We start from the raw sequence: 124,538 nt of genomic DNA, 5'->3' as shown, positions 1-124,538 counted from the left end.
AATAAATAAAGAACTGTGTAAGCAGAAGTCAGATTCCTTCTTCATTGAACCAAAGAGCAAAAGCACACCTTTTCCATCATCAAGTGAACCAAACGTATGCCAGAGATGGCATACATTTCAGTAACTTAGGAAAGAGATCACTAGTCAGAAAAATCAAAGCACACCTCAACCCACACCTTGGCCTGAAAGATTATGGTCGGTATGAAGCTCCTTGGGAACGACCAAAGCAAATACGGTTTGGAAACAACAGACAATCCTGGACTTCATCAGGATGGGGACAAGTATGGCCCGAATATGAAATACCAAGACAACAACAGGGAAAATACCGTGTGTGTCAGTTGTTAGAAGAGCTGCTGGACATTGTGTAATGTAATCGTACAATATGGTTGTGAAAATGAGAAATGTGTGTAATGTAATCGTACAATATGGTTGTGAAAATGAGAATTCTTAATACTCAGTACCTAAATATCTAGTCACTTTGTTTACAAACATTGTAATGCTATATCACATAATATTTGCTATGCACACTGTGTAAAGGTTAAATTGTATGATGTTTTTGAATATTGCATTTTGGAATGTACATGGTGTGAGTGACCATAAGTTAGATGATGATTATTTTAGTAGTCTAAGTAGCAAGTATGAAGTAGTATGTTTAGTAGAAACTATGTTAAAAGACTCTCCAAAAAACCTTTCAGGTAATTCACCACTATATTTTGTCAAGTCTAAAAAAACCAAAAAAGGGGAAGGCCCTCTGGAGGAATGCTAATCTTTATTAAACCTACTTTACAGAAATTCTTCTAAAAAATTTATGAAAATGACTATGGTGTGTGGTTCGAAACAAGCTTACTTTCATATTCAAACAAAAACACCACTGGTTATATATGTTTTTGTTATGTAAAACCATATGTGAACAAACATACTTCTGAATCTATCTTTTTCAATCTAGAAAATGATATCTCAAAATTCAGAGAAAAAGGTGAAATTTTTATTTGTGGCGACTTTAATTCTAGAACAGGGGGGCTTCATGATTCCATTGATCATGATACAATAACAGACACTTTTCAAGAGTGTCTACTACCAGAAATATACCGTATAACGGGTATTTTCTGCGGTTGGAAATTTTTGCGATTTAACCCCTAAAAGATAGCAAATTAATTTCTGTGTTTTCAATTTCTGCGGTTGCATTATACCGCAAAAAATTATTTACTGGGTATGATCACCAAACTCTAGGAATTATCAGATAGCTGTCATGTTTCGTTTTATACATTCATTGAGACAAATTGATCAAAATTGGACAACCGCAGAAAATACCAGTTATACGGTATGTATCAGATGTAGCTGAACATAGATGTCAACTAGACACCATATCTAATCTACATGGTCATTTACTTATAGATATATGTAAAACCTTTAGACTGTCTTTGTTAAATGGAAGGTTTCTTGGAGACTCGTTAGGTTATTTTACATTTTTTAATTCAAATGGTTCAAGCACTGTTGACTACATGTTGGTATCAGGGCAACTTTTTCATAATATCAGGTAATTTAATGATTTAATGTACTACCACCAACTAAACTATCAGATCACTCCCTTATCAGTACTTCTATTGAGATTAATTACAACTCTTTATACAGAGAAATATAAAAATATAAAATCACTCCAAGCCCGGGAAAATACTTATGGAATAATGAATCAAAAGCCTACTACTTAAATGCACTCTTAGATAATGTGGCAGAAAAACAAATTTCCAACCTAAATGAGTTAGTTGATTCAACAAATGTAGACACCAACATTTTTATGGATAGGTTAACAAATATATATATTACTGCAGCAAATAAGTCCATTATCTTTCGAAAAAGTCAAATTCCTTCCAAAAGGAAATGTAAAGGAAAAACCCAAATGGGTAAATAAAGATTGCTTACTATTACGCAAAGAAGTACGGAAGTTAGGACAAAAAATTACAAAAAATCCTAATAATTGTGCATTAAAACAGGCTTATGTCACTGCAAAGAGAACATAAAATAGATTGACAAAAACCCTTCGAACACAATTTTATAACTCATTAGCTAACGAAATTAATTATTCAAATCCTAATAATTCCAAAAAAATTTGGAACAGACTTTAAAAATCTGAAAGTGTAGATGCTACAACAATTAGCACATCCGAATTTGTTGATCATTACAAATCCTTACTAAATATGCATAATCCCTCAAAGGAGAGATTTGAACAAAAAATAGATAATCAATCCTTACAACAGAATAACCCTTTAGACTATCCTTGTACTATTAAGGCCCTTTCACAATTGGCGCACTGTACAACACTTTGTGATCAGAATTTTTTAGCTTCGCATGAGCTCTCGCAAACGTTGCACGATGTCTCGCATTCGTTGCATGCGTTTTAGCGGTCGCATCAAGTCTCCTCAAAATAGTGGACATGCACACTATTCAGACGCGACCAAATGCGATCCAAATTATCGCAATGCAACGCACGAACATTAGTGCGAACGTTTTACAATGTTTTGTGTACTTGTAAGAGTGATGCACGATTTTTAAAGGTCGTAAGATGAATCGCAGCAGTGTTTTGCGACCATGAGACTGTTGCTCAACGTGTCTCATGTAATCTTGCGACGTTTTACTTTCATTGCACGATTTATCAGCTTCAATTTGCCATGCAAATATTATATGTATACACCATATATATTATATTTATACACCAATACGATATCAAACCGCCGAAACACTTTGCTGTCATAATAATACAGTCAATAATTAATTAGCACATTCTAAACGATAAAAATATTAGAGGAAATAAGAAAAATCACAGCACTGTGTCGGGTTCTCTAAATTTAGAATTGCGTGGCTGATGTGTGTTGCCTAAATGCACTCGAACGAGCATTGGTACCATGGAACGCATGATCGCACGAGCGCCGCACGTCCAATCGCATAGGCGCACGTTCAATCGTCCGATCACCTGATCACTCGCGCGATCCTATCGCATTATCTTACAACACTCGCTTTCATTGTATATCAGTCGCATATAGACGCAAGATATATCGCAAGATTTAATGCGTTTGCATCGCACAACGGTAGCTTTAGATCTTGCGAATTTCGTACGAACACTTTTTCATGTGCGATTATTTCGGTAACAGTTTACGATCCAAATCAATTTTTTCCGGTCGCACGAATATTTTGTCGCGTCTGCTTGTGCGCCAATTGTGGTATCGCTAAAATAAAAAATGTGCAGGTAATGATTTGATTCTAAATGAATTTATCAAAACACACTGTTAATCACATGTTTTTTGCTGATGACTTAGTATTAATTTCTGAATCTCCATCTGGACTTCAACATTGTCTGAATGCTTTGGAAAAAATTGTACAGATTGGCAGTTACAAGTTAATATGGAAAAAACCAATGCAATGATTTTCTCCAGGAAAGCATCAGTGAATGATATGTATGGATTTTATTTTAAGCATAACATTATACCTATAACAGACTAATATAAATATTTAGGACTTGTGTTTACATCAAATGGAAAACTAAAGTTTGCTTCTGAGCAACTTTCAGAACGTGCTAAAAAGGCATATTATGCACTGAAATCAATTATACCTGGAAATAACAATCTTTCAGTTCAAGTGTTACTTAAACTATACAATTCAATGATTGTTCCAATTATAACATATGGATCTGAAATATGGATCACAGACTATAAATTAGATATTAAATCTTCAAAATGTTTTCCATTTGAAAAAAATCAAAATCATATTCTCAAAGATATTCTAGGTGTACATAGAAAAGCATCAAATTTAGCAGTCAATGCTGAACTAGGTTCTTATCCACTTTACTATTCATGTTATGAAAACATGTTTAAATATTATATCAGATTAAGAAATATGGAATCAAATACCACATATAATAATGCACTTTTAGTATCAGCTTTCAAAGAGGACAAAGAGTTGACTCTGAAAAAGGGTTATACGTCATGGCAAAGCAAGATTTTCAATCTTCAACAAAAACTAAACTTCGCTTCTTTAAATATTGCCCATAAGGATTTGAGGTTTAAGTTAAAATAAAACTTTTGTTGATATGACCTTTGAACAATTGAGCAAAATCTCATCTTCTAACTCAGGAAAACTTTATTTTAATAGTAAAATCTTAAACTGCACTGATTATAAATTGCAGGATTACTTAAAGTTTCCTTTAAAAAAGCATGAAAGATCACAGCTAACAAAATTAAGAATCAGTGCACATTCACTATTCATTGAAACAGGTAGATACTGTCAACCAATAATCCCTAGGGAAAAACGTTTATGCTATGCTTGTAAATTATTGGTTGAAAATGAAAAAAAAAAACATTTTGTACTTTACTGTCCTGTGTATGACAATGTTCGATTTCAATATTGTGGTATTTTTGATGATAAAATATACTGTGGTACTGATCCCATTAAAGAAATTGTTAACCCATGTGATTATAATACTACAAACGTTTATGTATCTACTTAGATAAATGCTTTATGCAGAGGAAACAATCCCAAGGTCTATAAAGAACTGTGTAAGATTGAATTGCATGCAATTATGTTATAATATTCTTCTCTTTTTTTCTGTCATCTGTCATTTGATTTCTTTATTTTGACTATATGCCAACATGGTGATGTCAATAAACTGAATTGAGTTGAATTGAATAAACATTTACGTTTCGCCGCTGGCAACCATGTATAGGCATGCACTTTTTGATACTTCGGCTCATTCCGGCGCGCCCCAGCCCCCAGGTCGGCTTCAGACTCAGTTAAAAGACTAAATTGATCAAGGCAGTGAGAATAAAATGATCCTTTTGAATAAGGCTTTTTCTCTTTCTTTTATTGATCTGTATTATTATTAAAGATTAATTGTACAGTTTTGTTAATGTTGATTAATGTATTGTTATGGCGTACATCGAATCAGGAATGAATGGCAATTAAACATTAAAAAATAAAAAGAATTTTGTATGATAGGCCCCAACTGCTTCTTACAAACAACCGTAACGTTTATTTCTGTTTATGTGCATGGTGAGTGTGTTGTATACAAATAACAGACCTCTTAGAAATATTCTCTTTTTTTGCGATGGGATGCTCCGTTTGCGGTTCCCTTGTTAAATCTTCATTCTGAAATCTTCAAGCTGAAATTGAGGATTTTTTAATTTATTTCTTTTATAACTTACATTACATTTGTAATATATCAAACAGACCTTATTACTTTTATCAAAATGCAGCATTGCAAGAAAAACAAGTACAAACGACATAAACATTTAGGAATTACCTTTTAATGTGAAATCTCAATATTAAACATTAATAAAGCATTGAATGGTTATCGTTTGCACATCAAAGTTCAATAAATCACTGAAGCAAATTGTTAAGGTATCTAGATTTTACTGAATGTGCCATCTACAAAAATTGGGAATTTTTCAATTTAAATGAATATGACAATTGTCATAATTCATAACAAGACTTTTATTTTAAAATAAATTTAGATAAGTATGTGATAAAACCGTTCACTAAAACTTATTTGTACTTGATTAAGTAATGTGGATAATATTGATTCTTATCAAATACACAGACGATTCTGGGATTATCCAGATTATCTACACAGGAGTCATAAAGTTCAGAATCTTCTCTGCTAGGATCAACAGATGGAGGCCTTTTATACTTTTGATCTCCAGGACACCATTTTCCACACAGAACTTTGGCAAGAAACATGTACTTATTTCTCTGCTCATCTGGTGATGCATACAAATCAGAATATTTGGCGTCCATGGCAAAATATGCACCTTGTCCTAGCAAAGCCCCAATTCTACCACCTGCCAGACGGAAGTCAAAGTTGTCCTTGCAGATGACATTTACTTTGTTTGGTAAAGTACCGTGAAATAGGTCCAATTCATTGGAACATCCAATACCCCCATATTTACTTTCGAGATGTCTACGCGTCCTTAATAAAAATAAAAGTGATTAAGGCAAACTTGAGAACATATGCGAAATATATGGCCATATAAAAGAAAAAAATTAAATGCAATTATTTATGTACAGTTAGAACTTGTATCTGAATTTATACAAGAAGTTAATAGGCCACAAGGCTAACCTAAGATAAAAATAAATGTGTACATGAACCAAAATCCCTTATTGTAGCCATCGTAGGCTGATTTCTGCATTAGGCGAAAACTGAAATGTTTAAGAGATGAAAATAATTGAGTAAATCTTATGATTTTCTGTTTTTAACAGATTCGAGAAAAATTGGTCCGGTGTTTGGCACGCTGAACATTTTGGTGTGCAGAGGGAAGAGTAATTATAGGCTGTTAAGATAGTGTCTAGATAACTGCTTTATAAGACTTGAAAAGAAATTCTCTCAAAATTTGTTTTTAATCAATACTGCCTGATGATAGTTGTGCATTTTAGTGGACATCAGTTAATGGACAATGCAACCTTTGACCTTACCAGAAAAAAGAAAGCGTTGAACATACAACAGCATTGTTAATGCTTAAATATGTACTGAATGTAACATATCACCTACAACATGTATGATGTACATATTAGTTAAGATCAATTCATATAGTTTATTGTTAGTAAGATGCCCATTTAAAGGAGTATTTTGTTATCGATATCTATAATTATTTAACGTATATCTATATATTCCCGGCAAGCAGTCTTTTGTTTACAGACTGCAATCAGTAGTATGACATCAGATTCTGAGATTCCAAATACGTTCAGTAAGAATATAGACTGTGCAGGAAAAATAGTAATACACTGTTGTGCAAAGTCCGATATATTCATAAATTGATATTCAAATTTTAAGAAAAAGATCATGTAAAGTATTCATTACTGACTTACAATTGGTAACATTCCCAGTATAACATATTTTGGACTCTGTCTATTTGCAAAATCTTGACCTGTCCTAATGTTTTTTTAAACTTCTGTGCAACCATTTCATATTCCTTCTGTACCATACCGCCAGCATCAGGAAAGAGAGGAACTCTTTTGAAAGCGTCTGAGTGCCCCATGTTCTCCCAGTCCAGAGGAATTCCAATGCCTCTCTTTGTTGTAGCAAGTGTAGCAGTATTAGCACTTTTAGCTAATCTGATAAATTTAATATAACATCTTGTTTAAAAAAAAAACATTAGTATTTAATGCAATCTTTTTTTAAGGATTTTTATAACCAGATTCATTATATCTATAGACCTACATCTTTGGTCCTTCTTTTTGATCGATATAGAATTTTAAAAAAAAAAAATATTTTCCTTCAGCAATATCGAGACTCCCTTCAAAGAAAATTTTCTGTTTCCACTTTTCTCTATATTCAAATGCTTTATATTTGAACTATTAATCTCCTCTTTGATCTAATTTAATTAATTTAAAGCAATATGAGCTGCGTTTTTGGTATTTTATTTTGTTGTTTAAAAAATGTCCTGTTGTGATAAATCTCTGTGTTATTTAAACATTTATGATCAATTAGACTAAAATAAAATTTTCACTTTGTTCAGAAGAAAGATTTCTGTACAATGGAATGTATAGTATTATACGAGTTTAAGAAATCAATATTGTACAGGATGACAATAATGTGTTTTGCTTTAATCAAAGCTTATAAATAGTTCTTTCATCGTTCATCGCAAATATGAACAACAGAAGTTTATAAATGTTTTTTTTTCTGTCATTGAAATAGTTAATTACAATACAAAAATTTCCAACATCAAAGTTGCAGCTCATATTGCTTTAACTTAATCACCTGCATTTAGATTTTATGTCTACCAACTTATTAGATACTCAAGAGCATGCTCTGAGTACGATCATATTTTATAAATCAAGGCAGTCTACTAATAAACAAGTTGATATTACAGTGATTTAACCTCCTTATTTAAAATCATATTTCGTAAATTCCATGGTTCGTTATAGTTGAGTGACATTTCATACCAATTTGACTAAGGATAATTCTGTCTCCCTGGTCAATACAAATGACCGATTGACAATGAATGCTACCTACTCCTAGACACCTGATTCCACCTCTGCAATTTGTAGAGATCCGTGTTTTAGACCCTGTTCATAGATTTGTATTGTTTGTAGGTTTTTTTTAAAATCACTGTTCATTATCGTCGCCTTTTTAATTTAAAAGAAATCCAAGCTACTTACCTAATCATGAACTGTTTGGTACTTTCATCTTCAGCCAAGTCCAGTGGGGATTTCTTCTCCTTGTTTTTAATGTAAATATCTGCCTTGGCTTCAAGTAAGGTACATAATATTTCAGTGCCAACGTTTATTTCGCCTTCTTGCTTTGTTTTCAAAAGCTACAAAATAAACAAATAAGAGAACTAACATCAGAGCAAAATTCTTTCATCACGATTTCTTCTTGAAAGTATACATGTAAGAGATAAAAAGATTTGGGGGTTATAACTCAAGGATCTACAATACAATTCTTTGCACTAAGTCAAAAATCCCCAATACCTATAAAAGTAGGAAGAAATCAAATCCCTCAACAATGTCAAGGTTTTTTGATATCATTCCTCTACACAAACCATTGACTAAAGTCGCTATTCAAAAGTCGGGCTAGAAAGCTTCTATTTCATTTGTTCCAGTTCTAGAAGTGGAACCAATCAGAAAAGAGCCTTTATTGTCGGTAAGTTTTGTAATCAAATATGACTTGTCTTTAAAATGGAAAGTGACAATATTGTTGGATTCGTGACGAGTTACCTCAAATAGAATATATGAAATTAATTTTTGAAATATCCTTCTTAAAATCACAAAAGATGTGCTATGGCTTTCAACCACATGAAAACGACAGCTTTGAAAGATATATTTTCCTTAGTTGGTTTATAATTAACCATCATATGTAACCACAAGCCCAACTTTTAAATAGCGACTTTGTCAAGCCTTAGGGGTTGTGAATAGGAACGGTATCACAAAAACTTGATATTGTGCAGATGATGCTATCCATGTTCAAAATTTCAAATAATGAAGGGGCGAAGAAGCATATGCATGTATATTTCTCTTCATGTTACCAATTCCTAAGTAAAATAGAAATCATTAGTTTTCACTCCATACCATGGGAAAGTAGTTCTTCATCTGGGCTACATGTAGAGCTGTGTTGCCATTTTTGTCCTGTGCATTGACATCGCAACCTATAACGACATTCAAATCAGTAAAGGAACAAAAAATATCTTGAAAATGTCACATTTCTCAAATGTACATGTATGTCAGTAATCTAATTTTATTAACTTACCATCCCTTCTCTTATACAATGATTAAGTATACAGATTCTTTTGACTTTTTTTTCATCTTTTCTAATACATGTATTAAACATATTTGGGTTTCTGAAATTTAGCATTTTGAATAAAACATGAGGACAGTAGAACTCTTGATTTGCATTGTCAAAGTAACATACATATGTATATCATAGGAGTATGTAACTTTAAAATGGTTAAACGACAAATAAGTTCCATATCTCTTGCAAGTAGATTTAAATAGATAGTCTACTGGATTCCGGTCTATAGATTTGTCATTTTTCTCCAGTATAAACTTTACATGTATCTGTTACTCACAAGCTGCTATTAGAACCTCTGTTGTTCTTTTATGACCTTGTGCTACACTGATTATCAAAGGTGTTCTCTTGTCTTTGTCTCTGGCATTCACATCACAATGACCCTATGAAAGATGATTCACAGTGCAAAGAAAACACAAGGCAAAACACATAAAGCATATTATTTGTCAATCAATATCTCTAAAATAAGGTAAGAAACCTAATGATATAACTGCTTTAAAATATGTGGGACATACTTAATTAAAAATATACAAAATATGAAAAAAATTGAATGACAAGTATTTTTTCAGCTAAAGGTCCTTCTTCCCCTTATATCGATATATTTAGTTTTTGGAAAGTTATGAAACCAATTCCTTCGGTGACCTAAAAGTAATTGTGTAATGTACGTTTAATTTAAAGTACTTTATTTAAGATCTTCTTGACAAAATGGTTTTTAACTTTTAAGAATTGAAAATATTATGGTCCAGTTCTCAGAAATGCTTTATTAGCTGTTTATGTGAAGTATGCATCTAATATATCTAAATACGAAGTATGGTCCAAAATTAATCTTACAACTGTTATTTAAGGTATGTCACTCGTCAGCTTTTAAGAAAAGTTCAGTCATAACCCCTCACTTCAAAACTATTTATTGAAATTCAATATTTATAACAAATTTGATTTTAAAAAAAATGGAAATTACACAATATTCAATTTAAAAACTGGTCACAAAGTTATAAAGTTAAAAAAGATTTGTGGGGAACTATTTCTCATGCTGGAAGGATATTTAGAAGAAAATTCTTCAGATCTACACATTTGTTATATTTAATATCTTTAGTCCCTCATATTTTTACTCATAGCATTTTTTTGATATTATATGCTAGAAATATTATATATATCTATCGTTTAATATTTTTAGAACAAATTTTACACATCCATTCAACAGATTTTGCCAAGAAATGAAGATATAATTATAGACCTAAAGCAAGTCAAGATAAAATTTACATTATTTTTGGCCTGAAAATCGCATACTTGACCAATATCTCAAAATCTAAATCACTGGTCCCATCTTTTTCTTTCATTATTTTAAACTACACGATACTTCCAACCGATCAGGACTAAAGTAATAATGAGCTTGATACAAGAAAATATTTTATTGTCTATTTAGATGTTTAATACCCCAAATATGATACTTTCTAGTGCAAAAAGGTCACACAATAATTTATGTGCATTAATTTGTCCAATGATAGATATTCAAACTTTTTACGCAGAATAAGATTATATTTATTGCTATGATTACATCTGGTAAAGTATGATAAAAGTTAAAGTGATTAATCTAAGAGTTACAATTTAAGTGCGAAAAGGTCAAGTTCATTGTACCGTTGCTCAAAAAGATGCACGCTGAACTCCACTTTTCTAAGCGATTTTGAGTCATGCTATATAAGTACTTATCAAAAATTTACTTCTCAAAAAATCGTTGATATAACTTATTTCACGAGTGACAAACCTTACCTTTATCTTTTTAACAATTTTGCCTAAACATTTCGTCTTAAATACATAAATACTTGTTTAGAAATATCAAAAGAAACACAAAGTTAGATTTTCTCTATTGTCGAATGACAACAAAGTTACCGACTTCTATATGATGTTACTTTTCAGAATTCATTTTCCCGCCGAAATATGGCTGAAATATTGCCAACTCGGTGTAAGACAACAATAATCAATCAATCAGAATTCATTTTCAATTTATCCCTAAATCTGCTACATATTAATGCCAACTTGTGCCTTGACTTATTTGAATGTTCCAAAGATCATTCCCATATTCATTCCGCTGTTGTTTTTTTTTTTTTCAAGAGCAAGACTTAATGAAGTTCATAGTAGACTGATCTTTCAAAAACTGTCTTAATTCTTCTTCTTTTTTTAAACTTTTTTTTAAAAATTGTGTTGTTAAATTTATAATTCCCATTATTATCGTAAGAAATGCCCGACGTCAAGTAGTGGCATTTAATTAGTTAAAAAAAACCTCTTTAACATTTCAACAAATACAAGGAAAAAGAAAGTGTTGGATGACCAGTCAATCCTACTCATGAATCCTATGCTACCTGAGGAGATCTACGCACAGAGGCATTGAAATAATTTAATATAACAACTTAAAGCGAGACGATTAAAAACAGAGAAATTAAAACATGTATAAATGGCTGATCAGAAAATAAGTTCCTAAAAGTTGCATCATACAGACGTATGTTGAAGATCAGTCTGTGGTGTAGCGATAGACATAACTTAACTTTGAATTTATTTTTGTAATTGAAAAAAGCATTACAATTATCAAACTGAATTTTTTAAGCAACGGTCAAAATAGATAAGGTATAAATGTTAAAGTTTTATTTCATTAATTCCTGTTATTTAAGATTTTAAAACACTGGCAACATTAATGTTGTATCAATCCTAGTACTAGTATTCAAAGATATTCGAGACATAGAAGTCAATTTCTTGTCATATGGAGATATTACAATCTATCAGAAAATTCTCTATCAACCATCAATCTCATGTCATATGAATTTTAATATTTTGCCCAATACTAGTATATGTATATTATTTAAAGACCAACATTTACATCCACAGAGTTTACAATGGACTACTTACTCGCTGAATGAGGTCACTGGCGATCTCTACATAACCATTAACAGCGGCGATATGAAGAGCTGTAAAATCCTCACTCATCTTATCGTTAACAAGTTTGGTATTTTTGTTCAGAATAACATCAACAGCCCTACAAAAAAATAAATTTAATAAAATATGAATCTTATACATTCAAAACTCTTCAAAATTAAATCACCAAAAAGACTTTATTGTAAATGGATTTTTCTTAACAATTGAATTTTTAAATCTCGGAGAGTATAGCCCATGCTTACACCAATGCAGACAGCGGTCAAAACTATGTTGAAAACATTTACATGAGTAAATCAGAGCAAAAGAGCATAGACATATTCCTAGATAACAATATCAATTCGAAGGTGGAACAAATAGTATATATGTATCAGGGTATTTTTAAATAAGCTTTTAGTATTGCTTACTCTGTGTATGTCTATTTTGTTGAATGTAGCATAATACACAAAGACAGTTCTCGATATTCTTTTGCCAGACTCTAAAGTAACTTTAACAAATTTAATGAAATCTCAAAAAATAATTTACTTTTGGAAAAAAAGGGAAAATTGAACTTAAGTTTGCTTTTGTTTGTTTATTTGTTTAACGTCTCTTTCGAGAATTTTTCACTCATATTGAGACTCCACCACTTGCCGGTGGACGGCTGCAAATTTAGACCTATACTTGACACTCAGGGCCATTGAGTCCACATCCCGCAGTGGAATTCGAACCCGCTACATAAGGATTGCTACTCTAGAGCAAACGCTCTAACCACTGCGCCTCGGGGGAGATGAACTTTATTGAAATACAAAGCAAAGTCTGGAAACAAACAAGGTTACAATTATAGAGGATTCCGACGAGGGTCTTGATCTAAGTTATAAACATCAAGAAATATATCACCAATACGGGTGAGAATCCACGATTAATTTTATATTGTTGACGATTCGACCACGGGATGGCGGTCATCAAAACTTGTCGGTTGACATTGCCATAAATAATAAAAAAAAAATATGGAAGGTTTATACTTAATATAGATTTGGTTAACAATGCAATTTTATACAAGATGTAATTTCTGTCTCTGAAGCTTTGCATGCCACCAAATACATTAGGTAATGAAAAAGGTGAAGATAACAAACAGTGATGGGACAGCTGATCACTTCGTTTGACATACAATTTAGTTGTTACATGTAATTGACCCTCTTCGTCTATATGAAATATCTATATGATTAATTAAATAGTCCAAACTGTTCTCTTTCGTATTCCATTTTCGTATTTTCGTATTTTAGTAAAAGTTCAACGAAGTAAACTGTTGCAGAAGATCCACTCTTTAGCAGGTAGGTACTATATAGAAAATTATTGTTGTGTTTATTTTCTTTGTTTGTTTATTGTTTAACATCTCGAGAATTTTTCACTCATATGGAGACACCACCACTTGCCGGTGGAGAGCTGCAAATTTTCACTTAGGGCCATTGAGCAGTGAGGGGTCTTTTTCGTGCCAGCACCTACTGCGACATGGGACCTCGGTTAATACGGTCTCATCTGAAGGACTGGTCTCCACGTCCCACAGTGGGATTGGAACCCGCGACGTAAGGATCAACTCCTTACTCCGCAACTCTAGAGCGAACACTCTAACCACTGCGCAACGCGGGCGACTTATTGTTCTGTTAGTCTTTTGACGGCTTTTAAGGAGGGAGGTTTCCATTTTGCGGTTTTTCGACAAATTCGCGCGGGTTCAAACACGTTAAAATGAATGCTTCAGCAAATAACCTCTCTGTATGATCTTTCATTATATGTCGTATGATAGTAGCTATATCTTTTCTTCTAAATTTTTAATACGCACTAAATTATCAAAAAATGAAATATATGGAGATAACGAACAGTATTCAAATAAAAAAAAAAGTGTCTTTTTCTAATGAATGTTCTATTGCACGGAGGAATTTTCAGACAATACATTCATATAAATCATCTTCTATCATCACTATGTTATTTGGAAATGAAGTTTTTAATACTTTTTCCTGGAGTTGAATTTTCTGTTGGATTTTCTTTATTTTTAGGCTTTTATTGTTGTTTTTTCTGTGTTTTACCTTCTTCACTGAGGTTAGCATTGCGGCTGATAGATTGTTGATACAGGTATATTTCAATTTGATGTTGCCGTCTGGGATTTGTGGGATTATTTTGGCAATTCATGTTTTTGTTATAAGGTCCTGTTTATGGCATTTATCCGGGTGTGCAGCATGTTTTTTTTTTTAGTTCAATATATTAATTTTTTTTGAATGTCCTTAAAATATATTTTCTCCTGAATCTTCCGATAGAGTCTGCTTTGATGATCGATCTTCCAACAGGATGACATAATAGACAGCAACAATCCGAAAAAAATTAGGACTTACATGTATTTTGTTAAACATAACATTTAAAATCTTCATTTAATTTCTTGTTTTTATTACTTATAAAGCTTCAAAGACAGTGTAAATCATAATTACATTTTGTTCAAAATAACATGGTTTAGCAATTTTTTATATGTACAAACATTCAGCGTTTTTACACTTTTTATAGCAATGTTTCTAGTTTAGACTTTGTGTTTACATTGGAACTGGAACTGCTGCATAATCATTAGGTAATAGTATTCACAACTCCGATCAAGCGAACCCTTCTAGGAAAAGAAATGTCAAAGATATCCACCCCCTCCCCCTGAAAAAAAGATTCCGCAACTCATCACATTCACATCATTCACATATACATGAAGCATTTCCTATATAAAAGCCAGTAAATCTAAACAGAAAAAAATACCGGTAAAGCAAACATCCATGAAACCAGTCTTCAACTATACCAGATCATCCGAATTCCAAAATTTTCTGAAGAAGATAGAGACATTTTAAGGACACTGAAATAACAATTAATACAAACTTCAACGACGCATACCTTAATAAATGTCAAGGACAAGACCTCATACAAGGAACATGGAGAGGCAAAATTATCCCAGACAACAACGTCATGTTCCTCCCGAATTGGAGAAAGTCAACCAAAATTTTAGCCACTGTATTACCCGCCTACTTCAAGAACAGTGGGATATAAGAGAAACGATACTGTTAACATACAGATCCTTAAAATCCCTGCGCAAAAACAAGGATAAGGCTAAAGAAATGATTAAAATAAAATAACAGTGTATTTTACGAAATTCCGACCTCGTTGAACAAAGTAAAACACAGGCAGTAACAAACATAGCCTCATATGATAAGAAGAAAACTCGACAGAAAATTCAACTCCCAAAAAAGTATAGTGAACTTCATAAATTTCACAACAACATGCGGACAAATAAAAGCGAGGGCAAATTCCAATGTACGGTAAAAATTACTCATAAAAAATTTACAAAAAAAGTAACTTTCATGATTGCATATTTACAAATTTAGAGAACTATTACATGTATTATTTTCTTGTTAAAAAGGTGTAGCTTTTTTATATCATATAAACAACATATAAACAAAGATCACTCTGAAACAAAATTTACTGAAACACTCACAATCACTTGTTCCAAACCCAGATAATTGCAAAAATCGCAAATAACGGAACATCCCCCCCCCCCCCACACACACACACCAAGTGGAAGCCGTCAAAAAATCAGAGAACACCAAGTATCTACATGTACATAGTACCAGCCAACAATCCGCGTCTACGATTACGAAATAACATTCAATTGAGTTTATGGACTATTCAAATACTACAATAGACCGTTTTTATGCATGATTGTTCTGATGACGACCACTCCACCCCAAAGTCGAAACCGATCAACAAAATAAACTTATTTTGGCATGCTCATGAAGTGTTGGTGTTCTGTTATTTCTTTTTGAGTTCATAATTTGGAATGAGATATCAGTAGTGTTTGATGATTGTAAACAGACATCCTTGTATGGATAAACAGGAAGATTTTCAAAAGATTTTTGAAGTTCATTAATGCTGTATGAGTGTCTTAAATTAATTACGTACGCTCTGGAATTATTCACAACAGCCCATTGTAGAACATTGAAATCGTTTGCATTGGTTTCTTTGAAATTGGCCGATGGACTTCCTAGAACGTCTTTTAAAATGGCAGATTGGTCATCTTTCTGAGAAATTGCATCATGCATTGCTGTATCCCCATCACTGTCCTACAGAATTAAATTTTACATTCCTTAAGATATTCCATGTATAATACCATATATATGTTAACATTTCACAGAAGGTTTTTAGAAATTAATTCAATTGATCATCGAGATAAAATGTACATGTCGTTTAAAGTTCCTATGTTAAGAAAATTTTAAAAAGCTGGCCGCTCTTGATGAAAAAAATGCAAACTATTTATGCTGTAACCTGTCTTTTGCCTCTTTCAATTCAACTGAGAATGAATTTAGTTGACCCTTTTACTAGAATCCTAAGATAGAATTTACTTTTCATGTTGTTTCACAAGTAAAATTTACTTCTTTGGCTTCAGTACTAAACTGAGCAAGCCATATTTCAATGAAATGTTTTTATTTCTTAGATGCAGTTATCTCAGTTGATTTGATGTACCTTCAGGGAGGGGTTGGCTTTGTGTTCCAGAAGAACTTTGACACACTCCTGACTTTGCTGTCCAACTGATACGTGCAGAGGTGTTTGTTTTTTCTTGTTGACAACATTCACACTGGCACCATTCTTCAAGAGTTCTTCCATTGTTTTGGCTTCATTTCTGAAATCAGTTAAGTTTATCAGTAAAAACCAAAATATGGTCTTAATTGTTAAGTCATGAAAAATGTTAATATCTATAATGACTTCAATTGTTGTACTTCTAGTTTTAAGATACATTTATTCGCTCTCATTGTTTTAAATAGGGATGACATAGTGTGTTCAATTATTTAGTAATTCCTTCACAATTTTAAATCTTTTTTCCTGATATTATTTTCCCTGAATAGATTATTTCTTTTCTACTGAAGAAGCATGTATCTCAATTTTTATTTTACCTATTAATCGATAGATTAATAATTACCCAAAAGCACTGTAATGTAGTGGGCTATCATCTTCAGCATCCTTAAGGTTAGGGTCAGCCTGACTTTTCAGTAAGAACTTTACAGCATCCACATGACCTTCATAACATGCAACCTGCAGAGCAGTTCTTCCATCATGTGTTTTATCCACCTAACATACAGCATAGATATCTATATAGACAACCAGTGATATTAACGAATTATTTAGTAATTCCTTCACAATTTTAAGTCTTTTTTCCTGATATTATTTTCCCTGAATAGATTATTTCTTTTCTACTGAAGAAGCATGTATCTCAATTTTCAATGTACTCGCTTCTAAAATTTTAAAATTACCACATTTGGGTGCTTCTTAATGATTTCACTCAAAGTTTGAAGATCATTTTCGCAAGCAGCCTGTACAAAACCAGTGATACTCATAGTCTGGTCAGACTGTTCTCGTTTTAAATCAGCAAACATTCTAGCTAGAGATTCTGCCATATCTGTATGAAAATAAACATTCTTGCTAGAGAATCTGCCATATCTGTATCAAAACAAACATTCTAGCCAGAGATTCTGCCATATCTGTATCAAAACAAACATTCTAGCTAGAGATTCTGCCATATCTGTATCAAAACAAACATTCTAGCTAGATCTTTGTCACAACAAACATTATATAGCTAGACATTATGCAATATCGATACCACAACAAACATTCTATAGCTTTATAACAAGAAAGGGACATGTAAACAAAAATTCTGTTTTTTGAAGAACTTGTTTTAATTGTATTGGGAAAAGTTCAAACTTTTATCTCTGAAGCTCAGATTGTTCAGATTTAAATTGAAACTTTGAAAGTTTAATTATGAATTACAATTACTTTATCTGTTTTAAAATTTATATCAGAAGGACACAGATTCTGGTGCTAATTCGATCAAGCAAGAATTCTACCAGAAATATAAATTGATTATAAATATTGTTAGATTCTTTCTTAACATTTATAGTACTTAATAATTGCTGTGTCAAAAGTTCTGCAACTTAAAATTCTTATTCTAACATGAATACAAAAAATCAGTCATTCAATAATAATAAAAATATACCATTTCTACTCCTAGCTCTGTTTATAGACTTTGAATCCAAATCACTCGGTTTTTTGGCTGGAATGGAAGGTATTTGATTTGCTTCGTCTTGGTTCTGTAGTGGCATAATGCAAACTGGACTGAAAACCCACGTCTGATCGCGAATTCTAACATGCATATCCCCATCCTTTTCTATAGCTTCAATACGACCATTTGCCCCAAGAGCCTGGATTATGAATACATGTATATCTATATTTTACTTTTAATTTTACTGTAGCGTTTTATTTTTAAGCAATTGCATTTTTTTGCTTAAATTTGTTTTATGTATAAGTGACAAAAAAAATATTTGATACATGAAATGTATATACATGTACATATAAATCAGGATTCTCCATCGTTAGAAATTTTACTGTGTTGCAGACTTTACGTGAAACACTAATATTCGCGGTATTTTCACGATCAAATTCGCAACTGAACCACTATTCATATAATTACACACACACACACCCTCACACACACACACAACTTTTTTGAATCAATAATTCGTTATACAAATGGTATGGTCGTACATATTAATAAAAATTAAATTAATAGAATTGATATTTAAAACCTTAAATAATATACCTGTATCACTGTGTACAAGTTGTACGTGTATATTAAACCTTAATATTTTTGCATATATATACATTTACATGCACAATGTATATATAACTTCATATTTTACACATGTCCTGAAGAGTAGAGGAAATTCTGGTCAATAAAATCAATTTACTTTCCCACTTTAAAAGAAAATTTGGCGTGATTCTTGTCGGTTGATCGAATTTCCGAATTAAAAAAAAGAAACTTCAGAATAGTAAAGTACTTTTAGGGGGATTACAGTATGATGTTTGACTCACAGTGCCAACATAATTCTAGAATGTGGTTCTGAAGTATAAAGACATACACTTATAATAAATTGAATTTTTAAATAATATTTTAAAAGGCAACTAGCAATTATACGGTTATATGTTGTGAAAACAAATTATTTGTCTTTGTTCCTTCTTGCGTAAAGTCCAGCGAGGATCTAGTAGATAATTGATTATGAAAGGTGAAGCAATTCAAAGTGTCCTAATTAAGAGATAATGAAATGCTCTGTCTTAAAAATTGAAAGATGGTAGATTCGTTTGATTAAAAATTTCAGTTAGACATTTATGTTCTGATTTTCTGATTATCACAGATGTTACAAAATTTTTTCTGTCGCACGCATAAAATTTGAATCGTTACTGTGTCGGAGAAACTTTTACTTTGTCGGGGCCGACACAGTAAAACAGCTCATGGAGAACCCTGTATAAATACAATGAATGGCAAAAATATAAGTGGAATATTTATGAAAATAAAGACGAAAAATTCTTATAACATTCTAAAAATATTACATACAAAAAGATTATGCTGCAAATGAATAGAAATATTATAAATTTGTAGGCTGTAACAAAAAAGAGAGATTAAGTTATAATATATTTAGATAAAATATTTAGTAAACTCATAAATATTGCAGATAATCATTATTTAATGAAATACTGTAAAATCGCTTATTTTCGTAGGGTCAAATATTCGCGGTTTGAGGAAAAAATACTTCGAGGGGATTTGATTTCGTGGGTGGAGGATAGACTTATACTGTTTTATAAAATTTTATCATTTCGTTGGGGACATGAATTTGTGGGTATCTTCATAGCATGAAATCAACCAAAATTACCCCCCCCCCCCCCCCCAAAAAAAATTAGTGATTTCACAGTATGCCTGACAATGCACCTGTGGTGAATACATGACAGAGTAACCTTTGGTACTTACCGGTCTCATATCATCATTCCAGCCCCCATGCCCCTCCTGCAAGTCCCTGACAGCATTATAATCAGAAAGGACTGTCACTGCTTCTCCTCGTGAAAATGTGTGAATCTGCTCATAGAAAATATGGCTGGTAAATTTATTCCTTAAAGAATATTTCGAAATAAAAAAAATCAATTTGATGGAGCATTGCAGGTATTTATATAAAAATGACATTTTTTTTACAGAAAAACCAAAGGCTTCTTTTTAAAAGTTATATAATGTATTATGTTTGAAAATTAAATGTCGTCTTAATTGAAATTGAAAAACACATATCTTTACTGGGATTGAATCAAAGGAAACCAATGGAACGTAATATGGCATAAAGAAAATAATGAGGAAAAAATGAACCTGCTAGTAGAAAAATATCACATTTCCACCTTACTCCTTGGGCTGTAAAAGTTGGATACATGTGTTTTATCAGCATTGGGATCTAAAACAAAATCATAGCCTCATAATGTCTATCAATTATGTACTGGGCATCATGTACAAACCCTGGTCAATGCCACTCTATTCATGCTCCAGACCCTGCCATCAACATACTGCACTCGACATGTCTTCCCTTCAAACAAAGTCTGAACAATGGTGCCTAGCTCCCCGATGCACTGAAAAATAGCATGAAAATTTGTATTTTGTGAACCATATATTTTGTACAGAGATTCATGAAGCTTCAATACCTATGCAGGAATAAAATAACAAATAAATCAAGTTTTTTTTTAAATCTAAATTTTACTAAGTTCTACTTATTGTTCATCTTTAAAATAAACCTGTTCCATTTCGTCTTCCCATCCTCCATAGATAGAATTATCCTGTAACTGTTTAAAATCTTTCAAAGTCAAGTTCACTCGAACTTTGTCTCCAGGTTTCAATAGGATAATTCCCGGTTTGTTTATATCTAAGGAAAAATAGACCTACAACATTAGATTTATACTGATCCACAATCAGGCATATGAATATGAAAACTCTTGAATTCATCTTACGTCGACCCTCCACATTGTACCACAACAATGGTATTTCCTGATTAAAATTTCAAATTAATCCAAATTCCCGAAGGGTTATTTTTGACATATCAGAAGAGTTACTAGAACATGAAAAGCAATTTCATCCACGGGTATAACACATTTAATTTTAACCAAGTAATCTGAAAATATATGTTATCCTACCAACTACGGGAATGTGTTCTGGGTAATATTTTCCTCCACTCCCAGCTTCCCTTGACCGTGTGTAGATCACGTCGACGCATCCATCACCCCCTACCCGGTAATCACTCAGCAAGGAGTCGTGCCTCCACAAGACTTTCACCCCTCCACGGTGGTACTTTCCATCCCACGTCACCACCTGTTGTATTCTGCCCACTTCCCCCTCGCCCCCTGTGTGAAATACACCTTATAATTTTCTTACCTATAAACGCTATGTTTAAACGAAAGGGCATTATGATGCATATCTATTTTAGACATAAACTGGTTATCATTGTAATAAAATATCTTAGTATTCAAATGTAATATAAAGTGTTTCGGACGAGGGTAGAAATTAAAACCAGTTGTTATTTTAAGATATTAATATACGCACACGAAAGTGTTTGCCTCAATTTCTATACTCTCCTTCGTACCTGAGTAACTAGCGAAGTAGCCACATTAGTTATTTTATAATTTATATAATTTACATATATAAAACTAAGCATAAAATGTTGAGTATGTGGTCCATGAATCTTTTATGTTGGGATTTCTTATTACAAATGCATTACAGTGTCGTTACAGAAACTCTATGAAGGAGTTGTCAATCTTGTTGCACATCTGCAGGATACCCCTTAAAAAGAAAAGTTTGAGGAAGAATTTTTTTTTTTTAGAAAAGTGTCGTTTTAACCCTTGTTTACACCAATCCTTCTGATCGAAATTTGAAATTCAAATTGCATATCAATAGGACACCAGCAGTAATATTACAAAAGATGATTTGGCTAATGCGTAAAAAGTAAGGGGAGTGTGGGGAACCAGATTTTCATAGGAAAATGTTTTTCGAAGCACGTTTGGGTCCAAGACTGAAAGTGAAAATTCCTAATTTTAATGCTCATCTACTGGACACAACTATTGTATTCCGAAAAATGAATTGACCACTGCTACAAATGTCAGAGGAGTTTGAGGACGGATATTTTGTTGGGAAGAGTTGCTTTTTTGACACCCAATTGGCCCCAGGGTGAAAATATAAATTTTAAAACCTTATTGAATATCTATCAGACACCATCTATCATATTTCAAAAGATGGATTGTCTACTGCTTAAAATGTAAGAGGAGTTTGAAGAAGATGTGGCAGACGGACAGACGGGGTGACCAGGGTAACAATATACCCAAACTTCCTTTCTTAATTTTCACCTTGGGGCTATTTGGGAGTGGGGGGGGGGGGTTTATTCTGCAAAACCTTATTCCCAGAACTCCAATTACATTTTATGCAGAAGAAAAATCGTCTATTATTATATAATTGGTGATGTCATGTAGATGTGCAATGAGGTTATGAAATTTTTATTTTCACCCTTGGTGCCTATTGTGGACCAGAAAACGACTTTTCCGGAGCTCCTCTAAAATCATTTCGGAAAAATATTGGTGTATCCTGTGCATGTTATTTTCATTTTCACAGAGGTGGCCAACTGGTTTTTTTTTCACAAAAACCTTTCCAAATCTCCTTTTTAAACAGAATTCATGCTTCATTAATTTCTTTGATTTCATACTAGTAAGGATTTTAAAATGAAATTCTAACATAAAAGGCCCACGGGTCAATCAGGCTAATCAAAGAATAGCCATGTATCGTGGCTTATTCAGGGTTCGTACCAAGGTAGGAAGGAGAGTACGCTTAGAGACGAACACGCGCGTGCGGATATTTATACCGTCTTATGACAGCGTATAGTTTGTGTATTACCATCATCATTTTTCCATTTCCAGTGTGGCCCTCTTATCACCTCAGCCTTTGGGAACAGACCAGAGGCTTGTATACTTTTACTATTGGCTCTGGGAGGCACTGGCAAGCTGTTCAACGTATCGCATTAATAACGCATATAAATTTAAAAGGCATAAATGTTGTGTAAGCTTTCTTCTGCCTATTACAAAGAATTTTTAATTTTCATCACAGAACCCATAATAAATGCATATTTAATAATTTAATTCCATCTTTAATTATCACATATCAGTAAAGCAACTTCACTTTCGTTGAGAAGTCTCTGTTTAAGAAAGTTATGGTTCTGGACAATGATATGTGTTATATAAATATATAATACAGTAAAACAAATTTATACCAATTACGCTTATGGTTAATACCTGCATAACGAGGTAATTTTTATTTTGTATTTGTATGGGGCCACCAGGTACAACGAAATATAGATAGATTAGAAAGTAATTGGTGCTTTAAACACGTTATACAGTATCATGCTTGATAACATTTGATATCATAGAAAAGTTACATTTCATATTCTTTGCTTTCGGAGAAGGATTTATTTCTTCTGTACTTACGCACTGGAATTCTGTGTATCAATCCGAACGAAGCCATGTTTCGTGTCGTGTTTGTCATTCATGTAACAAAGGTTACAAAGGTCAAAGTCTTCACAGTCCGTGCACTTCCATCTTATTCCTTTTACGGGCGTGTCGTTACAAGCATCACAGACAATATGATCGTGAACGACGCCTGACAAAAATTATATCTCTAAAACTTCTTTTCAAAAGAAGATGGGGGAACAAGGCGTGTAAATTTCCAGTAGCTTAAAAAATGTAAAAGTCATATTCAATTTGTGAATTTAGTACTTAAGTAAAGTTCTTATCATTGAATGGTATGAAATTATGAAAAACAAAACTTTTGTGCAGAAAAATCTTTCGGCAAAAGTCATTCTATGATTAAAAAAAGAAGTGGTATTCTTGGGATTCAAACCCAAGCAATAAAAATCCTGAGTGTCAATCTTCCCTTCGAGACTAACACGCTAACCACTAAACTATACTGCTCATGAATACCAAACATGGACATTTAAATCATATTTGTGATATATCCCTTGACTAAATGGACTTCAAATACGAAAGTTGTGCCACAAAAGTGTATTTTTAAGCTAGGTGTAGTGGGTCTTTGCTCCATGTTTTTGATGACCAAAGAAAGTATAATTTCACACATACTTTGAGTATAATCTTTCAAAAAATGGAGTGAAGATCCACTCATAGGAGAAACTGTGTTTTACTATGAAAAATTGATCATTTTTTCCCTCTTTGGTGTATGTATGCTATTTTATTGATAAAAAATTCCAATCTTTGTGAGATTGTTGCGATTTATGGAGATTTTACATAAAGTATACATAAATGTTAAATGAAATATCAAAGAAAATTTGTCATAAATGAGATCTGATTTTTCACTTTTTTTATTTGTCGCAAAACAGGCATTTCGCTCGCCTTGTTCGCCCATCTTCTTTGCAATACTCTATTTAAGTCCAGTTAAGTCAGTTTTCCTTGAAAGTTCAGCAGTGTCTAGTATAATATTGTGATGTATTATGCCATAAAATCTTTTTTTTTTCTTGTCTTTTCTTGGCAAAAAAATAACGTTTCCTTTTTAACATATGTTATGTAGGTATGGAAATTCTTTCTTCGTATGAAAATATCCATATTAAAGAAAAGAAAGATTACACTTTAATATAACCTTTCTCCTTATTAAATTATTACATATTTTTAAGTCAAAATGCGCACATACCAACGGGAGCTGTGTCAAACACTCTTAGGTCGTACTTTCCATCATGTCCCGCCCTATAACGGAGCTCCCGCCCCGAGTCCCAAATCACGGTCACCTTACTGTCGTTGGATCCAGATTTAGGGACAAATATTATGGTACCCAGAAAGCCTTCTCCATTATCCTGCTTTTTGGAAGCCCAGTCCGGACCCCTGACGACTCTAGTCCCGGGTTTTATCTGAGACAGAATGCTCATTTAAAGTTAGCATTTCAAAAATTCTATGGTCGTTATAATGATCTTGTTTGCAAACATAATCTATCATTGTGTACAATATTACCCCTTGTTATTTTAATGAATAGTGGGATCAAACCAAAGTTTCTATGTAAAAATCTTCTGAATCAAGTTAATTTTTGAAAAATTTAAAAATAAAACATTCAATATTTGTCATTTTGAGACCACCATCCTCTTTAAAGATTTTTTTTTCTGTTTTGTTGCTCCAAATAAAGTTATAAAAAGTTTTTCGAATTCTTTTATCTACTTTTTATCCGACTTTGAAAGATGTGTAAGTTTGGATAAGATTAAACTTTTCCAAGTGGAGATGTGTTTCTTTTTTATCATGAACTGGTTTCCTTTTCAATGTTTTGAAGGCATTTCTCAAAATTTAGGTGTTTCATTTTTTTAGGTCAGTAAAAGTTGAATGTTGTTTAAAACTCCTGAATCCGTGCACGTATTTCATGCGAGTATACTAAAATAGTATGCATAATTCATTGGAGAAAACAAAAGTCCCATAGTCCCACTTTAGAAAAGGAAGAGAGTAGGGTCAAAAACACTAAATTCTGCCGAGACCCATGTAACATGTGACGATTTTATAAAAAATATAAAATATTTTGACAATAAACAAAGATGTTATAATTATAATTTAAAATTTTTTTTTATATTGTCTACGCTAAGACATGCATGACTTTTCAATGAACATTTTCGTACTAAATTAATAGTAAAACATTATGTTTGGAAAAAAAAGTGGCGATGTGGGACACCCCTCCCCCCTCAAATATCTTTTACATCCCTATTATTTTTTTTTTCTCTCAAAAAAGGTTCATGTTCTTTATCTTAAATTTCATAACGAAAAATGAGTACAATCGACTGATTCAAAGATTACTCCGCCCAGTTAATATAGTATATTCTACCGGCGCGGATCCAGGATTCTACGTTAAGGAAGGATATTAGATGTCTAGTGGTCTGAGAACCGCCAAGGTCTCAAATAGGCAGGAGTCTGGGGGGGAGGGTTTCGAAGCCCCTTTTAGCTCTAGAGAATCAGTAGGTAGAGAACCATAATTTGACTCATTTAACATAAAAATTCATATGAATACCTGACTTGTTTTATTAATGCGAAACCGAAAGTACTAGTACATTTTTTCCACCAAATGCATTAATATGTTTATAAGGGTTAAGAAATATTACACATATTTTTAAAACATAGAGTTGAAAATATAATATAGTTCTTACCGATGTCATTCTTGCTTACTTTCTCTTTCGGTAGGTATTCATGCACAGTGCCATAGGTAGTATGTCCCGTTAGCGTATGTCGACACTGAATGTAGGTCGTTATCTCCATGCATCACTGCACAAACACGACCATACCCCCCTTTATTGTATATGTTTATAATAATGAATAAATTGAAATCTACATTACATTCCTCAATTCGTAATCAATTCAAGCAATCTTAATATTTTAGTAGACCAAAATAAAATGAATTAAACATTTTATTTTGGATTTGTAGGTTCCCCATTAAAGTAAGCAAAGAGTGATTTTTGTTCATTCATACTTTTTTCTTTGAACATTTTCTGGAGGTAAATGGCTGATACCCTACTTTAGAAATGTCATAACATACATGTAAATATACACACTATTTACAACTTTATACAATATAACTTTCTTAATGTCCATTTTAACATTTGTATTAGAGTATAATAGAAGGATATATAAACTGACAGACAAAATTTTATGACAAACAACGTTATCCCCCCCCCCCCCCCCCAGCTGCGCTGTAACTTCCTTGGCTTGGACTTAAATGAGAAGTTTATTTTATTTGTTGTGATTGAGATGATACTAGTATCAGTGAAAACAGATATCATGGGGGATTGTATACTACATTATGACTTCCAAGCTGCCTAGTCATAGATAGACGAGTATCTCAGAAAAATTATAACAATGATTACTAGTATTTACAACTTTCATAGGGATTCCATTTCTTTATCGACGAGTTTGGACAAATTAACATCAAGGAGAAAATTATGTACATGTCTGCCTAGATATGTATATGAAGTTTTTAGATTTTAATTATCATAAGTGTTTTTAGGAAGTGGCAGCTTCCTATCCAGAACATCAGCTGTCACAAAATAAGAGGTCCAGTAAGGGAAAATTAATAAAAATGAAGAGCAGAAAAAATTAACTTTGTTTATAATTTAATATGACCTGGTTCGTCCGTAGCAAATTCATTATAAAGATATCCAAACATAATACACTGAAACGAGAGAGAGAGGATTGTTCTAGTCTTCATGAAGGACGAAGCCAAACAGATGTAGTCGTATAAAAATATTCTTCTTTACTGGGGACCCATATCAACAAAATCAATTGTTTACATGAAAATCGTGTGCAATATGACCTCAGATAAACTTACGACCCCTGGACTCATCGCTATGAACCTCAGGGTGTGATTTAAAATTAATTTAGTTACATGTATATAATGAAAATGCCTTTAAAATCGAGAAAACTCCTTTTCTCTTGAACATCAAGTTCACATACATTCAGCAAAAAATTAAAATTTTGTGCATATATATATATATATATATATATATATATATATATATATATATATATATATATATATATATATATATATATATATATATATATATATAATTTGTAATCTTCTCTATTCATTTTGGTGATCATTTAAAACTTGCAAATTTGCAAGTTTGAAATATGCCGTATAAATCAATAAACTAAGTGTATAATTAATTGGAATCTCGCATTTCCCACTCTGTAAATTCTATAGATATGAAAAATCATTCCAAGACCATAGATCTGAATTCCAAGTAAGATAAATAATACGTTGACATGGAAAGGAAATCTAGATGGGCTCTTTCTAATATCGATCAATGTTTTTTTTTTTTTTTAAATCATAGATGAAGAATAAGAAGCTGTAAATTTGGAACATTTGTCTAGTAGTAGAAAGAATACTTAAGTCAATCAATAAAAATAATTTCATCGATATCAATTATACTAAGCTACAGGCATGCGTGATATAAAGATATCTAAGGTTTGATAAAAGGGAGGATTATATAGATATGGTTAATATGAATGGTACACTTATGAAATACTTTGGAATACAGGATTTTTATACATTGATTGTTATTATTATACCTCTAATGATTTTTCGAACTCCTTACATAAAATTAGATTGCTAGATGTGAATAACTCTCTAGAAATCTCTGTGAAATGGACTAATACCCGTTTTGCCGTGCGTTAGTTTCGTGAGCTAATCCCTGCTTCAAAATTTGTATTGGTATAACAAAAAAGTTAAAAGTACATGTATATCATAGAGGGAGTAAGTAAGATTCCACTTCCCCCTGACCAAGACTCTTTCAATCTGGTTAGTCTCGGGAAATAGTCCTGGCCTTTGGGAACTGGAATCTTGCTAACTCCTTCAATGATGTACTTTAACTGTATAATACTAAAAAAAAGTCAACATATTTTTTATAAACAAAATTTCAAAACGTTAGACGGAATCTTTTATTCATAAATGAATGTACGGGGACTAACATATACAAAAATATCTTTTTTTCTGTACAGTAAATAGTCATCAAAGCACATATAAAAGAAAAACAAATGAAAGTGAATATTTAAAACGATTTCTAAAACAACTCTTTGATGAAATAATCAATTTATGTGAGTACTTCCATTGAGGAATGAGCAAGAGTTCTTCACAGAAACACTGATCTGATAAACAGTCGTGTTTGATCCATGTTTGGGGGTGTGCAGTACTGTACATTTAATGCTTGGTGGTTTAAATATTATCGTCGTTCTACCTCCACGGTTTCTCCATAACTGAAATATCATCTAATGCTGCCAACCTTACATAAACGTCTTCCAGCAATACTTTTTATGCCTCTCTTAAATCTGAAATGAAAACCATCAACAGATACAAAATGGAGATTGGCCTAAATCACGTTGATTATATTTTTCTGCTTCCCGTAAAATATTTTTCCCCAATGACCATTCATATTAATAATTCAAGACAAAAATTGCTGTTAATCATAATAAACGTTTTATTAAACAGGAGAATATATGCAGGAAGTTTAAACCCAGACTTCAGTGAAAGTATGATTGATTCAATTCCAGTTTAAAATTGAAAGCCATCTATATATTTCATTTATGTAATGGTTCTCAAATGTCTGAGTAAAAACTTTTTTCTTTCTAAAATCTTGATCGCAAAGAAAAGGCCATTAATTCTCTTGAATCTGTTGTCGATCATGTTTTCTAATTTATATTTAATTAATTTTGACAAAGCTTGATATTAAACCCATTATACCATATCAGTTTCATTTATTATAATAATATTCAATACAGAAACTTAATTTTTACTGCATTCAAGTAGACAACCATATCAATTCTCTAATCCTCTCTATTAAGTTTACTTTGTAGGGATAAAAAGATCAAATTTGCTGAACGAATTTGGAAATGCTTTGAATTATGACAACGTTTTAATATCTAAAATATATTAATGTTCTGTAATTTTCAATTATACAGTAAGCATGTCAAAATTTTCTATGTGAAGTACATATACCCATAGAATGAATTGCTGTTGAAGGGTATTAAGTACAACCAAGGAAACTTAGGTCAGTGATAGTAAGTTTAATAAAGTGGTATTCCTCTCTAAAAAAAAAAATCTTTTGGAAAATGACACTAACGTGGGATTCCCTCAGAAAACTGACTCCAGAGTAGGATTTCTCCCACAGAAAAATGCATCTCCAGTAGAATTTCTCCCTCGGAAAATAGCACTTTACAGTCGGGGGGGGGGGGGGTTCTACTCTGCAGAGTACAGACGTCCACTCACCAACACCCCTCCATGCGATTCATTATAATGAATTATGTTTGGGGCCATAAACTTGTTTATCTACGTCCCGTTCCTACGAATCTTACCTGTGAATTCTTTGTTTTTCTCTTGTTTCTTCTTAGACAATTCTATATCTCCGGTGATTTCATATTCTGGAGGCCAATGGAGACCAACAAGTATCGTATAGAGAACACAACCTATGATAGCACCAAGGTGAGGACCAAGTATTGGAATCCAGAAGTACCCGTAATCACGGTGGCTAGAACCAGGATTTCAATGAAATCAGATTAATTGAAGGGCAATAAAATAAATCTCTTATCAGAAATATAAAATTTAAAACTATTTAAATAAAAGTTTAAAGTAAAGATTTTTTTCATGTTTTGTTGTGAAAAACATGAAATGATTTTTACCATTTCGTATTCATTTCGTTTGCAAAACTTTTGTTGGTGATTTAAAAAAAAAACAAATGTCTAGGCTGAGGCTTTAAGATTTCAACAAATGAAGATACAAAGTCAATACAATACAAGGTATTATTGATTATCCTCTCGTTTAGTAATGATATGCAGTATTATCATCTTCTAAGAGAATGTTGAAGTTTAATTAGATAAAAGTCTGATGACGTCATAACTTACGAAAAAGTACCGTCGCCCCACCCAGCTGCCAGGGTGAAGAGTCGCGGCGCTAAATCTCGAGCTGGATTGATGGCATAACCACAGTTAAGATGATAGGTCATTCCTATGGCGAATACGGAAAGCCCTACACAGATCGGTACCAGGCCCTTACTGGGGTTCATGTTTCGTTCATCTGTGATTGCCATAACGCAGATCAGAAGCAACGCCGTACCAAAAATCTGAAATAAGTCAACAACACGTCCATGGGCTGTAAAAGTCAAAGCAATTTTCTAGGCTACTTTATGTGTTCTTTTGTCTTATCTTCTCATTTGTAAAACATATCCTTGCTCAGTCAAAAGGGCAATAATGCGAACAACTGAAAAGTTCTTTGCTTCAATCATATTGCAACCTTTTAAAAAAAATACGTATGTAAAATTGAACTCTTCGTATTTTGCTTTACGGACACTAAATTGAACAAACTTGATTCTGCATTGCACGATGATGCTTGCAAAATAGATTTACAGTCTGTAGTTCTGTAGTTTTGCCTATAAAATTCTGTGTAAAACTGCGGAGACCCTCTACGTGATCCAATTCTGGCTTCAGAGCCATGTTTTGAAAGCGTGCGAACTGAGTACGTTGGCAAATAAATTCAGCAACTTAATTAGTGCTCTAGTTCACACAATTTTTTTTCAAAAGTTTGATATAACTTTGTTAATTATTCCCCGTTCTGGCCTTACATACATGTACCTGAGTTTATACTATACAAAGAGGCTTACACAAATGTTTGTCATTTCTACTGGTGCATATACAGCACAGTATATTATCTCCCCTTGAAAGGGGGCATGGCCTTCGTTATTAATGAAAGACTGAATCGCCATTTGTAAGAAAGTGGCCCTGTGGCTCTGTAGAAGAAGTTGAAAACGTAAAAAGTTTACGGAGGACGCACGACGAAAACGGATTACTTTAAGCTTGGATAGCAGAATTTCAATGTGTTCTCATTCTTATTTTCTTAATGGTAAACCATCATTTTATAAATACTTATTAATAAATGTTTTTTTAGGATTGGTCCATGCATGGCCCTAATCAATAGATATCTCTCCATAACGACTGGTCTCCTACGATCGGTTTATCAGGAACAATAATATTGGTAATTTATATAACATATACCATATACACTGTACCGCTTTATACTTTAGTAAATTAGAATTTATATTACATGTTTTCAAGGGCTTTCAAGAAATTATAGACTTCCAGGCTCTTTCACAAAACAAACATCGAAACATCGCATTCTCGACTCAAGAGGATTAAAGCCGGAGAATAGATTTATATTTATCCAAATATATTCTCCGGTGTAATTCACCTTACTTAGCTAGCCGTTCAATATCGATTATCTTTCAGTACATGCACACAAAAAAATCGCCAAAGATTTTATCATCAATTTTCTTTTATAATGATAAAAAAACATTGATGTTTATGTATTAAAAAACAATAACTGGCAAGCGACGTGTTTGCTTATGAGTTATTCGTTGATTAAAGTCCCATTAATTGTAATCAGTTTTTAAGATATCCATTTGATACTAGCAAGGTGGTGTCATCAACAGGGACCCATTTTACGATCCCCAAGAGAAAAAGACTTCTATTATCCCTAAATATTAAAATAGATAAACGTGTTCTCATTCCAATGACGATCACGTAAAAACCTTTCTGGCAAAAGATACCTGCATATACATCCTTAATAGACGAAGCTGTCAATTAAGATATAAATGACTGATTCAGAACAAGAACAAATAGGACTCTAATACCTGAGATTCTTACCTGATCCCCCAGCGCTGTGGGGATAGACACAAAATCTTGGGGGTACGTGGCCCAGATTCCAGCTGTACCGTTAACACCGACGACCATCCGTGTGCCTCCGTCAAAGTGTTCTAGAGCATCTTCAATAAAGATCCATTTACATGAAATATCGTCCAGAATTATTTCAAAGTGTACTCACCGTCGGAACCCACGTGATTTCTCTCCATTATACTACATCTATACACTGAAATCCCTTGGGTTCCGATAATGAAGTGTACTTTAAAGTTTTATAAATGTAATGATTGATGTTTATGTACCTTCTACGTGTAAATACATATTAAACTTTGTTAATGACTATTGATGAAAATTGAACAAAAATTTTAATCATTGTGAGCAATTTTGAAAATACATATATAATATATATTTTATAAGACAACAGTAGTGTTAATCACACATATCTTACTGTTTACCTATATATATGACGTAGATGAAGAAGGAGGCAATAAAAGCTCCACAGTATTGTCCCAGCATGTAAACGGGAACTTTGTGCCAAGGGAGGCGACCTATTACCGCCATTGCTAATGTTACTGATGGATTAATATGACCCCCTGTAAGAGATCAAGTAATTTGAGAGTGATCTGCCCTTGATACTACACTAAGTCAACAACAAAAAATACCAAAAGATAAATATTTTGCATTACTTGCAACTTTCAACAATGCAAGAATTTTCGTTATGTTAAAATTAATAAATGTTCAAAAATCTAAAATGCAATACTTTATACTTAATCAAAACTATCTCATTGTTTAAAGACAGCTGGGCAACTCACCTGACACGCCCCCTGATGCATAGACTCCCATCATGACGCCCACGCCCCATGCCCAGTGAATAGAATGAGCGGATCCAAGTTCTCCTTTACTAAGAACAAACTGCGCCACAGACCCATCTCCAAAAACCTGGTTAAAAAAAAAAAGTGTTAAGTCTACGGACCATTCATGCTATCAGGTTTTTTTTTTATTTCTTTTTTAAATCAAAATATTGTTTGTTTGTTTTTTCGTTACATTGTCATAACAGTATCAAAATGGACAAGGTATAAGCTTATCATACTCATAGAAATAATGTTTTCATGTAATTTCTTCACAAGCACTTTATCTGCCCATAACCATTAACCAATAACTATAGCTTTGAAAAATTACAAAATGATAACGACTCATATTAAGCAAATCTTCATCTTACGATAAGAATAAACGTTCCCAGAAATTCTGCCAAAAATTCTCTGGTCAGTTGATTACGAATCCGCAGCTTGTTAGCCAGGCGGTATCCCATCCTACAATGCAGGTGATACAGTTGGTGAAAATAAAAATGTCCGTATGTAGAATTTACATCTTACTTAAATTTGAATGAATTGGTTGGTAACCTGAGAAATCATTACAGAGTATAGCATTATGTTTATTCTGTAAGAACAATAGAAAGGGGGGGGGGGGACAAGCCTAATTTGCAAACCTTGTGAAGACACCTTAAAATCATCATGCCTTTATTCCAAAAATATACAATTACCAAAAAAAGAAGAAGGGAAAAAAAATGAAAATATTTTTCTTTGTATTTTTCACTATTTAGACGGAATTTGTGGTTTGTAATTTTGAAAAAAAAAATGATGGAGAGGATAATAATGTTGGGGGGGGGGGGGATTGGATCTTTCTATTTTCATTTTTGATTTCATTAATAGGTATAGTTAATTTTATTAGAGTTGCAGTTAGATGAGGAGTTATTGATTTTTCATTTCCTTTTGCTTTGTCATTACAGAAATCGTACAATAATTAACAATCTGTCGGGGTCGTTTGCTCATATTTTTTAATATCTTCCAGGTGGTCCTATTGATCAAACGTAAAGATGTTTCTCCTGGTTACCAGAATGAAACAATATCGTCTGTACAACTGAATGGGTAATTTTCACTGGTGCTGAATACACATCAAATTGATAATGTATTAGATTTAACGCCTTTCCTTACTGTTTCCGCGTTAACTAAAGAATAAATGGCGGAATTTGTAATTTGCAGTGCAAAATTATGTAATCATTATGTTTTGTTTGCATGGAGCTGACGACTTCCAATTCGGGCACAACCAGAATTGACCTACCGGTAAATGTCTCCGATTTCCGCGGGGGGTTTCTCGGACGGGCGTTGACCCTATCAGGGACGCGAATATTCTTGCAAAGTCACAAGGGATTAAAAGATTATTTAGAGCTATGATTTTATTATTTTAATTAATTTGAATCTAATATCCAGAATTAGTGTAGAACGTGACGAAAAAGACGGACTTAGAGGATTAAAAGGGATATGAACGCACGTGTAAATGTTCAGATTTTAAGGTATATTACATTGATATTGTCCGTTATGCATCTTATGCTAGAATATTGAATTTGAATTCCAGAATTTATGTGAAATGTATGTTTATGTTTTATGTGAAATGAAATGTTTGAATTAAAGCACTAGTGACAAACACATTGCCAGTCACAATTTACTGTTGATTGCTGAAAACTAACATATTACATGTATTAGGGTTCGGTTTATTATATATAAAAGATTTATCAGGAATTACCACAGGGAGTAGGAGGCACCCATTTCCACTTATCAGGCCTCGTCAAAGAACCAACGAAAGAGACATGTCAAACCGTGCTGCTCCAAACTTAACTAAAGAACTGCCCTATTCTGCATCATTATGTGCAGCCACACGTTAAAATGCTAATTTAATAAGTTATCATCTGCATGGAAGCTAGGCATTTGAATCTTGACGGGGAACAAAAATGCGCAGTTACAATTATTAGTTTTGAATTTGTCTATCTATTCATTTAAACTCACATGTTTAACTATATTAAAACTGCTAAAACAGCTACATGTATCAAAATATGCACTGGCTCAGAACAATGCTAAAGCATAGTTTTCATTCCATGACACTAATTCTGTGATTTATTTGGTACCGGGTATGTGTGACCTATACGTTTGATCCCCATCCCACCCCTCAATTACGAAAACGTAATATATTCGAGTTCTCTCTTAGAAAATATACATGCACATCTTTTTCTTTAAGATACCTCTCAGAAAACACCATAAAGGGTTCCTTCGGGAGGCTTTGGGGGGGGGGGAGGGGGCATTGACTAAAAAGGGAATATATTTTTAATCCCAGTTTAAACGTCTGCTACTGCGACCTCATATCTAAGGAATAGAGTGTATTTTTACTATACCAAATGTGAACAAATTAGAAAGTCATAACTGACAGAGGGGAGAGAGTAAAGTATAGATTTTACCATACGTTCCATTTCTCGTGTCACATGACACATGATAGATGCAAAAGTTTGTTTCTGTAATGAATTAACGATCTGAATCAGTTAACATCTCCATCTTACGCTACATAAAAAATTAAAAGGTCACAAGTCTTCAATGAAGTTTCCAGATGGTGAGCAACTTCAAAGCGACATAAAATAGTACATGTCACTCTGTTGTTTAAACCTAAGCAAATACGTTATCTATATATAATTGACGATAAACGTTTAGTGAATGGTCCTCGAAAACGCAGGGAATGGGTAAGGTTCGAATTTCATTAGAGCATAAAAAATTAAAATGCAATTGGGAAAAAATATTATACATGTAATTAACAGTGACATGGAATGATCACTTTTTACTTACCTACCCTATTTTTATATCACTGTAAGTTAAGAATATACTAGAACTATCAAGACATGGTCAATTAACTTTACTTACAGCTAAATCTTGAGTAGAACAAGACTGTCAGTCAGTTCATATACGGTTAATAAGGCATTGATATCTGGAACTGACACAGAATAAAACAGCTGACCCGCGTATGGTTGTATTTACTAACCTCTCAAATGAAGGACTTAGATGCGCAATTTTCTGGTAATAAATCCATATAATGTACTAGTATTCTACAAGAAGTTTAGCTGATAAAATTTTCATGTCGAATATTATGTTCCAAATTTCTTTGAAATCAAATGTAAGAATTCTTCTGAACAAGAAAAAAGTATTTTTGTAATTATCAGTATAACTCCATCGAAAAAATTGTGTTTTTGAAAAAGAAATTCAATAATAGGTGCAGGTAAGTTTAAACAAAAAAAATGTGATAGCTGGTTATCTTGACCTACAAAATTTTATAAAACAGTTCCGTTGATAAGGTGCTGTCGACATGAAATCTTACCTTTTTGAATGAAATTCCCTAAAATACACAAGTTATCAATCACACTTGTAGTAGTGTAGTAGCTGTATTGATAAGACTGGATCGGAAGAAGGGGCCAATAGTTGACGGTCACTAGTAACCTAATCGAACGGAGGCTTAGACCAAATGATTATCCGACGTTTGAGACATTCTCAATGCTTGGGTACAGTAGCCTGAAATCTCTACACACAGCATTTTATTTATTGATGGAAGTCAGGAGTGGTGAAACTAGGCAAATCGGGCATTATCAATCTTTTAAATCCCTTCTAGTTGTTACGTAAATTACTTGGACATGCATGTAGCTTTTATTAATCTGCAAATGCATGCCAACTGCTAATTTCAAAATCAATAGTAAAAGTAATATTTTATACATGTTCTTTACTTGCTTGATTGATTGTATTGTATTGTTTCTTTTTCTTCCTTCTTGAATTGTTCCAGACACAATATAGACTAGTGGTAAAATATATATACCTTGGGTTTGGATTCTCTCTCTCTGAGAGAGAGAGAGAGATTAAATGTAAGCTGTCAGTTTACTGTTTATGATACGCAAAACTTTTATTTTCAGAAGTGCTCTGATAAGAAAAGTATGTCAAAGTACGTATTTCAGTTTTAGAGGCACTTGAAATCTTACCTGGCTAGACACTGTGTGTCCCCTGTATCAGTTTTACCCCTCCTTTTCTGTATATCCTCCTTGTCCATCTTCTCGATTTTTATTTTTACTATTTTTTCCTCAACATTCAGCCTCTGGACCCGTTATCTGAAACGCGTTCCCCAGCGCATACTCACCATTTCCTTGGCCAACACATTGCTAACGGAACCAAAATTTGGGGCAGGCATATTTATAAACAGTGCAAGTTACTTTAAGTGTAAGCCTCCAGCCTAAGATATTGAAGAGAAGTTTCTGTATATATATACCGATATGAAAAGTGTGTGCAGTATCTTATTTCTGTATCATAGCCCCCCCCCCCCTTTTCCCTATTTCATTTGCACAATTAAATGTTTTTAAAAAATGTATCAATTCAGAACATTTTGTAACTATGCGGTTTCCTGTGATAATATGCATTTACATTTCAAAATCAATGCGGTATATATAAATATGATTTAGATATTTCTAAAAATATATCAATTCTATTCACTTTCATGAAGAGTGATGCGCATTTACACAATTGTATGGGGTTTTAGAATTCAATGTATTTTAAAAGCAGAAAAAAATGAATTGAAATGCACGCCAGAAAATGCACACCTAGATGATCATTCAAGATTGCAAGGTAAAATAATTAACGAGAAAGGATGGCTAAGGGTAACTCTTAAATCGTTCACATTCCTGCATACATGTTTACAGCTGTTTTGAAAAAGTATTTTCTACATACATGTACATAGCTGCTAGACTTCAAACGTCATAGAGAATTCGATAAAGGGTTATATATTCTTGAAAAAAAAATCGATTTTAAACAACAAACAGCCCAAATCAATTTTTATTAATCCCCTTGCATATGAATTCATTTCTCTTTCCCCGGAAACTTCAAAGATACACGTATATACAATTTGTACAAACTCATTGAACGATCTCGTCACAGGCGTATATCAAAGAACATCCTACTCCAGCATGCTAGAAGTCCACGGCGAGATACTTTTGACTTGGCGCCGCGTAACGAGGTATATAATGAGCGTAGGGACGTTAACCGAGGCTCTTACTTGTAGGAGTAAGAACATCCATGAGAGGAGATTCAAATTGCAATATTAGACAGGCGTTGTAAATTCTGAGACATGGTAATGAGCCATGTTTCTTAAATTTGAATTCGAGATATGTCTAATTTTTTTCTTATAAACCAATAGTGTTCGGGTAGAAATGTTGGAAACCTTGACTGAAGTAAATTCATAAGCGAGTTTCCCATAACTTAAAGATATATCGCCACGAAACATAAACATGTACTTTTGAATATTTTAATGGGACAAAAAAGGGTCATAATCATGACTTCGATGTGATGTAGGAGTAATTAAAAATTATATTGAAAATTGTAGAAAATATATGGTGAACAGATTAGAATGTATTTTTTTCAATATACCTATTAAAATACAACTTGCAGAATTCATTTTCTAGCTATATTTGTTAAAAAAAACCATCTTATAGGCGAATTTTCCAAATGAGATAAAATAAAAAAAACCGATATCTTTGAATTAAAAAAAAACATATAGTTTTTGTAGCTAAACAAAGAGGTTTGACATGTATTGTTTTCATGCCACAATAGGACTTATACATGCAACACTTCTGAAAACACTGCATTCTCCGAGACGATGCCAGGAATCGTGTCCAGAGTCATAATACCTTTTTATGCTACTTTTCCTAACAAAATGCGTTTAAGAAAAACTGCTCTGGTGCTAACAATGCACCTTGACCTTAGACCTGCATGCCATCTTCTTGAGGTTAACTTACGTTAGAGTATGATCTGAGTCAAATAAAATTAATCATAATCATACTTACAGTATTTTTATCAAGCAGTTGAATAAGATACAAAAAGAATACAAACAGAGTAGCCCGACTTCAGGTTCATTCACCTTGTTTGCCTTTAGCTCTGGTATTCCATAAATATAAAATATGGGTATTTACTATTTAATCACATATATTTGTAATCAGTAAAAACGGAAATTTCTGATTCTCATGATGACTCAGCAAAAAGCTGATTGTGATTACCATACTCCTGGATCTGATCCTCATCTTCTCTATCAATTCTATGGCTTTTAGAGTTCAACGGAAAAAAGCATTTCAAGTTGTATGACAACGGACAGATCTAACAAATATAGGGTCTAAATGTAAAATCCAGACGTATATTGACTCGTAACAACCACTTTACGCCATAAAATAGAACAGAAATGTGGACGAAAGTCAAAAATCTCTTAAGCTAATTTTTTTCCCCTTAATACTCATACATTATTAAATTTTTTTCCAAGGATAATTACAAGAGAATAATGAAAAAAAAATACTTCCGCTAGCGCATATGTCGTAGACGTTTTGTACACCGTGTAACATATATATGTATTACAGAGTAAACTAAATATGTTGCAATATCCTCTCTATTTAATGATATAAAATATTACATGAAGTTCATAGCAAGGAAGTACTTCGTTACATCATGTGCGAGTGGACTAAGGCTATGCTTGACTGATATTGAAGGGTATCAACTGTGATTGACCGCAGCCAATCATAAAAAGAGCAGCCCACAATCTTCACTTTTAAATCAGCCATAAAATGATTCAAAATGTATTTTTTATTATCAGCAGTAAGATACTGGACGGATATAATCAGATAAAACATTTAGCTTCCATTTCAATCGTACTATATCACACAGTAGTTATGTGTACATGTATATCAGCTATAGAGTTTATAACAATTCTATCACAGAAGTTACAACATCGAATCCCCAAATCCTTACTGGACACTCAGGAAAAGGGGGCACAGACTGTTATACCCATCCCTCCTGGGGAAGATTTGGAATGGGCTCTAAGCGGGCAGTGCCCACTTGGAATGGTTTCATCATGGATTCGTACTTGATGGCACTGCTTTTCCTTTCTTCCTGGAGCCAATATAACATCTCTATTCTGTCCCATTTTATTTTCTCTTCATATGGACGTCCCTGCAAGAAAAATCTCATTTACTTTGTTGCTCTCTTGTTGTTTCCCAGTTTTGTATAAATGAGCCTAACTTTGTACATAATTGATTTGTCTCCCATATTTTACTGGTATCAATTTGTATACAGAAGAGATTTATGATTTTCAATTAAAATGATTCCAAGTTATAAAAAAATATCATGAAAGAGATTTAAGAGAACCAATTACTTACTTTATAAGATACTTCATCTTTGAAGTGTTTTTTTATCAGAGTTAACTCCACCTTTATTTCGTGATCATAGTATTCTATCCTCTGAAATCCAAAAACTTCATTTATAATGTAAATCATGATGGAAAGATGGTCCACAGAAATTTGATGTTTTTTCTCCAAAACATAAAAATTTACCAAAAATTGAGCTCTCTTGTGTTTGAAGGTTAAAAGTTACTGCAGTGAGAATCCATGATGGATGACTTAAATTACCTTATACAAGTAGCTTCTTTGTTTTGCTTCCTGTAATCTCTTCACTGAGCTTCCTTTATTTCCTAATTTGATAGATTAGATTAGAATCATACATATTGCTATAATCAACATTTTCAGCTTTCGAATGATCATTTTCGTATATTGGATATAAAAATAAGATAAAATTTTATCGACATGTTCCCAAGTATTTCCATTCTCCATTATTTATCAAAATCAACTGGTTGCCCATGTGGCACAGTGGTTAGAGCGTCTGCTCTAGAGTCGCGAAGTAAGGACTTCGCAGCTAGGTTAAGGACTCCCATATATACGTCAGTCTATGCAGAGGTTCGGGAGGGCTATTATGACGTCACGTTAAAAACAATACAAATGAATCTCGATGAATAAATACTATATGTTCTTTTTAAAACACACTAAATACTTTCGTTTCTCATAAATGTTATAAAGATACATGGATGTGCAACTTATGTTGCCACAATACCACTTAGCGTATGCAGAATGAAAGCCAGCTTGATCTCGCTGTACTTACTGAGATGACGTCATTTCTTAGTTTGACACGCAGTTTCTCTGTATTTGAGGCGTGGATCAAGCTTTTATCGTAGCTTGTAAAAATAAAAATAAATACGAAACATGCATAGTCAGACAAAAAGAGAGACATATTCTGAAATATATTAATCCTCATTTTATTGTCAAACTAAATTGATAATGTGTAGACTTTAGATATAGCCGTAGGGAGCACATTTGTACAGTAACGTGCTAGAATGAGGGGTCCAGCCCCTTGAAAATATTAAAAGTTCAACGATATCCGCTTCACTATAAATTCTGAATTTTTAAACACATGTAGCTATTATTCCTACTATTCTGAAAAGTGCTGGGAGCTGGTTGTACATTCTTTATTTATTCCGTAATCTAACATTATTCCAATGCGTATTACATTTTTGTTTGGAGTTTATAGAAAGACGGCTAAATTTTAAACAATTCTCGAGCATGAGGAAGTTGCTCCCAGCACTTTTCGGGTTAAGGAATTTGTCTCAAAGAAAACAAAATAAATTTTATAGCGGAAAGATGCCTGTATATCGTTGAACTTTTACGATCTTTGTAGTAGTACATATATGGTCCAATTTTAAACCTGTCACGTGACAAACAGCTGATGTAAGCGATGTCACTTTGGCCAAACTCAGCAGAGACCCGATATATACAAATGCAATCACCACAATTCACATTTATCAAAACTACTGCTGTTTAAAAAATATGAAAATTGTATTCATTTTCTCTGAATATATAAAGGCGTATATTTCATGGGCGTCCTTAACCTAGCTGCATTGATCCTTACGTCGCGGGTTCGAATCCCACTGTGGGACATGGAGACCGGTCCTTCGGATGAGACCGTATAAACCGAGGTCCCGTGTCGCAGTAGGTGTCTCCATATGAGTGAAAAATTCTCAAGAGGGACGTTAAACAACAAACAAACAAACAAGCAAAATCAACTGTTTCTAATTTTAATCTCTTATAGGGGAGATTGAAAAGAAAGAAAGGGTGGATGAGTTTAACCTAGCAAGATAGAAGAAATATTGCACTAATTTTAGGAGTTATATCATTCATATTTCGATTGAAAAGAGACTTTTCTTGAAGCATGTTCATGCTAGATCATCAATGTAAAGGAAACCTTTTCTAACATACTGAATATTTACCTTTCTCAAAGAACCTGTTGGGGTCTGAGGCAGCCCTCTCGAATTTTTCAAGTTTGGCCAGAAGGTCTTCTCTCTTCAGTATGAGATCTGTCACCTTCTCCCAGTGCTCAATAGCCTAAAGAAAAAGTAGGAAGAATAGTACTAAACCAGTGGATGAAGTCAAGATTTTATGGTTATAAAAAAATTTTTTAAAAATTAAATTTTGGAATATTTTTACATCCAGATTTATTTATCATTTAAATCCCCATCATATAGTATACTGCAGTAGATGTACCTCATATAGTTTAACATAGTAGTCATTGGTGCTGTATTTAATAGCCATGTCCAGTTTAAGGTTGTCTGGCATCTCTAGTGAACCCCAAACCTTCTCCAGTCTCTCCTGAGGGGTAAGTTGTACCTCCCCACTCTATAAAATAAATAATACATAAAGGCTTAGGTTTCTCCAGTTTTAAATCTACATTAGCCTCTGAAGCAAATGAATAAGGAGTCTCTGATGAAACTGTAGCTCTTATTTGGTTTGTATAAATATAAAATGAAAAAAAAGTTTCACCTGGTCTTAAAACACCTTTTTTTTGTTTTTAAATATACAGAATAATGTATCCTGATATTTTCTAAATTTACACCAAGTTTTATTGATATAAAACCAAACTTTACAAGGAGTACCATTTTGAGAGATTTTTGATAGATTTTTATTTTTCTTTCTTTACCAAGGCTATATCCTTTAATGAAATTAAAAATAAATTGAAAACTGATAAATAGAATTATGTATCTACATGTGTACCAAAATTTATTCAAATTGAACAAATATTTTAGGAAGAAAAGCAGTTTGGAACTTTGTTTACAGACAGACAGATTTTTAAAAATTAATTTTATCCTTACCTCCTCTGTACGATCTGTCTCCAGCTTACTAATGGTTCCAGTTATAGTTGTCACTTTAGAGGCTCGAGATGTTGTGGCAACCTCTCTAAAAGATTCAAAGGAAACAATTTTAAAAAACACATTTTCTTCAAAAGAATTATCACCATCCTAATTTTTACAAATATGGTGCAAAAGGACAATTCAATCTTGAATTACCAAATAAAAAAGAAATTATTTTCAGTAAGCAATTAGTAATTTGCAAATAAAATGTGTCTATAGTGTTTGCGTTTTACCTGATTCACATTAAAAGTTAATTCCCTACCTTCCTGCTTTTTCTAGTTTTGCCGAGTGTCGGGCAGCAGCTCTTTCCTGGAGAGTTTTAGCCGATTTAGTTGTGTCAGCTGACTTCTTTCTGGAGGACGATGCATCATCATCATCTGCAACAAAATATAGACATTACAACTTACAAGTCAGGAGATAACATTTTTAGTTTTAAATTTTTTTTATGATATGAAATGAAATTTTAAAAATTGGCAGTCCGCACAGATCACTAGATCTTTAAGATAAAAATCTTATAAAGTAGATCAAAGTTTCAACTTTGCTTAAATTAAACACATACATGTATATGGTCTAAGACAATATTAAGTATTAGTTAGGAGTTTTGAAAATTGAGTGATACAATGAAACAAACCCTGTGGTTCTGTAAGGACTGGGTCCTTCCCCAATCCACCCATCAAGATGGAGTTCACATTCCACATTCCCTCTTCATACTTATTCTTCTCTTGTTTTAATTCCTCTATTTTCTTCTCTCTCTCCCTGAAAAAAAACCCACAAAGCTGTGAGAGACGGTTTATATAAGGGAAATTGGAAAAGTAAAGAAGAGGTAAAGAATTGAGAAAAAAATTCCATCATAATTAAAGATAGATGAGTCTCCATCAGTATTCTTTCCCCGACTTTTACATCATGAAGTATAATAAAAACAATTAGATAAGCATGTTTTAAAACCTTTCAATAATTTTCTGAAATTAAAAAGTTCCAAGGGATAAATGCATAGCCAAATTAATACAATCAAGATTAAAAATCAAGTTAAGTAAAAATGAAAAATCTACCTCATTGCATACAACATTCATGCATTAGTTATGGACAATCTGCTCTAGGATGAACACATGTACTGAATACAAGAATCTTTTCATTTATTTTTTTTCCATAACGTACTCTAGCTTCTAATAATGTTTTTTTTTTTTTTTTTTAAAAAAAGTTGCGATAGTTATATGCATGACATCTTTATTACATCAGAATTTCTTTCATCTAGCTTAATTATACTCTTGTGTAAACATAATACTATTATATAAGTAGAATGAATTAAAGAAAATTTTGTCTGTTTAGGAGCTTCAAAGTGATTGATTCATTTATGCACATACTATATTGTGCGCATATTCTATGTTGCTTAAATGTTGACAAAATGCCTTCATTATTACTACTCATTTATTTCAAAGCTGGAATGAAAAAAATTTACATTTCAAATTTTTGTTTCAAACTACACAAAATAAAATCAAAGAAAAATTTGCAAATCCTAACTTGAATTTAAGCTTGCATGCCGAAAAAAAACAAAACAATTTCGTTGTGATAGCAAGTACATGTATGCACTACCGATTTCTATTACGTGTACTTTTAAAAGCATTTTGAGATGTCACTACAGATGTATATGCATGCTTGAATATGACATTTTAAACTAGTGTGCAATACTAAGATATTGAGGTAAATTGATAGAAATATCTCTTTTCCACCTCCAGTTTCAATAGGTAACCAACTATTGTCTAAAAGCTTAACTAAATTCATTTGTTCCAAGTAACTGAGCAAAAGTCTTTCCCCTTGAAATCGATACTTTTGCTTTGTATTTCATGTGCATGGCAACAATATTACAAGGAAAAAAATTCTTTCAAAAAAACTGGAGAAAAATTTAATTTATCAGATTAATAGTTTTTTTTTTTTAGATCCTATAGCTTAATTATTATATTTAATCCATACACATCTTCATGAAAAATCTGAAAGTTATTTGAGCTCTGGGAGTTTAACTTAGTTTTTCAAACTTGGGGAATCTTTTTTTTTTTTTTATTGAATTCGCAACTAATTCATATCAAAATGTCAAATATTTTTTTCTTAAAACAGCTAGAATATTTGACACAAAAAGTATTTTTTGAAAAAATTATATAAAACTGTAAAATTACCAAAAACTTGAAGAGAGGGAGATGTTGGGATTTTTTTATAGAAAATTTTTTTCCATTTAGAATTTCAGTGCCTTTTTCCCCTTCTTGTGTACCAAGCTATCACAACTACTGAGTAATTCACAACATTGAGTCCACCTGAATACTTACAACTGTAACCTCTGCTGCTTTCTGAAATTAAGTCACTGTCCAATTTAACAATATATCTAAAATAATCACCTTGGGAGACTTGGTGGTAATGCTATGGGACTATCTCACCCTTCCCCTTTTCACCTTACACATATGCACTAAATCAAGGCTCACTAAAATAATGGCTTTTTAAAAATACATAATTGATAAAGTAATATTTGATTTGCACATCAACCAAGATATTCCGGGGGAAAGAGTATTTTTAGAGGTCATTTCAGAGTCAGGGAAATCCCCTCCCCCCAATGCAAGTTAGATCCATTTGATTACTGAATCATCCTTCAGACAAAAAATTCATACATTAGATGCACTGAATGCGAGTTTGGTTTTAAAATCAATTGTCATATGCTGGGCATTGTTCTTAACATATGGGTTCATCAAGCAGGAATTGTACAAAGATAAAGATCACAAAAAGCATCCAGAAATTCTCCAACTGTTCAAGTTTGTTTGGATTCTATTTATGTCCTTTCAATAAAAGTCACTGAAGCATGATTTATAGATCATATGCATTACCCAAAACATCCCTAGATATACCACATCTGAAAGTCTGGTTTGGATACACTAAAAATAAACAAGGAAAAGACCTAGATTGTCAGCTGTACAGAGGGAGAAACAGATAAACAGATGGACATGATGATTATAGAGAATTGTATCTCAATCCCTTGATTATTCTGCAGTAGAGAAGTGTAGGGATGAAAAGAAAAGATATCCCAAACCTCTTAATTCTTTAAACAAAAGTACAATATTATCAATGTATAAATCTTTGGTTTGTAGGAATAAAACAGAATTAAAATACTCACAACCCTTTACCATTAAATAACAAGAAGTTTATTCATTAAAAATTTAAAGCCCATAAGTTTATTCATAAAAAAATAATATCCCAATTCATCAGTAATTCCCATATCCTTATCCAGTTGAGTTATGGATTAATTAAATCTTAAAAATCATCAATGTTATTAGCTTTTCTGAAACTCAAATCTGTACACCTTACCATCTGATTATTTCACCTCTCATTCCCCATAAAGCTTCATTTACCTGTGTGATTTGCTACTTAAAGACGGAGAACTGAAAAGGGGACTTAACTCCTGAGAAACTTGTTAATATTTACACACAAGATATGGTACAAAATAGTAACTTGGTAACTTATTTTTTTTTAAATAAATATTTCAAATTTTTCTGAAAACATGACATGAAATGCCCACTTTTGGCTTTGCCAATTATTTGCACCAGTACAGAAATACGTCTTGCTAGCTATTAATGCTGCTTTATAATATTCTCTTGTAAATTATCAGTTACATGTATTACAATGCCATTAACCCCTAACCCCTTGCTAACATTGATATCACTCTGTCACAGATAACTTACTTGAGTTCTGCTAGTTTACTGGGCTGCCCCGCCCTGGAGTGAGGTTTAAATGGAGACATGCCCATCCTTGGTATGGTGTAGCCTCGAGGAGTAGGCTCCTCTTCTTCCTCCTCATCCTCGTCCTCAGAGTCGTAGAAATGAAATACCACCCCCATATAATCCGACTCCTGAAGAAATCATAAAATTAAGTATTGAAATTTAGATTACTAAGAAACCTGAATTGTTTGTTATAAGAAAATATATGTAGCATACCATCTGTCAAAAGATCAAATCAAAATTCAGTAAACATTGAATAATTAAGAAGAAATGTAAAGTTAAGTACATGTACCATTCATCTTTTTTAAATATATAATAATGTAAAAGAAAAGGAAAAAGATCACTTTCTTATTGCTCAGTATATCATTGTTTTAAAAAAAAAACTTGTCTTGATTGAGTGGTTGTTATGCATTAAAGCTATGATCAATTTTCATTGTGCATCAAACTTACAAGTGTTTTATTTCAATTTTTGTACCATTTCAGTTCTAGATAATAGAGACTTTTTTTTTCTTTTGATTTCTGCAAAGTCTTAGATATTATAAAGATCAATATAAAAACAAGAACTGGCAAAATACCCTTCAAGAACTTAGCTAGGTCAGATAATACATGTATCAACTTTAAGCATATAACAGTGTTTATAGTATAACCAAATGTTACATTCCTAAAGTAGTATATTTTAATCATTGTAACAGTTCTGTGGTAAATCTAGAGAATTTAAATTTGACCCCCTTCCCTTTTTTCCCAAAACAAACAAAAAACAAAATGAAGCAAACAGAAATAAACACAAAAGGGATAAATAAAATCAAGTGCACCAATTAATTATTCCTAAACCTAACTTCCTAAATTTTCTACATAAAACTTTAAATCTTAATTAGTTTTAATTATTCAGGTAAATCATGCATACTCCTATAAAACAGTAATAATTAAAGCACTTCCACATTGACTTGTACCGGTAGTATGACAGATCACTAGATTCTAAATCTTGCTGCAGCTGGCTATATAATTAATCCTTTGGGAAAAAATAATGTGATTTTTTCTTTGGTTAATGTTTATAAATTCTCTAAAATACAATTAAATTATATCAAAATGAATACATGTATATAGTAGATTACAATATTACCTGCAATTAAAAAATATGTACACAATTAGCCATTAAAAAAGATCCATAACCAGAAAATCGATCAGATAAGGCATTGCTTCAGATAAGACAATATATAAATCACATTTAATTTGACAGATCACATTAGAGACAATTAATGCTCGGAATCTTGCTGCAGCAAGCTAATAAATGAATTCTATGGGAAAGATTGTGTCATCTCTCTAGTTCTTTGATGTTAATGACCTCTAAAAAAATTTTTAAAAAATCTTTTTAATTGATTGTTTTGTGAATTATAAAATTAATGTAGACTTTTGAAAGTTGCATAAGATTTTCAAAGGAATGCTTATATTCAAACAGTCATGTAGATAAAATTCATATATATACTGTAATGATTATTAAACTCGTTAATTTTTTTTATCCATGTCATGGTTCCCTTGACCTTTGAGCTATGACCTTGAAAAGCAATAGGGATCTTCTTCACAAGATACACTACTTACTTGTAAAATATGAACTTAATAGGAAAAAAATGCATTCAAGAGTTTTCTTAAAAAACTTGTGGGATGCCCACCCATGCCATCAGAGGTAAAACAGGATAACATGCAACTTTATAGGTGAGATTGTGGGGTTTAAAAAGAGAATGTTCAAGACATGCAACAATAAATGATAGTTTTCAAAAAGGATTTTAAGAAATCTTAAATAAAGGCATGCTAGAATATTTCATGTATTCAAAATTTGGGGTGCAGGCATACAAGTTAGAGTGCCAATTTAATATAAAAAGAAGACAACCAAGCAAGATTCAAAATAGTAATGATCACTGATCAAAACTACAAATCTTCTCCATATTTTATACTTCCAAAACACCATTAAATTATTTTTTTTTTCACTAAAAGCATTCAAGAAAATTATACTAAAAGAGAGAGCTTATTAAGAATCTAGCAGATTAAAAATTTAGGCATTAATTGCATGCAAGTGCAATAATGACAGAAATAGTGCTGTGCACTACAGCTGAGGAAATCAAGCAACACATCTAAGGATAAGGAGCTGTACCGTGGTCGACAAGTATTTCATGTAGTCGTCGCTGGTAATGGTACTCCTCCACCATTGGAGCCAGGAAGCGTACGTCCTTGACATTTTCTCGGCAACAAATTTGGGCATATTTTCTGTCTGCTCCTTGATCTGGGCCATTTTTCGAGGATTGTGCATAAAGTCATGAATCTTTTCCATGTTAGGTGTCTGACAAGTTATAAAGATATGACTTGTAAAATAAATACCTTATGATGCAGATTCATCAACTATGTGAAGGTATACAACAAGAAAGTGAGCTATTCACAACCATCTGGATTTTCTTCACCTAAATTTTATGTTCTAGTTTATTAATTTAATTTTCTTTTCATCTACATTGTAAATTGTGACTCTGCATCTTATATTCTATCTTTGTTTCTTATAAAGAAATATATAGCCCGTACATGTACTACAGTATTTATCAAAATTTTGAAATGCTCAAATGCTGCTCAATATAACTTGACCAATACAAAACATAAAAAATTGTTTTAAAGTTTCAGAAATTTTCAGCAGAATGAATTCCAACCTGGATTTGAACATTCAAAGTCTATTATGAGACTAAAATCAACAAATGTACAAACTTGCTGTATAGCTTGTTTTGTAAGGATTACATAATTTCTTTGTAAAGTGACATTCATTTAAAAGGTTAGTTATCTTTTAGAGAAATCATTTATTTCAATGACTATTTTTAATATACAAATGTAAACTGAATCAATAATATTAAAACAAAACTAATTTTAAATTATTGCAGCAACAACTTAACAACAACTACAATTCATTTTCATTCAATAAAAGTAATGTGTAAAGTGCAACATTTCCTGAAATGAATGTATCTGAGATTACCTTATATTTAGGAAAAAACTGTGATAATGCAAGCATATGTATAAATTATTGTGTGCAGATCATTTAATCTGTCTAAAATAATTTCTGAAAACATACTTGCATGCTTTGACAAAATACATTATGACAATGAATACTTATATGTACCTTATTTTCTGGAAGGATAAAAAATACTTATTATGCAAAACACCATTGAATTTTCCTACTGAAATTACATGTATATGTACTTAGAGGATCTCTGAAGATAGCAGTTACATTCATACATGAATACAGTGTACTTACAGTTGGATGAAATGTATCTTCTCCTAAGAAATTCTTTGGAGGGTTGTGGGGTCTAAAATAGAGAAACAATTATATCACCAACATCTTGGTAAGTTTCATTTTGCTTTACAACCCTAGAACTATAATTATAACTGACTTACGTTCTGACCCACTGTTTGGGATCCATTTCCCCCCATGGGGCCTTCTGACCCCGATTCAGGGCAGGGTTAATCACTCGTTGACTTCGCCTCTTTGCCAGTGTGGAGGAAGCCATAGTGCCTGATAAATTAACATCATCAGCAGCTTTTTGAACCATTTCATCCTAAGAAAAGAAAATCATTTACATACTTGATTCACACAGTATCTTTCCTAAAGTATATACATGTAGTACATTAGAAGTATTTACCCTTTCAGTAGTTTTTAGTAATGTAAATGTTCTCTTTTTTTTAATTTGAGCTTTTTGTCAGGATTCTAAATTTGACAATATCCTGCTTAATTTTGCTATGTACATGTGATATATTAAACTTCTAGATATATACCGGGTACCTGTAAATGATTTTTGATTAATATTTTATCTTCTGTCTTGCTAACATGTATCATACATGTACGTAAATAATAAGTTGGGACAATATATCGAAATATCTGGTATAATTACTTGTGTTGAAATATCGATACAAAAAAGAAATCTTCAGACTTTTTTTGTTGTACTTATGTTTTGGGTTTAAAATATAATTATTTTTACATATGAATATGAAATGTGTAATAATTAACACCACTTTTGTTAAATTATTTTTGTTTCACAACAAATATTTTTGTTTTACAACAAATATACATCTGTGAATAGATAAGTGTTATTTGTGAAGAAATATTTTTTTTTATTTCAATGTAAAATGAAAATTCATTAACTATGTAAAAGATGTACCATCCCAGCCTTAATAATAACAATCTTAGGTATATACCATCAGTACATTTATCTTTGAGGCATTTGTGTGAATTCTTATCATTGCTCAAGGATATGTAAGAGGAATAAAAAATTGGAACTCAATTAGGAAGCCTAATTTCTGGAGGTATATCCATAATCCTTATCTTCGTAACTAAAATCTAGGACAATTTCCATAAGGGTAAACAACTTTAGTTTAAAGGTAAAAAAGTAGAACAGAATATTTGAGATTCACAGTAACTTACATCATCCAGCCTAAGATGGTCTGTAGGGACAGTCTTCATGATTTCTCTGTACACCTCCTTAATCTCATCACTGAGGAATAAGTTCTTATCTAGACTCTTCACAGTGGCAGGATCAATCTACAAAGGAAGACAAAATCATTTCTTTTTTTTAATCTAACCAAAGAGTACTGTTCATGGAAATGGCTGTTCAACTTTTAAGAAAAGGGACCTAAGTAGGAAAAGTTTTATTGAAAAGAATATTTGCACAAAGAAAAAAAATATACAATATTATAGGTACCTCATCAGTGAGTTCATTGTACACTGTTGTGTATCCATCGATGGTGATTGAAGACATACAAACTCTCTCTGACACCCGGATATCTGATGCTCTGACTTCCATCTGAAATGGGAAAGAATTGCGTATGGAAGACACATAAAAATCAAAAACAAAAACAGAGAGCTTAAAAACTTCACAACTAGCATCACATTGCAACAAGTTTCTAATATACAGTACAGGCAACGCGGATCCCGTATTAGACCGCGTTCCCTCGGCGGTGTGTTAATCCTTTCCGCGTTACACCGTCGCGGGTTTTGATCGCGGTACTACCTGCGACCGTGTGTACACCGCGGCGGGGCCAGCTACCGTTATTCTTTATCTTAGATGTTGTTACCTGTAAAGTGTTGTCGATTTTTAATAGCGTCAAAAAAAGGGGGGTGTAAGCCATTAAAGGTTACGGCCTGCATTAATTAAATGAATTTTTAATTCAATTTTTAAGTATTATCAAATTGTATAATAATACTTGTGTAATTATTTTTTATCTATCTTTTTCTTAAAGTCATTCAAAATTAATTAATTCTCAAATTTAAAAAAAGAACGTATAATGCCAGTGCTTGTGGTAAAATTTGATGAAATATCGTCAACTGAAATATCGTATATATTTTTTAAAATCAATAATTCCAACATAAATGATCATGACATTGCTAAATAGTGCACAGTAAAATAGATTTTTTAAAAATGCCATATCATTTCTGTTAAAATGCATTAAATACAGTGTTCACGATTTGCCAGTGCCAGTGTGGTTGTGTTCTTGGTTACATGTAGCTATGCGTTTATTTTTCTGCGAGATTCTATCACAGTCATTGGTTTCTTGAAGAAAAAATGCTTCTGTATACGTATCTGTTATAAGTATAAGCATGAAAAACGATGCTAGATAGAGATGGTAACAGTATGATATTAAAGAATAAACACGTGTACATTTAGGAATATGTTGCACAATTAGCTTCTGACAAATATGCGCTAAACAGAAATATCAACATGATCTTTCTTTTTTTTTTTTTTTTTTTGGTTATTGTTGTAAATAAAATCATTACATTCTTTTCAGAATAATTTCATAGCTAGTATTTGACTGTATTTCTATTTCCTTTCTTTTTGAAATTAATATAATCATGCGGCTCTTCAACAAATTTCACGTACATGTATCGTCAAATCAGAAAGGACGGCTCTTTTATTAGCTGTTTATATGAGCCTAAAAAATAATTTGAACATACAGCATTGTAGATGAACTAATTATAATCAGCGGTAGGCTACAAGTTTTCAGGTGTCTGTGTAACTGGCCCATACCCTTACGAAATACCTGTAATACTGTCAGATTGCGTAATCTTACATCATGAAGAATGTTGGCGACCTTGTAAATAAGTGTCTTGGAATCAATCTCTTATCAAGCAGTTAGTTTAGTTAAATTAGTGTCTGTGGCTATCACTGTTCCCGTGTTCTTCATTAACTGGCAGAATTAGACAAAGTGCTTACTGGTCAATAAACCGATAAATCAGCTACAGTAATACCTATCCGTTCACAGAAACGACTATTTTGAAACCGAACAAAATTTGATTCACAAGCAATTTCATTTAAATTATAATTATAAATCGATAAATCAATAAACTGATTTCAGGAAAAACGATGCACGTGCCGTACATGTAACTTTCTGTATGTTCTCTCTCTCTCTCTCTCTCTCTCTCTCTCTCTCTCTCTCTTTCTTCCTTTTTTTTGGTTGAAATTAATTCAAATTATACTTACATGTACAGGTACATGTATGAACGTATAAACTGAGACGTAAACAAAATACATGTACTTATAAAACATAATTTGATTTGATTTATTTTATTTTTTTCAACTCTATTAATTTGTTTTAAAAAGTTTGATTTTTAATATACACACAGTTTGGGCTAAAAAAAAAAAGCAACTGTGAATATATTGTCTCAAATTTCTTGGTTGAAAATAAAGAAATAATGAGACATTGAATGGACTGGTATGTCGTATGGCTAGACAACGATGTGCGCATTTGGAGAGATTTACCTCAGGTACCCTAGGACACTCACAGGTGTGAAACCCCCAGGGCATGCCGTTTCCTGCTCTGGGTCTGCTAATCCCTATACACAGGAAATGATCGCGGCTAATACTTAATACACAAAGAAACAAAATTTGTCAAAGTATACGTTAGCATTTGATTTTTTCCTTGAATATTATTGAAAATAAAAGTGTTGTGAGTGTAAAATATCTCCCTTCTTTATATTTGTTCCCTGGAGTTCATCACCATGCATGCACATCCTATGTTATTTTATTGAACATGTAAATGGAGAAATAATAATTATTATTTTTTTTTTTAAAAATCATCGTTTACCAAAGAATTAAATATCAAAGTGAAGAAAGGATGATAGTTTTTTTTTTTATTATTATTGATAGCTTGTATACCGTTTACGTGCCCACTAACTGCAAACTCTCGACTTCGAATATTACAGCTTTCCAGTAATTTGACATTTTCAGAAAAATGCTTGCACATTCGTACAATAAAGCGAAATTAATTTAATGAATTATAGTGTTCTAAATTTGGTAAAAATACAAAAACATAAACAATATAAAGATGCACCTTTTTTATTTCATAGGAGTGTTAAAAATTGTTAATCGGAACTCGCACTGATTATTGTTTAGCACGTGTACATCATTATTGCAATTCGCATATAATTTGAAAAGACTTTCTAGAGCTAATAAACCCATCATTTAATTTTGTTTCATGCTAAAATCTCAAATAACACAGCTTATAATTCTATTTAAACGAAAGATGTCGCCTTAGCATTGATACATGCAAATAGTTTTAAATACAAATCTAAAAAAGTTTATAATATCTCCTGCTTTACAAATCTTTTTAGGTGTATGTTTATTATTTTCTATTCATCGTTGCAAAACAAAAGAAAATACTTTCATAAATAAACATACTCTGTAGTTATTCTTTGTTACTACCTGAAAATTTCGCAAATTCTCGTTCGGGGAGATAACTCCCGTTTGTTTATGATACTAGTTGATCGATGATTTAACCGCGGCGGGGACAGGTAGGTGATGAACTTCCCGCGGAGGGAACGCGGTTTACCTGTCTCACCTGGCCAAATCCCGCGTTGTGTTTATACCGCGACGGGGCGCGGGAAATACGGGATCCGCGTTGCCTGTACTGTATGTACCTTATTCAAAACAAATTTCCTTTTTTGTGAGATAATGACTATATGTGTTAATACACTGTATACTCTGATTTTTAATCCTCTTACCCCTGGAAGTCTAGCACTGACAGTTGAAGGCTGGGGGTGTGTTGGTTCCCTAATGTTCACACTGAAATATAAAAAATATAACATGTACAATTCAAAAAAAAAAAAACTTAAATAAAATGAAATGGCTTGGACAAAATAATAAAACAAACAAACACATTTTGATAGTTGTTTTAATCAGAAAATTAAGAATTTAGTCTGCAAAACTATAGTTGCAGATCTGTGGTCAGAAAAAAAACAAACAAACTTGGATGGATGGTCCTGGACATGTACCAATCCTTCCTTTTTTTTCAGACCACAAGACAAAATAATCAAAAAGGATTATCCACCTTGACTCTTTGATATCTTGTCTTTCCTTCTCTTCCAATTCTTTCATTCTCTGCTCCAATCTCTCTTTCAGACCATCATGTTTAGCACTTCTTGTAATAGCCTACAAAAGTGACTAGTACTTGAGGAATATGTACATCATTTAAACACTGACTGATGGCCTGATGTGTTTCATGGATATTAATCTACCTTTACATGTATTTTTTATTGTCATGAATCAGAGAAAATTGTTTGCTGTTGTTGAATATCCATTTGCACAAGTATTATACAAATGTACAGTCCTTTCAATTGACCTGCAGACAAATTTTTACAATATTTTGAATGCAGACAAGTTTATTTTGAAATTAAAATGAGAACCTGTAACAATGGTGGCAGGTCTTCCTTGATCTTCGGATCCTCTGTGTCTTGTGGGCGTTTGACAAGGCGTTGTAAATCTTGAGCAGCGTACTCTCGAGTTCCTGGCTGAGGTTTCTTACTGGCATCTACCACGATTTTCTGCTTACTCTGCTGTTAATAAATTAATAATCAACATTTAACTTTTTTACATGCCCTTTTCAGTATATAAATATCGTAACATCCTTTAGAATCCATCAACCCAAGCAAAATAGATGATTTATGTCCCTTATCATTAATTTTCATGCACCCAACTCATGTGTAAAAAAAAAAATTTCAAAGCAATTATGTAAAATAGAACGTGAAATAGATCTATTCGTTGGAAACCTTTTATCTGTATATAAGAGTGTGTGTGTTTTCTCATTACCTGCACTTTCTGCTGAGCCATTTGACGTTTGAGAATGTCAATTTCATACTGAGCCAGTACATCCTTTTTGATAGATCGATCAATACCAAGTTCTTCTAGAAGTGTCTCCCCAAACTGAATATCTGGCAGAGAGCGGGACCGCTGTAAAAAAATAAGTAACATTTTACAGTTTCACAACACAAAAAAGACATTTTCTTCTGAATTTGTGCATTTACTAGAAAGGTAATCAGCTGAAGTTAAATGGCAATCTATGATTTGCTACTCAGTGTAAACTTTGCAGCTGAATTAAAAAATCCAAATTCTATGACAATATTGGAGGCATTTGAAATACAGCAAAGAATTAAATTCATGCCACTAATTCACATTGCAGTAAATTCTGTGTTTTCTTTTAAAGAGATTAATTGGGATTAATTTTTGCTATATACGTGGTCACGAATTTTCCACAGAAATTTGTTTCATTGTACTAAAAGTGCATTAAAGACTAACACTGACAATCAAAGAAATCCGCATATTTTTCATCCACGGATTGAAGAGAAATTGAGATTCCATGGAATTATGACCCTTTGGAAAAAAGTATGTTTACTGTATTTCTTTTAAAGATGGATGCTGATAACACTATGAAGTACCTACAAGTCCCTATCCTAAAGAAAACAAGTTGATAAATATAATGAAAAGATAGCTTACCTTTAAAAGTACCTTCCTCCTTGAAAGATCCTCTTTTGACACACTGTAATTAATGAACTTAATTTATGAGAAAGTAACACACTACCTGTTATATAAAAAAAAGTATGTTTCATCTTCCAAGATGCTTAAATTAACTCAGGTTTTCATGAAATAAGGTTTTATTTTACAGGTAATATATAAGATATGCATCCAAGTCATTTTTTTTTCTTAACCTTAATTCAAGCTAAAAAAGGTGACCAAAGAAATTACTCCACATTCTGTTAATCAGTGTACTGCCATCTTCTACATGTGTGGGAAACTATGGACTACGGTAATTGACCATACATTAATCAATGAATTATGAACCTACCCTGAGGTCTGCTTCTCTCTGTCAGAGATTCTTGATGCTTTCCCTTCTGATGCTGTAAGGTTTAATAACAAATAACACAGTAAATACCCATATGCTAAAAAAGCTTTATAAGGGTGAAAATCCATAAAATCTGAATTTTTTTAGATGAAAATTTATCCAACAACAATGTAAATAGCCACATGCTAAGAAGCTTTAAAGGAAATCTACATTATTGTAAATGTAAAGTTTATCCAGATTTTAATACTGACCCTCTGATGGAGTTTCTAGATCTCTTTCCGGGAGGTCAGTCAAAAGACCCAGTACTTTATTGGTGTCCAAGGAGGGCATATTGTCCACAATCTGCACAGAATTAAAACCAATTCACTTTTTTCATACATGTACCCCTCATGTGCACACAAAGTACATTGTACAAGGGACACAAAAGTTTCTGTTACATTATTCTAAGAAAATCATGTATTCCTTAACAGCAAATTAAAGAGATGGATATATAGGTCTGCATCTAATTATAAACTCTTGGACGTACCTGTTTTGCTTCTTGCTCAGGAGTATGAAACCTGTATCTCTTCACTTTAGACTTTGGACGACTGGTTTGGATCTGGAGTATAACAATATAAAAAATTGTTTATATATTAAAGTCAAAATATCAAGCTCTAAAATGAAAAAAAAAAAACACCATTAAATTGCATACACTGACCATTCCTTTAAATGACAGAACCGGAACATCTGATTTGGTTCGTACTGGTTTTTCTGGTGACGCTGAGTAGACAACATCCTCTCCTGTATCTCCGTCTGTAGCTTGTTTACGAATGTCCTCCACGATGTATCTCCGTATTGTCAAAATATTGAAGCTGCATGTACAGAAACCAAATTTGTTAAAGTTTCTTCTAAATTTATCCTATTGGTGGTGGTCAGGGAAAGTTATCAGTAAAAAGAATCAACAATATTAACACACTTTGACTTTCTTAATGCTAAAATTTGAGACAAATACATATTCATTAGTCAATGACATACATGTATTGGAGAACATTTACTTCTTTTACATTAAAAAGTTTGAAAGTCAATATCCTGCACTCTATAACTTACAATTTATTTGCATCTAAAGCTAACTGGGCCTTCAATCTGCTCATATTAGCAGGACCACTAAAAATCCCTCGCTGGTTCAAAACTTAAATAACAAACAAAAACAAAGATATCAGTTTTTCACTTTAAGTACCAGTATACATATCATTTTACAACCCTAACACTGCACATAAATATCATATATTCTGAAAATATATTATTTATATTCTCAATATTGTACTTTTTAAAAAAATATCTGCAATTTTCAAACCTTGAGCTTTTTTGGTGTAGTGGTTGAACAGTTCTTCACATACGGTTACTATGTGTACAGCTATTCGTCTGTTTAGTTCTTTGTTTTGTTCTGGACTCTGAGTCAATCAAAATTAAAAAAATTATTAGGGTGTCTTTAAATTTATACTTTTTTCCAACAATGTCTGAGTGAATTGAGCTAAAAGATTAGTTTTTCAAGTACAAGTAAATCACCAAACTTACCAGGAATGGGTCATCTATTTGTTTTCTGATTTCTGGCCATATCAAATTGATTTCCCCCATCAAAATTCCAGCCTGAGATGAAAAATGTTAAAATCCATTTATAACACTACATTGGAAAACAGAAGGCCCATAGGCCTTGCCAGTAACCTGAGGTTTGACCAACTTTCAGAAGAGCTCTGGATCCATGTGGCATGAATTTTACAATTTTAATTGCTGCTTTCTTTTTTTAATTTATACAGCTTAATAAAGTTTGTCTACTATTAAAGAAGATTATCAAGGACTCACTACACTTTCAATGTATTACCAACTCAACACCACACTGAGCTTGAATCCTAGATGGGACATAATTTTCGCATATTTGGTTGATGGTCCATTGTCATCATGCAGACAGTTTGCCTTCTAGATGTCCCATTGTAAATGCATATACTTGATACACAGATTCAAATTAAGATTTTCTAATGTGCAATGGATTGTCAATTATTACAAACTTAGCTCAGTGTAGGGCCTGAACTTTAATTTAAATATGAGTTTGAAATCCTCACAAGAGACAGTTGTGGTGATTTGCATGGAAATTTTCTGCAGGGATATAGTATACAAGAAATATAACTAAATTTTTATCCAATACTTTCATCTATAGGAAAAAAAAATATAAATTCAGTGAAACAAATACAATTACATGTACTTTCCTAGTAGTTTCAAAAACAATGAGGACTCACCAAATTTTGTTGATCATCAATGGACAGGTAAGGATCATCAGGCCTGGCTTTAATCCTCCTTCTTACAAATTTGGCCAGTTGTTCTAAACTAGTGGGCTGTTGTCTAATTTCTTCCTGTAGTGTGAAAATCGAAAATTCTTTATGTCGATGTGAAATATGTCAAGTGTTCTGCAACTATACACTTAAAATTCTCAAAACCTATAGTTTTTTCATTTTTGCTTTTTAGAAAATATGAAACAGCTATATCTAATTATAAATATAGATGAATCACATGAATTTCTCTTTCAACACATCAATACTCAGACATATTGTTACACCCTAATTAACATACATTTATTGGAGTATTTGGTCTTTCAAGTTCAACTCTGGGTTTCCCTTCTGCATCTGGAAAATGAATTATAACAACAATAGAAAAAAAAGTCATGTAGCGGATCAGATTATATAAGACTATTTACTTTGTATGCAAAAAAAAAAAAAATAATAAAATAATGCAAATCTTTTGGTAAATCTTTCAGGATACAGTTTTTTGATAGTTGACTTTAATATCCTTTTGATTTCCTTTTGATTTTTTAATAAACAATTGTATCTTTATTTGTGTGCACATCATTGTCCTCTCACCTTCATCATCACCATAAGCTGTGAACAGTGACAGAGGTTCTAATACACTTTTAATTTTCTTCTCAACATCACTCTGTTAAACACAATACAAAAAGAATTAACTTTACAAGCAAAGCCTGCTCAGTTCAACTTTAGATGATAAATATTAAAGCTAAATGATATTTGATTCGCTTTTGTTCCCTCAAAATTGAAAATGAAATCAAATTTGTACATGGACAACTAAAATAGAGTGTAAAATAAAATTAAAGTGCAAACCTGTCCTGCAGTTTGACTGAAAAGCTAATTATCAAAGTAGTACATGTATGTAGCTTGTAATGTTTTATTCACGATAGCAATTTGATTCTGTATGTTTACATCATGCAATACTTTCCAATCAAAGGAATTAAAGCTCTTGAAACTTACATGAGTGTACGAAACTTACGTGAGTGTATGAAGGCCACTTCAAAGGATACATATCCCCCTCCTTTTGAACCTTATCTTGCTCTGGAGGGGGTTCAGGAATGATGTCCTTGCCTGGGATGGGATGCCGCTTTGGCAGTCTAACCTGCACCTGGATGGGGTCGGCATGGTATCCTGTGAACTTCACTGCAGTGTTGTCAGATGTAGGCATACTTAACCTGAGAATAAAGACAAATGTTATCTAAACTGCTTGTTGACTATGTTGGAAGACTCAATTTTTTTCTTAATGTAGGAGCTAAGAATCTAACTTCTCAGATTTTGAAAGTTCTGCTATAATATTTGAGTTCCTGGCCAATATAACACAAAAATCCATGCTCTCATGCAGACTAACAAAGCAAAACTTACCCCAACTTTTTGAACCTAAAACTTGGTTTTTCATCATTTCTTTTAAGAATTCCCTTTCTTTTAGAGCTGCCGATATAAGACATGATGGGAACATATACAAATCCTAAGTTTAGAAATTTTAACTAAACATTGAACATAAAACAAATGCTCTGTTAATCATAAATAAATGCTTTGACATTTAAATGTAAATGAGCTAGGATACATCTGTTAAAATGCCTTCAAGGTGCTGCCTCCAAGTAACTGTACACTACAACAATTAGTGGTTATTTAAATCATTGTTCATACTATTGTTTCAATTTAGATACATTATCTTTATTTTAAGCAGATTAAAACCAGATACTGTGTGAAAAATTCTTTTACAAAAAGACCAGGGTTGATATCAGTTAGCAACTACTAGTAATATCTCTGTATTTGTCAAGCTATTTTGTCTTTGTTTCTTCATGAAATCCGACATGGAATTCACCACAAATCTTGAAATGTTTAGGTATGTACCAATTACAGGTGTCAAATTTTAATTTCATTACATAATAAATTACTTTATTCTTGGATTTTACCTATAATTGAACTTATTTATGCACAGTTGAAAAAAAAAGTTTTCATTGGTAATTAAATATCATTTAATTCAAATATGCATGTTTAACCAGTAATTAAATATAGAAGAAAAGAGTTGATGAAAGATATCAAGCTATAATTTGGCATATACATTATGTTTATGTATAGTTATATGTGTTCCATCTATAGTAGTTTGTAATTTAATGCCTTTCATCCTTTACTTCCCATATCAATAACATTCAAATGTACGAGAATAAACAGACCTTTTGTCCCCTCATGTTACTAAAACTGGGGGATATTAATTCTGTCCCACTGTTCATCTGTATATTCATTTATCCTTTTCTAATCTTAATGTAATTTCGTTTTTTATTATGCATCCAAATATTCACTTCTATAACTACATCAAAAACTGTACACTGTATAAAACTCATTCAACAAACCTGTACATGCATCTGATGTGTGTTATATGTGTTTTATGATCTGGTCATGTGATTTCTGTTTGATGTGTGTTATATGTGTTTTATGTTCTGGTCATATGATTTCTGTTTGATGTGTGTTATATGTGTTTTATGTTCTGGTCATGTGATTCCTGTTTGATGTGTGTTATATGTGTTTTATGTTCTGGTCATACGTACACTTATATTTTACAGTGTCTAATGTGTGTTTATATGTCTTTTTATGGTCTGTTGAATTCAATAGTGTGACTCTAAACAAAGTTTACTTATCTACTGTACATCTGTAGTAAGAATATATCTAACTACACAAGAGGATGATGGGCCACACTGCTCACCTAAGCACTTTGCCTAGAGAAAAGCAGAGATTGGTTCAGTTTTGAAAAAATTAACCATACAAGTGGTCCAATCCAACCCCCTGGGGGTGATGATTGGAATAAATTTGAATTAACTCTACCCCAAGATGATTCCTGACTAATCATGGCTTTGCTGTTCTTAAGAAAAAGATTTTAAAAGATTTTTCCTACATATTCCCATGTAAAACTTAGATGCCCTATTGAAGCCCCAACCTATCATCGGTGGTCATGGTATGAACAAACGTTAATCTTACTACCTAGGAATGCTTCTGTATTAATATAACTAATCATGGTTTTGCTGTTCTTGAGGAGAAGATTTTTAAAGATATTTCCTAAATATTCCTAATATGTAAAACTGTGGCCCATTGCTACCACCGGGGTCATGATTTGAAAAAATTGAATTTACCGTTACACAACCTGAGGAAGCTTCTGTATTAATATTATTATTATTAATTATTAGGGATAGATATCGCCAAAAATTTCGATATTTTCAATATATCATGATTTATCCCCAAAATATCACAACAATATCTTAATATTTTTACAAGCAATTTTTACAATGTTTTTAATTAAATATTCATAATTTTCCCTAAAAATATGCTGGAAAAACATAACTTCACTTTTTTCATTCTTTTTATTTACATAATGTAAAGCATGTTTGGATGCTAGGATAGCATTCTTTTACCATTTTCAACATTTTTTACACAACCAATAATTGTAATTTGAAAGTTTGAACAAATAAATAAATCATTTCTGGAATTTATAATTATATGTACCTAAATACAGGTAAACTTCATTATCTTGACATCGACGGGACCATCGGAAAATGTCGAGATATCCGAGGTGTCGAGATATCAGAGTTGAGACTTGACGTCCAAGATTTCACTGCATAGCAAAAGACTTCAATATACATGTAGACTGTAGCTCAACATATTTCAGAATTCCCTCTACTTTTATTAAAAATCTAAGAAGTTATTTTAAAATTCTTATTTATAAAACGTTATCTTTATCGAAATATTTCTAAATTCACAAAGTTTCAGCACAAAGTTACAGCATTCACGTGAAACTTGCCTTTTCGTCAGAACAGGATACGAAATGCGCTCTATAAACTTCAAACCGTATAAAGTCGACATCCGATATACGGAAAAAAAATTAAATGCGGATTATTTTTTTTCTTATTTCTTTCAGGAAGAATGTACATTAAAATTCATTTTTTAAAGAGATTTGTGTATCTAAACTAACGTAGCGTTGTTACAGATGCATGACTTACGGCTGATTCGGTCAATCGTGTCGTCAATCATGTTAATTGGATTGTTTCCTGTTGAATACATTTTAATACAAAAAAAACATTAAAACATCTTTTAATTCCTTAGTTTGAATTATTCAGTTTGTTTGTTATTCATTTTAGTTTAGTTACCTTTTTCAAATTTAAGAGTTATGTTAGGTTTCGATAAAAATAACTACTGATCTGTAGATTTAGCAGTGATATTACCCAAACTTAACATTAAGCAATAAACTTCTCAAAGACGCCGAGGGGCTTGGGATTCACCTACAAACACAGTCTATAGAATTAATTAAGCAGCGTGCAGTCAAAACATGGGTATGAAAGGTGTGAAATTTTGACCACGTCGAGATATCCGGAGTCGTCCGTGCCTGACGAGCGACCCTATTGACAAACAGTTAGGTTCAGTAGAGCAGAAAATTGCCGATGTCAACATATACAAGGTAAATTTTGCTCTTGGGATGGTGAATATACGTCGAGATAACCCGGGTTGTCGACATTACAGAGGTCGACATATCAGAGTTTTTGCAAATCATTTATATAGTAAATACTGCTGGGACCTCGAAAGGACGTCGACATATCCCAGGTTGTCGACATATCCGATGTCAAGATACCGAAGTTTACCTGTACCAGTATTTTAGTCTCTATATCACAATACGTATCACACAATTTAAAATCGTGATATACGGGTATACTGATAAAATCACACATCCCTAATAATCATGGTTTTGCTGTTCTTGAGAAAAAGATTTTAAAAGATAGTTCCTATATATTCCTATGTAAAACTTTGATGCCCTGTTGTGGCCCCACCCTATAGCAAGGGGTTATGATTAGAACGAACTTGAATCTACACTATGTAATGAAGCTTTCACACAAGTTGTTTCCTTTCTTTGAGTATCACTTGGACCATTGGTGACTACATGTCTATAATGATATAATTTTCTTACTATTGGTAGTTGATGCATTATGACATCAAAAATTGCATCATTATTCCCAAATCCTGAAAATTTCTTTTAAAAAGGTCAATTTGCTAAATTTTTTTCCCAATATTTTGTATATAGCATAACCTCTGATCTAAACTTTATTTTTTTGGATCAAGAAGTGTGCTTATAATTTAATTCTATGCTGAAGGTACCCAAATAAGCATGTTTCTGCAAAATTCAAGAACATTTCATTTTCAAAAGCTGTTTCCAATACTTGGACTTTCAGCAGAAACTTTTTTTCATAGGAAATGAAACTTCAAGTCTCTACTATACACTAAAGATGATGAAATGGGACATACGGGAACATTTAGTTGGTGAACAGGGTAATATTATGCATGAAGTGAACCTAGCTCATTATTCTAAGCAAATTTTGGCATAATTATGTAAATTTTTGGTATGTTTTTAGTATTTTTATTTCAATTATTTATACTTGGTGTCAAATCAGAATTTTAAAAATGAAAGAAAATCAAAGCTTAACGAAAGATTTCAAGAATTCCATACACTTATCATGAATTTCTTCACTTTGGTAAGTGCCCCGAATGAAAAGACAGAGGTAATTCGAACAGCAATATAAACAAACCTCTTATTTTTTAATGAAATACCTGATCGGATCTTTGCCACCTGTTCACATGGTGCGTTTGTGATTCTCTGAAGAAAAAAACACAATTATGCGCAGAAAGATTAAAAAGATGGGTAGAATAAAAACTAATATAACGTCATTTTTGATTTTTTTGATGCTTTGTTGCTATGCACTTTTCTAACCCAGATTCATACCACAATCATTGTCACAAGAACGTTTTGTCTTATCTCACCGACTCACGCTGTAAAAGGGTGAGTTCTTTACTGGAAAAAATATTATTGTAAATGACGATAATACTCTTTAGTATATGATATAGTGTTTACCTGATCCTCCATTAAATCACAATCGAAAATAATTGAATAATAAGGGGGAAAAAATCGAAATGCCACTAAAGGTTTTGCTAATGACAGAAAACTACATTGAACTGATAAGATAGGTCTTCATGATGCTTTTACGTTGTTACATGTAAAATATTATTTGAAAAGTATGAAAGTAGATATCATTTTATTAACTTAGGTTACTTATTAATTTAATGCCTCTTATACATACCTGTGTGCTTAGAGTTTCCAGTCTAAAAAAAAAAGAGGTTAGGTAGATACTTAGATTTTTAAAAAATAAATATTTTTTTATATTGTATAGTTTAAGTTTTCAAATTACTTTATATTAATTTACATGAAATCCATTTGCTTAGTCATTGAGCTTTTGAATTTATCAATTACATGTATGGGTTATCTGTCCTTGGTATCTTTTTAATCCTGGTCATGGCACCAAAAACATTTCTAAATTTTTGTTTTGTATTTTTTTTTCTTAGTTTTTTTTCTTGTTTAGATTTTATTTTGTTTATGTGCACTTTGCAGAAATGGAGATGAAGCCAGTTGGTTATATAAACTCCTTGTTCACATTTAAAAATGGAACTCCTCGACAGCCATCGGTATGTCCATTTGCCCGTGGTTCACTTAAAATTGATAAGTCCATCTTCACAAACCCAGAGCATTCACTGGAGGGTCTGGAGGAGTTTTCTCATGTGTGGTAAATATTTTAAATATATAATTATTCATATCAAATTTAAATTATTTGATATTTTCAAACATCTGTCATTGCAAAAGCATTATATGTAGATTTTATTTCTACTTTACAGATGTTTACTAATTAAGGCTAATCATCATAATTTATTAAGTGTTAATATATATGTATCACTTATGTTTACCTTCCTATATATGAGTTTTGTTGCTTTTTTTAGGTTAATATTTATTTTTCATAAAAACAATGCAGAATATATGAAAGCTAAAGTTAAACCTCCAAGACTGAATGGAAAAAGAGTTGGACTGTTTTCGACACGATCTCCATATCGACCCAATGCAATTGGACTTACTCTAGCAAAACTAGAAGCTGTCTCAGGTACATGAAGACTGCTTAAATTTTTGAAAGTTGCACACAAAGAAAATTAGGGTTTGAAGAGTAGGGGGATCTTAGTGAGCCATTGTATCAGAAGGCCTGAGGAATAGAATAATGAAATGGAAAATAGAAAAATTGAAGAAGTACAATGTACATAGTATACACAAAAATATATACATTGCAGTTTTTAATTTTTTTTCTTTTAGGAAGCACATTGCATCTCAGTGGTATAGACCTGTTAGACGGTACACCAGTGTTAGATATCAAACCTTATATCCCAGAGTATGACTCACCTCCATCATCGTGTAAAAATAATTCTACTGATGAGGAAGTTTTAAAGGAGACTTTGGATGATCCTGCCAATGAGAATCAAGAATTAAAGTCACTGGCCTCTGACGTAGATCAAGTGAACAAACATATCACAACCTTTACAGAGGATGGCCAAATTAAAGAACCCAAGCTAAAGCACTTAAATGAAAATGAACATAAAGATGGAAAAGATCCTAATTTAACTCCTGAGAACCATAAATGTAACAGTGAAATATCTTGTGACAATAACAATTTAAACAGTGAACCTCTTACACAATGTTCTAGCAGTCCTGAAGTTAAATCTGCAAAATGGATTTCAGATGCACCTGTAACAAAATTGTGTGTAACAATCACAGAGAGGGCTAATTCTCAGCTGCAGAAGTTTTCCAAAAGTGCCAAGAATGATGAATTTAGACTAAAATTTCTAGATTCTGCAGATGAAGCTCTAGAGGCCATCCGTGCCATTCTCTGTGAAGATCCACGATCAATCTATAGACGTCAAAAGTGTGTGGACAATTTGTATTACTTCACAGTGGATGTGCTGCATGTAACTTGCTGGTTTGATGATGACTTAGTGGAAATTGTTAGAATACAACCTATTTCACATGCTCAACATCTTCAACTTCCTAAATAAATAGATGTAAAATAAAAATATATCTACGTAAATACTCAAATATGTTATTACCATTTTAATACTTCATAAAGCTTTGTTTTAAGAATATTTTATTTCATTAATCATTTTCTCCACAGTCTCTCTAATAAAAAGCTTTGAATAAGCTTGATTAAAGTGACAGTCTAGGGCTGCGCAATAATATTGATATTCTGGTATATTGCGATTCGTTAACAAAAAATTTCGTATTGCGATACGTTTTTAGCTCACCTGAGCTGAAAGCTCAAGTGAGCTTTTCTGATCACCCGTTGTCCGTCGTCCGTCCGTCTGTCCGTCTGTCGGTCCGTCCGTCCGTCCGTCTGTCCGTCCGTCTGTAAACTTTTCACATTTTCAACTTCTTCTCAAGAACCACTGGGCCAATTTTAACCAAACTTGGTACAAAGTATCCTTGGGTGAAGGGGAGTATAAATTGTTAAAATAAAGAGCCAAGTCCCATTACAAGGGGAGATAATCAAGAAAAGACAAAAATAGGGTGGGGTCATTAAAAAATCTTCTCCTCAAGAACCACTGGGCCAGAAAAGCTGAAACTTATGTGGAAACATCCTGGGATAGTGTAGATTCTAAATTGTTCAAATCATGACCCCCGGGGGTAGGGCGGGGCCACAATAGGGAATCCAAGTTTTACATTGAAATACATAAGAAAAATCTTAAAAAATCTTCTTCTCAAGAACCACAGGGCCAGAAAAGCTGAAACTTATATGGAAGCATCCTGGAGTAGTGTAGATTATAAATTGTTCAAATCATGACCCCCGGGGGTAGGGCGGGGCCACAATAGGGAATCCAAGTTTTACATTGAAATACATAAGAAAAATCTTAAAAAATCTTCTTCTCAAGAACCACAGGGCCAGAAAAGCTGAAACTTATATGGAAGCATCCTTGGGTAGTGTAGAATCTAAATTGTTCAAATCATGACCCCCGGGGGTAGGGCGGGGCCACAATAGGGAATCCAAGTTTTACATTAAAATATATAAGAAAAATCTTAAAAAATCTTCTTCTCAAGAACCACTGGGCCAGAAATACTGAAACTTATATTGAAGCATCCTGGGATAGTGTAGATTCTAAATTGTTAAAATCATGACCCCCTGGGGGTAGGGCGGGGCCACAATAGGGAATCCAAGTTTTACATTGAAATACATAAGAAAAATCTTTAAAAATCTTCTTCTCAAGAACCACGGGGCCAGAAAAGCTGAAACTTAAATGGAAGCATCCTGGGGTAGTGTAGATTATAAATTGTTCAAATCATGACCCCCGGGGGTAGGGCGGGGCCACAATAGGGAATCCAAGTTATACATTGAAATACATAAGAAAAATCTTAAAAAATCTTCTTCTCAAGAACCACAGGGCCAGAAAAGCTGAAACTTATATGGAAGCATCCTGGGGTAGTGTAGATTATAAATTGTTCAAATCATGACCCCTGGGGGTAGGGCGGGGTCACAATAGGGAATCCAAGTTTTACATTGAAATACATAAGAAAAATCTTTAAAAATCTTCTTCTCAAGAACCTCTGGGCCAGAAAAGCTGAAACTTATATGGAAGCATCCTGGGGTAGTGTAGATTATAATTGTTCAAATCATGATCCCCGGGGGTAGGGCTGGGCCACAATAGGGAATCCAAGTTTTACATTGAAATACATAAGAAAAATCTTAAAAAATCTTCTTCTCAAGAACCACAGGGCCAGAAAAGCTGAAACTTATACGGAAGCATCCTTGGGTAGTGTAGAATCTAAATTGTTCAAATCATGACCCCTGGGGGTAGGGCTGGGCCACAATAGGGAATCCAAGTTTTACATTAAAATATATAAGAAAAATCTTCTTCTAAAGAATCACTGGGCCAGAAATACTGAAACATATATGGAAGCATCCTGGGGTAGTGTAGATTCTAAATTGTTCAAATCATGACCCCTGGGGGTAGGGCGGGCCACAATAGGGAATCCAAGTTTTAAATTGAAATACATAAGAAAAATCTTCTTTTCAAGAACCACTGGACCAATAAAGCTGAGGCATATTTGGAAGCATCCTGAGGTAGTGTAGATTCTAAACTGTTCAAATTTTGACCCCTGGGGATAGGGCGGGGCCACAATAGGTATATTAAAAGGGGGGAAATCTGGTAAAGAACAGCATGGCCAAAGTTACTCAGGTGAGCGATGTGGCCCATGGGCCTCTTGTTCCAGTACCAGTATACCGGCAAAATCAATATGGCGGCCAACGGGAAATAACTCTTGCTAATTTGGGCCTACTGAAAACTATCTATTTGATCGCGTAAATACCGCGAATATAAGTGCTTCACGTAAAGTCTGCAACACAGTAAAATTTCAAATGATGGAGAACCCTGAAAATGATTGGGCTTTAGATTTATGAAGTACAATATGAAATTTAAGATGTCAGAAACGTTTTCAATCGTGCCAAACAGTACCAAACGTAAAGATGTCTGTTGTATGGTTGCAGTTCGTTGCCAAACTGTAGTGAAATAAACTAGAACTTTTTTGTTATAACGTGTTTATAAAAGTTTAATACAATCTGCTTATAAATGGAGGTTAATAAAGTAAGAAAGGAGCATTTTAACTATTATTAAAAATACTGCAATATTACATATCGCAATACAGTTCCAAATATCGCAATACATTGTATATCGCAATACGAAATTTTCAACCGATACCCAGTCCTAAGTGACACCGTGACGCACAGACTGGAAAATTGACAAAAATAGAATGTTGGCATGCCCCGTTCAAATTTTGTTCATTTCCTGAAAGTATTAGGTTTCATAAAATTACAGCTTTTGAAACCCAGAAAATCCACTTTTATAGAGAAAAAAAAAAATGTTACCTGGCCCAAGACGAAAATATTGCTTGACTTCTTCCTCCCTATTGTGCGTGTGCACAGAAAAACTGAAGAAGTTACTATGGTCTCAAATACCAAAAAAATGAATGTCGGTAGACCAAGAATTTTGATTCAATCTTCAAAAAAAGATTATTAGAACATATTTCTCACATTTGCTTGCTCCAATTCAATATTTTTTACAAGTTTAAGCTAAAACTAAAAGTTGCATATGACAGCAAGGAAGTTTTAGTTTGTTCATCCCTTGATGCATCATCCATGCAAGTTTGGTCTTGGTAGGGCTTGAAATTACACTGGAATAAGTCTGCTCCAAAAAACTTTAACCTGGTCACTCATCTGGAAAATGTAATTAAATCCAGCGTCTGTAGCAACTCTGGTAGTGTGCATCCCTTGATGCATCATACATGCAAGTTTGGTGCATGTAGGCCTTATACCTTCTTGGTAATAGATCTGCTCCAAAAACATACACCGATGAAAAATGTTTTTTGGACTTTGAGAAAATTATATTGCGTAAAGGAGGTTATTTTGAAATTAACTAACCCATTTTTAATATAGGGAGCGTGTCTTTTTTATTCAGGAAAAATCTTCAAAGACAATGAAGTAATACTGTAATAATGAAGAAAAATTGCCTTTGCTTACTCAAATGGATAAAATACATGTAAATAAAGTTTTCAAATACTCTATTTTGGTCTAATAAAATGTTTAGAATACTTGGATTTTTTTCATTTCATTTCATTTCATTTTATTCACTCACACCAACATCAGTGGTACATGAGGTACAATAAATTAGTCGTCATAATTGTGACAAAAATAATAAATATAATTATGATACAATAGCATAAATGAGGGGCATATACATATGTACATAGTATAGCAATAAACATACAATGAAAGAAGAAAAGAAGAAAAAAAAATGGTATGATAACATTTAAATTATGGAGGACAGACGGTGTCGTTTATTTTAGATATAAATATACAAAGGTTTTTTAAAGTTTTTAAGTTTGTCGTTGACATAATTTCAGAAAACTTAAGTGTATTTGGCGTTTTACAAAATCTGGGATGTAAAAGATTCTTTCTGATGCTGTTCAATGTTTTACATTCTAGGATGAAATGATATTCGTCTGCTATTTGCCCTGTATTACACAATTTACAAACTCTTTCATCCAGTGGAATATTTAACCATCTACCAGTTTCAACTGGGAGGTGGTGGTTTGAAGTTCTAAATTTTATTAGTATTTTTTGGAGTTTACTAGGTAAAATACTTAGATATTTTTCAAATCCAAAGTCAATCTTAAAAATTTTTCAAATTATGTAATACAGTTCAGATTACAATTTATTCTATCCATATGTCAAATGGTGGGTCAGTCTAATTACACAAAAGTACCCTGAAAATAGGGTGCAGTGTAGAGAGGGTCCTTAACCTGGTCACTCATCTGCATCAAGCAAGTTTGGTCAACACAAGGCTTATACAAGTAATTACTATAGAATGAACCTGCTACAAAAGCTTAAACATGGTCACTCATCCGGAAAATGTAGGTCAGATCCAGCATTCCGAAGCAAGTCCAGTAATGTGCATCATTAGATGTGTATCATTCATGCAAGTCTGGTCAACATAGGGCTAATAGTTACTTTAGAATAAAATTGCTCCAAAAACTTTAATCTTATCACCCATCCGGAAAATGCAGCTTCCGAAGCAAGCCCGGTAGTGTACTTGAAAAAAAATCTGCTCCTAAAACTTTAATCTGGGACGCCGACGCCAATGGTATTACGTAAGCTCCCCCAACTTCGTTGAGATGAGCTAAAAAGCAGAAATTTGTCTAATACCTTTATAAACTGAAATCATAGTAGGTCAATTAAAACAGTAATTTACCAAATATAGCAATGAAAACATTTGATCTTTATTTATAATAGTGAAGGTATAGGGTCAATATCCCCAAGAGAACTACATTGTAAACTTAAATTACTTAACAATTTCAAGGTCAACTTTGAAAGTTGTATGGACATTCCCTCATCATTCTCACCTACAATAAACTAAAATTAAATTGTTGACACACATTAATGTTCGTCGTCAATCTATTGACCAAATTTATTACAAATTTTGCTTGGTTGCAATCTGAATAAAATGAAAGGGGTCAATTAGTTAAGTTTTAATCTAGCAAACTTTGTCTTCGGTGATCTTTCGAATTTTATAGGAATTAATAATATATATAGACATTTTTTTCATGCTCTGAAGTGTGCAAAGCATAATTTTCGCTGAATTTGTCATAAAAACTATTAATAGGGATTGGAGAGATGGTATTAAAGTCAGGATATTCATCCCAAAGTCAGAAAGTGTTTCTGTCAACGTAAAACATGATGTAATAAGGTCAATCGAATGAAAATTCTCGAAAAGAAATGTCTATACTTAAATAAAAATAACAACCAAACTTCTTATATGTTAAAACACAAGTGGGTATTTTCAAAGTAGGGCTAGCCAAAAAAAAGGAGGGGTTAAAAAGGGGAAAAAAGGATGAAAACAACTGTCTTAACTTTGAGGCGAATTGAGTACATAAAACGTGTGAAATTTCGACCTATCTGCAACAAAAAGTATGTGAGAGGGTGTCCCCTAGCCCTTCCCAACGATACTACGGGTCTTTTTTGAAGTTTAAAGACACACTAAAGTATAAAAAAAATTTTCGTATCAGGGGGTCGGGAGCTGACCCTCCCCCTACTTTTTTCCAAATATAAACTTTTACTGCGTGTCGAAAATGATCATTGAAATGCTGGTTGGCCCACCCCACCCCTCCACTTTTTGTTGCAGTATAGCAAGTCAGGGTAATGTATGATTAAAATTTGGTCGTGAAAGAATGAAATTAGCCCCCCCCCCCTTTCACCACCACCACCACAAAAATAGAATTTTGGAGTTTGGGACAATTTAAAAAAAAAAAAATTTCAAGTAAATTGTCCCCCCCCCCCTTTTTATAAAAAAAAAAAAAAAAAAAAAAAAAAAAAAAAAAAAAAAACACTCCGCGCCTGTATCAGCAAATTGATCAGTAGCAATATGACATGGATCGATTTTATGTAAAATTGACAGTTATGGACTGCCGTAATTTTACACATGTTAAAATGCTTGAATGTACTCAATGAATTTTGAAAAGAAGAAATGTCTTCAGCTTTATTCCGTAGATTTAAAAACTATAGTAACTTGTGTATGCGATGGATAGCTTTAAAACAACGTAATCTGCGATTCTGCTTCACTACAAACCTAGGTAAGGGATTATGTATACATGCATAAGTTATTGGGCGCTTAATCGGTGGAGAATATCTCCATGTATTATATTCAAAGTTTAAATCTATACTTTTTTTACGAAAATTTATGAAATTGTTACAGACAAGTTTAAATTGAAAAAAAAACTTTAAATGTAACCTATGTATGGCGAGCACTTAGCGCTGTAATTGTGTTTGTAAAGCTTAGTTGGAAAGCCGCACTTTGCAAAGAGGATATTGCGGGGTCAACACAAAGGTAAAGGGAAAAAAAACAGAGTTCTCTTTTCTATGCTTTCAAATATTTGGGCGTACTGTGATAAATTCACCTGTGTATTATATTTGTTTTTCTTTCAATTTTGTAATGTTTAATGGACTTTTAGGCTTGAATACTTTTCGTTATCTCCATATATTTCATGCATAGGTAGCCCTATTCTGGTGCAATTAAAATACAAGATGCAAACGATATTTTTAATATATTCGATCAGTGCATATTATCTATTCAAGATATATTACTAAAGTCAGGTACTCTTCACACAATTGCTCCAAAGAAAATAGTTCCATTCATGATCAGCAGATACAACATTACAACAAATTTTAAGAATAATGATGAATATCTAATACGTTAAAGAAAACAAAATTATCGTGAAAAGATTTTAAGAAAATCACTTTTTCCCCAGAAAAGCAAAGAAAAAGTTTTCGTATTCCTACGCTCGCTGCCTCCTCAGTCTTTTTCACGAAATATATAGGTCATACTTCGATTGATAATGATAAATCTTTTCACCAATTATATTACTGTCATGATTATTGTTCGTTAATTGCCGTGTATTTTCTCTTGAGTTAGAATATTAATCATTAACTGTTTGTTTGTTTTTCCCCCTCTTTTTTAAGCAACGGAATGGTTATTATTGTTAAACACCTGCAATCGTAACTTCTCGGCAAAGCAACGTGATTTTCCAAGCTCGTCGGAAAGGATCTTCGAACGTATGTAGACCTAGGCTATTTGATCTTGCAAGCACAGGTGTGTGCACCGTTCGCTAGTGACGCTTAAATCATGTAGACTGGGTATCAGTATTTGCTACGGACATGAAGAAATTTAGAACTATACACCAGTTTCATAACAAATGCAGGTTTTTTACTCAAGCCTTAGACTGGGCTAGAGGGACTGAGTTATCTAAAACGATGGTAGGTCATCGATTTACTCAGTTTTTAATCAAGAAAATATACTATTTTTGTAAATAAAAACATTTCTTGAAACAAAATGAAGTTTTCAAAACGTCTGTATCTTCAAAATCTATATTAAGTGTTAAATATCGGATTCTATTCTATGACGAAGGACTATTCAGTATTGCTCCACAGCCGCAACCAATCTCGCGATTTCCTTTGCGTTTAAACAACGGCCGTGACACCGTCAATGCATCTCTGGACGAGTTCATTGATTACTCTAAAAGGTGACAGGTTGACCCATCTTTAACATCTGCCTATACTTTGAGTGATAGTACTTTAATAGCACAAAATTAAAATATAAATTAAAATCTATCCTTGATAGATCTATAGTTTTGCTATTTAAAAAAAAATTGGGCTATCTTTGATAATCCATAACGGCTTGAATTTTTTTCACAGAAGATTCTATCATTGGAAAGTTAGATGCATGTAGCACAGGCCCATAGTACGCGGGATTTTTTCGGAGCCCCCCCCCCCCCTTTCACTTTGAAAACGTTGCTATGCCTGTAACATGCTATTTGGATTATGAGTGAGGTGTTAAATACATTTTTAAAATTATACGATTAATTATATTTAGTCTATGTTCTATGTGAAATTAAACCTATTTTTTATGCATGTGCAACTTTGTGATAAAGTCACTACAAGCATGTAACGATATATATATATATATATATATATATATATATATATATATATATATATATATATATATATATATATATATATATATATATATATGTACATACAGGTTGTTTCCTAGTACATGCATAGTTTATTCAACAAAAGATGTTGAAACTCAGTAGCCTAAATAATATGTCATTTTAGGATATTTATGGCACTTTTATAGTTGACTTTCTACAGCTTGAGTATCTCTGACGTTTTGTCAGTACATGTAAATACTTGTTTTTTATTAGAAATCATCTGAGCACAATGAAAATGCGAATAAATTAAAAGTCGAATATCTTGGATATGGGGTAACCCATATCTTTTCTTGTTATGTCAAAGGACAAATCCGAAAGTTACAAAGTGAGATTTCTCCCCCAAAGATGAGGGCCAGGGAAAGTACCTTTTAGAAATTATCGATTCGCCCATTTAGTAAGGTTTCATGAAGCAGAAAGATATACCTAAAATATTACGTGAGTGTACCTTTTTTAAATAGTATTAGATAGTTTTGTGTGACGTATTTTCTAGGAATGTGCAACTTTATCGATAAGACAAACTTCTAAAAACAAGTAACTTTATCGATAAGAAGATTTATCCCTTGTTTACCCCTTTATCCCGTGGATATGACTCATTGGATAATTTTTTCATAATCCACAGTTAAGTGCAGTTGTAACGTCACAATGGTTTTTGCGTTAGCGTGATGAAGTAAAAAAAAAGTGGAGTCCTATATAAAACAGTGTAAAACATTGGTTGTGAAGTATTAAACATGGGATAAAAAGAATCTCCCATGATTTGTAGTTGGATATGACTTTTATCCAACTCGTTGTGTGTTTTTATCCCCTCGCCAAGGCTCGGGGATAAAAAGCACACAACTCGTTGGATAAAAATCATATCCAACTACAAATCATGGGAGATCCTATATATCACGTATATCGTGATCTTTTTATTGCACGATACGTATCGTGATATGGAGACTAAAATACCGGCATTTTCATGTTGTTTATAATTACAAATTCCGGAAATAATTTTTTTTTCAAACTTTTGAATTAAAATTACCAGAATTGTAAATAGAAAATTAATGTAAAACAGTAAAACAATGGCATCATAGCATCCAAACATGCTTAATTAATATATAATTTAATATATAATAATATAATTTTTTTCAGTCAATGCGATGATTTAGCCACTCTCGCAATTTATTCACCTCGTTCTTCTGACTCGGTGAATATCGTACTCCTCAGGTGGTTAAATTGTCGTATTGAACTTATATAAAACAGCAATTATATAAAATATCCTTAATTATTCAAAGATAAGATGAAGAATTATTAGTTACTTGCAAAAATTAAAATAGGCCTCCGCACAAATGATTTGCTGATCTATTTAATTCAAGGGACCTCGGTAATACTCAAACCCTTGCCATCAAATGGCGCCCCCCCCCAACACAATATCCTGGATCCGCGCCTGCAACCACGTAGGTCACACCGAAAAACTTGTGACCATTCACAAGGCTTTAAAGGACCCACCTTTTTGTAGACTATGTTGACAATTTTGCAGGTGAAGTAAAGCCTATTGGGTTTATGAGTTCCCTATTCTGCCACAAGAGAGGGACTCCACGCCAGCCCACGATCTGTCCTCACGCACGAGGCACATTAACATTGGACCACCATTTGGTCAACAATCCTCAGTATATGTTAGAAGGTCTGGAAGAATTCTCTCATGTCTGGTATGTTCATCCTTTCAAATTTGTAAAAACTTGTAGAGATTTTCTTGATTTAAGATTGTGTATTCTTCTATTAAGTCTAGATTTACGTGTACATCTTTTCATTTGGAGTTTAATTAAACCTAACATGTGATTTCCTGAATGCAATTTGAATTTTGCATTATGAAAATAAAAACAATGAAAGCATAAATAGAGAGGAACGATCAATTAAATTTCTGTTAATCCAAATCAGATTTATTTAGTGCATTTAATAAAAATGTACATTTAATGATGTTATGAAGTAGACTAAGCCTATCTGAAAAAAATGCATTTCTGTTCTAGTTTTCTCTGAAAAAGTATTTTGTATGAATAGGTCGATAATTTAAAGAAAATTTGAATTTTTCATTGTAGGTTAATATTTGTCTTTCATAAGAACGAAAAAGAATTCGTGCGTTCTAAGGTTAGTCCCCCAAGGTTACACGGCAGGAAGGTTGGATTGTTTTCAACCAGATCACCACATCGACCTAATCCAATAGGACTATCGCTAGCAAAACTCGACTGTGTTCACGGTAAATGCATGGAACCCTACTCTAAATAGCTACATGATGCTGTACGTGTACTTGTATTAGCGGAATTCATATTCTAGTGCCTTTGTCCAAGGTCCTTTGAAACCGTCTATTCGTACGCTAAAATATGATCATCGTTAAAATATGAAATATGAGTGAAAACTCGTTCATGTTTCATGTTTGCACAAATTAGTCCACTACCAACCGTTGATCTTAAATGAAAATGCTAATACAGTGCACGTACAACATATAGATGTTTTTGTTATAATTATTTTGCAGACAGAACCCTATATCTGAATGGAGTCGATCTATTAGATGGTACCCCGATACTGGACATTAAGCCTTATATTCCTGAGTACGATACCCCACAGCCTTTGTTTGATAATTTAGAAAAGATACAATCAGAAAGAAGACAGTCATGCTTAGATAATCAAATTTATCCAGAAAACATTCACAAAAATGAGAAAAATCAAATTTATCCAGAGAATTCGAACATTCACAAAAATGAGAAAAAATTAAATCCTGGAAGAAAAACTCCGTGCTCGACTTTAAACACAAAATACAAGAACAAAAACGTTTCCCGGGAGAGTTGTATTGAAGGCTGCCTCTGCGAGGAGGAATGTGAAAATACCTCATCAAAAGGTGTTTCTGTCAGAACTCCTGATTGGATACTTCAGCCATCTTCTCCGAAACTAAAAATTTCTTTTACCGATAGAGCAGTAAATCAGCTGAATATGTTTTCGCAGGGATCACATGACCCAGATTTTACTCTAAAATTCCTCCGAACTTCCACAGAAGCTATGGAAACAATTATCTCTATACTTAGTGAGGATCCGCGTCCAGTTCACGTCCGAAACCAAGAAGAGGAGGCTTTTTATTATTTCACTGTTGACACAATGCACGTCACCTGTTGGTTTTATGATGGCATCGCGGAGGTCATTCGAATATTACCTATTTCACGTGGAAAACATTTGATATAGGTACATTAAACATAAATGTTTATTTTTATGCCGATTGTTGTGTTTTGTCTGCTATTGAAAATTTTGATCCGTTGTAAGAGTAGCCTTTTCGTCAGAATTTTCAAGGTTTGGGTCAGAATTCTTATTTTTGTTTTGAAGCATTAAATCATTTTCGTGTTCGAGACGAATTTCCTTCTCTACAACAGGAAAGCAACGAAAAATGTCAAACTTTTTTGAAAGGTAATGACGTGTAAAAAGGAAATGAGTGACATAAGATGTCAGAATGATTGCTGCCAAGGAACAAAGCATAGCGACGACTTTGAAAGGGAACTTTTGCTGATTGTGCTTTACATCATAAAATGGATACTTAATAACAGCATCGATTCCAAGCACTTGTTCTCCGCCGAGGATCCTCAGTAATAGACCGACGATAAGGCCCACCAGGCTTCCATAGGTGTTTCCAACATCCAACCACAGGGCGCAAATCAGCTGTGGGAATTGCGATACGGCCATGAGGTCTCCACAAAGTATCAGTAATCCATATACACTCTGTACTGTTAAAGCAAAAACTGTTCCCAGGATGCCAACAATGACTACGCAAATACGGAAGACCCAAACAACCTCCCTGTCTGATGCCTGAAAAACAGAGCAATATTACTTATACAAATTTTAAAAGGATATAATGGTCTATTCATAATAATTATGTATAGACCACCATATCCTTTTTAAATTGTATTCCTTTTACGAATTTAAAAATGATATAATGGTTTATACATAATAAGGTGGTACTGGGGTTTTTTGTCCCCTGCTTTCGCGGGGGGTATTAATTTGGGTTTGTTCCTCTGTTTGCCCATCATTCTATCTGTTTGTAATACTTTCGTTTCCGGATTGTATCTTTAAAAGTCCTTAGGTTTTTGCAATGAAAATTTACACCATAACCCCCTATGATTTCAGTAACGCCCCGTTGATTTTGAGGCCAAATATTTTCCAGGAAATTTTCAGTTCTCTTTGAGCTTTTACAGTGAACTTAAAGCAGTGACTCTAACTTAAAGACCCTCTATTTTTGAAGCCAAAGGTGACGGAGTCAAGGCCATGGTACGAATTTGTTTCTAGTTCACTTCAATATTGTCTATTGACCCAATTCGTACCATTTCACTTCAATAATGTCTATTGACCCCTAGCTTTGATTTTGAGGTGAACAGGTCAAAGGTCAAGATTACAGACTTGTATGCTGTTACTAATTGTTAATTCTGTCTAATATCTTAAACAAACTTCTGTCATTGAGTGGGGGACATAAATTCCCTGAATTAGCTTAGCATGTCTTATCTACACTCACATTAGGCCTTATAATATTCTGATAAATATTTCTCGCCACCACACTGCCAACGGCCAGAATAATGGAATCTGCGGACGACATGACAGCTGCACTGAGCGCACCAAGGGCAATAACTGCTACCGCTGTGGGACACAGGTGCTGAAGAACCATGGGAAGAATTGACTCCCAGTCTGTATTACTTAATGGAAGACTACCCTCATAGCTTGTGGCATTCCAATCTATTGAGAATTAACAAAAACTTAATCAAAACAGTCAGTGTGACAAAACAGGCATCTGCCATCAATTCTGTTCTGTTTAAAGAATACATGTACATGTATATTCTTGAGAAAGATGAAAACAAATATAAGATTATATTGGTTTACTATTACTAAACTTTCGAGGATTCGATGCTAATCTGTGTCTTTTAATGCAAGTTTGATTGATTGATTGTTATTGTTTAACGCCGAGTCGGCAATATTTCAGCCATATTTCGGCGGTTAAAGTTTACGTTCCGGGTTGAAAGTTTTTGGGTTTCCCTGGCGGCCCCCAATGAGCCTACTCTTTTTTGAAAACCAGAGAAACGATCTTTTGCTTGCCAAGGGGGTTGTAATCCTTGACACGGGGCACCATTTAACGTCCCATCCGACGGACATTTAATGTAAGTTTGAAAATACATGAACAATTTTCCACATTATGACACATTTATGGCCCCGAAATCATTAACTGTTACCTGCCGAGGCACCTGCAAGTCCCAAGAAAGCAGGTGGAAGAAACAGAAGCATGGAATATATGATGGAGACCAAGGTGGCGTTTCGGGCCAAAGATGGTGAATGACAGGCCAGTACACGTTGGTAATATGACTGTATAAAATTGAAAAATATTACAGTATTGGCTAAAACATGTAGGTGCGAACTATCTTTGTTCGTAATTGCTTCTCAAGTATTTCAGACAGATTTCTGAACCAGGTGACACACACAACAGAATCTGTGAGATTTCAATGCTGGAAACATAAGTTCCCTTTAATCGGAGCATATCTTTTGATTTTCTAAAAACGCCCTAATACTAACTTCAAAATCACCAAAGAGAAAGATTTCAGGCCACTTCCTTATTTGAGCAAGTAGAATTTGCACCCTGTGATGGCTTAAAATTATACCTGCCATGGAATTCCACCGAACACAACAACAGCAAAGGTATCGATATAGTTTCCTATGTGTTCTGTGGCCACAGTTCCTAGCCATTTGCCCTCAACTCTGGACAGGTCCACGGATTCGTTCGTGAATACAAATGGCAAAGCTAATGTCTACAATGATTTTAAATTATTTGTAATACTAGTAGTTAAAATCACGAAAAGATTTAAACATTAAGTCGCACTTCATTGTGAAGACTCCTGAATTATACATGTACATGTATTTTACTCCTTTTTTTTTTTACTTACGAGCCAAATATGACCAATTTTACACATTAAATATTACAAAAATATTTCACTTGCCAAGCCAACTCCAATGAAAATGAGTTGAATCACATCCGTGTATGCGACAGAATAGAGTCCACCAAAGAAAGTATAGACTACAGCTACACAAGCAGATGTTATAACAGCCACGTTCATATCAAGTCCGATAATAGACTTTAGAGAGGCCCCTAAGAAAAGAAACACACAGTGAATATATTTCATATTAGGTCTGGTATTCTGATTTGGCCACTCGCTAACTCCCCCTTACGTAGAAGGATGTATAAGGATTTAAAGTGACCAAAAAAACTCGCTTGTTTTCATCTGTCTGCCATCCGACAAAAAATCAAAACGAGAATTTAATGGTCTGTGTAGACGACTATAGAGGGTGGATAAAATATGCAGGATGGTAATATAATATGTCTAGAATTGGGAAATAAAAGTCAGTTGATTGTCCAATGCTGAAAAGTAGAGAAATACTCCCAAATACACCCCAAGCGTGCACAGAAAATCTTGCGTCGTAAATTGCACAATATTTGCATTAGGGATCTGTAGCGTTATGGTCAAAGACTAAAATATAAAACCATAACGCTACAGTTTCTGCATCTACAATGCATCTCTCTGTTGCATGAAACCTTTTCTCATTTTCAGGATTTCCAGGTCTACATCAGTAAATAGTCTTCGACAAAGTCGCAGATTGCGCATTCAAATAACACATTAGCTATTTTCCTCTTCTCGTTGGGTCTGATGTTTAAAATTTTTTTTGCAGTTTTATACGAAAACTTCAAAATGTTTGCCATGTGCTTGGGAGAGGGGGAACGTACAACTACATCGTCCTCACGAAGTAACGGACTATAACAACGGAACCTACAGCATTGATTAATTAAGTCAGTAGGAGACACCCTAGATCGAAATAGTTGCAGCTTAAGTGTAAACAAAGCTTAGGTCATCGGAACAATCATCTCTTGCGTTAGCAAGATTGGGGGGGGGGGGTGTGCAATTCAATTCAAATAAACGTTTGTTAAATTGAATGTGAATTCTCTTCTACAGTACATATAAATAATCTTAATTTGGCATGTAATGTAATTTCTGAGAACATTCTCAACCCATCCATTCCAGTGCATAATAGATGACATAAAAGAATCTAATTACATAAACAAATTGTAAAATGGGGCAATTATTCGCATTGCAGAGGTAGGTTTTAAAGGTCATCATATAGTTGTGAACTGTTGAACATGATGTGAAATTTATTCTGTTTGATATCTATTAAACATTCAGAACTATAATATTTCTCTCATATAAGATATAATGAAAGTCTGTATAATAGTTGAAAACCTAATGCTCCAAGTATAGCAGCCTCCCAGAAAATGTTTGCAAAAAGTTCGTTGAAGAATAAAACAGCTCCCATCTTTTTGCCGAATTTGATCTGAAAGAGATCAAAGATGGTGGTGTAATTTCCCCGTCGAACCTTCGGTGCAAAAACCACTCCAGCTACAAAAAAAAAAAAAACAGGCATCATTATTTAAATTACATGTATTAGAATGGACTATCTTTGTGAGAGTTTGTGATTTTGTAATGAATTAAGACAATTTAAGACAGATCGAATCAAGAATGCGCGAAAAAAGTTATCATAAATATATACATGTACATACATGTATAAATGCATTAAAACGAAAAGTGAAATAAAACATCAAAAAACAAAAACGCTCTCCTCGATAAATAACATAAATTACCAATTGCTATCCCGATGTTGTATCCAATGGGCGCTACGGTGTTCACCAATCCCTTCGTTGCAATTTCTGAGGCTGTTCCACTAATATAAGCGCCACCTACCATTGTAGCTAAAATAAAGAATTATCAATTCACCAATGGTGCATACGATCAAAATATTCTTCAAAAGTCAAAGACATAAACATAAGTGTTCCTTCTTAAATCTTGGTTTAAGACTTCCAATGTAACAAATCTGACCATAAAAATAATAATCACACGTGTATTAAGAAACATATGTCTGTGAAGAGACTGTAGCTCTAATGGTTTCGGTTCACAATGCTTAATCGAAATGCAGAGGAGCATTTAGCTTAAGAATCATGAAAAAATTAATATACCAATTTAAATTGGTGTAAATTTGGTATAAATTGTTTGAGAAATTTCCCCATGCACCTTAAAGGGATGTAGCGGGGGGTGCTTTAAAGGCAGCCCCCTCTCCCTGTACAGCTGGTGAAATTAATTCTAAATTACCAATTGTTCAAAAATAACTGATTGAATTTAATACCAATCAAATTAAAGATTTTAAAAAATATCACATTTTATATTTACATCGTTCGTGGAAATCAGGTAAAAAAAGGAATATGAACATCCTGTTGTATTCTACTCGTATACCAAGTCTCATTGAGAACACAACTGTTGCAATTCGAAAGAACTAAACAGATTGCTGAGTATTTTATTTCAGTAACTCCAAACACTTATAAAATGATGGGGGGGGGGGGGTTAGAAAAAAATTGAATCTTATGAAAGTATGAATTTTCAATATAGATTACCGGTCTTTTTACACCGGAAAAAAAAAATGTCAAAGACAATTAACTTATACAAATGAATTGAATCACTTTTGCTTGCATAAATGGGTAAAACACATGAAAACAATGTATTAAAAAATCCAAAATACTTTATCTTGTTTTTATAAAATGTTAACAATATTTAGATCATTGTTTTAATTAAATATGTCCTATATACAGTTAAATTTGATTTATTGCCATTTTTCTTCTAAGTGCAGATCACTCTAACTGAAAAAATAGCTTTTAGCATACAGTGTTTGGAGCTTTCTTTATGCAGTTTGTACCTGTGTCTGAAGTTGAAGATCTAATTAAGAATACAATGGATTTTAACAGGACTGAATTCTATATAAAGCCTCCGTAATTATTGCACAGTGGCGTTGATTGATTTTGACTCGGTATGTTACCGACTATCTACAGAAATATATATAAATTTCACAGACGACGAGCGGACTATAATCGCAAATCGACAACAACGTGAAAGCAAATAAAGGCACCCCTTCCCCGGGAAGCTTTTGAACTTTCAGCATTTCTGGAAGCTAAATTCTAGTTTCCAGGAAAAAAAATGTACGTTAATCAGTCTGAATTTCAACATTAAAACTGCTTACTTCATCGTGAAATTTTATAATTAAGTAGAAATGGCATCCCTCTTTTATTATGGGATATGATTTTTATCCAACGAGATGTGCTCGCTATCCTTAGCCCTATCTGTAAAGTAGAAATATATCGTTTCAATTTAAAGGTATTTTCTACTTTGAAATTCTGCTAATTTTCTTAATTATTTCTAGTGCGCATCGTACATTCACATTATGAAGTTGATAAAAACTGGGAATCTTATCAATAATATATGTATATATGTTTACACTGTATATTTATATTCATTTGTTCTTATAGGTTTCGCATTATTAACAAAGTATTGTTATGTAAATACACGTATATAGAACGAAACCGTATCTAATATCAGAAAATTATGTAAATATATATAGAACGAAAAGCACGTTACAAACCGTATCTAATATCAGAATTTTTTTATCATTTATTCAAAAGGAAATGCATGTCTTCTTTTTTATTCATTTATTCAAAGGGAAATACAGGTCTTTTTTTCGCGGGGGGGGGGGGTCTTTTTAAATGACGTTGAAGCACTTGCGTATGCCTGGCAAGGCAGAGGGGTTAGGGGAGGGTCAACATCAACTGTAATAAATGTCAGTCTCACAAATTTTTGACAAGCCAAAACAAAAACCAAACAAACAACAACAAACAACTTGCCCAAACCTGAAAATCCTATCTCTGTGGGGTGGGGGACTTTCCTTAGTCAATTTTCTCCAGATAGATAACTCTCCCTACCGTTTAAAGAGGGGCCAGTGTTTCCTGGAGGGTTCAATGTCAGGTCCGAACCCCCTCTTGATAATAACTCATCGAGTGAAATTAATAACAGAAATGTTTGCAGTATCAAAATTTGCAAGAGCTAGCGAGATTTCACCTTGGTTGCCTTTTTTAGCCTCCCTCAATGAACATTTTCAGCTTGAAAGCGTCTCAAGAATCTAAGCCATTTGATATTTTAATATGTTGGTTGGGTTGAAATTTTCTTATTTGTACATAAAGGAGGCTTTCTTAACAAAGGATATGCAAAATCGGCTGAGATAATTTGATGCAAGATGTACGAGCATATATGCACTTGTAGACACTGATTAGGACTGTTGGACATAATATAAAATTATACATATATTTTTTTCGGCGTAAAAAAATTGGTTTCCCTCTTAAGTTTTTATTATTGTTAATTCTGTGGATACTTACCAGACAGCGTAAAACTGCTCACAAATAGTCCCAAGTCCCTATTGGCCAGAAATTGTGTGTCCGAACTGGTCGATTTCTTCCGTCCAGCGATCAGTCCGATGACCAGGATGACGATATAGAAGACAATTGTACCAATGAGACCAGCGATGAACACTGCCATGTTTATTTCGATAAAACAGTTTTACTTCTGCTCTGCGGGCAACTTGATGCAAACTGTCGTCTGCCTTTCGACCTCATTTTACCTAGCGACTTTTTTTTATCTTCTCTTGTTAGGTGTAATGTAATATATAGGATTAGGCTGTTTGTTGTACACTCTATCGTGTGATTTTTGGACATGTAAATGCCTTTTGTTAAACGTTATCATCAGATAAGAGCCTAAGCTTGGGGCAATGCCTTGGTCACTTCTGTCCATAAATTACACAATACTTATCGACATGCTAATTCAGATGAGTATGCAGACGAAAATGCTACTTTGGGACACCTCTGGACTTTTGTTAAAGATATTTACAAAATTAGTTTCTGTATCTGATTCATGAAAAACTAATAAACAAACACTTCTTTTCCTGTGTGTTTGCAATGGTGACTTGTTTTGTCTTATACTGCAAGATCTACCGATATCAATACCCCCCCCCCCCCCAAAAAAAGTGGTTGAAAACATCCATAAATCAATAAAAAAAAACTGCAGCTTTAAATATATTTATTCTTAGTAACAGAAAGTGTACGCAATTCTTTTACAGGTTTTAACCCACAAAACGACAACAATTACATGCAACTACTGATGACAGTGACTAATAATCATTTAATTTTTCCATCACTTATACTAAGCATGTTTCATTTCGATATATCCCTTCTGGAATGTGTTTGGATTGACATTATCTTGGTATATTTAAAGAATTCTAGACACATTTTAAACTTTAATAGATTGATGTAAATATAATTTGTAACAAACTACATAGCACTTACTAGTGACTTGGGATTAATGAACGTAACATTTAAACACCAAATGGTCAGAGAGACCGTGCACAAAAAATCAACACATTCCAAGTCATAATTTCTACACAAATACGCACTTCATTTCTTTAAAACTTGTCTTTAGTGATGGATCAAAATTAGTGCAAAATTAAAAACTTTTAAGTGATAAATCAGTGAAATTAAACAATAGTATTTTGTGACCAACAAACAACAAATGCTTAATTAATTATCTTCATCAGTAATTCGTAACATACATGCTGTATGAATCAATTTTAACATTGCTTTGTTTTGTGGAGTAAGAAAATAGAAATTAATAAGTTGTACAACACAGAAGAGATGAAAAAAAAAGAAATATCATTAACAAAGTATAACAAATACATTATGTACAGAATCTGATGATATGATTGTTGAAGTCTTCCCTTCACAACAAGAGCTGGGAAAAATCTGTAACACAGGCAAAGATCTATCAAACACAGTCAGAATGACAAACACAGGTACACAGATACATCTTATTGTCCAAATTTCATTGAATCACAATTAGGAATTGGATTGGAGGAAAAGTTTGGCAATCACTGGACCTTCATAATTTGAAAAACATATATCGTGAAAAAGCTTGCCTTTTTAAAACTATAAACTTCATATAGTTATAGTGCCTTTCATGATATCTTATATATATACATAAAATTGATAAAATATGACTAAGAGAAACCAGAATTTCTCAAAAATGTTGAGTGCACACCTTCTTGACTATGCTAAGACTTAAATCCCACCCCAAAATTATACATGTATCAATAATTATATGATAAACTATTTACGAAGATTACCTCTACCTAAAACATCAAATACAGTACTCATCCATTACTCAAAATCCAGAACAAACATGTACATACAAATTGTTACATTACTACTGGACTTCCCGATGTCGATTTTACAGACCAATGCATTTGTAGGGGAATGAAGCACTGTTTTCACAAGCTGGCAAAAATAGGGATAGGCACACCTTATGTTACACTAATTCTGATATAAAATCAAGCTGGCAAATAGCATGATGAAATTATTCTCTGTTCAATGATACAAATAAAGCAATCTTGATATTTCAAAGTTTTACATCAATGATCATTTGCTTGAAATGGAATTCCTTTAAACAAAATTAAATACCCAATCATGACAATATCAATGAATTATACACCTGTGCTGGAATTCTCTTTTTTTAAAAAAAATGTAAAGGTTATGATAAAACTAAAGCTAATCTCCATTCTCTCTCTCTCTACATCTGGGCAAGCATAAGCAACATCCATTACATGGCTTTCTCCCGATATCTAAACAAGAATGTGGTGAAATTCCCTTACATCAACACAGGCTGCTACTAAAAATGACTTGGACATTCAAAACATGTGACTACATCAAGTCTTTGCCATTCAACAATAAATGATAATATAAATAATTGTAACTTCATAACTTAAAATACTTCAGTACCACATTAAGTTCATATAAATTGAATAAGTCTTCCGATGACACCTCTACATGTAATTTCCTACAATTTCAATATTGGCCTTGGCGAGGGCATATGTGGTTTTTTCAGTACTTGTTATTGGATCCGTACTGACTAGCCATGCCTTTGACAGCGCCCTGAGCCGCATTAGCAGCTACACCCTGAACAGTCTCATTCTTCATAACACCAGTGGAGAATTCCTGCTTAGCTTTGTCAAAACTGGCCCCTGTGCTCCTATAGATTTTGTGCACCTGAAAGAAGAAACAATATCTCCTGTACTGAAAACAGGAAAAAACAATCAGAGATTACCTCAACGAATGTTATCTTTAAGTAAGGCAAAGTCCTACTAATAATCTAGTAGTGTGCATCCCTAGATGCAACATTTACGCAATTTTGGTCTGATAGGACTTGCAGTTACTTGGGAATGGACTTATCTAAAAACTTAAAACTAGTCACTCATCCAGAAAATGTTGGTCAAATCCAGCATCCGAAGCAAGTTTGAAAGTGTCCGTCCCTTAATGCATCATCCATGCAAGTTTGGTTCAGATAGGCCTTATAGCTTCTTGGCAATGGACCTGCTCCAAAAACTTTAACCTGGTCACTCATCCGAAAAATGTAGTTCAGATCCAATATCCGAAGCAAGCCTGGTAGTGTGCATCCTTAGATGTATCATCCACACAAGTTTGGTCAACATAGGAATTATAGTTACTTTGAAACGAGATCTGCTCCAAAAACTCTAACCTGCTCTAAAAACATTAAACTGGTTATTCTTTAGCTGAAATTGCAGCATCTGAAACCTTGACTGGTACAATGAAACACTAGAGGCATCCTAATGCACCTCTGATTGATATAGGGCATAGAAGTACTTGAAAAGAAATCTGCTCCAAAAACTTTTAACCATGGACGCAGATGCAGAGGGTATTACATAAGCTCCCCCAACTTCGTTGAGGTGAACTAAAAATCCATTATCTTAGAAACATGAAATACAGAAATACTCAATGGAGAAAATCAATACAGAACCAATTTTTATTTCAATACAAAAATAAAAATACTATTAACTTGTATGCATTTTGCATGCATTTTAAGAAATGTAGAGATATATAAGCATCTTTGCAAATTAAGAGTTAGTAAAAAAAAAAAAGAAAAGTGGAAAATATAACAGAACAAAGTTTAAGCATTGTATGATAATCTGTCTTTTTTAAATTTCAAATTGTTATTTGATGAGTTAAACATATAGATCAAATTATTCAACCCACAGGATTAGCTATCTTCTACAAAGTGACATTTCTAAAGGATATATTAGCTTCTACATTACATGTAGCACAATGATAAATTTGTTCTCTATATACAAACCTTAAGTAACATGACTATCATAAGCACAGCACAGATTGAAAAGAAGAGGGAGATGAAGAGCATGAAAGCTCCAGCTCCAGTACTTTTACCAATAGTCGACAGAGAATTAATCCATCCCCTACAAAGTATGCAATCAAGACATGTACAAACACAAACTAAGCTACACTTCACCGAATGATTCCATCTGATGCCAACAACCTGGACTCTTTTTGAGATTTTTTTCAATCTTTAATCTGATTGGCTCTGTGGTTGTCAAATCAGATGACCTCATTTGATTGATTTGCTGGCAACCTGATTACATTCAATGGCAACATCCAATGGCAGTGGGAAGCAAAAAATATGGGACGAAGACTAAAACCACTCCTGTCGACCTTCAACCCTTCTACCCACAACGTAATAATAATGGTATATGTGCAGACATGCAGGGATATTACCTACCAGGAAAATAATGAAAATATCTACCTTGCTTTATGTTTTTATTAAAACAGGTTAACAACTTCTCTATCTTGAATGAATTTGGCAGTTAAACTAGACAAGCAATGTCTTGCAGACATTTATTACTTAAACATTTACTGAAATTTATTCTTAAAAAAAAAAGAGTAAAAAGAATAACTTCATTTAACCCTCGATAACTTGAAAACGAAAGGTTCACAGGCCACAATGCTCACCTGAGTCAACATTAACTTCCTGATAAAAATATGCAGCTAAATGATATCCCTTTTTGTGATCTCCAAATATGAGCATTTGAATTTACAGTATATTGAGGCTTGTTGTTATTTTTACAAATTACAACTTATTTTCCCCTTGTGAATGTCTACATGTTTCTATATAAAACTTTGCTTCCCAATCATGATGCAGTGCTTGTCGCTAGATAACAATTACATGTAGTATATACATGTATATGCATCTACATGACATTATGATGCTTGACTATTTGACTACCTCTTGAGAAGCTTTTAATTTTTTTCTCTTAAATATTTCATATTAAATTTTGACCTCTTATTGAGGCCCCACCCTGCATGACGATGCTTGTACATGTGTGTAACAATATGAGTATCAGTAATTGACCCCATTTTCTTGACATTTTTCCTACACATGGCTTTATATAACTTTAACCGACTAAAATGGCTCTATCCTAGCTTCTCGTGAAGAAGACCCTCAAAATTTTTATTTCTTAATCATCTCTTCTTGAATGGGGATTCATGTTAGTTCAAATGAACAGCAAAACTTCTTTCCCAAAACTTCTTTCAAGATCCATGTGAGAAGGGGTTCTCACATGGATCCTTTGTGGCAAGATTGGTTGAAATGGGTCCATTGTCTCTTAAAAAGAAGTTGAAAATGAGAGAGGTTTACAGACAAAATACAATGGACAGATAGACACTGGACACTTTGTGATCAGAAAGCTCTCTTGATCCTTTAGTTTAGGTGAGCTAAAAAGACAAAAAAATTCTGAAAACTCATCAACACTTCATCTGGAAAACTGATCTATAAAAGAATATCTAGCCTCTTACTTTAAAAGGATAAAAGATTTAAAAGTAATCAATTGCTTTATTATAACACTTGTGTGACATATTTAAGGACAAATATATCATTTTAGGGCAGATCATGCTACATTGTTAAAAAGGGTCAGCTCATGTAAATCTGGGTTTATATGATATTATCATAAGCTAATTCACAACCTTATTTTGGGTCAACTTAAACCAGAATTAACCATGGTGTTATTTTTTTTTTTCTCAGTAATGTAATATGAAAGGTACCCACAAAAGAATTCGAGTGGGGTTGATTACTGTAAAAGTATTACATTTTGCTGTGTATTCTATTCAGCACCTTTGGCAGAAAGCAACTTCTGTTAAATCAAGTACTAGAACATTGCTACGTCACGCATATATATATATATATATATATATATATACACATATACAATCAGAAATGTGCTAAATTAAATCTACACTAATCTGCTGAAAATTCAATTTCCATTAAACTTTGTGCACACTAAATATAAATACATTTATAGTATTGTGGGTTAATCGGGCTACGATAAGTTGATCTCTGTATTAAGTTAACCTTACATGGAATGCCCCTTATGTACATATAGATTAAAAAATCTAAAAATAAAATAGCTTGGAATTTTTTTGATGGAGAAATTCAAAGCTGAATATGCATGATAGGTACATATGTATATTCATTAGAGGGTCTTAAATACAAGTGGTTTTATATGGAGAGTGCTGTAGAGGCTTATTTCTTCTGAATGTTATAAGGCAAACCCCCACATGCAGTATTTGAAAACACAAAATGCCAAGCAAAATAATTTGAACATGCAAATAACAGAAAACATATGATTTGGGATGCTATACCTTGACCAACATGATAAAATCTAACAAGGCAAGAAGGCCAAACATCAGGCCAACAAATATCATGACCAGTGCCACACCTACGTGGCTGACCCCCTTCCCACTGTTTTTGTATCCAGTCATGGTGAGGCCATTGATGATGCCACTGAAATTGAAATCAGGTATTAGCAAATCAAAATCGGCATTAAAGTATGATTATCATAAAATAAAAATCAATAACATCTGTACCAATTGCTGAGATTCAGTTTTAATTGGACCAATCACTGAGATTCAATTTTAATTGGACCAATCACAGATACTCACTTTTAAGTGGACCAATCACTGAGATTCAGTTTTAACTGGACCAAACACAGAGATTCAGTTTTAACTGGGATGCAGTAAGGCACATGGAACATAGACCCGAAAAACTCAATAAATTTTTTTTTCAAAAAAATAAACATATTATGACTGTTTCTAGTACGGCAGTCAAAATTAATCTTACTTCTATGAAGTTTAGAAAGGCACTAATGTTTTGATTTAAAATAATAAAAACTGCCTCATACCTTATATACACGTTTACACGATTCAAAATCTTTGTTTTCATTTTTGAATCATCGCAGACTAGGAGTAGTTTTTTAAATTACGTCACCTAACCCAAAATCTTAACTCGTGTTTTCCCTTTTTTAACAGCATTCTTACAATATTAAGGTACTATTGAAATAAAATACAAAGTATAATACATTGTTATTTAATAAATACAAATCATCCTACCACTTAATATAAATTAACAAGGAAAATGAGGGACAAAAATCAGACCAATGCAGGATTTTATACAGTTTTCTGCCTTATCATAAACAGTATTTATTCATTCTGACTGCCTTGTTCAAATGTCAACTGATTTTGTCTATACACTGCAATATCAAGTCTATGGCCAACACTATCGGTAATCTTAAAACCCTGACAACAGACATTTCCAAAATTTGCAACAATTATTAAAATACTACATATAGAAATTTGCAGTCAATTTTTCAACACTTATGTTAAATAATACAAACCTTCAGAGCTACTTTGCTCATTTTCAAATTGTATAACAACCCTGCATGTGTTTTACACTTAGATAGACTCATACTTACACTGTGTAGCCTGTGACTCCTAGACACTGAATTATCGTACAGATAAATTGGAAAAAAAATATAAAGAAAAACACAAAGAAGTTGAAGGAGCTGTCACTTCTGAAAATAAAACAAAGGTCAATAGGTCAATGTTTTTGTCAATAATTTCTCTAGATCCTGCACAGTGGAGGAGTGGAGTGGTTCTAGAAATTGTGCAAGACCTAGAGCTTTGGGTGAATTGGAATACTTACACTGTGAAATCTGTTATCCCTATTAACATGACTACACAACAAATGGCTTGGAAGAAGAAATTGAAGAAAAATACAAAAAAGCTGAATGAACTGTCTGATCTGGAAAACAGAATGAAAGCCTTAACAAAGTAGTTCCAAAGATAATATTTTTCACTGATTAAAATTTTTTTTAAAAATTTACTTTTTATATCAAAATATTCAAGTTTCTATTAAAGAAATATGCTTTCCTAGCATCAAAGCTCAAATAAAATAAAACAAGTTGGAAAAGTGAACATCTTGAAATTCATAAACATAACAATTTACAACTGATACATAGACTTAATGCTTTGAAATTTTGTGTTGTGCTGCTATTTGCAATTGGATGATTTGTGACAAAAATGGATATTTTAGGGGGATGGATTTGGGAAGGTATGCAGATTTCAGCAGTGCAAGATACAATGATGTAGAAACATGTAAAGCTGTCAACAATATAACATCTTGGGAATATAGCCCAAGTAATATCATATACTAGAAGACAAATTGATTTGAATGTACACATAAATGCCTTAACCAATATGTGGTACATCTATGCTAGGGATGGGTATCATCAAGAATTTTGCATCACGGTATATCATGATTTTTCAAAAATATCACGATAAATATCAGGACATTTTTGCAAGTATTTTTAATTATGATTTAAACTACTCTCCATAATTTTTCTTACAAATATAATGCTATGAAAACCTAACTATATATATTTTTTTTTTCATCTATATTTTTAATTTTCTTAAAATAAAATTGAACAAAAAATTAGTAGGCTTTATTGTCAATGAAAACGGTTCATCCCCAGCACTGGGGTCACAAAGTTCAATCCATAAATGGTTGAACACAGGATGATGTATATTAAGACATTTACAACCATTTCTATGCTTGCATCCCATAAACAATACAACAATGTAGTTGATCTGATCATTAGCTCAGAGTTAAATCACATGGAACTTAATGATGTTTAAACTACCAAAACTTTATCAATTTGGTTGAGGGATACAAGAAAGAAACCAAATTCTTAATAATTTCATTGTTAGGATGCCTTTTTTTAACAACATTTTTCAATCTTCCGATAATTGTAATTAAAAAAAATAAAAGATTTTTTTCCAGAATTTATAATAACAAATGAAAGTCTCCATATCCTGATACTTATCATGAATTAAAATATCATGATTTACCGGTATACGAAAAAAATTGTGCATCCCTAATATATGCCATACATATATATTTCTTCTTTAAAACATGTGCAACAAGACTTTTAAAAATGTGTTTCTGATCATTCACATTGTATAATTCCCCCACCAGATATAGATCACTAAATGGCTTTGTAACTAGTGTCAGGTAATATACCCCTCCCCATCTCACAAGACACAAACTGTAAACTGTAAAGTGTTTTTTGTTTTTGTTTTTTTTTTTATACAAAGTGTGACTGACATTGGAATAGTAAACATAATTTACCTGAATGCTTTGTACAGGGGTCTATACCAACATATAAATGAACAAGGAGTGAACAGGACAAACCACACTATTGACATGCCGAAAGTGGCTCCTCCATCAGAATCAGCAATGAAATACGCCAAACTGGCCCAGATGTTGAGAAAAAGAACTATTACATAGACTGAAACAGAACAAAATAAATATTACCTTTCAAAGTCAAAAGAGAAAGAATGTACATGTACCTTAGCAGGGCAGGCATTAATAATCTCTTTTATACTAACAACTTTTTTTCAATGTTTAAAAATAAACACAATAAATTCAACTTACATAACCATAAATAGTATACAAATTTAACTGTTCTCTGGAATTCCATAGGAATATCAACACTGAAGTCTTGGTAGAAACAGGGTCCAACAGGACAAAACTTTGGAAGTGGTGGCCAGTTGTTTGCTCGCTCTAGAAAGTAAAAGTGAAACACAAATAAGCTAAAAGTTTAATCGCTGATATTAAGAATATAAGAAATGTTTGAGAAACATATAAGCCCCATCCCCAATGTGTAATTTTAAAAAGGGAACAACTTTAAATTTAGAATGTCTGTAATGATAGTGAAAACAATAGGTCATCTTCTAGACAGGGCAAACATACTAAGTTTGATCTTTATCAGACCTCAATATCATTAGGGGTAAAGTACTTCTTAGAGGGTATCAGTATACTAAAACTGATGTCTATAAAGAAAAAGGTTCTCAAGAAATTGACCTGAGAATATCTTCCTAAGTCTTGTGTCTATATTGTTTGATACTGAGTTTGTGACCTCAAAATTTTCTCAGGAGGGATAACCAGCATACTAAGTTTGATGTCTGTCTGAGCTAAACACTAATTTAAGAAAGATGAGGTCAAGGTCAAAGGAAAAGTCAAGGTCAAAAAATGTTGATGCAGTTGAATAGCTTCCATCAGTATGTATCAGCATATGAAGTTGGATAAAATATATCTTGAATGATTTATATAAAACTGAGCTAAACACTAATTTAAGAAAAGGGAGGTAAAGATCAAAGGAAAGGTCAAGGTCAAAAAAATGTTGATGCAGTTGAAAAGCTAAAATCAGAATGCATTATCATATGAAGTTTGTGAACACTATCTTGAATATTTCTTTAAAACTGAGCTACACACTAATTAGAGAAAAGTGAGGTCAAGGTCAAAGAAAGAGTAAAGGTCAAGAAATATTAATGCAGTTGAATAGCTAACTTCAGTTTGTATCAGCATATGAAGATTGATAACACTATCCTGAATAGTTTATTTAAAACTGAGCTAAACACTTATTTAAGAGAGGTAAAGTCAAGGTCAAAGGAAAAATCAAGGTCAAAAAATGTTGATGCAGTTGATAGCTTTCGTCAGTATGTATCAGCATATGAAGTTGGATAAAAAAGTATCTTGAATTGTTTATTTAAAACTGAGCTAAACACTAATATAAGAAAATTGAGGTCAAGGTCAAAGGAAAGGTCAAGGTCAAAAAATATTAAAGCAGTTGAAAAGTTAACATCAGTATGCATCAGTATATGAAGTTTGAATACACTGTTTTGAATAGTGTCTTTAAAACTGAGCTAAATACTAATTAAATAGAAGTGAGGTTAAGGTCAAAAGAAAGGTAAAAAAAAAGTTGAATAACTCTCATCAATATCTATCAACATATGAAGTTTGATAAATATATCTTGAATAGTTTCTTTGACACTGAGCTTTGAACTTAGCTAAATGCAAAGCGCAACGGAAGGACAGAAGGATGGAAAGATGGAAATGACAAACTCTATATGCTCCGGCCATATTCATGACGGGCCTTAAATATAATTAATTTCCTAGAGGTTTAAGAAGTTTGAGTTGGGCAATTCTTTGTCAGTCAGGAGAGGGCAAACTGAACATTTTTTAAAGATAGCTTTATTGGCATTATTTTCCAAATACAGAGCACCTGTAACAAATTAGCAGTTTCTGTTCATTTATACAGGGTTGTAACATCTATGAATTATTGGGTTTTCTAAAAGGCTAAATGGTATTATCTTGTGGCTTGAAGGGTTTTTATCACGTATCTAAATTTCTTAAAAATGAAACACTAATATATTCTTGAAACATATAATTATCGTTTAATTATGAAATAATGTTGAAAACGGCCGTAATTAGACGATAAAACCTCCGTTATATAGGGTCCTCAGAGTAAAAATTTCCACTAATTAGATAGGGGTCACTTGGTACTGAAACGTCATAGGTGTCAATGGTCAAAAGAACGCGTAAAGCTTATTGTAAGAAAAAACATACTGGATAGATTTTTACGCTAAATAAATAGAATACACAGTATGGCCGGTTGAAATTTTGACATCGACTATATTTCTTTGGTTATGGACGGTCAATCTTTTAGGTATGAACGTCTACCAGAGAGAAAAACCAGAAAATATACCGACAATTAGTGAGAGGTCACCGAAGACAAAGCTGTTGACAACTCGGGACTTCAACTAAATAGAACGAATTACTAAAGTTTAACTTAGTAAACATTTATAAATATGGGAATTTTAAATTCTCCTTCATTATTATTTTAATTAATCAAAAATAAATAAATCCTGTATATCTTCTATCTGTTCTAGCAGTGAATATCATGTACTAGAAATGACACTTCTTCAATGGCGCCGTACGCCATTACGAAGTTCACAACATTCCTACTAGATTCTCTGCGACTTTTTAAAAAATGCGTGATTGTCACTTATTTTTTTTTAAGTATCTTTCCTCAAAATATTTTATAGGACAGAAAAAAATTCGTGATAGATCGTGTATAATGATTTGTTCTGAATGGAGATAATCGCCATCGCATTTGCAAAAAAAGACCCCCCTTTCATCTCTCGACCAAGTCCAGGAAATGTGGGGAAAAAATTCTTCCTAAAACCTTTCTTGTGCATCATAAAGCCATAAATTATACCTTACAAGCTGTCAATTATTCAATTATCACTTAATTATTTTCTAACAGGTTTAATAGACACAACAAATGAGCCCTTTTGTATACACAATAAGTACTTCGCTTGACCAGGATTGACACCTATGACGTCAGAGCAATGGCACGTAACATCGACGATCAAAATATGCATATTGAGAAATTCAAACTTTGAATCACTGAAACATCAAAAATATTAATTTTCTAGCAAAGATTTTTAAATATATGATTTTAATAGCATGTAAACTTTGTCATATCAAAAAATTTTGAGATGTGATAAAAACCCTTTAAAGCGAATAAACTCCCTCATGATGAATAATGAATGAACCGAATCTGTAAGCTTGCCCTCTTACAGAGAAAAAACATAATAACAAGCCTTCATCAATATGAAATCAAAATAACATCTTTCCTGGAAACTGGAATAGCCCTATGTAATTTGTCAAGTCCTACTTAAAAGTTACTGGCATGTTGTATTTGGGCAAACAGGAGTTTCATACAGTCAATACTTGCCATTGTACTGCATATTTCTCATCTCCTGTTCTTTCCTTTGTAGCTCTGCAGCTTTTTTTTCCAATTCCTACAAAACATTTTAATTGTGATATAAAATGGTAAGTTGCATGTCTCAGGGTTGCAATAACCACTCACCCACTTGAAAAATGCGAGTAATTTTGTCTGTGGGTGACAAACTCTTTAGGATCTTATCGCCCATATGGTGAGTAAAAATTTTATTGGAACTTTTCCAGAACCCAACCACGGTTTAATTCTACTATTAAATGGCACTTTCAGTGAAATTCACCGTTTCTTTCCAACAAAACATTTTCTTGACCCTGAATTGTGTCAATGTTATGACTACGTGAGGTCTCAGAGTAAAGGAAAAGATGGAATTTTATACAAGGGTTGTCAAAATTTGCAGGAAAATAAAAGATTGTAGAAGGCAAATTACACATTGACGAGATCATGACATGAAAAGATTGAGATTTTTTTTTTAACTCCGTGGACAGAAAATTCATGGACCCCAAAATATTAATGTGGACTCACTAGTAGAACATGTTAAGTTGGGGGCCCATATGGCCCATTAAGTTTTAAATGTTATTTGCAACCCTGTCTCTATTACAGACAAAAACACAGATTAATCATTGTATTGTAAGGAATATATTGTCTATAACAGTCTTAGTGTGACCTTATTCTTCAACTGTAAAAATTCCTAAAATTATGTGTGACCACTTATTATCACACTTTTTTTACCCATATTGGTATGAATCACCAGGTTTTGAGGGGTCATCTATTTTAAAGCATATTCCATTACCTCTTGTCTTTTCTGTAGATCTGTTGTGTCAACTCTCTGGGCTGAAACCTCTGAGTATGGAGGAGGTTCATTTGAAGTGTTTAAAGCATATGCCATTACCTCTTGCCTTTTCTGTAGGTCTGCTGTGTCAACTCTCTGGGCTGAACTCTCTGAGTATGGAGGAGGTTCATTTGATGGCTGCATTATTGCTGGTTGGGTCTGAGCTGGTTGTGGGGGTGGTATTGTTTGCTGGGAAAATATTAAAATCTCATGCATACACTAATAAAGCAACTTGTTTGACTTTTAATTCAGAAACTAGCTATATACTTTGAGAACTGTGCAAGTGCTATTTTGTGCATCAGGTATAATTTTATGTGTGTGTGTGTGTGCATGGGTCTTTGCAACAAAGTCTGCAATAGATTTCTAAAAGCAAAGACATATCCTGTTTCATTTTTTTTTTCAGACTATACAAAAGTGAGTTTGGGTTTATGGGTTTCCCTGACCTTTTTCCCATTATGGGTCCAAGTTCCACAGAATTGGAAATGTTAACTCATAAGTATTTTTACTTGAAACTTGATTGGGAATAACATGGTAAAAATTGGGAAAAATAATTGGGAATGGGTCAAGAAATAAGTAAGGAAAACCCATGTGTTTCAATTTTATACCGAAGAATAAGAATTATATGATCCTTTTATTAGTGGTTCATCACTCATTGACTGTAAGAAGAAACAAGACAAATAATTGTTTCATCTAAAGAGTTTTAGTGATGTGTATATAAATTGTTTTATTTTTTTAGACATGTATTCTTAAAAGTCCGAAATCATATAATACACACCCCTGCTGTAGGTCTTGTCTGGTTTCCCTCCGCAAATGGATTATAGTCATCAACTGCCCCTGTTCCTGTTTGCTGACCACCTCTTGCTTGTTGGACTGAGGGATCCTGTGCATATTTTTTTTTTCAAATTGAAACATTACATTAAATCATTGTAAAGAACAGTTCACAACAATGGACAATTCACAAATATATATCATAAATTAATTACAGTAGTTCAATGAAATATGAATGAGAGATTAAAGTTGCTTTAATCTGTAAATATTAAATACAGTAGGACTAACTAAAAACTACAAGCACGCCCACTGATTATGTTTAATTGATTAATGAACCCAGTGTTTTCTTTTTTGGAGTAACCTAAACTATCCGTGAGATATAAAAAAGGACAAACGTACTGTTGCAAATATGTTTATATATTTAAAAAAAAAGAGAGATTTAAAAATATGATTTTGTTTATTACGTGTTCAAGCTAAGCCTAATCAATATGTTATTAGAATAAATTACCGCAAACGGATTTGCTGCTTCTGGATCAGCGAAGGGGTTGCTATCTATTTCCGACATGGTTCGCAAATTAATGAAAACAAAGACGTTTTATCCTTAGTGTTTAGACATGCGTTGTAATTTTTGTTTTGGGGGATGACTTGTCTTCGAGATATGGCAGAATCCCGGCTTCCGCATAAATGGAGCATGCGCAGTAAGGACAGTCACATGAAATTACATCATTTGAATACATTCGTGAATTTCAAGAGTTTTCGTTTTGATTTTAAGAAAACACTAGAGGAACATCTGGTGCGTTTGATTACTCACCAATTACTGTATGATTATGACAGCATGTTTAAAAAAAAAAAACGTGAATTACTGATCAAAAATAGTAAAGGTTTAATTGCATTTGTTTCATGTACCTAGTATGTATAAACTTTTCGGCCCCGTATACTTGCTAACATTTGTCAACAGATAAACTAACAGACAAAATATACTTTTAGGCCAGGGATTTTAATTCTTCGGATGTCATTTACGGCATTCATTCCTCCTGATATAATTTGTTATTTTGCTTCAAGGCATTCTTTTTTCTATTTTGCACGTGGAATTCTATTATATTTGTTTTAACTTCAAATCAGAATTCGGATTGACACAATATTTTATAGGTTACCGTAGTCAACGTGGTCAAGACCCCAATTGAAAATTTCTAAAAAGTTTGATTGCCATTTTATCTAGAATCAGCTATCTTCAGAAATAGCGATTTTCGGCATCAAATATACAGCAATACATGCTTTCTTTCCTCTTACATTGATTATATGTATGGATTTAATTACGAGAGCTACAGTTAACTGGCTAATTTCACGCAAACAGGTGTTTCTTGTGACACGATTGCGGTGTTTTTCTTTGAAGTTTGCTGTTCTGTATTAGCAATACAGAACGGAAATACAGTGGGCGGAGCTACTTTCCGTTCTGTATTAGCTCTGTATACTGTCTTGTATTAGCCAACTGTTCTGTATCTAAAATACAGCACGGTCTAAAAATAAATCTGATTCAATTTATCAAAAGCACGTACAAATAGTAAATGCTAAATGCTGATCATAAATTTTGAAGAAATATTTCCTTAGGAATGTAAAATGTCAAAATTTCTCAATCACTTTTAAAAAATTATTCCACACAGAATCTACACGTTATTTCGATCCAAACGAAAAGGAAAATTCGCAATTATGGAAAACATCCTATGTTAGAGAAATTCCTGAAAACCTGTTTGCTTTCACTGCTTTTTTGTGTCCCCTTCAAAATAGTAAAGCCAATGGGTTCGCGGATGCAGCATACATTACGTGAAATTCGCACCCCTCCCCCATTTTCCACTCTTCTCGTGTAAACTCAATCAAGTCTATTTTTCAGGATTTTTTTTTTAATTTCATCTTAAATCCTTATCGCTGACGACTGCCGCACATCTCTTTCACTTCGTTTTTAATGTCGCATTTCAATAAGAAAATAAAAATCCGTAACATCAAAGTCCATCGAAAAACTGTCTGTATCGCCTGTATGTGTATCTATAGTTAACTGAGATTTTAAGACCCCTGAAATAAATTCGGATCAATCTCCATATGCATTTACAACAAGATTAAATCGTCCACCTTATCAATTAAGACTGACTTCGAGTCTGTTACGTCTACCCCGTTGTCAAAACTAATCTGACTAAATCTTACGTTGTCCGTGAAAATATATATATACTCCGGATGTATACTCCCCGTCGAGGCCTCATCTACAGAAAGAACAAACGAACTTTGCGGGCGAAGTTTGGATGCTGCACAGGTATGAAGTAGGCGGTGCTTTTTTTTTTATTGATCGTGTCGCAAATCATTTAGAGAACGAGACAGGTTCTGTATCGTAGATACAAATTTGGGGGTGGAGACTCGTACTACGCACTCGTCCACCCCAAATTTGTATCAACGATACAGTACCTGTCTCGTTCTCTAAATAATACATATAACACAAAAGAATGTCTACCTCCGTTTATAGGGCACAAACTACGGTACTTTTTATTTTGCTATACATTCCTTTATGTGTAATGTAAAAATCAATTTTTTAAAAAAATCAACCCGGCTCAACTCACTTGAAACTTGGCACAGAGCTAGTACAATTCATATCCCAAAATTTCTATTTTCTACCGGTAAGCGACCACCTTCAAAATTCTGACTATTATGCTACTAGGTGTGCGCATGTTAAAAAAAAATAATAAAATTGTGATAGTCTATTAACAGGTGAGTTTAAAAAAAACAATAGGCTGGGGACTTATTGACGGAGAAGAGCCTTGAAGCAGTCAAGGCTCTGGGCCATCCCAGTAGAGGTGGATAGGGCGTTCCACTTCTCGATGGTACGTGGGTAGAATGATTCCTTCCTCACTGAAGTTCGGCATGAAGGTTTTGAAATGCCAATATATTGTTGTTTCTAGATGTTCTGTCTTGGATTCTAAGTTTCTGGCTAGTGTCAATCTGAACTCTGTTGTTAACCAGCTTGTACTTGACACTGAGGCTAACTATCCTTCGCCGCTCATCTAGCTGTTTAGTGATGGTCATTCAGCTGACTGAGCATCTCGGTTACGGACGAGATGATGTGATATCTATTGTGGACATACCGGGCTGCTCTGCGCTGAATCATTTCAATTTTATTAATATATTCGATCAGTGCATATTATCTATTCAAGATATATTACTAAAGTCAGGTACTCTTCACACAATTGCTCCGACGAAAATAGTTCCATTCATGATCAGTAGATACAAGATTACAACAAATGTTAAGAATAATGATGTATATTTAATACGTTAAAGAAAACAAAATTAACGTAAAAAGATTTTAAGAAAATCATCTTTTCCCCGGAAAAGCAAATAAAAAGTTTTCATATTCCTACGCTCGCTGCCTCCTCAGTCTTTTTCCCGAAAATATATAGGTCATACTTCGATTGATAATGATAAATCTTTTCACCAGTTATATTACTGTCATTATTATTGTTCGTTCATTGCCTTATAATTTCTTTTGAATGGATATGTTAATCATTAACTGTGTTTTTTTTTTCTCTCTTTTAATGAATAACGGAATGGTTATTATGGTTAAACACCTGCAATCGTAACCTCTCGGCAAAGCAACGTAATGTTCCGAGCTCGTCTGAAAGGAGCTTCGCACGTGTGTAGACCTAGGCTATTTGGTCTTGCAAGCACAGGTGTGTGCACCGTTTGCTAGAGACGCTTAGATCACGTAGACTGGGTATCAGTATTTGCTACGGAAATGAAGAAGTTTAGAACTATACACCAGTTTCATAAGAAGTGCAGGTTTTTTACTCAAGCCCTAAATTGGGCTAGAGGGGCTGAGTTGTCTAAAACGAGACTAGGTCATCGATCTACTCAGTTTAAAAACACGAAAATATACTAAGTTTATCTTCAAAACATCTGTATATTCAAAATCTATATTAAGTGTTAAATGTCGGATTCTATCCTATGACGAAGGAATATTCAGTGATGCTCCATAGCCGCAACCGATCTCGCGCTTTCCTTTGCGTTTAACAACGGCCGTCAATGCATCTCTGGACAAGTTCATTGATTACAAGTTCATTCGTTCTAAAAGGTGACATGTTGACTATCTTTAACATCTGCCTATGGATGATAGTAATTTAATAGCACAAAATTAAAAAAATAAATTAAAATCTATCCTTGATAGATCTATAGTTTTGCTATTTATAAAAAAAAATGGGCTATCTTTCATAATCCATAACGGCTTGAACTTGATTTGAATTTTTTTTTACAGAAGATTATATCATTGGAAAGATGGTACACATGTAGCACAGGCCCATATAGTACGCGGGATTTTTTTCGGAGCCCCCCCCCCCTTCACTTTGAAAACGTTGCTACAGGCCTGTAACATGCTATTTGGTTTAAATATTCCTGAAAATGAAGGTGTTAAATACATTTTTAAAATTATATGATTAATTATATTTAGTCTATGTTCTATGTGAAATTAAAACTATTTTTAGCGACTTTGTGATAGTCACTACATGCATCTACATCTACCGATATATATGAACATGCAGTTTGTTTCCTAGTACATGCATATTTTATTCAACAAAAGATGTTGAAACCCAGTAGCCTAAATATTTTGTCGTTTTAGGATATTTATGGCACTTTTATTATGACTTTCTACAGCTTGAGTATCTCTGACGTTTTGTCAGTAAATACTTGTTTTTTTTTTATTAGAAATCATCTGAGCACAATGAAAATTCGAATAAATTAAAAGTCGAATATCTTGGATATGGGGTAACCCATATCTATTCTTGTTAACATCTGACTTTTGATAAGGATTCCAGACTGCATTGGCATACTCTATACAGTTGGTCTTACTAATGATTTGTATGCTCTCTCCTTGATGTTGTTATTACATATGTTGATGTTTCTTTTGAGAAAGCCGATGGTGCTCTTTGCTTTATCGGCGATGTTATTTATATGTTGAGTCCACTTCAAGTCTGACAAGATGGTAACGCCTAGATATTTTGCAGAAGGAATATGCTCTAATTGGTGGCCATGTAGGATATAGTTCTTGATGACTCTACGATTCTTTGTGATGCTTAGCAGTTAGCACATTATATTTCTCTGAGTGGAACCTCATGAGCTTTTCATTTTCCCAGACTGCTAGTTCGGTTAGGTCGTCCCGCAGCTTCTCTGCATCCGCATCTGATGTGATAGTCATGTATGCTACATTATCATCAGCGAAGAGTCGTACAGTTGATAGAAGGCCTTTGGGTACGCCTGAGTCTACTTACACCTCTTCGAATGATTCCCCCTCTACGACCACCCCTTTGCCTGCGGTCGGCAAGGGAAAATTGTCCGTTTAAAAATGACTTCTTTCTGCAAAATATCTAGGTGTTTAAAAATTGTTTGACAAGGGAAAATTCAGAATCTGCTGGTTCTGCTATGGCATCACATGTAGGTACTCCCTACTACCCTGCATATTTCACTTTCCCTTTGAGGAAAAGGTAAACATGGGCCCTCTATACCTTCCTTTTACACATTTTGATAGCAAATTTCTCATTAATATACATTTTAATCTATTCTTTTCCATCTTCGTCCTGAAATCAACCTATTCAACCCCAAATACATCCACAGGAACTGAGGAATCGACTGTTTTAAGAAATAAAACCCCTCTATTTTTAAACAGACAATATTTGCGTGGTCAATGAAAATAGGGGTAACCAATCCCATCTTTTGCTTTTTAACATCAGAAGAACAACTAAGGATTGCAGGCCCCGACATCCTTTTGATTTCTTTTTTTATTTTCTCTTTTTAAGTATTTCAATTTATTTATTCATTCATTTTACTTTTGAGCACACATAATATGCCCCCCCCCCCCCCCACCACCACCACGAGGAAGATCGATAGACCTCTGACCAATTAGTTTCCTAATTCTAAAATAAAAATCTGTAAAATTTAGGATCCTTCCCTCAAAACTGCTGATATTAATTCTCTTGCACTACTCACTGGAGGGAAAATCACTGATTAGCGCTAATTTCGCTTTTATTGAGTTCACTCCAAATCTAAAGTGTACATATATGTATAAATGCAATAATGTGTATAGGTCGCCCGCGTGGCGCAGTGGTTAGAGCGTCTGCTCTAGAGTCGCGAGGTAAGGAGTTGATCCTTACGTCGCGGGTTCGAATCCCACTGTGGGACGTGGAGACCGGTCCTTCGGATGAGACCGTATATAAACTGAGGTCCCGTGTCGCAGTAGGTGTTTGCACGAAAAAGACCCCTCACTGCTCAATGGCCGTAAGTGCCGAGCATAGGACAAAATTTGCAGCTCTCCACCGGCAAGTGAGTGAAAAATTCACGAGAGGGACGTTAAACAACATACAAACAAACAATAATGTGTATAGAAATTCAATCGGGATCGGGATGACCAAAAAAAAAATTATTTTCCATCAAAATCTTTTTTTTCCAAGTATTTTCAAATGAAAACACCCAAGGAATAAAATTGTATTTAATCTAATTAATAGAACATGATATACAAAATGATTATTAACTCAATAATCCAAGCATTTATCTGTTTATTTGAATTTACCAAATTTAACTAGAGTTCTTTTAGGTTCCATAGAGTTCTCTAGAGTTTTCTGTTTAGCTCTGTTTAAAAGGCCTTCATATTTTCACATTAGAAGTACAGCAAAAGACTATTCTTAAAAGATACCACCACCACCACCCTCGAGTAACACAAGACGAAAGACGTATCATCATGTAATCAAACGCACCAGATAACCGGAAGTTGTAGCAGAAGCCATTGAAAACTGGGAACACCTGCCACGGCAGCGGCTTTCTGAAAGATGACGTCCAACAGCTTTCAGTTGGGTGGAACTGGGTTTGGTAATGACAAACCACCATCTACTGGTAGCGGAGAGGGAGATTTTTCCAATGATCCTGCGAGCAACAGCTTCTTTAATGAGAATTTTAAACGGTACAGAATTGCAGAAACATGACCTGTCAGCCTCACATGACAGTCACGGACACCCTATTTAATCTTCTCTCCTGATATTTTTTACCAGTTATTACTATTACGACGTCAAACTTTAGAGAATCAGATAAATTCAGATATTATGATTATCATTTAATACAGTCGTTTTACCGGTAACGAATCGGTTTGTTGTTACGTCTTGCACGCATCTTACATGGTTGAAGTTCCAAATGTTCTTGGTTGTTATTTAATTTGTATTTCTATGCTTTTCAAATAAGTGGTACCCAATCTCCCAAAATATGAATGATACAGGCACAGAGATGTCAATTACAACACCCCCCTATTTTCCTAGTTTCGAATTGATTTTTCAGTATCGAATCGAACGCCCTCTACTACTGCTGACCCAATAAATAAAATCGGCTGGTCGAAATTATTGTTGAAATATGCCTTCAAGAAAAGTCTACAAAAAGTATATTAACATAACTTGTTGATTTAAATGATTTTTTTTCTAAAACTAAACAGTATGAAAAATTTTGCATTTAATGATAAACTTTTCATGATATGCTTTATCAAAATTAAATCAACCATCTCAAAGACATAATTTTCATGGAATACCTTTGCTTGTAATTTATTTTGATAGTATTTTTACTTCTGTGAGCTTTTCAAGTTCTTGCATCCTGTAAAACAACATTTTTCAAACTTCAAAAATTCATGATTTGAAACTAGGAAAACAACATGTGGTTAGTTTGGATGTTATAATTTCATTTAAAAGTCAACTATTATTTATTTTAATATTTAAACTAGTTACAGTTATCCTAAATATTGATAACATATTCATTCTGGATCAACAACACACTGAAAAGTTTGATTTAGACGCATTTGTTCACACACACTCGTTTTCTATGACTTGCACTTGCGCGTGTTCAAATCTGGGTCATTGTTTCAAATTGTAAAATAGCATGAAAAATAATCCAGCAGATGTTACAAAGACACAACACAGGGATAGAATATTCATCCTTTTATTGTATTTACCTAGTAAGAAAATTTTAAACCCATCACTATGTTTGTTAAGAATAATTGAATAAAAAAAATATTCGATACTGGCAAATATTCGTTACTGGTAAAACGACTGTATAGAGTGTTGGAGACTAATGTCCATGACTCAATGCTGCATTATGCACCGTTAAATGATAAAAATGTTTGGTTTGATTATTGGGACAAATGCAGCATTAGTAGTTAGAATAATCTAACTGTGTCTCGGGACAAGCCCTCACCACAGTTAGAATACGTCCCATATACTTGTAATGTAGCAAATCGGAGTGGATCCACTCCGAAATGATTTTGAAGAATACAAAAGGAGTTGCACTGAAAATAACTACCAAATTAATCATAACAAACCTTTTTGAGATGGTATATGTCTTTTAACTTAAAAAATAATCCATATAAATACGAAAATTCAACTCATTTTCTAAACGTTTTTTCCTCGCTTCAAATTTAACGCCATGTTGACATTCTGACTCTCTGGATTGTTCATAGAAAATGCACAGAGTACGAGTTATCGCCCGTGTTTATTTTGCAACATTGCCAATACACGGAACGAATTCTATCATAAAACCGGGTCCATAGGACAATATCATTTTAACGATAGAACATTCTATCTACAGCATTAGATACAGCCATTGTTATAAACAGTATTGAACAATATAAGGTTCACAAACATTTCCCATAAATGTCTTGGTTTTTCCTTGGTACTACTTGTCAATTCCAGCGATTTTTTTCTACCCATGGGGAAAGGGTCCAGTACCGCTTCAATTGGGAAAAATAGCATCGAAGTAGAACAAAGGAGAATTTTCTGCCTTTTAAACAAATGAAACGTATTCTGCGTTTATTCCAACCTCATTACCTATTACACTGTGTTTTAAAGAATCAACACAAGTATTTATTGTTTTTCATATCAATGTTCCCTGTTTTTGCATTTTTATGCTTTCAATTTGTCAAAATGTACACTACGCTGTCTACACCACAGGTCCTGCCATATTACGACTAATCTCTGCTTTCGATTTAAGCGGAAGTGAAACAATTAGTCAACTTGTACAACATTTCATATAAAAAAAAAACAAAACACGATGTCATCGTAGTCTGTTGCTTGGCAGTGGAATTGGGAATTTTTAGTCTCAAAATTGGGAAAAATTAACATTTTTTGGTATTGGGAATGGTACCGTTTATCGGTACCACTTATATAAGGAATATAAACGCTGAATTCATTTTTTGCCTGTGTTTTGATATCACACACCACCCTAATCCTGGGGTTCCTTTACTCTTACCTTTACATTTAACCTCTTACCCTTTTATATTTTGAATAATGCTGAAGAGAGTCAGAGTGGACATCTTGCAAAATTCCCTACAAGATAGTTACCAGCTTTCCTTACAACCAGGGAGTTTCCACCAACCTATGTAGGGCCGAATTTAGACACTATTCCCAACTTTAAATTCCTCCCTCCCCCCACCAAATTTAAATGTGTGTTCAATTTTTAAATGCACGAAAACTAACAAGCTTTACTGGGCCAGAATATGGGTAAAATAAGTATGGTATTGGTCTGAAATCAACGGAATGACAAAAATTTTAGGAAGCATGGTCTTGTTGATGACTGACAGTTTGTTAATAGGTATAATCTCTGATTGATAGATAAATTAGATCAAATTTACTCATCAATTTTGTTCATGTCCTTAAAATTGTCATGCAATATAATTTCCCAATAAGTGATCAAATGTTGAAATTTCCAATTCCAAGGGTCTAAGCCCCATTCCCAAAATGGAGTAAAAAATCCCTATCACTTATTGTCTTCTAATATGAAATGCTCAACCTTTTAGGCTTAGTTGTAGCGATTTTACCGATCATTATCAGAGGTTAATTTTTATTTGAACAAAACAGTATCTTGCAAATTTTTAAAGGATTTCTTCATTTACAGTGTTCTCCATTTATTTCAAAGTAAAGGGTTAGAGATCAACTTTGGGTTGAAGTTTTCGACAAATCTCTGTGGACCTTACAACAATTAAATTTGATTTTTTTTTATTTCAAAGCAGCATTTTTAGCAATTGAAGTGGTCAACTTGGCCGGCAGCCAGTTCTTAGGGAAAACACTGATTTATACATTAATTTTCATGTTTTCCATGTTGCCTTCCTGCTTGTACTTTCTATATTTGCATATTTTGATTCTTAATCAACTTACCTTTGTGCTTTTCTTCCTATGTGTGTAAATTTAAAACAGAAATGAGCTAAATGCAGTGGTAACTCTTTGAGATGTATGAATCTGATAATCAATCATGAAAAAAATAATCGATCATTGAAATTGGGAGTGGATGTTTTCTGATTATCAATGCAACTCTTCGTACAAGACTTGTTGTAGAAAGATTAACTAACATTTTTATTTCCCAAAACTTGCACTGTTGAAACACTGTGATCACTGACAAACTTCCACCTTGTCTGTTCTCAGAGTTGCTTCAGTTCTAACTAGGTGGATGTTGTTGGCGATCATGGTGCTTAATCAGTGCAACATATGAATCAGCAAACACAATGTAATCTTTGTGATACAAATCTTTAGTACATACTTAGTAATAAATACAGTTTTTTTTTCCATATATGATATGCCAATGTCACAATAGCTGTATCAGTTTCCAGGGCTGATAGCAGCTCTTGCAGGGTTGATATGAATCTGCTCTGCAAGGCTGGTATATATCACATCCCTTGTAGATTAAACACCCCTTGTAGATTTAACCTTTAAAAACTTGTGATAATAGATTAATACACCTATTTTTTCATTCACATTCTCTGTTAAAAAAATTAATTGTAAATTACTGTTATTTGTTAAAGAAAATCAAAACACCAGCTGCTTGTATGGATTGCTGGGTTTTCTTATTTCATATTTTTCATGTGAGTGAAATTCATGTCTTTACAGGTCACTTAAGATTAAAGTAGAGCAATGTGTGTCTGATTGAGTGTATAGAACATTTCATGTTTTCTTCGTTCCCATATGCTGAATGTAAAAAGCATGTGCAATGTTTATATACTGGACATTCAATATGACAGAGTAATAACTATAGCTTGTACTTTAGGATATCAGATCCATCAAAATGTCCCACTTCATAACCTTGGTAACCCAAGACATAAGCCAGTAGTTGAAAGATTTTTTGTTGTGGTAATTCAAATTAACTCCATGCAGTCAACTGTGTTTATGAGAGGTTTATTATAAGAAATAATTTTATTTCAGGCATGAAGATTTAAAAGCAATGTTAGATGGAAATAAAGACAACTTGAAGTTAGATGCCATGAAAAGAATCATCGGGGTAATGTTCTTTAGATCATTTGTAAGATGAAGTTTATATTACTGATCTTCATGAAAGAGCCTCTGATAATGATTAATTAATAGAAATCAAAAGGATTTTCAAGTCTTCAGGAACTGTAACAGTTCTTGCTACTGACAGTTTAGTCAGTTTGAATCAAATGCAAACAAAAGATAGTGATAAATGTATGGACCCTGTTTTACAAAAGAACTAAAGACTAAGTTGGAAGATATCACATTGTTTTAAAATCTAATCAACTTTATAATTTGATGAGATTATACATATATATAGTTACAACTGATTTTTTCTTATTTTTCTTAAAATTACAATTAAATCAAGGTAAATCATTAAATAAATTGCAAAAGTAAATTTTGGTCTTCGTCACAAGTCCGTTATAAAACACAGCCCTGTTGCTCAAGTTGAATCACTGAAACTATCAAAGATTTAGGATATTATTGTCCTAAAGTGACTTACTTTTACATTGCACAGATTATACCTTTTCAAAGCTTTCTGAACAGCACTAATTCTGTAGTTACTTTTACATGTATTGAAGTAATGAATGTGTTAAATACATGTAATCTGAATTTGAATCTGCACTGCATTTGATTTTTTTTTAAGTGTTTTAGAAGACAAGAAATGTTATACAGTATGACCCCATCAAAGGTTCAAATGATGGAGAGTATGGGTATCATAAGTGTTATTCCAAACAATAACTTTTGGGTCTCATTTTCCAAATAATGACTCTTTAAATGTAATACTTTGACAGATGGTAGCGAAAGGAAAAGATGCCTCAGATTTATTCCCTGCAGTAGTGAAAAATGTAGTCTCTAAAAACTTGGAGGTAAGAAAATCTGATGGTAATTTTCAATTAACATAGGATTTTAGTTCCAAGAAATCTCAACTTTTTTAATTTCTTTATTCTTGTTCTTAAGGACATTTTATAGACCATTTTCAGTTCACCTTAGGCAAAAGTTCATTTGAGATTCTCTGATCAGGAGTTGTTTGGCACATTTAAAATTCTATGTATGCCTTTACAGATTTCCTCAATATCAAGAAAACTTAAATTTATAAACCTGCAATTGGTCAATATTCTGTATTTATAGCATATATGCTTTAGTTTTTGGCTACCATAAGGAGTTTCATTCAAAAATAATTTGTTAGAAAAGAAATTGTAACATTGGTGAGTGTTGTTGTTTATGAGCCTCTTGTCTTCTTATTGCAGGTCAAGAAACTTGTCTATGTCTACCTGACAAGGTACGCAGAAGAACAGCAAGACTTGGCCCTCCTGTCCATCAGCACATTTCAGCGAGCCTTAAAGGACCCCAATCAGCTGATCAGGGCCAGTGCTTTGAGGGTTCTGTCCAGCATTCGTGTCCTCATGATCTCACCGATTATGATGCTGGCTATCAAGGAAGCTGTAATGGACATGTCACCATATGTCAGAAAGACGGCAGCACATGCAATACCAAAGCTCTACAGGTACTGAATAGGATTTTATGCAAAAATTCACTGCTAAGTTTTCTTTATAATTAGATTTTGTTGTAATTTGATAGTACATGTATAATTACAGAATACTGTACGTGTACATAAATTGGCATATTCAAAATTTAGTGCAATCACTGGCTATGGAGTTGTTGGCGAAATCATGAATTAGCGCTATACATGTCTGTGCTGTATATTGTATTTATAAATGACTTCTTAGCGGCATTGTTATCTGCGTCAAAGCCGCTAAGATATGAAGCCCACTTTTTTAAGTACACATACAGTATCTGCTAGTAAAATAATTTGTAAAAAGGTACAATTTGAGGTAATGAAGGGTATTTTTTTTTTAAGCATTTCATTGCAACAGTGCAGGGCTCGACATTAACTTTTTTTCCGACTTGTCCATTCGGACAAGTGACGACGACATTTACTTGTCCAAACTTCAACTTCACTTGTCCAAAAATTTTTCAATGAAGATATAATACTGTCAACTGGAAAACTAAAAATAAGTCCATTACATGTGCATGATGTTATTTATAAATACAACAAACACATAAAACAAAATTTTATCTAGACTTTCTGTCCTGACAACATAAATTCAACATGAGACAGAATCCAAACTTCGTAAGTTCCATGCCTTTGCAGTAGTATGCAATTAGTGAACTTCAATCCCAATCGAGTGTACTCAATAACACAGAGATCCATATCGGGATCGAAGTTCGTTTTTCATGTACTGTTTCCGTCTTAAAGTACCGGTAAACTTTCAACAGTCGTTCTTTTTAATATTTAGAGACTTCTTTACATTAAAATGCACTTGTCCAATTGGACAAGTGCCCAGCAATATTCACTTGTCCGTAATTTTTTTTCACTGGTACCGGACAAGCGGACAAGCGTTAATGTCGAGCCCTGCAGTGTCAGTTGCACTAGTTACTGCAAAGCAGTCTTGTACATGTATTTAACCTTTAATTTCTATTTAGTCTTGACCCTGAGAGTAAGGAACAACTTGTTGAAGTCATTGAGAAATTACTTGCTGATAAAACAACAGTAAGTATTATCTCTGCATGAAATATAGAAATGTCATTATGTTGCAAATTTAGAATTTTTTATTCTGAAAGTTTTGCATACAACTATGTAATATGTATAGGCAATTTATTGTGTCAATATAGTTGAGCTCTTAATTTATAGCTTGTTGCTGGTAGTGCCATTCAGGCCTTTGAGGAGGTTTGTCCTGAAAGGATTGACCTGATTCACAAAAACTTCCGAAAGCTTTGCAACCTGTTGGTGGACGTCGAGGAATGGGGTCAGGTGGTCATAGTTGGCATGATGACCCGCTATGCAAGGACCCAGTTTGTCTCGCCCAACCAAGATGTATGTATTTCACCCAGTCTAGGGTGTAAGTGGGGCTTTGATATTAAAAATTGTTTCAATATTTCTTATACAAGTGTGGGGAAAATAAGATTCTACCGAAATGTGGAGAAAGTACATTGCATATAATTATGTATACTTTAATAACATCTCTGCTATCTGTTAATTTGAAATGAAAGTTTTCGTCACATGAATTCTATGCATGGCTTTTATATCAACAATTGAAGTATACCTCTTTCATTTTCAGGGCACTGGAGAAGAAAGTAAGAATTTTTATGAATCAGAAGAGGATGAAGACGAGAAAAAGGATGAAGAGGACAACGAAAAAGATTCCAAGAAAAAGCCATACATGATGGACCCTGATCATCGCCTCCTACTCAGACAAGCCAAGCCATTACTCAATAGCCGCAATGCTTCTGTATGTCACTGGCAGAATTACCTACCTCTTTTATTTTTATTCATTCTTAAGTCTTTGACCTCTGATGACAAAGTTAGCAAAATAGCACTTATTTGATGACATGTATTGTATTCCATAGACATTTTTGCTTTGTAATGGGTGAGCGTGAAGAAAATCTGAACTACATGTATATTATGATTTTCTTAAGGTTGTGATGTCTGTAGCTCAGCTGTACTATCACTGTGCACCAAAGTCAGAAGTTGGAGTGGTTGCCAAGGCATTGATTCGTCTTCTAAGGGGACACAAGTAAGGTTTTAATAATGTTGTTTGCTTATGTTTATTTCACTCTCTGGAATCATAACCTTTTAACATGCTTTCTTATGCCCATTTGAAACACACTTTATGTACTTTTTTTTTTACAGGGAGGTCCAGTTTATTGTTTTAAGCAATATTGCCACAATGACAGTTGCAAGAAAAGTAAGCTCTTTCAAATGTTTTGCCATATGGCATGTAATATGTGGTAGATACTGGATGGGGCAATTGAAATATAGCATATGAATCTACAGTTGAACTTTGGTATCTCGAACACAGATATCTCGAATACCATGGATATGTGGAAGTCATTTTGAAGTCCCAATTACTTATTCCTAAAGTAGTTTACCCTGGATATCTCGAATCCTCAGTTATCTCAAAGTATTTTCTCGGTCCCTTGAAATTCGAGATATGAGGTTTGACTGTACATGAATGTTAAATGTTTTTAGACTATTTTTACAAAAAGATGTTGTATTTCAAAACTTGGACCTGTTGCTTGTCTTCACTGTTCTGCTTTATACATTTGAAGTATTTTTTTTCTGATAACCTACATTTGAATATTGTTGAATTCTAGGACATGTTTGAACCATACCTGAAGAGTTTTTATGTGAGGTCAAGTGATCCAACCCATATTAAACTGCTCAAGGTAACTGAATACTTCAAAGTTTGTCTGAGTTTACCTCAAATTTCAATCACAAAGTGGTAAAGCCATCTTTATTTTGTGTTTACAGCTGGAAATTCTGACCAGTTTAGCCACAGAGACCAACATTTCAATCATCCTGAGAGAACTTCAGGTCAGATTTTAATTTTCTTCTTTTATAATTTCCCTTTCACATTCAGTGAATATCACCTTTAGTCTTTACATTCTAAAATATATGTACATCAAACAAGGTGCGTGTTCATGCAACTTTTCTGATATGAATGTAGATTTTTGTCAGTGTCATAAAAATGTTGACAGAATGTGTAAATAAAGTCAACAAAATGACAAACTTTTTTTTTTTTGCAAACGGTAATATATATATGTTTATTTCTGTTTTACTCATCTTAATTTTAACTTAATCTTGTTTCGATTTTAGACGTACGTAACAAGTACTGACAAGGAGTTTGCTGCTGCCACCATCCAAGCCATCGGCCGATGTGCCAGCAACATAGCGGAGGTTACTGATACCTGCCTCAATGGATTAGTCCACTTGATGTCCAACAGGGATGGTAAGACTTACTAAATGATTCTATATTGAGGGGGTGTCAACATTTCTTTATTCTACATGTATTTGTATTTCACTGAAATAACAGAAAGAAGGGAATTAAAAATTTTGTTTCAAATATTGTAATTCAGTTTTCTTTATTTGGCGGAAAATTTTGAAAAGAAATTGTCATTCCTTTTACAGGATATTAAATGTACCTTTGATTTCATTCTTCAGAAAGTGTTGTTGCAGAAAGTGTTGTTGTGATCAAGAAGTTGCTGCAGATGCAGGTGAGTGGATATAAAGGTATGGTTGACATATTTTGCAGACCTGCCTACTCTCCCAATTTACCTGTAATTTTACCATTTTTGACCCCCTAATTTCTAATTAGTCAGATCTCCAGATTTTGGAATTTCCACTATTTTCAATTTTAAAATTATTGTGAAGAAAAATGGAACAGTACAGACACTTGAGTGATAGTACATCATCATATGGTCAAGCATTTATTTCACAAGTAGCTGTCCAAAGGACGGGCATTCGTAGGTATGTCGAGACTGAAATTGCCAAAAAGACTAGTGATATGTAAATAAATTTGCATCTCTACTTGTGATGTCCTGTGTCGTCAAGTCTATGTCATGTATTTTATTAAGGTAAGTACTCTGAGTACAACAGGAAGTTTCTGTTTTATGTGAATACACTTGTATTTTCTGTATTAAAAGTAGAAAAGCTTTGGCATTAAAGTCAAATTTTACAGACAAATAGGTCGAAAAACTACGGAATACAATTTTTTGGGGTAGGCAGGTCTGCATTTTGTATTAAATAACATAAAAGAATAGTGTGAGATTATTTTTGGAGATTTACAGTGTTTTATTAGTCTGAATGGTATATATATTTTTTTTAGTCACAAGAAAAGGGACACAAGACGGTACACATACATATGTATATTTGGTGGAGGGATAGAAAATGGAGCATGTTGTTCCCTTCCAATTATTTTACTATAAATGTCATTTTTATTTATGGATATGTAAAAATTGTACCATTAATACATTAATATGTATTACTGGTATTAATACCACATACATACTGAGGTCATGCTTATGTTTAAGTAGAAATATTCATTGTTTCTATTCAGTAGTTAAAATGCTTACAGGATTATCTCGGAAGAAGTAGACCCGTTTACATAAAGTATTTCAGAGAGACTTTCTTCATAATTTTTAAAAGTAAATCGCTCTGAATTTAAAATTCACATTGATCTTTATTTGAAGTGCATGATATATTGCTCTTGCTCAGATCAAAATTAGAATTATTCAAGTTGTCTAGTTCACTGATTTGGGGCAAAGTGTTTGCATGCAATATCACATATTATTCATAATTAGCGTATGTTGTTTACAGGATTTTTTCACATATAATTCTCTCTTCAGAATATTTTTGCTGCATATCTACATGTAGTTTATTTCATTGTTTTAAGCTCTGTGTATTTATTAGGGCCCTTCAATAAGAAGCAGGAACCTTACAGTAATCACTGGGTCCTTCTGGTTATCACTACTCTCATGTGACACAATAATTTGAGTACCTTTAATCTTATAGACTTCGTATTTACTACTTAAGTGGAGGATGGTTAAAGAAAGACACCTTGTGTGTTTTAGATCATGTAAAAGTTAAAATACATAGTAGATACCATTATCAATACACATGTTTGTGATGCAATAACTTGTCTAGTGTTAATCCTATATGCTTCATACTTAATGCATATGTAGAGAATGGTTAGAGGAAAACAGTTTTTGTGATGACTGTGTCAAAGGTCAAGGATAAGGCTCAAAGACTGTTAAAATGACCATGTACACTACAATTTTATGTGGATCAAAAATCTGTTAATGTGCAGACTTTTTCACCAAACAAACCTGTATAGATTTTCAGGCCATTTGCTCAAAGATCTTGGTCAAAAGGTGAAATTTGATGATACATGGATAAGAATATTGCAGGGCCATGTATGACTGTCAGTTATTTTGGATTGGCATTTTTCAACTAATACTGATATATCACCCCCCCCCCCCCTTCCCCCCAATCTTGACCATTTAATGTGGCAAAATTTGAAGTGTTGTGATGTTCCATGTAAATATATAGAGGTTATTCTTTTAGTCCTCTGAACACAAGGACATTATAACACACATGGCCAAGATGGCAGACCAGATCACCGTTCCCATGGCCAGAGCCAGTATTCTGTGGTTGATTGGAGAATACAGTGAGAGGGTGCCAAAAATAGCACCTGATGTTCTTAGAAAAATGGCTAAAACATTCATTAATGAGGTAGGTACACGTAGATTTGTGATTTGGCAATAAGATTTTGGAGGAGGAGGAGGAGATTAAGTTACTTGCAAGAAAGAAAAGATTTTCTTTGAACTGTAGATAATCTTTTTAAAAAAATGTGTGAGTTAAAAAAAAAGGTTCATTGTAAACTGTTGGAGAAGCTTCAAAATTTTGTTAATTTTTAGATAAAAGTAAATGTTTTAATGTGTTTCAACATTGCAGGAGGATATAGTAAAATTGCAGATCCTAAACTTAGCTGCCAAACTCTGTATAACCAATTCCAAACAAACCCGTCTCCTCTGTCAGTACATCTTCAACCTGGCCAAGTATGACCAAAACTATGACATCAGGGATCGGTCACGATTTCTGAGACAGCTGATAATGCCAGCCGAGAAGGGGCCACTGGCAAAGCATGCCAAGAAAATACTGCTGGCAACAAAACCTGCTCCTTTACTTCAATCTAAATTTGAAGGTTAGGATCAATATAATTCTTACATACTGAAGCTAGGCATACACTTGTAAAAGTTGGTATATGATTTTTTTGGTTGATTGCTTTTCCTTTTTTTTCGGGGAGGGGGGTTCAGTGTTTTTATCCCTATGAAGTGAGAAGAAGTAATTGAAGTACATGTATGACAAACTTTTAATTACTGCATATACATTTGGTATTTCCATAAAAAATTGTTTGCAGTGAAGGAATTATTACATTGACAAACAAGATATCACTGAAAATGCGTAATCTTTGTGTCAGTTTTGCTACTTTCTTGCTAGAGTAATTCTGTGGAATTAAAACTGTCTTAAAAGTAAATGGAAAAAAAACAATAAAAATGATAAGAAATGATAAATTTCTTGATAAAGTGAAAATGTATTTTCCTTATAAAGCTTGAAAATATATTTAACTTTGAACCAAACTGAAGTTCTCTGCATATTCACACTGGAAAAAATTTCATAAAATTCTTTCAGATAGGGACCTATATCAGTTGGGCACACTGTCACACATACTGAACAACAGAGCCACAGGATACAAAGACCTACCAGAGTGGCCAGAGGAAGCCCCGGATCCCTCCGTCAGGAATGTTGAACTTCCTGTCCCAGAGGTCAAAGGAAAAACAGAAAGAAAGAAGCCTACAAAGGAGAAAGGGTTTTACTCGGAAACGGAATCCAGCTCAGAGGGTGTGTTAAGATTTTGATATCCACTGTTGTTTTATGAAAATAGTTTTATCTCTGTCATTGACTCTACACAGAAGTTACCCCAAGAAATATGATAATATCATGTACAATAAGCATGTATGTTCATTTTTCTTATGGAATGAAACATTTTAAACTTATGTATAGTGTACTAGAATAAGTTTTGATATATCTGCTTGTTATGAAAAATGTAACTTTGATAATGCGTATAATAAAGATACATCATTTTGAATGTCAGATGAAGACTCTGATGAAGAAACTGAAGATTCTGAGGAGGAGGAGGAAGAGGAAAGTGATGAGGACAGTGGAGCTGAATCTGATTCTGAGGAAAGTGAGGAAGAAACAGAGGAGTCAGAGGAATCCGATGTTCCTCAGAAAAATGTTGTTGTCAAGAAGACAGCCAAGGTTGTAAAGAGTGAATCTGAGGAGGAGGAGGAGGAGTCATCGGAGGAAAGCTCCTCAGAGGAAAGTGAGGAGGAAAAACAACCACCACCAAAATCCAAGCCTGGAAAAAAGGCAAGTGGAGGAATGGGCTTGTTTAAATAGAAAAGATCATGTCAATTATGAAAATGAGTAGACTTGATGAGTATATGTATCACACTCGGCTCTTTATTTCCAGAAAACAACAAAGGCTGCAGAGTCTACTCAACAGAATAATGCAGATTTACTTTTGGATCTAGATTTGTGTAAGCAATTCTATATTTATCCAAGGACAGAAACCAAATTTGAGTGCAGTATTACTTTAATATACAGCTTATAAATACAATACATGTACATGGATTTAAAAAAAAATTAAGGCTTTAAGAATATTCTGAATTGATGTTATGCTTTAGATTAGTGATTGGATATGAGAGACATTGCATTAAAACTTGCTTTTCTTTGAAAATAGTTGGATCCACCAATGGAGTGACCAGTAGTGGGGGTACACCAGGTGATATTCTGACCCCAAGCATGGCTAGTGCCATGAGTAACTTGTCCATCAGTTCAACACAACCTAGCAGCTCCTCTAATGTAAGTTTTCTTGATATAAAACAGAAATTTCCTAATCCCTATATATATGTATGTTTAATTGTGTGGTGTTTTGTACTTTTGCAGTTTGTTCAGCCCATGAACATTGCCTTGAAGTCCTATGAACTCCTAAACAGGATGACAGGCAATGGATTAGGAATTACATACAAGTTCACAAGGACTATTTCTGTCTTTTCACCTAAAATGGTATCCATAGAATTGACATTAACAAACCATGGAGATAAACCATTATCAGCCATAAAAGTAGGAAAAAAGGTCAGGATTTACAAGGCTTCATAAAACAGTTTTAATTTAATTGGTTTAATTTTCATAAATTCCAGTCATGAAATTACTGCATATAAAGAGACATTTCTTGGATAAGATTTTTATTTATCTTTTACTTTCAGACTTTACAACCTGGGATGGAAATTCAGGATTTCCCAGAAATAGGTAAATGCTTCACTTTCTTATCAGATAGAATCTAACCTTCTAAAAATGGAAAAGAGATTTTGGGGAAACCTGCAATATAAAATGAATGTTTGTATTGTATTTTATAGCATCTCTTGGAACTGGGGCATCCACCTCAGTACTGATGGCGATTAATTTCAATGACACCACTCAGCCTGCCAAGTTTGAGATTTGTACATTAGAACAAACTTTTAATGTCAGCATAACAGCACCTGTGGGGGAATTGCTTCAACCTCACACTATGGGGCTCCAAGATTTCACCCAGCAACAAGGTATGGACAGGAAATGTCTAGAACAAAACAAAATAAAGAATGCTAAGCTTTATTAAGAAACATGTAAATAATTCCTTACGTTACAGAATCGTAATTCAAAAACATGATCTTAATGCAACCACTGTTTATTCCTAGAAATTGCTACTTCAAAAAACTTTAAAAAATAAATAAGAAAGTTTTTAATGTTTGTTTGATGGGTCTTCTTATACATGTACATATAGTTAATGTATTGCATTTCTCATCCATCCACCTGTCTGTCACTCTATAATAGAATTTATTGTCCAAATTATTTCTTACACACATGAGGGCTAGTACCATGAAACCTGGTCAGTTGATATGTGTGTGTGTGTGTGTGGGGGGGGGGGGGGGGGGGTATTCATGGTTATTCAAATTACAGAAAACTCGTCAAATCCGGACACCAAAGAAACTGTCCGGATTAGACAACATTCTGGATTAGGCAACATTTTAAACAATTGAATTTACTGAAGGGACTTAAACTTTACACCATATTAGGCAATGTTTCGGAAAACACAACATCGGGATTAAACAAGATTCACTCTATATCCTGATCATGTCTTTCACACTGTGAGGACTTGGACCATCAAACCTAGTCGATTGATGCATATTTCGAGAAGACAAGTCTTGACCCCAAAAACAAGATAACGGAGATTTCATTTTAGTTATTTCATAACTTTATGTAGTCAAGTCTTATTCAGCTCATTTCTTCTTTTTGCACACAGGGGCCCAAGGCCATCAAATCTATTCAGTTTGCATATCCTAGGAGTGCACTTGAAAATAAAATTGGGCACTGTATGCTCCATCATTAAACATGAACACCAAATACATGTAGCTTTATTACATTAATGCAAAAGAAACCAATATTTCTTGTATCTTATTTGTTTTTCTTTTCCACAGGCAAATTAAAAGGAATGACAGAAAATACTGGAAAAGTGAAACTATCTGAGAAGAAAACAGACTCCAAATCAATAGTTACCAGTGTAATAACTGTAGCTAATATGCTACAAGTTCCATCAAGTGAAACAGACACGGTCTATCGATTTGCAGCAAAAACTATGACAGAGGGGGTGTTAGTCCTTGTGTCTGTAGCTGTAAATGGAGATTCTGCAAACATAGTTGTTAACTGTGAGAAAATGGTCATAGGGACCATGCTTCTAAAGGACCTTAAATCTTTACTTGGACAAAGCTAGAGAAAATTCTAGTGTTAACAATTTGATGACAATCTGTTTAAAATATAAAATTATGTGAATTTTGAACAAGTTATATAACAGAGAGAAAGTAGAGGCCATGTTCAGATATGCATAACTGTTCAGCAGGATAAATTTAAATTTGATAATCATATTTTTCGTTAAAGTGTCCTAAATCTTTCAGCAATTGCAGAAGTTAATGCAGTCCAGCTTTAATACAAATATGATTAATTATGGAACTCATCATATACAACAGACATATACCAGTACAACTACTTACAGTACAGTCAATTTACTGATGTTTTCATTATTAATGGCTTTAAATTATATTAAGTGGTCAATGTTAGTGTTATTATATAAACTGCACATACAATAAAGTGTTCATAACATTTGTTGTGTATTATTATCATTGATGGACATTACAACAACCATGTGCTTAAATGAGAAAGTAACAGAGAAAATGTGCTGTAAATTTTGGTTTGATTTCTCTCCCATTCAGCTGGTGGGATAAATTACTAAAAATATGGTAATAGCTGTTGAAGCAAAACGAGAAAGAATTTGCAAAGTACTATGAATGAAAAATGCATTGTTTGAAGGTGGTTATAAGAAATATTTATATTTATTTGTATTCCATCATAAAGTTGAAGTCCACATTTTGTATTTCTTGCAATTATTCATCCACCGTTGATTGCAAACAAGCAAAAATAAACAAAATGTGTTTGTGAAACACTGATGCCCCCATATGACAGCTCATAATGGAGGTTAAAAGTTCTCAAATACAAGTCAAACTCCAAGGTCAAGGTCAATAGATCAAAAACGTTGGTACCCAAAGAAGAATACACCAATATAATTGCCGTAGCACCAACTGTTGAAAAGTTTTGGCGAAGGTTAAAGTTTCTCAAAGGTAGGTCAAACTTCAAGGGCATGGCGAATGTCTCGAATGCAAGTCAGACTCCAAGGTCAAAAGATAAAAAATTCTGGTACCCAAAAAAGGTATTGTCTCAAGAAAACACCTGGGAAATATGAGTGTCCTATCTCCAACCATTGAGAAGTTATGGCAAAGGTTACGGGTATTCCAAGGAAGGTCAAACATCAAGGTCATGGTAAAATGGTCAAATTTAATTGTGCCCAAGGGAAGGTTCTTGTCACAAGATATACCAACGTGAAATATGAAAGCCCTAGCTCCAGTCATTTAAGCTTAACAGTTTTTCAAATTGGGTCAAACTCAACGGTCAAAACTGTTGTACCCAAGAAATAATCTTGTCACAAGTAATACACTTGTGAAATATGAAAGCTCTAGCTCACTAACTTTTCAGAAGTATGGTCAAGGCTGGAAGTTTTTGAAAGTGGGTAAAACTCTTAAGGTCAAGGTCATCAGATCAAATATTTTGGTACCCAAAGAAAGGCTTTGTCATAAGGAAAACACCTGTGAAGTATGAGAGCCCTAACATCCATAGTAAAATTTCTACCAAGACTATATGAAAATATTAATCGCAGAGGAGAAGCTCTAGAAGTACTGTACAACAATGTATTCAAGAAGTGGTGTTAATCAGATGTGGATACACGTACTTTTAAAAACCCCAAAGAACTGTTAGAAATTTGAAATTAAAAATTTAACCAAAATTAATAGAACCAAAACGAACAACTTTCAACATTTTATACAAACATTCGCCACAATAAATTAAAATTCAGGCTTTTTGAACTCATGGACAACTGCTTCTTCAATAATGTAGCTCGTAATTCTGTGTACCTTTTCATTGGTCAACTGCAAATTTATTTTGCCCCCAAACATTCTAATTATAGACACAGTTACTCCAAGATTGTTATTAAAATGACACATGATTTTCTAACTGACATTATCTATTTTATTTTCTTCAACCAGGTCTTCCAACAATCTATTGGGATCCTCATGGGTACTAATTGTGGCCCATTGTTAGCAGATCTATTTTAGAATCCATATGAAGCAGGATTTATGCAAAGTCTTCTATATGAAAAGAAGAAGCCCCTTGCCTGGCCTTTAATTCGATTTTTGTCTCCCGCTTTCACTGTAATTTGGGTCTCTCACTCTGTCCGTCCGTTTAGCTGTATTTCTGTGTGTGTGTAGCACTTTTGTTTCTGAAAGATATCCCAAGAAGCCTTTGAGCTTTTGCAACGAAAGTTTATATTACAAATTCCTATGGTCTAAAGAAGATCCTTATTAATTTTGAGACCAAAAAGTTAAAGGTCAAGGTAATAAATTTATACATTTTATCCTTGTGTAACACTTGTTTCTGGAAGATATCTCAAGAAGTCACTTAGCCTTTGCAATGAAATCTTATATTACACATTCCTATG

At 33.3% G+C, this 124,538-nt stretch overlaps 8 protein-coding genes across 20 annotated transcripts; 3 read left to right on the top strand and 5 right to left on the bottom strand.

Moving 5' to 3' along the window:
- Window positions 1-5,274: 5,274 nt before the first annotated feature.
- On the bottom strand, window positions 5,275-26,332 carry LOC133183020 (E3 ubiquitin-protein ligase MIB2-like). The gene is made up of 19 exons (XM_061317941.1): window positions 26,266-26,332; window positions 24,783-24,996; window positions 23,570-23,741; window positions 22,983-23,089; window positions 21,239-21,445; window positions 20,843-20,970; window positions 20,570-20,680; window positions 20,043-20,147; window positions 18,237-18,441; window positions 17,497-17,642; window positions 17,166-17,314; window positions 16,712-16,868; window positions 16,151-16,311; window positions 12,170-12,296; window positions 9,552-9,654; window positions 9,055-9,131; window positions 8,146-8,300; window positions 6,853-7,098; window positions 5,275-5,956 (listed from the first exon to the last, which is right to left on the bottom strand). Exons 1-19 carry the CDS (start codon window positions 26,272-26,274, stop codon window positions 5,533-5,535), a joined length of 3,003 nt encoding a protein of 1,000 aa, XP_061173925.1. The 5' UTR covers window positions 26,275-26,332; the 3' UTR covers window positions 5,275-5,532.
- Window positions 26,333-28,559: 2,227 nt separating this feature from the next.
- Window positions 28,560-37,287, bottom strand: LOC133183896 (aquaporin-10-like). 2 transcript variants are annotated; one of them, XM_061318786.1, is made up of 8 exons: window positions 37,140-37,287; window positions 33,519-33,609; window positions 33,112-33,238; window positions 32,755-32,892; window positions 32,306-32,424; window positions 30,512-30,729; window positions 29,966-30,138; window positions 28,560-28,942 (listed from the first exon to the last, which is right to left on the bottom strand). In XM_061318786.1, the coding sequence occupies exons 1-8, from the start codon at window positions 37,205-37,207 to the stop codon at window positions 28,926-28,928; spliced, it is 951 nt and encodes a 316-aa protein (XP_061174770.1). In that variant the 5' UTR covers window positions 37,208-37,287; the 3' UTR covers window positions 28,560-28,925. The 2 variants fall into 2 exon arrangements, with proteins under 2 accessions (XP_061174770.1, XP_061174771.1); XM_061318787.1 differs by lacking the exon at window positions 37,140-37,287 and adding an exon at window positions 36,491-36,783.
- A 2,472-nt stretch (window positions 37,288-39,759) lies between these two features.
- LOC133183019 (coiled-coil domain-containing protein 87-like) lies at window positions 39,760-65,120 on the bottom strand. Of its 5 annotated transcripts, none has more exons than XM_061317940.1 (33): window positions 65,007-65,120; window positions 60,397-60,592; window positions 59,976-60,048; window positions 59,689-59,741; window positions 59,358-59,471; window positions 58,642-58,713; window positions 58,421-58,517; window positions 58,174-58,255; window positions 57,785-57,938; window positions 57,614-57,685; window positions 57,339-57,429; window positions 57,091-57,142; window positions 56,742-56,784; window positions 56,058-56,198; window positions 55,655-55,804; window positions 55,300-55,400; window positions 54,974-55,034; window positions 51,678-51,779; window positions 51,401-51,517; window positions 50,377-50,537; window positions 50,237-50,288; window positions 49,958-49,975; window positions 49,100-49,285; window positions 46,918-47,084; window positions 45,517-45,537; window positions 43,833-43,957; window positions 43,464-43,578; window positions 43,163-43,247; window positions 42,558-42,689; window positions 42,284-42,398; window positions 40,596-40,657; window positions 40,347-40,427; window positions 39,760-40,140 (listed from the first exon to the last, which is right to left on the bottom strand). In XM_061317940.1, the coding sequence occupies exons 2-33, from the start codon at window positions 60,583-60,585 to the stop codon at window positions 39,970-39,972; spliced, it is 3,255 nt and encodes a 1,084-aa protein (XP_061173924.1). In that variant the 5' UTR covers window positions 60,586-60,592; window positions 65,007-65,120; the 3' UTR covers window positions 39,760-39,969. The 5 variants fall into 5 exon arrangements, with proteins under 5 accessions (XP_061173924.1, XP_061173920.1, XP_061173922.1 ...); XM_061317936.1 differs by lacking the exon at window positions 65,007-65,120 and adding an exon at window positions 60,780-60,901; XM_061317938.1 differs by lacking the exons at window positions 45,517-45,537; window positions 65,007-65,120 and adding an exon at window positions 60,780-60,901.
- A 723-nt stretch (window positions 65,121-65,843) lies between these two features.
- Window positions 65,844-67,354, top strand: LOC133183895 (tRNA (adenine(37)-N6)-methyltransferase-like). The gene is made up of 3 exons (XM_061318785.1): window positions 65,844-66,013; window positions 66,225-66,382; window positions 66,586-67,354. Exons 1-3 carry the CDS (start codon window positions 65,844-65,846, stop codon window positions 67,320-67,322), a joined length of 1,065 nt encoding a protein of 354 aa, XP_061174769.1. The 3' UTR covers window positions 67,323-67,354.
- Window positions 67,355-73,317: 5,963 nt separating this feature from the next.
- Window positions 73,318-78,593, top strand: LOC133183018 (tRNA (adenine(37)-N6)-methyltransferase-like). The gene is made up of 4 exons (XM_061317934.1): window positions 73,318-73,440; window positions 76,877-77,045; window positions 77,433-77,590; window positions 77,867-78,593. The coding sequence occupies exons 1-4, from the start codon at window positions 73,335-73,337 to the stop codon at window positions 78,565-78,567; spliced, it is 1,134 nt and encodes a 377-aa protein (XP_061173918.1). The 5' UTR covers window positions 73,318-73,334; the 3' UTR covers window positions 78,568-78,593.
- Window positions 78,594-78,618: 25 nt separating this feature from the next.
- Window positions 78,619-85,900, bottom strand: LOC133183017 (high-affinity choline transporter 1-like). Its single transcript, XM_061317933.1, has 8 exons — window positions 85,652-85,900; window positions 83,042-83,149; window positions 82,644-82,799; window positions 81,351-81,499; window positions 81,015-81,161; window positions 80,592-80,721; window positions 79,883-80,100; window positions 78,619-79,182 (listed from the first exon to the last, which is right to left on the bottom strand). Exons 1-8 carry the CDS (start codon window positions 85,809-85,811, stop codon window positions 78,619-78,621), a joined length of 1,632 nt encoding a protein of 543 aa, XP_061173917.1. The 5' UTR covers window positions 85,812-85,900.
- A 431-nt stretch (window positions 85,901-86,331) lies between these two features.
- LOC133183015 (secretory carrier-associated membrane protein 1-like) lies at window positions 86,332-100,403 on the bottom strand. 8 transcript variants are annotated; one of them, XM_061317926.1, is made up of 10 exons: window positions 100,212-100,403; window positions 99,711-99,815; window positions 99,541-99,591; window positions 98,897-99,124; window positions 98,101-98,167; window positions 94,953-95,081; window positions 94,647-94,806; window positions 93,162-93,260; window positions 91,823-91,964; window positions 86,332-88,366 (listed from the first exon to the last, which is right to left on the bottom strand). In XM_061317926.1, the coding sequence occupies exons 1-10, from the start codon at window positions 100,266-100,268 to the stop codon at window positions 88,202-88,204; spliced, it is 1,203 nt and encodes a 400-aa protein (XP_061173910.1). In that variant the 5' UTR covers window positions 100,269-100,403; the 3' UTR covers window positions 86,332-88,201. The 8 variants fall into 8 exon arrangements, with proteins under 8 accessions (XP_061173910.1, XP_061173912.1, XP_061173909.1 ...); XM_061317928.1 differs by lacking the exon at window positions 91,823-91,964 and adding an exon at window positions 89,469-89,586; XM_061317925.1 differs by lacking the exon at window positions 93,162-93,260 and adding an exon at window positions 92,932-93,030.
- A 6,091-nt stretch (window positions 100,404-106,494) lies between these two features.
- On the top strand, window positions 106,495-122,596 carry LOC133183014 (AP-3 complex subunit beta-2-like). The gene is made up of 23 exons (XM_061317924.1): window positions 106,495-106,682; window positions 110,947-111,022; window positions 111,786-111,860; window positions 112,242-112,498; window positions 113,479-113,545; window positions 113,687-113,869; window positions 114,114-114,284; window positions 114,472-114,569; window positions 114,686-114,740; window positions 115,150-115,221; window positions 115,307-115,369; window positions 115,652-115,784; window positions 115,997-116,049; window positions 117,899-118,066; window positions 118,289-118,538; window positions 119,027-119,236; window positions 119,490-119,767; window positions 119,871-119,937; window positions 120,141-120,262; window positions 120,347-120,535; window positions 120,667-120,709; window positions 120,817-120,999; window positions 121,915-122,596. The coding sequence occupies exons 1-23, from the start codon at window positions 106,552-106,554 to the stop codon at window positions 122,205-122,207; spliced, it is 3,237 nt and encodes a 1,078-aa protein (XP_061173908.1). The 5' UTR covers window positions 106,495-106,551; the 3' UTR covers window positions 122,208-122,596.
- Window positions 122,597-124,538: the final 1,942 nt, after the last annotated feature.

This window comes from Saccostrea echinata, unplaced genomic scaffold (genome assembly GCF_033153115.1).
Source record: "Saccostrea echinata isolate AGI-Se365-2 ecotype Australia unplaced genomic scaffold, CSIRO_AGI_Sech_v1 ptg000009l, whole genome shotgun sequence".
NCBI lineage: Eukaryota > Metazoa > Mollusca > Bivalvia > Ostreida > Ostreidae > Saccostrea > Saccostrea echinata.
Note: the sequence above shows the minus strand (reverse complement) of the source record. Positions and strands in the feature narration are given on the sequence as shown.

What these genes read in the sequence shown, in the direction of transcription:
- LOC133183015 (XM_061317926.1), bottom strand. Translation starts at nt 100,268, where the DNA reads ATGTCGGAAATAGATAGCAACCCCTTCGCTGATCCAGAAGCAGCAAAT. An exon ending in CATATAATTCTTATTCTTCG is followed by an intron (nt 99,125 to 99,540) that starts GTATAAAATTGA and finishes ATATTTTCCCAG; the next exon opens with CAAACAATACCACCCCCACA. An exon ending in GGGATAACAGATTTCACAGT is followed by an intron (nt 91,965 to 93,161) that starts GTAAGTATTCCA and finishes TTTCAATTTCAG; the next exon opens with TGGCATCATCAATGGCCTCA.
- LOC133183896 (XM_061318786.1), bottom strand. Translation starts at nt 37,207, where the DNA reads ATGGACAAGGAGGATATACAGAAAAGGAGGGGTAAAACTGATACAGGG. An exon ending in TGGGAACGTTTATTCTTATC is followed by an intron (nt 33,239 to 33,518) that starts GTAAGATGAAGA and finishes TTTTTTAACCAG; the next exon opens with GTTTTTGGAGATGGGTCTGT. An exon ending in CATCTACGTCATATATATAG is followed by an intron (nt 32,425 to 32,754) that starts GTAAACAGTAAG and finishes TCTTTATTGAAG; the next exon opens with ATGCTCTAGAACACTTTGAC.
- LOC133183018 (XM_061317934.1), top strand. Translation starts at nt 73,335, where the DNA reads ATGTCTTCAGCTTTATTCCGTAGATTTAAAAACTATAGTAACTTGTGT. An exon ending in GAAGAATTCTCTCATGTCTG is followed by an intron (nt 77,046 to 77,432) that starts GTATGTTCATCC and finishes TTTTCATTGTAG; the next exon opens with GTTAATATTTGTCTTTCATA. An exon ending in AAAACTCGACTGTGTTCACG is followed by an intron (nt 77,591 to 77,866) that starts GTAAATGCATGG and finishes ATTATTTTGCAG; the next exon opens with ACAGAACCCTATATCTGAAT.
- LOC133183895 (XM_061318785.1), top strand. Translation starts at nt 65,844, where the DNA reads ATGGAGATGAAGCCAGTTGGTTATATAAACTCCTTGTTCACATTTAAA. An exon ending in GAGGAGTTTTCTCATGTGTG is followed by an intron (nt 66,014 to 66,224) that starts GTAAATATTTTA and finishes TGCTTTTTTTAG; the next exon opens with GTTAATATTTATTTTTCATA. An exon ending in AAAACTAGAAGCTGTCTCAG is followed by an intron (nt 66,383 to 66,585) that starts GTACATGAAGAC and finishes TTTTTCTTTTAG; the next exon opens with GAAGCACATTGCATCTCAGT.
- LOC133183017 (XM_061317933.1), bottom strand. Translation starts at nt 85,811, where the DNA reads ATGGCAGTGTTCATCGCTGGTCTCATTGGTACAATTGTCTTCTATATC. An exon ending in GAGCAGTTTTACGCTGTCTG is followed by an intron (nt 83,150 to 85,651) that starts GTAAGTATCCAC and finishes TCTTTATTTTAG; the next exon opens with CTACAATGGTAGGTGGCGCT. An exon ending in CAACATCGGGATAGCAATTG is followed by an intron (nt 82,800 to 83,041) that starts GTAATTTATGTT and finishes TTTTTTTTGTAG; the next exon opens with CTGGAGTGGTTTTTGCACCG.
- LOC133183019 (XM_061317936.1), bottom strand. Translation starts at nt 60,862, where the DNA reads ATGTCTTATATCGGCAGCTCTAAAAGAAAGGGAATTCTTAAAAGAAAT. An exon ending in GCTTTAGATGCAAATAAATT is followed by an intron (nt 57,939 to 58,173) that starts GTAAGTTATAGA and finishes CTGTACATGCAG; the next exon opens with CTTCAATATTTTGACAATAC. An exon ending in AGTAAACTAGCAGAACTCAA is followed by an intron (nt 45,538 to 46,917) that starts GTAAGTTATCTG and finishes ACTTAATTTCAG; the next exon opens with AAAGCAGCAGAGGTTACAGT.
- LOC133183014 (XM_061317924.1), top strand. Translation starts at nt 106,552, where the DNA reads ATGACGTCCAACAGCTTTCAGTTGGGTGGAACTGGGTTTGGTAATGAC. An exon ending in CTTGATGTCCAACAGGGATG is followed by an intron (nt 115,785 to 115,996) that starts GTAAGACTTACT and finishes TTCATTCTTCAG; the next exon opens with AAAGTGTTGTTGCAGAAAGT. An exon ending in TCAGGATTTCCCAGAAATAG is followed by an intron (nt 120,710 to 120,816) that starts GTAAATGCTTCA and finishes TGTATTTTATAG; the next exon opens with CATCTCTTGGAACTGGGGCA.
- LOC133183020 (XM_061317941.1), bottom strand. An exon ending in CAGAGCTAGGAGTAGAAATG is followed by an intron (nt 17,643 to 18,236) that starts GTATATTTTTAT and finishes ATTTTCATACAG; the next exon opens with ATATGGCAGAATCTCTAGCT. An exon ending in AAGCCAACCCCTCCCTGAAG is followed by an intron (nt 16,312 to 16,711) that starts GTACATCAAATC and finishes TTAATTCTGTAG; the next exon opens with GACAGTGATGGGGATACAGC.